Source organism: Lampetra planeri, chromosome 44, assembly GCF_965212315.1.
Source record: "Lampetra planeri chromosome 44, kcLamPlan1.2.h2, whole genome shotgun sequence".
NCBI classification, from domain to species: Eukaryota; Metazoa; Chordata; class Hyperoartia; order Petromyzontiformes; family Petromyzontidae; genus Lampetra; species Lampetra planeri.
Genome location: NC_136150.1, coordinates 8,768,754 through 8,898,600, shown reverse-complemented (window position 1 = coordinate 8,898,600; position 129,847 = coordinate 8,768,754). Strand labels below are relative to the sequence as shown.

Sequence of the window (129,847 nt, the reverse complement as noted above, 5' to 3'; positions counted from 1 at the left end):
CTCCCCTCTACTCACCTCAACCCCCCCCTCACTCCACCTCGCAAAGCTCCCCCTCTCCTCACCTCAACCCCCCTCACTCCACCTCGCAAGGCTCCCCCTCTCCTCACCTCAACCCCCTCACTCCACCTCGCGTGGCTCCCCCTCTACTCACCTCAACCCCCCTCACTGCACTTCGCAAGGCTCCCCCTCTACTCACCTCAACCCCCCTCACTCCACCTCGCAAGGCTCCCCCACTCCTCACCTCAACCCCCCTCACGCCGCCTCGCAAGGCTCCCCCTCCTCTCACATCAACCCCGCTCACTCCACCTCGCATGGCTCCCCCCTCTACTCACCTCAACCCCCCTCACTCCACCTCGCAAGGCTCCCCCTCTCCTCACCTCAACCCCCCTCACTCCGCCTCGCAAGGCTCCCCCTCTACTCACCTCAACCCCCCTCACTCCACCTCGCAAGGCTCCCCCTCTACTCACATCAACCCCCCTCACTCCACCTCGCGTGGCTCCCCCTCTACTCACCTCAACCCCCCTCACTCCACCTCGCATGGCTCCCCCTCTACTCACCTCAACCCCCCTCACTCCACCTCGCAAGGCTCCCCCTCTACTCACCTCAACCCCCCTCACTCCACCTCGCAAGGCTCCCCCTCTCCTCACCTCAACCCCCCTCACTCCGCCTCGCAAGCGTCCCCCTCTACTCACCTCAACCCCCCTCACTCCACCTCGCAAGGCTCCCCCTCTCCTCACCTCAACCCCCCTCACTCCGCCTCGCAAGGCTCCCCCCTCTCCTCACCTCAACCCCCCTCACTCCGCCTCGCATGGCTCCCCCCTCTACTCACCTCAACCCCCCTCACTCCCACCTCGCATGGCTCCCCCTCTACTCACCTCAACCCCCTCACTCCGCCTCGCAAGGCTCCCCCTCTCCTCACCTCAACCCCCCTCACTCCGCCTCGCATGGCTCCCCCTCTCCTCACCTCAACCCCCCTCACTCCACCTCGCAAGGCTCCCCCTCTCCTCACCTCAACCCCCCTCACTCCGCCTCGCATGGCTCCCCCTCTCCTCACCTCAACCCCCCTCACTCCGCCTCGCATGGCTCCCCCCCTCTACTCACCTCAACCCCCCTCACTCCGCCTCGCAAGGCTCCCCCTCTCCTCACCTCAACCCCCGTCACTCCACCTCGCGTGGCTCCCCCTCTACTCACCTCAACCCCCCTCACTCCACCTCGCAAGGCTCCCCCTCTACTCACCTCAACCCCCCTCACTCCACCTCGCAAGGCTCCCCCTCTACTCACCTCAACCCCCCTCACTCCGCCTCGCAAGGCTCCCCCTCTCCTCACCTCAACCCCCCCTCACTCCACCCTCGCAAGGCTCCCCCTCTCCTCACCTCAACCCCCCTCACGCCGCCTCGCAAGGCTCCCCCTCTCCTCACATCAACCCCCTCACTCCACCTCGCATGGCTCCCCCTCTACTCACCTCAACCCCCCTCACTCCACCTCGCAAGGCTCCCCCTCTCCTCACCTCAACCCCCCTCACTCCGCCTCGCAAGGCTCCCCCTCTACTCACCCTCAACCCCCCTCACTCCGCCTCGCAAGGCTCCCCCTCTACTCACCTCAACCCCCCTCACTCCACCTCGCAAGGCTCCCCCCTCTCCTCACATCAACCCCCCTCACTCACCTCGCAAGGCTCCCCCTCTACTCACCTCAACCCCCCCCTCACTCCCACCTCGCAAGGCTCCCCCTCTACTCACCTCAACCCCCCTCACTCCACCTCGCAAGGCTCCTCCTCTACTCACCTCAACCCCCCTCACGCCGCCTCGCAAGGCTCCCCCTCTCCTCACCTCAACCCCCCTCACTCCACCTCGCATGGCTCCCCCTCTCCTCACCTCAACCCCCCTCACTCCACCTCGCAAGGCTCCCCCTCTACTCACCTCAACCCCCCTCACTCCACCTCGCGTGGCTCCCCCTCTACTCACCTCAACCCCCCTCACTCCACCTCGCAAGGCTCCCCCTCTACTCACCTCAACCCCCCCTCACTCCACCTCGCAAGGCTCCCCCTCTCCTCACCTCAACCCCCCTCACTCCACCTCGCAAGGCTCCCCCTCTACTCACCTCAACCCCCCTCACTCCACCTCGCAAGGCTCCCCCTCTCCTCACCTCAACCCCCCTCACTCCACCTCGCAAGGCTCCCCCTCTACTCACCTCAACCCCCCTCACTCCACCTCGCAAGGCTCCCCCTCTACTCACCTCAACCCCCGTCACTCCACCTCGCATGGCTCCCCCTCTACTCACCTCAACCCCCCTCACCCCACCTCGCAAGGCTCCCCCTCTACTCACCTCAACCCCGCTCACTCCACCTCGCATGGCTCCCCCTCTACTCACCTCACCCCCCTCACTCCACCTCGCAAGGCTCCCCCTCTCCTCACCTCAACCCCCCTCACTCCGCCTCGCAAGGCTCCCCCTCTCCTCACCTCAACCCCCGTCACCCCACCTCGCGTGGCTCCCCCTCTACTCACCTCAACCCCCCTCACTCCACCTCGCAAGGCTCCCCCTCTACTCACCTCAACCCCCCTCACTCCACCTCGCATGGCTCCCCTCTACTCACCTCAACCCCCCCTCACTCCGCCTCGCAAGGCTCCCCCTCTCCTCACCTCAACCCCCCTCACTCCGCTCGCAAGGCTCCCCCTCTCCTCACCTCAACCCCCCCTCACTCCACCTCGCGTGGCTCCCCCTCTACTCACCTCAACCCCCCTCACTCCACCTCGCAAGGCTCCCCCTCTACTCACCTCAACCCCCCTCACTCCACCTCGCAAGGCTCCCCCTCTCCTCACCTCAACCCCCGTCACTCCACCTCGCAAGGCTCCCCCTCTACTCACCCTCAACCCCCCTCACTCCACCTCGCAAGGCTCCCCCTCTCCTCACCTCAACCCCCCTCACTCCGCCTCGCAAGGCTCCCCCTCTCCTCACCTCAACCCCCCTCACTCCGCCTCGCATGGCTCCCCCCTCTACTCACCTCAACCCCCCTCACTCCACCTCGCATGGCTCCCCCTCTACTCACCTCAACCCCCTCACTCCGCCTCGCAAGCTCCCCCTCTCCTCACCTCAACCCCCCTCACTCCGCCTCGCATGGCTCCCCCTCTCCTCACCTCAACCCCCCTCACTCCACCTCGCAAGGCTCCCCCTCTCCTCACCTCAACCCCCCTCACTCCGCCTCGCATGGCTCCCCCTCTCCTCACCTCAACCCCCCTCACTCCGCCTCGCATGGCTCCCCCCTCTACTCACCTCAACCCCCCTCACTCCACCTCGCATGGCTCCCCCTCTACTCACCTCAACCCCCTCACTCCGCCTCGCAAGGCTCCCCCTCTCCTCACCTCAACCCCCCTCACTCCACCTCGCATGGCTCCCCTCTACTCACCTCAACCCCCTCACTCCGCCCTCGCAAGGCTCCCCCTCTCCTCACCTCATCCCCCCTCACTCCGCCTCGCAAGGCTCCCCCTCTCTCCTCACCTCAACCCCCCTCACTCCACCTCGCAAGGCTCCCCCCTCTCCTCACATCAACCCCCCCTCACTCCACCTCGCAAGGCTCCCCCTCTACTCACCTCAACCCCCCTCACTCCACCTCGCAAGGCTCCCCCTCTACTCACCTCAACCCCCCTCACTCACCTCGCAAGGCTCCTCCTCTACTCACCTCAACCCCCCTCACGCCGCCTCGCAAGGCTCCCCCTCTCCTCACCTCAACCCCCCTCACTCCACCTCGCATGGCTCCCCCTCTCCTCACCTCAACCCCCCCTCACTCCACCTCGCAAGGCTCCCCCTCTACTCACCTCAACCCCCCTCACTCCACCTCGCGTGGCTCCCCCTCTACTCACCTCAACCCCCCTCACTCCACCTCGCAAGGCTCCCCCCTCTACTCACCTCAACCCCCCTCACTCCACCTCGCAAGGCTCCCCCTCTCCTCACCTCACCCCCCTCACTCCACCTCGCAAGGCTCCCCCTCTACTCACCTCAACCCCCCCTCACTCCACCTCGCAAGGCTCCCCCTCTACTCACCTCAACCCCCGTCACTCCACCTCGCATGGCTCCCCCTCTACTCACCTCAACCCCCCTCACTCCACCTCGCAAGGCTCCCCCTCTACTCACCTCAACCCCGCTCACTCCACCTCGCATGGCTCCCCCCTCTACTCACCTCAACCCCCCTCACTCCACCTCGCAAGGCTCCCCCTCTCCTCACCTCAACCCCCCTCACTCCGCCTCGCAAGGCTCCCCCTCTCCTCACCTCAACCCCCCGTCACTCCACCTCGCGTGGCTCCCCCTCTACTCACCTCAACCCCCCTCACTCCACCTCGCAAGGCTCCCCTCTACTCACCTCAACCCCCCTCACTCCACCTCGCATGGCTCCCCCTCTACTCACCTCAACCCCCCTCACTCCGCCTCGCAAGGCTCCCCCCTCTCCTCACCTCAACCCCCCTCACTCCGCCTCGCAAGGCTCCCCCTCTCCTCACCTCAACCCCCCTCACTCCACACCTCGCGTGGCTCCCCCTCTACTCACCTCAACCCCCCTCACTCCACCTCGCAAGGCTCCCCCTCTACTCACCTCAACCCCCCTCACTCCACCTCGCAAGGCTCCCCCTCTCCTCACCTCAACCCCCGTCACTCCACCTCGCGTGCTCCCCTCTACTCACCTCAACCCCCCTCACTCCACCTCGCAAGGCTCCCCCTCTACTCCACCTCAACCCCCCTCACTCCACCTCGCAAGGCTCCCCCTCTACTCACCTCAACCCCCCTCACTCCGCCTCGCAAGGCTCCCCCTCTCCTCACCTCAACCCCCCTCACTCCGCCTCGCAAGGCTCCCCCTCTCCTCACATCAACCCCCCTCACTCCACCTCGCAAGGCTCCCCCTCTACTCACCTCAACCCCCCTCACTCCACCTCGCAAGGCTCCCCCTCTACTCACCTCAACCCCCCTCACTCCACCTCGCAAGGCTCCTCCTCTACTCACCTCAACCCCCCTCACGCCGCCTCGCAAGGCTCCCCCCTCTCCTCACCTCAACCCCCCTCACTCCACCTCGCATGGCTCCCCCTCTCCTCACCTCAACCCCCCTCACTCCACCTCGCAAGGCTCCCCCTCTACCTCACCTCAACCCCCCTCACTCCACCTCGCGTGGCTCCCCCTCTACTCACCTCAACCCCCCTCACTCCACCTCGCAAGGCTCCCCCTCTACTCACCTCAACCCCCCTCACTCCACCTCGCAAGGCTCCCCTCTCCTCACCTCAACCCCCCTCACTCCACCTCGCAAGGCTCCCCCTCTACTCACCTCAACCCCCCTCACTCCACCTCGCAAGGCTCCCCCTCTACTCACCTCAACCCCCGTCACTCCACCTCGCATGGCTCCCCCTCTACTCACCTCAACCCCCCTCACTCCACCTCGCAAGGCTCCCCCTCTACTCACCTCAACCCCGCTCACTCCACCTCGCATGGCTCCCCCTCTACTCACCTCAACCCCCCTCACTCCACCTCGCAAGGCTCCCCCTCTCCTCACCTCAACCCCCCTCACTCCGCCTCGCAAGGCTCCCCCTCTCCTCACCTCAACCCCCGTCACCCCACCTCGCGTGGCTCCCCCTCTACTCACCTCAACCCCCCTCACTCCACCTCGCAAGGCTCCCCCCTCTACTCACCTTAACCCCCCTCACTCCACCTCGCATGGCTCCCCCTCTACTCACCTCAACCCCCCTCACTCCGCCTCGCAAGGCTCCCCCCTCTCCTCACCTCAACCCCCCTCACTCCGCCTCGCAAGGCTCCCCCTCTCCTCACCTCAACCCCCCTCACTCCACCTCGCGTGGCTCCCCCTCTACTCACCTCAACCCCCCTCACTCCACCTCGCAAGGCTCCCCCTCTACTCACCTCAACCCCCCTCACTCCACCTCGCAAGGCTCCCCCTCTCCTCACCTCAACCCCCGTCACTCCACCTCGCGTGGCTCCCCCTCTACTCACCTCAACCCCCCTCACTCCACCTCGCAAGGCTCCCCCTCTACTCACCTCAACCCCCCTCACTCCACCTCGCAAGGCTCCCCCTCTACTCACCTCAACCCCCCTCACTCCGCCTCGCAAGGCTCCCTCTCTCCTCACCTCAACCCCCCTCACTCCGCCTCGCAAGGCTCCCCCTCTCCTCACCTCAACCCCCTCACTCCACCTCGCAAGGCTCCCCCTCTCCTCACCTCAACCCCCCTCACTCCGCCTCGCAAGGCTCCCCCTCTACTCACCTCAACCCCCCTCACTCCACCTCGCAAGGCTCCCCCTCTCCTCACCTCAACCCCCCTCACTCCGCCTCGCAAGGCTCCCCCTCTCCTCACCTCAACCCCCCTCACTCCGCCTCGCAAGGCTCCCCCTCTACTCACCTCAACCCCCCTCACTCCACCTCGCAAGGCTCCCCCTCTACTTACATCAACCCCCCTCACTCCACCTCGCGTGGCTCCCCCTCTACTCACCTCAACCCCCCTCACTCCACCTCGCATGGCTCCCCCTCTACTCACCTCAACCCCCCTCACTCCACCTCGCAAGGCTCCCCCTCTACTCACCTCAACCCCCCTCACTCCACCTCGCAAAGCTCCCCCTCTCCTCACCTCAACCCCCCTCACTCCACCTCGCAAGGCTCCCCCTCTCCTCACCTCAACCCCCCTCACTCCACCTCGCGTGGCTCCCCCTCTACTCACCTCAACCCCCCTCACTGCACTTCGCAAGGCTCCCCCTCTACTCACCTCAACCCCCCTCACTCCACCTCGCAAGGCTCCCCCTCTCCTCACCTCAACCCCCCTCACGCCGCCTCGCAAGGCTCCCCCTCTCCTCACATCAACCCCGCTCACTCCACCTCGCATGGCTCCCCCTCTACTCACCTCAACCCCCCTCACTCCACCTCGCAAGGCTCCCCCTCTCCTCACCTCAACCCCCCTCACTCCGCCTCGCAAGGCTCCCCCTCTACTCACCTCAACCCCCCTCACTCCACCTCGCAAGGCTCCCCCTCTACTCACATCAACCCCCCTCACTCCACCTCGCGTGGCTCCCCCTCTACTCACCTCAACCCCCCTCACTCCACCTCGCATGGCTCCCCCTCTACTCACCTCAACCCCCCTCACTCCACCTCGCAAGGCTCCCCCTCTACTCACCTCAACCCCCCTCACTCCACCTCGCAAGGCTCCCCCTCTCCTCACCTCAACCCCCCTCACTCCGCCTCGCAAGGCTCCCCCTCTACTCACCTCAACCCCCCTCACTCCACCTCGCAAGGCTCCCCCTCTCCTCACCTCAACCCCCCTCACTCCGCCTCGCAAGGCTCCCCCTCTCCTCACCTCAACCCCCCTCACTCCGCCTCGCATGGCTCCCCCCTCTACTCACCTCAACCCCCCTCACTCCACCTCGCATGGCTCCCCCTCTACTCACCTCAACCCCCTCACTCCGCCTCGCAAGGCTCCCCCTCTCCTCACCTCAACCCCCCTCACTCCGCCTCGCATGGCTCCCCCTCTCCTCACCTCAACCCCCCTCACTCCACCTCGCAAGGCTCCCCCTCTCCTCACCTCAACCCCCCTCACTCCGCCTCGCATGGCTCCCCCTCTCCTCACCTCAACCCCCCTCACTCCGCCTCGCATGGCTCCCCCCTCTACTCACCTCAACCCCCCTCACTCCACCTCGCATGGCTCCCCCTCTACTCACCTCAACCCCCTCACTCCGCCTCGCAAGGCTCCCCCTCTCCTCACCTCAACCCCCCTCACTCCACCTCGCATGGCTCCCCCTCTACTCACCTCAACCCCCTCACTCCGCCTCGCAAGGCTCCCCCTCTCCTCACCTCAACCCCCCTCACTCCACCTCGCATGGCTCCCCCCTCTACTCACCTCAACCCCCCTCACTCTGCCTCGCAAGGCTCCCCCTCTCCTCACCTCAACCCCCCTCACTCCACCTCGCATGGCTCCCCCTCTACTCACCTCAACCCCCTCACTCCGCCTCGCAAGGCTCCCCCTCTCCTCACCTCAACCCCCCTCACTCCACCTCGCATGGCTCCCCCCTCTACTCACCTCAACCCCCTCACTCCGCCTCGCAAGGCTCCCCCTCTCCTCACCTCAACCCCCCTCACTCCGCCTCGCATGGCTCCCCCTCTCCTCACCTCAACCCCCCTCACTCCACCTCGCAAGGCTCCCCCTCTCCTCACCTCAACCCCCCTCACTCCGCCTCGCATGGCTCCCCCTCTCCTCACCTCAACCCCCCTCACTCCGCCTCGCATGGCTCCCCCCTCTACTCACCTCAACCCCCCTCACTCCACCTCGCATGGCTCCCCCTCTACTCACCTCAACCCCCTCACTCCGCCTCACAAGGCTCCCCCTCTCCTCACCTCAACCCCCCTCACTCCACCTCGCATGGCTCCCCCTCTCCTCACCTCAACCCCCTCACTCCGCCTCGCAAGGCTCCCCCTCTCCTCACCTCAACCCCCCTCACGCCGCCTCGCAAGGCTCCCCCTCTCCTCACATCAACCCCGCTCACTCCACCTCGCATGGCTCCCCCTCTACTCACCTCAACCCCCCTCACTCCACCTCGCAAGGCTCCCCCTCTCCTCACCTCAACCCCCCTCACTCCGCCTCGCAAGGCTCCCCCTCTACTCACCTCAACCCCCCTCACTCCACCTCGCAAGGCTCCCCCTCTACTCACATCAACCCCCCTCACTCCACCTCGCGTGGCTCCCCCTCTACTCACCTCAACCCCCCTCACTCCACCTCGCATGGCTCCCCCTCTACTCACCTCAACCCCCCTCACTCCACCTCGCAAGGCTCCCCCTCTACTCACCTCAACCCCCCTCACTCCACCTCGCAAGGCTCCCCCTCTCCTCACCTCAACCCCCCTCACTCCGCCTCGCAAGGCTCCCCCTCTACTCACCTCAACCCCCCTCACTCCACCTCGCAAGGCTCCCCCTCTCCTCACCTCAACCCCCCTCACTCCGCCTCGCAAGGCTCCCCCTCTCCTCACCTCAACCCCCCTCACTCCGCCTCGCATGGCTCCCCCCTCTACTCACCTCAACCCCCCTCACTCCACCTCGCATGGCTCCCCCTCTACTCACCTCAACCCCCTCACTCCGCCTCGCAAGGCTCCCCCTCTCCTCACCTCAACCCCCCTCACTCCGCCTCGCATGGCTCCCCCTCTCCTCACCTCAACCCCCCTCACTCCACCTCGCAAGGCTCCCCCTCTCCTCACCTCAACCCCCCTCACTCCGCCTCGCATGGCTCCCCCTCTCCTCACCTCAACCCCCCTCACTCCGCCTCGCATGGCTCCCCCCTCTACTCACCTCAACCCCCCTCACTCCACCTCGCATGGCTCCCCCTCTACTCACCTCAACCCCCTCACTCCGCCTCGCAAGGCTCCCCCTCTCCTCACCTCAACCCCCCTCACTCCACCTCGCATGGCTCCCCCTCTACTCACCTCAACCCCCTCACTCCGCCTCGCAAGGCTCCCCCTCTCCTCACCTCAACCCCCCTCACTCCACCTCGCATGGCTCCCCCCTCTACTCACCTCAACCCCCCTCACTCTGCCTCGCAAGGCTCCCCCTCTCCTCACCTCAACCCCCCTCACTCCACCTCGCATGGCTCCCCCTCTACTCACCTCAACCCCCTCACTCCGCCTCGCAAGGCTCCCCCTCTCCTCACCTCAACCCCCCTCACTCCACCTCGCATGGCTCCCCCCTCTACTCACCTCAACCCCCTCACTCCGCCTCGCAAGGCTCCCCCTCTCCTCACCTCAACCCCCCTCACTCCGCCTCGCATGGCTCCCCCTCTCCTCACCTCAACCCCCCTCACTCCACCTCGCAAGGCTCCCCCTCTCCTCACCTCAACCCCCCTCACTCCGCCTCGCATGGCTCCCCCTCTACTCACCTCAACCCCCCTCACTCCGCCTCGCATGGCTCCCCCCTCTACTCACCTCAACCCCCCTCACTCCACCTCGCATGGCTCCCCCTCTACTCACCTCAACCCCCTCACTCCGCCTCACAAGGCTCCCCCTCTCCTCACCTCAACCCCCCTCACTCCACCTCGCATGGCTCCCCCTCTCCTCACCTCAACCCCCTCACTCCGCCTCGCAAGGCTCCCCCTCTCCTCACCTCAACCCCCCTCACTCCACCTCGCATGGCTCCCCCCTCTACTCACCTCAACCCCCCTCACTCCGCCTCGCGAGGCTCCCCCTCTCCTCACCTCAACCCCCCTCACTCCGCCCGCGGTAGGGGAGCTGCAGACGGAGCTCTCTCTCTGTACTCGCCCCTACTTACCCCTCCTCTCTCATCACACTCTCTACTCCCCTCCACACACTCCTACCTCTCATCTCACTCTACTCCCCTCCACGCACTCTCCTACCTCTCCCTTCTCATCTCACTCTACTCCTACCTCTCATCTCACTCTACTACCCTCCACGCACTCTCCTGCCTCTTCCCTCTCATCTCACTCTACTCCCCTCCACGCACTCTCCTACTTCTCCCCTCTCATCTCACTCTACTACCCTCCACGCACTCTCCTGCCTCTTCCCTCTCATCTCACTCTACTCCCCTCCACGCACTCTCCTACTTCTCCCCTCTCATCTCACTCTACTACCCTCCACGCACTCTCCTACCTCTCCCCTCTCATCTCACTCTACTACCCTCCACGCACTCTCCTACCTCTCCCCTCTCATCTCACTCTACTCCCCTCCACGCACTCTCCTACCTCTCCCCTCTCATCTCACTCTACTCCCCTCCACGCACTCTCCTACCTCTCCCCTCTCATCCCACTCTACTCCCCTCCACACACTCTCCTACCTCTCCCCTCTCATCTCTCTCTACTCCCCTCCACACACTCTCCTACCTCTCATCTCACTCTACTCCCCTCCACGCACTCTCCTACCTCTCCCTTCTCATCTCACTCTACTCCCCTCTTACCTCTCTCCTCACTCTACTCTCTTGCACGCACACTCAGCTACAGCAATCAATGCCTCCCATCAAAACTCTCAGTCAATCTCCACTCGTTGAGAGGTTGTTAAATCTCCTCTGCCCTCCTTGGGTTTGGCTGGAACTCGCTTACCGCCAGACATTCGTGTTCAAGGCATCTTGCCTATGACCGACTGTCTCTCTCAGTCTCTCTCTGCAATGCAAATACGCCCTCTGTTTCTGTCCGGCATCCTGCGATGTGGCCACATTTAGACACTGCAATCAATCCACGTCGTACTGCAATGCGTTGGTGGCACGAGCGCTCGGCTGAAGCGTGTTTCCTGACTTACCGAGAGCCGCCCCTAAGTCGCACAGGGACGACTTCAACCGATCCACGTTGTCAGTGGAATGAGGAGCACAATGTCGCATGCTGAACTTCTTTTCCACCGTACGTAGCCTACCGCGCTAATCGGAGGTGTGGATTAGTGTCCTAATCTCGTGAATGAGGACTCTCAGACGCTGAACTCTGACGGGCAACGTCTCCTCTGTGCTGCACGGCACGAGACTTAGCGCCACCTCCTCTGTGCTGAGCGATCACGGGGCCTGTGCATTCCTCCAAGTGTTGTACTGTCGAGGACTCACTCACACGACCGGGCGCCATGGCCGTGGTGCTGCTGTGGCCATGCAAACCAAACCGCTGTCCGTACAGTGAAACCACAGTGGCCTGCGCTCCCCCAAGGGAGCAGGGACAGCACTCCTACACCAACTCTCTCCCGAAGCCCTCTCGTGGCGAGCAGACCATTATAAGACTTTCTAACGACGCGCAAGAAATGTGTGAAGAATGTGCGTCTCGTTTGAATTTTGTGCTTTCCAGCTCGCGCTGTTGTTCAGCCATGATGATGTCATTGCCCCATACCTCCGATGAGCGTGGTTGGCTACGTACGGCACGAACAAAGTTCGACATACATGCGTAGGTGATGGGGGTTTCTTGTCGTTTATAGATTTTGTTCCAAAGGTGCATCACGTGCAACGTCACCTACCACGGTGTAGGGTGGGTCCACCTCCTCGTACGCGTCGGGTATTCTCCGGGATCTCTGGTCTCCTCTCGCGAGTCAAGACGGCTGGGTCATGGAATTCGGCCAAACATCCCAATGTAGGACCCCCTCCGGAAATAGAGTCCTTAATGCTCGAGTGAGGCGTTCCTGAATAAATAAAGGGCATGATTAATATTTATTCACGAATAACTTAAGAGGGTAATTACAAGGGTGGTCGAGTGTTTTCAGCTTGCGTTTGTCAACCGCTACCCACCATAGCTGGGCTGGGCTGCGATGTTATTTAAGTGAAGCGACGAATCGCTCGCTTCCCAGTTCCATGACTCGACAAATCGAACAACAGTACAGAATCAACTCACCTCTGCTGCCATGTGTGCCACTGGCCGGGGAGGTGATGGGCGGGGCTTGGTGATGTCATAAGCCGTGTGTCACGCTGGGCGTGGCTTGTGAGGGCGGCGGGGGGGGTTTCCCACCTTCAGGATGGTGGGACAACTGCCGTGTTGAAAGGAGGCCGGGTAATCGATCACTAAAAACACAGTCGATTACGATCCTTTAGTCGATTAATCGATGCCAATGATTAATCATCCCGGCTCAATAACACTGCTGTTAGGAGACTGTCATAGGTGTTTGAGGCAGGGAAATGTCTGTGAGATGTAGTGGTTGTCACCCCGCATTGTGAACCCAGCTGTTGTGGACGTTTAATAACAGATCAGGAACGTAAAGCAGAGAGAGACCAATGCTGCATGATGGCGGCGCGTACACAAGCAGCGGCTCCTCTCTCTCCCATCAGATCGGTGTTTTTATGTTTTTTGTGTTATCCATCTACGTGCATTTGTTCGTCATCATCACGTCGATTAAACGTAAGGCGCACATACTCTCGCGAATTTCTGCTCGCCATCGGCAGAACCACACTCATGGATATAAACCCAGCAGACGCGGAAGAGCTACGCGACTGCGGTCTGCTCCAGAGGCCTGCTCTACCACCGACCCCCACTACTGCAGCCAGCCTACAGTGGAAGCGCCACAGGCGGTGTATGAGGAAGCAGAAGAGGGGAAAGCGCGGAGGTATCGAGGCTAGGCGAGCGGCTAGCCCTCACCGGCCGGCTATCCCTACCATCACACTGGCCAACGTACGCTCGCTGGAAAACAAACTGGACTATATCCGCCTTCTTCGTACAACTTCCAGGACTGTGAGTGAGTGCTGTGTCCTTGTGTTTGTGGAAACATGGCTTAATGATAACGTCCCGGACCATGCCATTCAGCTAGCCGGGCTAACATGTTACCGGGCGGACAGAGCGCTCGTCGAGGGGGGGAAGACTCGCCGCGGGGGACTCTGTGTTTACATCACCGATGCCTGGTGCCGCGACGCTGTTGTGGTCTGCCAACACTGCTCATCATTGGTGGAGTTTATGGTAATTAAATGCCGGCCATTCTACCTGCCGAGGGAATTTAGTGCCATATTGCTGGTGGCACTATACATCCCCCCTGGCTCCGGAAACAACAGGAACGAGGCACTGTATGAACTCCATCAGCACATCGATGACCAGCAGACAGCCCACCCAGATGCCTTCCTCATTCTGGCTGGGGATTTCAACCATGCCAACCCCAAGAGCGTGTTTCCACAACTCCAGGGACACATCAACTTTCCCACACGAGGAAACAATATCCTGGACAATGTCTACACTACACACAAAGGTGCCTACAAAGCCCGTCCCCTCCCCCACCTTGGGGCCTCAGATCACACCACTGTTCTGCTAACGTCAGCATACAGGCCGCTGGTTAAAGTCACCAAACCAGTTATAAAGCGGATCTGCGTGTGGCCTGAGGGGTCTTCAGAGGCACTCCAGGACTGCTTCTCCACCACCGACTGGAACATGTTCAGAAAGGCAGCCACCTACAACAACACCGTAGACCTCCAGGAGTACACGGAGACCGTCACTTCCTACATGAGGAAGTGCATGGAGGATGTCACGGTCACCAGAACCATCTCCATTCGGGCCAACCAAAAGCCATGGCTGACAGGGGAAGTCCATAGGCTCCTGAGGGCTCGGAACGCCGCATTCAAAGCTGGCGAGGAGATGGGCCTGAAGACAGCCAGGGCCAACCTGTCGCGAGGCATCAGATTGGCCAAGAGGCAGTACTCCAGGAGGATCGCCGACCGCTTCAATGACAGCAGAGACACCCGGAACCTGTGGCGAGGGATGCAGACCATCACGGACTATAAACCCTCTCCGCAGACCTGTGACAGCTCCACCTCTCTGCTGAACCAGCTGAAGGATTTCTTCGCTCGCTTTGAGGCAGACAACAGCACCCCAGCACAGAAGACTCCACCACCTCCCGGCGACCAGGTGCTGACGCTATCCCCAGATAGCGTGAGGGGATCCCTCAGAAGGACGAACCCAAGGAAAGCACAGGGCCCTGACAACATTCCGGGTCGTGTCCTGAGAGACTGTGCGGAGGAGCTCACAGATGTCTTCACCGACATCTTTAACACCTCGCTGAGACAGGCTGTTGTACCTACGTGCCTCAAAGCTACCACCATCATCCCGGTCCAGAAGAAGTCATCACCCTCCTGCAACAATGACTACCGCCCGGTCGCACTCACTCCAATCCTTATGAAGTGCTTCGAGCGGCTAGTCCTACAACACATCAAGTCTGTCCTTCCCCCCACCCTGGACCCTTTCCAGTTTGCGTATCGGTCTAACCGCTCGACCGATGACGCCATCTCCGCTACCCTCCACTCAGCTCTCACCCATCTGGAGACTAAAGACTCCTACGTCAGAATGCTGTTCATCGACTTTAGCTCAGCATTCAACACAATCATCCCCCAGCAGCTCATCCACAAACTAGACCACCTGGGGCTCAACACCTCCCTGTGCAACTGGCTGTTGGACTTCCTGACAGGGAGACCACAGGCAGTTCGAGTTGGCAGCAACACCTCCGGCACCATCACACTGAACACAGGGGTCCCCCAAGGATGTGTGCTGAGCCCCCTCCTCTTCACTTTGCTGACCCACGACTGCACACCATCATTCAGCTCCAACCTCTTCATTAAGTTTGCGGATGACACAACTGTGGTGGGTGCCATCAAAAACGGGGATGAGACAAACTACAGGAGTGAGGTGAGCAGGCTGGCCACGTGGTGCAAGGACAACAATCTCCACTTGAATGTTGAGAAGACGAAGGAGATTGTTGTGGACTTCAGGAGAGTGCACACCCAGCATACTCCGCTAACCATCAACGGTGCTGCAGTGGAGAGGGTGAGATGCACCAAGTTCCTGGGTGTGCACATCTCTGAAGACCTGTCGTGGAGTCACAACACTGCATCACTGGCCAAAAAAGCCCAACAGCGCCTGTACTTTTTCCGCAAACTGAGAAGAGCAGGAGCCCCGCCCCCCATCATGCACACCTTCTACAGAGGCACCGTTGAGAGCATCTTGACGAGCTGCATCACCGTGTGGTACGGCACCTGCACCGTGTCCTGCCGCAAGACTCTGCAGCGCATAGTGAGAGCAGCTGAGAGGATCATTGGTGTCTCTCTCCCCCCTCTTCTGGACATTTATAACACCCGCATCACCAGCAAAGCAATCAAGATTGCAGGTGATCCCACCCACCCATCTCACAGCCTCTTCAGCCTGCTGCCGTCAGGGAGGAGATTGCGGAGTCTTCGGGCCAAGACTAGCAGGCTCAAAGACAGTTTCTTTCACCAGGCTGTCAGGAGACTCAACTCCCTCCCTGCTCTACCATCACTCCCCCCCTCTGCCCACCCTCCCCCCTTTGCCCCCTGACCCCAACCCCCACACACACATTCACTCGTACATCCTGATCTCTGGACTGCACATTGCACTACATCGCACTACCACACCGGTTTAAATATCTTATTTCTTTAAATATTTTATTTAAATAATATTTTACAATTTATAATTCTTGACTGTTGTTTATTTTAAGTCTATTACATTTTTGATTATTTATCTTGTGTTGATCGCCGATTGTTTATTATTTATTTATGTCTGTTAATTGTGATTCATTTTTTAATTGCTTGGTTGCACCGTGGGACCAAGAGAGAGGACTGTAATTTCATCTGTGTTGTATGTCATGCATGTAACACACTTGACAATAAAGTGACTTTTAACTTTTGTAAGCGGTGAGTGGTACAAGTGGCTAAGGCCACTGCAAACCCAACCCGGCGGTCCGAGTTCGATCCCCAGCTGCGGCTGTCGCCAGTGGCTGGGTGATAGCTGAACGAATCCCTGGGCCTCCTCTCCACCCCCCACCACCCCCACCATCACCCACTTTCATAAAACCTGCATTGACCGGTGTGGTGAAGTATGGTCAAACATGACTTGCACTGGGTGGGGAGGCGTTAACCCGGCAGGGGATTGACAAAGTGCCAAATATTATTATTGTAATGTTTATGTCACTGTGGTCACGAAGCTTCTGGGTTTTGCGTGCAGGTGCACATGGAGGGATGGTAGGAATTTAATATCGAAATAGAAATTCTCAATAAACCATAGCGGCATTACAACCACTGGTCACTCTTTGCAGGGCATCACAATGTGTGGCTCTGGTGTGGGAGAGGAGGCTATTAAAGTCACTGCAGAAGTACTGTATACTAGTTCTGCAGCATCATCTTCCAGGGCAATTCTTTGACACAGGGTCATGCTCTGCTAGCCACGGCAGAAGTCTGACTGGATCCGATGGGATTATGATGGGAGCACAACTGGAATATGCTTCTAAAATATAATTTAAGTAAAAAACACGTCAGCACATTTTCATTGGAGCGATACCCGCGGCTTAATTTCAGTCGAGTTTGTCTGGGTCAGCAATCAAGGAAATATATCCACACCCCGGCATACCACATCCAATATACTTCATCTCGCTATGGAGCCGGGTGCCAAAAATCAAGTCTCACCAGCGAGCCGGAGAATATTTGGTAATAAACAAAGTCCCGCTGTCGCATCACTGCAGTGGGGCGGTACCCGATACCGGGACAGCGAGCCCACGGTGGAGGGGAGCACGACGATTCTCCCGGCATCGCCGATTCCCTTCATCTCCCGGCGCCGGGCGCCAGTGGCCCAGCGCTCTTGCCGCATCGTGGGCAGCGTTCGGATTCAAAGTGAGCAGAGGGGTGGGGGGGGGGGAGTGACGTTGAGCTGGAATGGCTGGGCAGAAATATAGAACCCTCTGAGGGATTTGAGAATTACAGTAATGCTGAGAGCGAAATCTCCCCGTGCAGCAGCAGCAACAACCAAAAAAAGAGAATTAATAAATGAAAAGGAAAACCGTGTATGGAAATTGGAAAATTGAGGAAGTTTACTGGAAAACCTACGCCTGTGATCTGGGAAATGCATGTTAGTGATTTAATACCCGCTATGTTACTTTCTGCCACATCGCATCAGTCCAGCAGAGAGGCGGCCTGATGAGCCGGGTCGCTTTGCGTTTGGCGCTCGAAGGGGGCGGGGGGGGGAAGGCGGTGGGCGGTTTCGGGCCGGCCGGTCGGCCGGCCTGCATGTCAGGAGGCAATAATCGCGGTAAAAAACGCATCGGAAACATCGCGAGCGCACGGCGTCGCCCGCGGTTACCGTGCGCCAAAACTTTTGCGTAAATTCGAAGTAACTCACACAAGCTGTGCGCGAAAAACCTGACACGAGGCGCCCAAAATCCGCAATCGCGAGCGCCGTGGGGGCTACCGCATTAGCGGCGATATTTGCGCCAAGGATTCGAGCGAAGGGGGGGGGGCAGTTAAGGGAAGAAGAAAAAGGAAAGCAAGAGCGGTGGCGTCACCGAGATCCGTGGGTGCGGAGCTGGGCAGCCACGGTGTGATCAAGCGGAGGTTTTCACGCGAACCGATGATTGGCAGCGGAAAACGGTGACGTCCGGTGAAAATGCGCAATTTCGCTTAAAAACCTGGGGCTCTCTCGGCTCTGACGGTTCCAGAATGCGAGTGCGTTGTGCGCAACGTTGCCCATGTGGTGCGACCCCTTCGCTGACCCGCCGCTGGACCGAGGCCCTTCCCAGCGCTGTTGCAGCCCTTGGCAGGGAGCGGCTGGTGCACCATAGTACAGCACAACGATGGAGTATTTCTGCACCTTCCTAGCGACGTGTCTGGCACTCCCCGTGCTCTCCAACCCATGTAATTCGTTGTTGTGTCTCTCAGTTTCTCTGGCGCCCTCAAACGCTCGTATTACCATCGCACCATGGGGGTTTTGTTTTTGTTGCTGCTATTCGCGTGCGTTTCGTTTACGACCGTCAAAATACCTCGTTTGTTAGTTGTGCAACATTCCTTAACGACTACTCGTTCTCTAAAATATGAATGTGGTTTTTTAATATTTGTTTTGCTGCTGCTGTGCACACACGAATGAACTCAAACGGTGCAATTCCTCTCTCCATGCCAATCTGCAGGACAATTGCAATTTGGTCCTGGCCCTGGCGATTACAAAACTTTAACCCCGATCCTAACTCTCACCCGAACCCGACGAGATAAACTGGTAGATGCAGATCCATCGGCGAGGGTAGGGTAATGACCTCTGTGGTGTAGGGGAAGGAGGGACTGCCTAACACCCCAGAGCTGAAGTCTAAAGTTAAATTCAGAAGGGAGGTGAGGTCACAGATGGATGGGGTTAGTGTCTCTTCTTCGTATATCAGCATAACACAGCCCGAGACCCTGATGGTACATTTTTGTAATTTAAATGATCGTATATCAAATTATCTGGTGATACCGCATTGGCCGTGGTGCACAAGCACAGATAACCAAATAAAAACGCACTTGTTAATAACACCGTGGCCTTAAACGAAAGAAATGTATAATAAGTGATGTTTTGGCCTATGACCCTTCTTCGTGGGACATAAATGATCGTACAAAGCAACCCAGATGACGGTATGGCCGGTCTTGTCAGATCTCGGAAGCTAAGCACGGTTGAGCCTGGACAGTCCTTGGATGGGGTAACCGCCATGAACACAGACAGGTGAAACGTTACGGCACTCGAATTGTAAATGTTGTGGGTTTACTCTCCAACACACAATCGGCGTGCTGTACGAGTAACAAATTGGCACGTTCTGTTTACGTCACAAACCTTACCAATTGGCTGTGTCGGGTGGCGGTGGGCTTAATGACACATTCATATATTTGTGCGATCTAACCCAAAAACCTCGTATGGACACTGACACGTGGTTACAGGCTGCTGCAGGGCTGTATTTGTGGTAATTGGGTAACTTCTAATTTGGATGTTGATTCGTCACCGTCAGCACCTTATCTGGACTAATCGACTTCTAGAGGGCACTATCTCAACTGGGCATGCCACACCGTGTTCCTAATCGTAGCGCAACCAGTCGCTCCTGACACTGCGAGGGCCTTTCTGTAGTCGGTCGACACGCACGCTGTCATGTTTCGTTTTGTTATTAGTGTGACTAAGGCTGCATTGGCTGGGTCATGTGGCCTGCATGCCCAGCCACCGCATGCCCAAGCAGCTTCTGTTTGGCCGGATAGAGGCGGGCTAAACGAACACGACACGGGCTGGAGAAGGGATGGAGCCGATGCGATACGGGAGGATTTGGAGCTGCCGAAGACCGGTACCAGCGGTGTCAAGATCGACCTCTGTGGAGGAGGCTCGTGAAGGACGCAACTAGGTAGTGGCAGGCAGTCACCCTCCAACAACAACAACAACGTTCATGCCAATGAGCAGAGCGCCAGGTAGCTGAAATGCAGCAAGTTGGCACAGTCATCTCAGTCAGTCAACCCATGGCACCTGGGTTTATCTCGATATCTTCCGTCAGCTAGCCTCCAGCACTTCACGTGGCCCCAGAGTGCACCTAGCCTGGCACAAGCACCGTGGTGATGTCACCACCGCTTAGTGACGAATGTTGTTGATGCTGTGTGTGGTTGTTGTTGTTGCTGTGTGTGGTTGTTGTTGCTGTTGTGTGTGGTTGTTGTTGTTGCTGTGTGTGGTTGTTGTTGATGCTGTGTGTGGTTATTGTAGGCTGGTGTGTGTGGTTGTTGTTGTTGCTGTGTTGTTATTGTGTGGTTGTTGTTGCTGTGTGTGTCTGTGCACCCCAGAGGAAGGGTACATAAAATATCAGCCCAAACCTTAGATAGTTATAAACATAACAAGGAAATAAACATAATGTATTGCTCTCATCTCGACCGTACCTCTCTTCTCTACTTTGTCTACATTTATCTTCTCACAGTGTTGGAAATGTAGCAGTATACGGCGGTCTACGCCACACCGGCACTTCTCAGAGCACAGAACACCCCTGTACCACCCGCACTCTGTTCACAATGGCTCCTGTTCCTTTGCTGTGATGTTTCTTCCACAGAGGGCAGCGGGAACTTATACATTAACATTTCAACCACCGCCTAACATCTCTATCTCTTGAACTATAGTGCTGAGAAAAGGTTTGTGAACCCCATATGAAAATTCCATAGTTTTACCATGATAGCCTTAAATTTCGATCTAAAGCTTTCGTGACTGCAGGGATTTATCTTCTTGGTTCTTTCGGTAAAGTCACGTAGAATGGAAATAATGAAGTAATACAAATAAAACATAATAAAATCATTATCACGACGTTTCGGCCACAACGCAAGCAGCCGTCCTCAAGTGAAGAACATTCAGATGCTGTCTCCCCGACAGTCCTGTTCTTCACCTGAGGACAGCTGCTTGCGTTGTGGGCGAAACGTCGTGAGAATTATTTTATTATGTTTTATTTTTATTATTTTATTATTTCCATTCTATGTGACTTTACCTAAAGAACCAAGAACATGATAACCTTCTTGAATCAAAACTGGTATTTTCTTAAATATCCAAAATGGTTTATATTAACCAACTCCATGTATTGTGCAACAAAATGATGTATGGATTAAAACATTGAGTAATTAAGGTTCAGAGTATGTGAAAAAGTAAACCCCTGGTTTAATTTGCTCAATTAAGGGAATAATTCGAATCAGGTGTTTAAATAATTAGGCAGCTCTTCAGGGGTGAGTTTGGGAGGCCCCACCCTATATAAAGATCAGAAACGTTGTGAGTTTGGTCTTCACCATACAGGTGCGTGTGGGAACAAGTCATGCCACGATCAAAATAAATCTCTGAGGATCTCAGCAGGGTTACAAAATCATTTGGGGCTCCACTAATCCACTGTCAGAGAGTCTACAAATGGAGAAAGTTCAAGACCACGGTCACTCTACCCAGGAGCAGACGTCCTACCAAAATCTCTCCAAGAACAAAGCGGAAAATCATCAAGGAAGTCACAAAGAACCCCAGAGAAACATCCAACGATCTGCAGGCCACTCTTGGCTAATGTGAGTGCACATGACTGAACTATCATAAAAACACTGAACAAGAATGGTGTTCATGGAAGGATAGCAAGGAGAAAACCGCTGCTCTCCAAAAATAACATTGCTGCCTGCTTGAAGTTCACAAAAGAGCACATATGTAGTGACATAGAATAGGTCACTACGGCGCGTCGCGCTGGAAACTGGTAGAGAGCGGGATCGTGGGTGTAATAGCCTGGCCTACCAGCAGGGCAGGTGAAGTGTGCCGTGGAGCGCGTAGCGCCGGCAGTGAAGGGCATTTGAGGATACAGCGGCCGGTCTGCCAGTAGGGCACGTGACAGGCACGGATGTAGTGTAAAGGTGACAGAGGGGCCACGTGGGGCAGAGCCCAGAACCTTCTGGTAGGTTCCTGAAGGGGGCGTGGCCGAGGGCGGAGCCAGGCCACGCGAGGAGGATAAAAGGGAGGCCCCGACGCTGGGTCGGGGCTGCTGCGGTTTGGGGATGGAACCCGTCGTCTTCACAAGTCTGCGTCCCCGTCTTCTCCTCCTCATTGGTGTTGGGTCAGGCAGTGTGCCGGCTGTCCTGACCCGTATATAGTTATCCCCTATAGTGTAGAAATTGTAGAATAAACGTGGATGCCTCCTACTATTAGTGTCTCTAAAGTGACTCACTACACATAGTTGATCCACAAGACTTCTAAAACAATGTTCTCTCGACAGACAGTCAAAGGTATAACGTTCTGGCCCCACTGAGAAACGTTATGCTTGGCGAAAACCAAACACTTCTTTCAAACAGAAGAACCTCACCCCAACCGTCAAGCATGGTGGTGGGAATGTGATGGTTTGGGGCTGTTTTGCCGCCTCAGGACGTGGACGGCTCGCCATCATTGACACAACCAAGAATTCTGCATTGTATCAGGAGACTGTAGAGGAGAATGTCGGGCCATCCATCCGTGAGCTGAAGCTGAGCTGAAAGTGGGTCTTGCAGCAAGACAATGATCCTAAACATACAAGCAGATCTACAAGAGAATGGCTGCAGAAGTGGAAATTCCGCATTTGACAATGGCCTAGTCAAAGTATGGACCTAAATTCCATCGAATTGTTGTGGCAGGACCTAAAGCGAGCTGTCCATGCAAGGCAACCCTTAAATGTCACCGAGTTTAAGGAGTCCAATAAAGAGGAAAGGGCCAACATTCCTCAAATCCGATGCGAGAGACTGACCAATGGTTGGTGAGAGGAAACGCTTAGTTGCAGTCATTGCTGCTCAAGGGGGTATCACCAGTTACTGAATCTAAAGGTTTACATATTTTTTTCACGTGGTTATTGAATGTAGAATCATGAGGATGAATAAATGTTGAAAGAGTATCATGTTTTTGTGTAATTTGTTTAATCGGGTTATCTTTATCTATCGCTAGTAATTAGATTAAGATCTAATAACATTTTAGGTTCAAAATATGTAAAATGATAAAATCCTCAGGGGGTTCACCAGGAGTTCAACCCTACACCGCATCCACGGCACAAACCACGGCTACAGTACTCGGTAACACGGGGGGTCGGCAAACCAAAAGGACAAGGAGAGCCATCTCTTATGAATTTGGTAAAAAAAACAACTCAACAATGAAAGGATCCCCATGCCATGTGAACAACGCCTCACGGAGCAATCCTTAAAGAGCCACCACATGCGGCTCCGGAGCCACAGGTTGCCGACAGCTGCTATACATCGACATCGGCCACGTAAACGGTAAAAAGAAGAAGATTGCTATGAGTTTAGAAATGTCATCTTTTTTGGGGGGGATGGGGGGGTAGGCCCAAAGAATAATCTCGACTTCAGGCCCCTCGCTCAGCACGTTTGGCTGCCGCGTTTTCGCAGGGCAGTGGACGACACACCGAGAGTGTGTGTCGTCCACATCGAAAGCTTCAGCCCCTTGCTGAGATAAACGGGTTGGCACACTGCACACATTGGGCCCAATGGGTGGGAAAATATGGTAAGTACATGGCATGAGTATCGTATGTTTGTACTTTAAGGACAATTTCGAAATTGTTTTTGTTCAATTTTCACGTTGTTTAACTTGATGTGCTCATTTAAAATGCCCTCACGCTCACAATAGCGACATCAGCCGATGCGACGCGACCGCGTTTGGTGAGAAGAAGCACTGAAGTGATGTCATTGTTTTTCGGATAAAATCGAAACAATAAAACATTTTTTGACTGTCTGAAATGTTTGTGTCTAGGCGCACGGGTATTTCTTTTATATATTCGCATTATCCAAAATCTTGAACATTGACATTTGTGACCTACTGGGCATCTTTGAAAAAGTGCTTCGTAGCTCATCGGATTCCTCCAGCCTAATAAAGATTCTGATTCGGATATCCCGAGTAGGTACCCACCTTTCATTTTATTTTATACCTACGTGACTTTACAGAAAGAACCAAAGAGTATACTTTTGTTACGGTTGATTATTCAGGATATCTTATGTATTTATTGAGGCAATGTGTGGCCTGATACATCACCTTGTGGCGCACGTACACGCACCGTCACCATAAGCCAAACCGGTTAAGAAAAACAGGGGGATATAGAAAGATGGAGAACCGGCTCGCTGCCCCAAACCATAGTTGGGGTGGGGGGTCCCACAGAAAGGGGAACTCTTTGTTTTTAAAGCGGGAAGCGATGATAAGGGGAGAGGGAGGGATATAACTGAGACACACCTGATACAAAAAAATATATAAACATAAGAGGCGACCTAAACGAGTATTTTTTCTTTCCACCCCTCCGATTCCGGCTCGGTCCCTGTCTCCCGACCCCTACATCCTGATAACTTATTTTAGGTGTTGTATGAGGTGGGGGGGAGGACCATCTGGCCTCGAATTCCCTCTCCTTTCCTTTGAGCTCATGGCTCAGGTGTTCCATTCCATGATGCGTACTCAGGCCCTTTTAAAAATGGTCACTCCCACAACCCCGCCTCACGAAGTCGGGAAACCTCTTACAAGCCACGCCGAGTGTCACGTGGCTGATAACGCCCAAATACGTCATCAAAACTCCTACGGATCGCCTCCCGTACAGTGGCACACGTGAGAACAGAGGTGACACTATTTTGTCAGTCGATTAGCCGAGTAATTGGACCGGTTAAATGGGGAGAGTCATTTATTTACTCACGTAATTTCACAGCCCAGCTGTAGTGGACAGCGGTGTAGAACGCAAGCCGAAGATACTTAGCCAACCTCACAATTGCCCTCGTAAGTACTAAATCATAATAAAGTCGTTTATTTATCAAGGAAAGTCACCCTGGGGTGAAATGAAGACTCTTCATCAAGAGGGTCCTGCATTGGGATGTTTGGCCCAATTCCACGAATGAGCTTTGACTCGTGAGAGGAGACCAGAGAACCCGGAGAATACCCCACGGGTACAGAGGAGGAGAATGCCGCCCCCACGCATGCTTCAGCCAGAAACAGTGTTGACATAAAAATACAATAGACTCTCGATTATCCGCGCTAATGACGGAGAGGACGACCAGGGATAATTAAAAGTCGCGGATAATCCAAACGTATCAATTTTCTGCGAATCTTTGTGACAAAATCACATTAGCCCAAACAGAAGAGTCTGCCCACTAAGCGGAGAGCAGAGCCACGGCAATCAAAATCAAACTCCGCCCACCCTTTTCAAGATATGGCAACTACTGTACTGTAGAGGGCGATCACGTGGATTCTGGGTTAACCGTGTTCCTCTTTCCATCTCTCAATGTCATGCCAAGCATGCATCTCTCTGTGCTATTTTTGTGTGTATCTTTCAGCTTTTTGTTCAATTGCCTTTAATTCATGACAGCGTTTCTGAGCCATGGGTCACAGCAACAACAACAAACATTGACCATGAATTAAATCAACATTTGAAAGTCATACATCAATCTGTCCTCATTTATTTACCATAGCAGCTGTCATTCTGTGCACATCAGCTTTGTAAGTGGATAATAGGTACGAGCCTACAAACAAATATCCCAGAATGCATCCAGATCTCTTTAGATTATTGGAAGTGGGGCGCCTGCCGAACGGCTTCGTGGCGGCGGCATCACATAGCCCCCCGAGGTGCCAGTCCCCGTCCCGGGTTGACTGGAGCACCTTGCTTGGGCCGCGCCCACGAGGAAACGTTGTGGGGTCCGGGGGATCCGTCCGGACCTGGTGGCTGGTCTCGGGGCGGGTGGCTCCGTCCTCTGTAGCTCCTGCGGCGGCCTCCTCCTCCACTCCAGCGGCTCTCCCCGTCCTCCGGCACCTGTGGGCTGGGGCACAAACTCAGCAGCGGAAGGGTTTAGGGGCCGTCGTCCGCGCCGTCTCCGGACTGGATCGGGGCGTCTCGGGGGCTCGGCGGGGCCCATGTAGTGTGCGAGGCCCCCCAACACGAGGGGTGCGGGTACTCCGGGATTTCGGGGCCTTCGGGTGACGGGGTTCTCTCTCGCCGGGGCCGCTTTCCACGGTTTTAAGTGGCGGACGTTGACCACCGTCTCTCGACCCCTCTCCCCGCCATAAATTTGTACCGTCCAGGGGGAGATCTGCCGCACCATGGTCCAGGGTCCCCGCCAGTAGGTCGTCAGTTTCCCCACCTGCCCGGCCCCGACGCGAGGGGTGTGTAGCCACACCTTAGCGCCTGTCAGGAATAAGGGGGGTTCCATGCGGGGTCGGGTGCTCTGTTCCTGCCGCCGATGCGCAGCTTCCCCTTGCGGGTATGCTTGGCCTCGGGCTTCTTGCAGGGTCTCCAACAGGTGTTCCACGGGGCGGCTTCCCTCCTCCAGCTGGGGGGAAGGGACGCCGAATAGCAGATCTGCGGGTAAACGAGACTCACGGCCGAACATCATTAAAAACGGGGTTTGTCCCGTCGACGTGTGTACGGTGGTGGCGTAGGCGAAAAGGGCGTATGGGAGGTGTTCGTCCCAATCCCGTTGATTTGCGGCCGCCATACGTTTGAGTTTCCCCGCTAGGGTCTGATTCATGCGCTCTACCATACCGTTCGCTTGGGGGTGGTACGCTGTGGTTCGGTCCTTCTGGATTCCGAATTCTCGGCACAGTGCCTGGAACAGCTCGACCTCGAACTCGCTACCCTGGTCGGTGAGGACTCGTTCTGGGATCCCGTGCTTGAGTACGTAATGTTCCACGAATGCCCGGGCCACCACCAAGGCCGTTTTATCAGGGATGGCCACTGCCACGGGGTAGCGGGTGAAATACTCTACTGCGACTAGGATATACCGGTTGCCTCGATGGGATCGCGGGAATGGCCCCTGTAGATCGATCCCGACCAGTTGATTCGTGCGGCTGACGCGGAACGGCCTTAGGGGTACCTGGTATCGTGCCGGTTTCGGCCCGCACTGCTGACAGGCGCGGCAGCCCTGTACCCAGGCCGCCACGTCTTGTGCCAATTTGGGCCAGAGATACTGGCGACGCAGGGTCTCTCGAGTGCGTCGTTCCCCATCGTGGCCCCCGAGTGGGTGGTCATGCACCAGCCGTAGCAGCTGAGGTCGCACCTGGGCAGGAACACAGATGCACCCCGGCTGGCCGGCCTCGGTTAACTCCCGTACCACTCCGTTCTGCACACACAACCGGGCATACAAACTGCTCCAGGGTCCTGGTAGGGCGCTCTTTTCCTCCCGCAGTGCCGCCTCCACTGCCGCCAGATCGGGATCTCGCTGCTGGGTCTGTCTCAGCTGCTCGTCGTTCAGGCCCGGGAAGGCGCAGCCGACGTCCTCCTGGATCCGTCCGATCGGGTCCCGAGCCGCGGGTCCCGCGCTTGCCGGGCGGTCGACGGGATCCTCGGTGCCACCTGTGAGGGTCTCTGTGGTGCACACTGCACTCTCTCTCGCTGGGGGGGCGTCAGTGGCCGCGGCCTCTCGGGGGTCCGTTGCCTGCCGGCAGCGTCCCCCCTTGAAACACGGGCAGGCCTCCTCCGCCCTTGTCTCGGCGTACACCGTGGGCCGCCTCGACAAGGCGTCCGCGTTTGCATGCGTCCGGCCAGCCCGATACTCGATTTGCAGGTTGTACTCCTGCAACTGCGCCAACCACCGGGCCATCTGCCCCTGTGGCTCCTTGAATGTAAGAAGGAACTGCAGAGCATAATGGTCAGTGCGTACGCGACATTTCCTGCCGTACAAATACGGCCGGAACTGCTTACATGCGAAAATCACGGCGTACAACTCTTGGCGGGTCACGCAATAGTTCAGCTCGGCCCCACTCAAGGTCCGGCTGGCGTATGCGATGACTCGTTCCGTCCCATCCTGTACCTGTGACAACACCGCGCCCAGCCCGCTGCTGCAGGCGTCGGTGTCCAAAATAAAATCGGTGGTAAAATCGGGGAAAGCGAGGGTGGGGGCGTGGGTGAGGTGGTCTTTGAGAGTGGTGAAGGCCGTCTGGCAGGCCCCCGTCCACTGGTAGGGGTGCTTAGGGGAGGTGAGTTGGGTGAATCCCTTTACAAATCGACGATAATAGGTGGCGAGCCCTAAAAATGATCGGATCTCCGTCAGATTCCTTGGCCGTGGCCACTCCACTACGGCGCGTACCTTCTCCGGATCGGTGTGCACGCCTGCCTCGCTGACGCGGTGCCCGAGGTACCCCACCTCGCGTTGTGCGATGTAACACTTACGTGGCTTGAGCTTGAGATGAGCCGCTCACAGTCGCTGGAATACCTCCCGTAACCTGGACCAATGCTCAGACAAAGATCTACTGAACACTATCACATCGTCCAAGTAAATCAGGCACTGTTCCCATTGCAAGCCCCGCATCACCAACTCCATCAGCCGCTGGAACGTCGCTGGCGCATTGGTGAGTCCGAACGGGAGTACTCGAAACTCGAATAGCCCCATCGGGGTGGTGAATGCGGTTTTCGGCCGATCCTCCTCCGCCATCTCCACCTGCCAGTACCCGGACGCGAGATCGAGGGTGGAAAAATATCGCGCTCCGGCGAGGCTGTCGAAGGTGTCGTCGATGCGGGGTATGGGGAAGGCATCGCCGAGCGTGACTGCATTCAGTTTACGGTAATCGACGCAGAACCGGGTTGACCCATCCTTTTTCGTTACTAGTACCACTGGGGCTGACCAGAGGCTCGCCGAGGGCTGAATTATGTTATCGCGAAGCATGTCCCCAACTGCCTCTTTGATTTGGGCGCGTTCGGGTGCGCCCACTCGGTACGCAGGGAGTTTGATGGGTCGGGCTGCCACAGGTGCAAAGCGGGGGCGCATCGGTTCTCGTCCCAGGAGCGGTATCCGCTCGCCGTTGCTCTCCATGGTGGCGCATCGCTGGCGGGGTTGCACGTTGAGTCCCTGTTCTAAGAGGTCGGTACCTGCGATACACTCGTGACACAACGCACTCGACACGTAGAACTCCTGGGTGCACACCTGGCTGCCTATGCGGACCTCTAGGGTGGCTCTCCCCAGCAGCCCCATTCCGGCTCCGCACGCCGTGTGCAGCGCGCGGTCCGGTGCCTGCAGGTGACGCACGTCGACCCCGATCGCGCTGCAGTGCGCTGCGCTCACGAGCGAGGCCACCGCCCCCGTGTCCAGCAGGATTCGGGTACGCACTCCGTTTACCTCCCCTTCCACCAGCGACGTGGCCCCCGTGATTCCCGCCACCAGCTCCCGCAGCCAGTCGCCAGGAGTCGCCACGTGCCTTGGTGTCGTGGCTGGAATCTGTGTGGAGATCGCTCGCTCGCCATTATCATTACAACTGGTTTGGGTCGGGTCTACGTCGATTTCATCCCCCGGTGGTCCCCTCTCTAGGGGGGCCTTAGTGTTTGACCTATGCATCTGCCTCGCACGGGCGAGCTGAGGGCAGTCCCTCCTGAGATGCCCTCGACGGTCGCACACATAACACGTCCGGGGAGGGGTGGCGGCTCCGTAGTGGGCCCCCTGCCCGCTCCCTCTCCCTGTACGCAGTTGTTCTAACTCGGACTCTAATTGGGATACCTTCCCGGCCAGCCCCCCTACTGTGGAGTGTAGTTCACCCATCTCAGACTGGATGGTCTTCACATTTTTATTCGCTTCCTCGCGTACTTGGGTTACCCTCTCACCTACGTGGGTTACCCTCTCACCTACTTGGGTTACCTTACCGTCCATTCGGTCTACCCGGCCAGCAATATCTCCCATGCCGGTCTGTAACCCGGCTACCCACCCCGGGGTCGTCTCGCGGGGTCTCTGGGGCTCTCTTGCCCGTCTCCTTATGGGGCTGGCGGGCTCCTCCTCATCCTCCTCCTCGTCAGGGATGAGGCTCGCCACGGTGCACTCCTGTCCCGACCCTCGGAGCTGCGCGTGTTCGCTGGAGAGCTCCTCACACTCCAGTGCTTGCTCGACTAGGGTATCGAAGGGGAGGCCTGCGCTACCCCTTTTGGGCTGCCACCATGCGGTGCGAGCTAGGTACCTGAGTAGCTTGTCTGCAGCTAGCGCGTCAATGACCTCCTTCGCGAACTCTGGGCGGGCGATCCGGGTTAGTGATCGCACGTCCTCGGAAGTCCTCGCCAGGTTGGCGTCGGCGCGCCTCTAAGGCCGTCTTTGCCTGTATCGCGTTGCGCGTGCCGAAACGCCGATCTAATCTACGCATTAGTTCCTCTAGTTGGGTTTGCGCGCTTTCGGGTAGTGCCTCTACAAAATCGGCTGCCCGCCCCTCCAGGTTCAACTTAAGATGTCGTAACGCCTGCGCGTCCGACCAGCCATTAAGCTCTTTAGCCCCTATGATATTGCGGGAAAACGCTTTCCATGTAGGGGTCCCCTGGCCGGTGAACACATGCCTTACCTTTGCGTGGAGTAACGCGCTACCTTCCTGTGAAGATGTGAGGGTTCGTACGACTTCTGACACCAAGTTGTTGGGGCCGCTGGTCCCCGAAGTCCCTCCCTGCTCGTGCCTATGGCAGGGGCGCTGCTGTTCGTCGACCCCTCGCTACTCTGCGAGCATCTGCTGCCGTCGCTGGGCTCATCGCCCGACGGCTCCCCTCCCTTGTCCGTCCCTCCGCGAGCTCGTGTGTGAGGCATAGCTCGCCGCACGCTCTCGTTCACCTGCAAACGCTGCGTTTTCTCTCCATGAATCACGCGCTATTAAACGGGGGTCAGGGGTCGGAGGGCGAATGACGCTGCCCTCACACTGCGCGAGTCCCTGTGGCGATAGACAGAGCGGGGACCTGTGGACGCACCGACCCCTTCCCCCACACTACGAGCGCACACACCTGCACACACGCGACACCCACTCGTGCGCCGCTCTACGCAACGCTCCCTCGTGGTGAGCCGCCGTGTACACCGCACCACACGGCACTCGCCTCCACGTCGAATAACCACGTGACCAATGCGCATCCGTATCCGACACGTAGCGAACGTACGCGCACTCACGTACACAGCTCCCCGCGGCACTCACTCACCACTGAGCACTCACGTGGGGATCGCGCACCTGTATCATACACGTAGTGAACACACGCGCACCCACCCGCGCAGCTCCGCGCAGCGCTCACTCACGTGGTGAACCACTGTGTACACACGCGCACCAAAACGTTCACACTGCTCGACAAGATCACGCGAGGCCACGCTTCGCTATTAATGATTTATTATCTGCTACCTGGTAATTAATGTTAAATCAGTGAGTCGACGAGGCTGGCCTATTCCACTAAACCTGTACCTAATCCCTATTTATCGGTTATGACCCTACTTCACCTCCTTACTCACTGTTGGGTGCCCACGGCGGTTTGCGGCTCCCTGTGCTAACAGCGTACCTCGATGCGTCGCACGGACGTCCGGGTCGCTGGCTGGAGCCGCGTCTGGTCCTCTGGTGCTGCAGTAAGAGAGCGATTTCCCCTTTGCGCTCCCTATTTATCCTCCCTACCTCAAAGGGATGCGGCTCTGAACAATAGGCTCGCGACCCTCTGGCACGCGCACGGCGGTTCCGGGCTCTTTTGATATGCTAATTAATGCTCAACCTGCGCGGCGCAAATTCCAATTAATCCCTTTCCCTCCCTAACAATGGTGCTGCGCGCTCAAGCGTAATTATCCCAACCATCCGCGACTATGCGCAAGAGCCCCTGCGGTCCCGCTACTCATGCGCTTCAACCGCGGTGGCCGAATGCCCCCATACCATCTTAAGGCAGGTCGCAGCGCCGCGGTGCAACGTAGCGTCGGGGGAGGCCGTCCAATTCCCGGATCGCCGGAAACCGTGAGAGTTAATCCCGATAAGGGTTTCTCGGATAAAAACCGGTCGATCAGGTGACCTTCCCTTCCAGCTCTATGGGGGGGGGGGGAAAATGCGTGCGGGTGTGTTCATGTGAGGTGAGGTGAGGGGGACGAGGGGTTGGCTCCGTCGCTTGGTGGTGGCGAGGTCGGGGATGGGGCGCCTGCCGAACGGCTTCGCGGCGGCGGCATCACAGAAGCTAAGCAGGTTTAAGTCTGGACTGCGCTTGAATGCGTGAACCACAGTGCACCAAACAAAGCACCTCAACGCATTGGTCAACAACACCGTGGCCTTAAAAATAAAACACATCATAGTAGGTGACGTTTTGGGTAATGGCCCTTCTTCAGAGCACAGACAGAGGCCAGAGAGGTCAAGTAGCGAACACCAAAGCAGGTGTTATAGCACTGTCAGCAGGAGGCCAGTGCAGACACATCCGTTGTTGTGCTGTACTATGATCCAACGTCTACGGTCCCTGCCTTCACCCTGCACCCACCAGAATGGTAAAGTATTGTCAAAGAACTCCCCGGGAAGCCACGGGGACGTCCTCATCCGGCAGAGAATCAACAAAAAGTTGTACACGGACAAATACACAATTTGTATGTGCGTGTGTTGGTATGATTTGTCATAAATATGAATAAGGTGGAGTTTTTTCTCCATGGATTATTTTTTTATACCTTTTACCCAATAATTCCTCTAATCATCACCCATCCTGCTCCTCCACTCTGGCACCGCATGTGTAGTGACATAGAATGGTCACTACTGTGTCGGCCTGTACGAGGCCTGGGGGCCCCAAGGGGGTGCCTGGGGGGTCACGTGCTGGAGGGATCCGGACCTTCCCAGAGGTGGGGGAAGTGAGGCGTGTCCTGGGAAGGGAGGCGTGGCCTGAAGAGAGCCAGCCACGCCGGGGCGGAGCCAGCCACGCCAAACCAGATATAAGCGTGGTGTGAACGCAGAGCGAGGCTGTTGTACTGTACTCCAAAGTGAAGACATCATCGGTCGTCATGTCCCGAGTCGTCGTCCTGGGCCAGGCAGGCCGTTGCCTACCTGGTCCAGTCTGTGTCGTGTTCCAGAGTGTTAGTGAGTTGAGGAAGGTGGTCACCACCTTATGTACAGTGTTATATTACTTACCGTTTAATAAATAGTGTTGCCTCCAAGCCGTGTGTGTGTGCACCTAATTCGGTCTTACTACATTTGGTGTCAGAAGTGGGGTCATCGAACTTTCGCTGATTAATTTGAAGAAGCTGTACCCTTCGCTGCCATGGTGTAAAAGCTGGCAGCGAAGTGCAAGACCCAACCGGAGGTGCGGATGGACGGTGTGGGTTGCACCTGGCCTCTCCCTGCGACGACCCCGGAGTCCGGGGCCCCGGTGGTGTGCCCCGGGGGATGGGCGACTGCAGCCTGCATGGGAGGAGGCTGCGGGCCCGGGCTGGTCGCCATCGACAGCGAGTTGGAGCGACGTCGCTCGTCAACTCGACCAGCTGCTGGTGGCAAGGGAGTGGCCGGGTGTTAGTGAGTGATGGCGAAATTGCAAGATGACGCAGCTGTGGCGTTCGCGCCGTTTCGGCGGTGCCGGCGTTCCTGCCATTTCACTGCGGCGGCGTTCCCGCCAGTTTCACAGCGCCGGCGTTCCCGCCATTTGCACCATGCCGGCGGTTCCCGCCACTTCAACGTGCCGGCGTTCCCAACATTTCAACGTGTTGGCGTTCCCGCACTTCCCACAACCGCGTTCCCGCCATTTTCACCACGGCAGTGGTTTCGCGATGGCGGCGTTCCCGCCTTTTGCGCCTTGTGTGCTGCGCCGGCCTGGCGGCGCGCCGCTGCAGCCCTGTGATTACGGGCCTCCCTCCCCACATTAAAGTAAGAAGAGCGGGGGAGGGCATCGGTGGTGAGAGCGAGAGGGGCCCGTGATTGAAGAGAGGGTTTCGACGTTGGAGACACTGCTGGGAGGGACTTTTTCAGTTTGACTCTCCGGTTTTGTGTTCCTCGCGGACGGTTTTTCCCTCTGTTCTTTTTGCATTTTGGCTTGTGCGAGTGTTATTTGATGTTATATTGTTGTTGTGATGTTGTGGCCAGGAAGAGGTTGGCTTAGGGCTTTTGGTTTGCTATTCATAGGGATGTTAGTTGGGTGCTTGGTGTTGTGGTGTGTTGCTGTGTGGCGTTTTTGATGCTTGGCGTAGGGGTTTAGGATTGGTTTGTTGTTGCGGTTGTCTAGGATTGTTGTTGTTTATATGTGGGGACTGGATGGAGCATTGCGCCAAATGATTGACTGTACGAACTTCGTATACTGCATATACTGTATTAATCAATTCGGCGATTTTTGACGTTTGTGTCTAGTTTTTTTTGCTCTCAAAATTCGAATGCCCTGAGTCCCATGGTTAATGTTGAAGGGGATTTTGAAATGACAGGTTCGGTTTGTTTCAAACTCACTGGTTGGTTCCTGTCCGTTGTTGCACAGATGATGTCTTTTGTGCGGGAATGCTCCTTGTGTTCTACGTGGATCGGGGGTGCGTTTCCGTTAATTGCCGTCAAATTGCGTTGCTCTCTCCACTCGGTTGGTACAGCTGCATGCTGCAATGCGAGTCTCGGAGATGATGTGTACGGATACGGGATGTGAGGTGTATTGTTGTGACCATTGAATATTCGGGATCGTCACAAATTGTGCGTACCTGTTCGGCATTGGATCAGTTCTGTGGGGGATCATAATTCAAATTGTATGTGTTGTGATCGTGTTAAATTGTGATGGTGACATGCTGCCAGGGATTTGGAATTGTGCTGCTGGCTGTCACCTATCTTGGGGCGCAGGTCCTGACCAGGATGGCCCAGTGAGAGTTGCGTGTCTAACATGAACGTTGTGGTCCCGTCATGCTATGGCTGACGGCTTGACCTGACAGCCCGGAGATTGAAACACTCCGTGGTATGTCTAGCCTAGTGGGCTGTGCGCTCACAGGGCTCAGAGAGTGTGGTCCCGTCATGCAATGGCTGACGGCTTGACCTGACAGCCCGGAGATTGAAACACTCCGTGGCATGTCTAGCCTAGTGGGCTGTGCGCTCACATGGCTCGGAGAGTGTGGTCCCGTCATGCAATGGCTGACGGCTTGACCTGACAGCCCGGAGATCGAGACACTCCGTGGCTTGTCTAGCCTAGTGGGCTGTGCGCTCACATGGCTCGGGGAGTGTGGTCCCGTCATGCTGTGTCTGACGGCTTGACCTGACAGCCCGGAGATCGAGACACTCTGTGGCTTGTCTAGCCTTGTGGGCTGTGCGCTCACATGGCTCGGGGAGTGTGGTCCCATCATGCTATGGCTGACAGCTTGACCTGACGGCTCGGAGGTTGAGACCCTCCGAGGCGCGTTGAAACAGTGGGCTGGAGATTCGTAAGGTTCAGGTGGAGTTGTCCTGTTACGTTGAGACTGTATCCCTCAGTTGTTAGGGTGCATGTTGTGCAGTGAGTGAACGATGGGTCGTCTCAGCTTGGTCGGTACAGCTATATGCTGCGATGCGAGTCTTGGAGAGAGACTGGGTCGTCTCAGCTCGGTCGGTACAGCTATATGCTGCGATGCGAGTCTTGGAGAGAGACTGGGTCGTCTCAGCTCGGTCGGTACAGCTATATGCTGCGATGCGAGTCTTGGAGAGAGACTGGGTTAAAATCCCACCGATATGGCCGACGCGTGCTGCTGGTTGTGACGCCGCGTCAGAAAGGCGGTGGGGTGGTAACATGGAAATTCCCCCCCCGATATGGCCGACGTGTGCTACTGGTTGTGACGCCGCGTCGGAAAGGCGGTGGGGTGGTAACATGGAAATTCCCCCCCCGATATGGCCGACGCGTGCTACTGGTTGTGACGCCACGTCGAAAAGGCGGGGGGGTGCTAACGGGTGACTGTCATTGCATGCGTGATTCTAACGGGGGGGGGGGGGGGGGGGCTGTGCTGGAGCGTAAGTGGGTTAGCCAGTTTTCATGTATATTTGTTGTTAATTCCCCGTTTTCTGTGCGGTTCCCTTTTACCCTCGTCGATTCTGTATATATTACGTGATTGTATTTCTTATCGGTCGCCGGTCATTTATTGATGTTGCTGGTTCGGAGGCACACCTTTTCGATTTTTCACAGTTGTGTTACAGCCGGGGACGGCTGTGTGTTTATACAGGGGGGGGGGTGATGTAGTGACATAGAATGGTCACTACTGTGTCGGCCTGTACGAGGGCTGGGGGCCCCAAGGGGGTGCCTGGGGGGTCACGTGCTGGAGGGATCCGGACCTTCCCAGAGGTGGGGGAAGTCAGGCGTGTCCTGGGAAGGGAGGCGTGGCCTGAAGAGAGCCAGCCACGCCGGGGCGGAGCCAGCCACGCCAAACCAGATATAAGCGTGGTGTGAACGCAGAGCGAGGCTGTTGTACTGTACTCCAAAGTGAAGACATCATCGGTCGTCAAGTCCCGAGTCGTCGTCCTGGGCCAGGCAGGCCGTTGCCTGCCTGGTCCAGTCTGTGTCGTGTTCCAGAGTGTTAGTGAGTTGAGGAAGGTGGTCACCACCTTATGTACAGTGTTATAGTACTTACCGTTTAATAAATAGTGTTGCCTCCAAGCCGTGTGTGTGTGCACCTAATTCGGTCTTACTACACATGCAAGCCCCATTTCAACATCATCGTACAACTGTTACTCATTGAAAAAGCTCTAGATTTTCGGCAAAGAATGCCCTCTAAAAAGAATCTAATGGCATTGAACCTCATCGGGTTCATCCCACAAGTTGCGCGTAGACTTTATTGGCAGTCGTAGATTTGACGAAACTTTAGAAATATCAAATTCTAGAATGACAAAAATTGTTTCCTTCCTTCGCAAAAACCCACTCACGCAGCAAGCATATGTGCACTCAAGGGTGACCGCAGACACACATAGAATAACAACTTCCTTGTTTAATTGCTCTAATTAGTGCATGGCCACTATTTTCTTGCCTTTCCTGGGTAAACAAAGATGATTAACATGTAAAAAGTAGAGCGTGAGAAATTGAGGGCGATCCATTTATAGATGCCCTGCTGATTTTTTCAAGTTGACCCCTGGGTAACTTCTAAATAGGTGATCGATTTATGAACGCAACTCTGTTAAAGATTATAATAAGTCGCATCGAGATTGGAGGCAGACGTGTAGAGGCTTTGAATTCAAATATAGTTGTCCTCTGCAAATACTCACTATTTTAGTAAGGTATCTGTACATGGATCAGCCTGAGCCATCTTAGGACATGCGATTGCCCTCCCTGTTGCTAGATTCTCAGTGAAAGTTGTTGCCACCCTCGCCGCTACCGCCTTTGGCGTCGCGGTAGCAGCGTGGCTACCGAGAGTGCAGGTGGTGCAACTGCACCGAGGCCCACGGACCTGAAGGGGCCCCAAGGACCAGGGGCTACGGAGAGGGGAGGAGATCGGACAAGGGGGCCCCCGCTTCATTCCTTGCAGCAGAGCCCATGCCAACCGTGCCAACCGTGCCAACCATGCCAACCATGCCAACCGTGCCAACCGTGCCAACCGTGCCAACCGTGCCAACCGTGCCAACCGTGCCAACCATGGCAACCGTGCCAACCGTGCCAACCGTGCCAACCGTGCCAACCGTGCCAACCATGCCAATCGTGCCAACCGTGCCAACCGTGCCAACCGTGCCAACCGTGCCAATCGTGCCAACCATGCCAACCGCGCTTCTCCACCCAAGTAACGCCCCGCTGAGTTAGGAAGTGAACACGAAACCTCACAGGCTCCCACTGGGGATCCCGGCGTAGCGTAGGGATTGCCACCTCCGAAGTACAAAATAAGCGGCACACGTCGCGGCAAGAAGAGTATCTGACAAAAGCAGAATAGGGGGAGGACTTGCATGTAGTGTAAATGCAACGCTGTGAGCGGTGCATTACTATTTTTATTACGCAACTGACAAAAAACGGGAGTTTTAATGTTCCGGGAAGACTTTCAGATATCCCGGGACAGCAGCTGTCTCAATAACAGGACGATCCTGGAAAACCCAAGAACAGGTGGCAACCCGTATATGGTGTACAGCGTCTAAGCCACGCGCAACTTGCTTCCAAGAATCGCATCTGTTCGGCTCTTGCCTGGAATCATTACTTATTCATGTCGCACGTTCTGACCTTGACACAGCTGTACAATGGTCAGCTCTCTGCACAGCACAATTGCACAATTTTCCAGCCACACCTCCCCACACGTCAACAGCGTACAGAAGAGCTGGCCGGCCGGGTGGCTACTCGGCCAGCCAGCTCTCTCATCTGTTGTTGATGTGTGGGGCAGCATGGCTGGAGAGTGGGATCTGAGCCGCGTGCTGTTTGTTTACAAGAATCCTCTCTGTTCGTATTCGCCTAGGACAGATGACTTATTCATGTTGCGCATTCTGACAATGACCCAATTTCACAATGGCCACCATCATTCTTTGAAAATACAATGGCACAAACTTCTGGCTGGCGAACCGGCTGGCTAACACCAGCTGCCCGCCATCTCGTTGTTTCTCTCCATCCAGCTGTCTCTCTGGCTGGCTGTCCTGATTGTCTCGTCTGGTTGGCTAAATTGGCTGTCCTGCGTTTAGGTTGACTGTCTTTCTGTCAGGTTTGTCTGCCAGGTTTGTCCGTGTGTTTTGCTGGCTGGCTGTCTGGCCGCGTTCGATGCTGTTGTGCCATTTGATGTTGTGCTTGTGGTAAGCGCAGAGCCTAGGGCCAGGATGAGGGATTAAACCAGTGAGGTTTGGGCCGGGCGAGTCACGCCCGACGCCGTCTCTACTCCGGGACGAGCCGCACCTATTGATGTCAGTTTCACCGCGGTGGCGACGATGCCACGCCTGTACCTGCACGCACCGAGCATATTTTGGTATTCGTTGCTCAAATTCGTTCATTCGTTCATTCATTTTCGCGACCTATGAATCATATCGCCTGGAATGTGCCCCATCTCGTCAGGTTTCAGGGGCTCAGCAAGACTCAGCTTGGCCAGTGCTCGGATGGGCGACCGACCGATCACGGACAGCTCCTCCAGCCATCGCTGGACAGCGTGGATGGCAATCCCGGACGTGCTGTCCCCTCGCGTCCCCTCCACCCCTTCTCATCAGAGGCTGCCTTGTCTACTGCGGCAGTGACAGCCAATTGTTGCTCGTGCTGACCATTAACTCCCAGGTAGGAGTCAGCATCCAAAATAACAAGAGCCATTCTTTTCGAATTCACTAAAAAAAATCCTCTATTTCAAGAGCCACAATGCAATGTGAATACGCAATGGTGGTCCTTAATAAATGACGTCACGAAGCAGAAGTCCTTAATGAGCCGCATGCAGCCCCGAAGGCGCAGGTTGCTGGCCCCTGCTCCAAGGCAACAGCACTCCTCCCTGTTGGAGGCGCAATTCGGTCACAGCGCTCGGTCCAGTTTCTGTCTACTGCTGCAGTGACACCTAGTGCCCAAACACCGCCATGGTCCAGACCGACATCGCCGTATGAAAAGCCCCAGACGCAAATGCTCTTGTACATGTATTCTCACGCACGCTATTTTCCTGTGGAGTGGTGGCGCAGTGGTTACAGCACTGCACGGTGAACCGGGCGTCCCGAGTTCGATTCCCGGCCACAACTAACATCAGTGGCGAATGATAACTAATCGATAATTCATCGTGAGAACCTTAAAATCCCTCTTCATCCCGCGAGCGCAAAGTACAGCCAAACAAGCCCCATGACCGACACGGTATGGGGAGGTCTTCATTTATTTATCCAAGCCAAGCGAGAGCCCATTGTGATGATACATCTGTGCTGTAAGTTAGACCTGGGTAATGTTGAAAGGAATATGGACAGACCAATATAGTACTGGGTGTAGTAACGATTCATCATCATGCACTATCTGATTCACCAACGTGCACTGACCAGCATGTGGAGAAGTATGCTCAAACAACCTCGGTTGACCGCTGCAAGGGGATGACTCAAAATCGAGCAGCCATGGTCGATCCACTGCTCGATGAAGGTCTCCCGAATCCATTGCCATCTCTCATGGTCCTGTTATGCAACAATCCAGCTCCCACCTGCCCAAGAGCTTATTTCTTTATTCTCTCTGTCAGCAGAATAAAGTACGTGGTGTTATTCATTTATCCAGAAAAGCCTTACTGAGATCAGCAGTCTTAAGCTAAACCAACGATGGGCATAAGAAATGTCAAACTAATACAATAAAAACGGATGAATTACAAGATGCCTACAACCAAATCGTTACCTTATCAGAAGCTAAGCACGGTTGAGCATGGACAGCGCTTGGATGGGAGACCACCATGCATAACAGATGCTATAGGATGCTGGGCAATGGTTGCTTGACAATGCCACAATATGCATGAAGTGGTGGCAATTGCATTTGGTAGATTACGCGCCAGGTCGATGTGGCTCGACCAGGTCATGGTTCGGCTCTTTAGCCCATGGGCTGGAGCAGATGTTGGTACCACCTAAGGCAGCAACATTGATAGCCATGTCAATTTTTTTTTTTTACATGGCCAATACGAGTGAATTATTGATTATATTCTATGCTATGTTGGCGTATTGCGGCAATGTGTGCCAATGTCGAGGTCTGGTGGCCACGGCGAGGGGGCTTCAGCAGGAAGTTCGTTCGTGTCGTTTTGCTAATTCGCCTCTTTCGTTGAAGGAGCCCAGACTACGGTGGCTTACTGTGTGGTCCAGAGGTTGGGTTGCATGGCGACAATTATTTGAAAATCCCACTCATGTCAAATGGTTATCACGTCATTCACTGTTAATGGCCGCAATGAAGAGATTAGAACCACTAAACCTATGCCACCCTCACGTGGCACTGACAACCGAGATGCATGGCCAGGACTCGTGGACAATTTGCGTTGCACGTTTCACACAGGTGGCATCCAGACAGGCCGGAGTCCATCGGAGGCACGTCTTACCTGCCGGCACACCTGCACGGGAGACCCATCTGGAGCGCAATAGCACGACACGCGCACGACGAGGGGGGCTGTCAGACGGCACAGCCGCGGTGAGGTATTCTCACTGTCAACACTCGAGCCAGGCCGTGTCTGGAAGCTGCCATCAATCCGCACTGCCCCGTCGAGGCAGGTAGAGGCATACACGGTGGGGGCGCAGGGGGCTGGGTCGGCGTGTAAATTTGTAAATTCCGCTCTTCCAGATGGGGCCAATAATGTTAAAGCGGCTCTACAGCTGCATTTGCCCCATCTTAAATTACACGGCTTCTATTGCCTGCACCTGTAGTGGGGAATTTGAAAACCGCCCGCTCGTGAACGAGCCTGTCGCAGCACCACACGGGCCTGCGATAATGCAGCTGAGGAATTGCAGATCATTTATCCGAGGTGAGTTTGTTTGGGGAGGAGCCCTGGCGCTTTGGACTACAAACCCCGTGCACCCTATTTGATTCCGAGCCACGGCTAGAGCCAGAGGTGATCGATACCTGAACCTTAACTTTTTATTTTACCAGGTAAGGTCCACTGAGCTATGTAGCTCTTTTTCAGAAGCGACCTCGCCACAAATGATAGCTCAACGAAGTGGCTTATCACGTGGAAATTTACAACAGCCAAATATTCTAAACGCACGTTGATTCTAAATGTGGGGATGGATCAGCGGAGGACCCGGAGAAAAATCAACACGACCACGGGGAGAGAGAATATACAAACTCCAAATATACAGCAGCAGGCGCAGGGTCGGGATCGAACCCACGCCCTCCTGTATACCAGGCGAGGTAGTTAACACCTTGCCGTGGTGCCCAGTCTTAGGCCTCCCCGCTTCATCAACCCGCGCTGACCAGTGTAGTGAGGTATGGCCAATCAACCCCCATTACCGCTCCATCCCCAAATATACAAGTACATACGGGGTATATTGCGCCTTTTGTTAAGTATACCTATTTGCATATTTATCCTTCATAAATATATCATCACCGCAGTGAATTCACCTCAACAAGTTTCACGTTAATTTTGTTGAACCAAGATGAGTGTCTCAGAATGATCTGAGGCAATAGTCTGCCAGTAGGGGGGCGATGATTGCCGTGTATAATCCCGGGTGAATAATTTGCAGTGTGATGTTTGAATTTGTATGTTGAACCGTGCGTAGCCAACCGTGCTCCTCTTGCGAATGATGTCAGGGGATGTTGAGCGTCCGCCGTGAGTGAAGCAGACGGCGCGTAGTGTGATTATGGTTACCGCACACCACGGTGTTGACCAGGGCAGCCGCTAGACTCGAACCGCGAACCTCTGCAACAAGCGGCAGGTCACATAACGGCCGATTATAGACATCAACACGCGTGGGTGGCCATGCATAAAGACACAGCTATACATAAACACTTTCCGACATAACATGCTTTTACACTGTAAACAAAATGCACTCGTACACACGTACTGTACATTAAAATTGTTAATCGTCTCCCAGCACATGCACGAACCCACATTCTGCATTACATACACCAATGCATACGGACATAATTACAGTGCATATAAATAATACACAATTTAAAACGTTGGCTCGTAAAATAGGGATCCACAGCAAATTTGTACTTTCGCTGCGACATTTAAAACCATTTAATTCCCAAAGCAGCCGACATTAACTCATCACAGTATGCATGAGCATAGCTCGGGTCACGGGGTCAATAATTTTAAACGCGGGAAGAAATAAAACCAGATGTGCAGAAGTGCCTCTCTCGACGAAACCAAACTACTGAACCGTGCAATAATGTATCATTATTCCTTCTACGACAACACTTTGCTTGTTTGGCCACGAAAGCCGTACCGAGTCTCGCGACTTGTGGTCCGGGAGGGTTCCTCGGCAAGTTCGCACGGTGGGTGATGGAGGGGATGGGTGGTGATGGTCGCTGTGTAGGGTAGATTACAAGCGAGTCATTCGCAGTGGCTTTCAAATGGACCAAGTTTCACAAATTGGTCAAAGGTTGTCTGTCACGTACCCTGCAAAAGCTGGCACACACACACGCTGGCCTCCTCTTGCGAACGAATGCCAGGGGATAGAGTCCACCGCGAAGCCGATGGCGCGTAGTACGATTGTTTTTATCCACTATAAATAAAAAAAAATTAAAGTAACATGTAGCTTTAATCACGAGACCGGCCAACTGCGCTTGAACCGCGAACCTCTGGAACAAAATCGCGAAGGCGCGCAACCGCAGGGGCCATGTCGCTGCCTATGTCTCGTAAATGTTACAAGTCTGGCAACAACAAAAAAAACTTGTGGATATTTTCATTGAACAAGACTAAATAAGTGTTCGGCTGCTTAAGCATGTGATTGCTCGTAATGATAATGCGATTTATAACGTGCACGATAATTCACAGACCTAGGGGTACTTGTACGAACGACTGTTGAGGCGCGGAGCCAATGTCAGTGTCTCTCTAAAGAGGTTGCGACACGACAGCTTCTTGTCTTTCCTCTTCACTTTATTTCGCGTATTTCGATCAACACTCCTCCATCCAACATCGCTCAACGTTCCTCCCGCTAACACCGATCCAATGTTCTCCTCCGCGCTCTCCGCTCGCTCGCCGCGTTCCGCCGGCCTCGCTCGCTCCCCATCACTCCTCCGTCGACTCTCCTCTCCACTCTCTCCGCCACAGTTCGACTGCTCTTTATCAGCTCCGCCGTCCCACTCCGTCGTAGCTACATCAGCTTCTCTTCCCACACTCCAGCCGCTTCCTACTCTTCGTCGTCTCACTGTTACTCTACACTTCTCCACTGCTACCCTACGCTTCTCCACTGCTACCCTACGCTTCTCCACTGCTACCCTATACTGTTATTAGCTCTGCTGTTTCGACTCTACCATCCTCTGTCTCCTCCCAGGCACGAACTCCCGTCTCCTCCAAAAAACCCTGTCTTTATCACCGAGCCAATTAATCCCCAATTAATCAGGGGCATCCCCCGCTACGCCACTCGCCCCCACCCCCGTATGTTTTTCCAGACAATGCGGCACCACTCCGCGACAACAACACCCTCTCGGCAAATCAGCCACCTCCTACCATCTTCAGACAGCGCGGCCCCACATCCCGACAACAACAACGACCAGCCAATCAGCGCCCCGTGTCCTTATTTGCTCCCACTGTACGCCGCATGCGCGCACACCGACCTCCGCGCGTGAAGCGTACTTTCAGGCACTATACATGTGTAGTAGCTACATGTGTAGTAGTTTCATATTCTACGGGCCCCGCACTTTCAAGGGCCCCGCGCTAAATGCTTTCAATCTATCAACTCCGGTTCAGTGATTCTGCACTTGCTCTATTACTATAGTACTATACCGCCTTCAACTTTTACAGACTGGGTGTTTAAGGTTAGCGATTTGTCGTATTATCTGGCTGTATAGCAAATTTAAATAAATACAATTACTTTACTGTGCAAGTTACAAATTTACGTGTTTTAATATTTGTGTTTTTTTTTATTTAGGGCCGCTTTATTACATACGCTACAGGCTCCGCACTCACTTAATCCGGCACTGGGGGGAGGAGGCCCGAACTCAAGTGCCTCTGAGAAGTCGGTGCAGATCGAACGCTGCTGCTGTTGTGAATGTGCAGGAGCAGCAGCAGGGATTGATGATGGTGGTGGTGATGGCCGCGTTCCACACGGCTGAGGCTGCCACGCAGACGCGAGCCCCTGGCAGGGACAGCCATGCCCCGTGGGGTAGAGAGCAGCAGCAGCAGCAGGAGGCGGCTGTGAGTCGCACTGCTGCTGCTGCCACTGCTGCCGGGAGTTCCACAGTGAGTCGTGGTGCAGCAGGGAGACAGGAGGAGAGCCGAGAGAGACGCGGCTGGGGTTGCCATGCCCCGTGGTGTAGAGAGCAGCAGTCGCACTGCTGCTACTGCTGTGAATGTGCAGCAGCAGCAAGAACAGGGATGATGGTGATGGCCGCGTTCCACACGGCAGGGGGCTGCCACGGAGACGCGAGGCCTCGGCAGTGACGGCCATGCCCCGTGGGGTAGAGCAGCGGCCCCCAACCCGTCGCTGCTCTAGAGCAAGGGGTCCCCAACCCCAGGGCCGCTACCGGCACGTGGCCTGTTAGGAACCGGGCTGCACAGCAGCACGAGGTGAGAGCGGTGAGTCCGCGCGTGGAACCCGCCCCCATTGTTGTATTATTCACCACTTCCGTCCGCGCCTCTCTCCCGCACTGCGCACTTGTCTCAGTCACGGTGTTGGTGAGCCCACAAGCTCTAACCCCTAGTAGCCACAATGAGTAAAAAAACAAACGTCGCTGGAGAGCTTCTTTGAAAAGGGGGAAAGACCCAATGATGAACACCCCCCCCCCCCCGGTCCGGTCCGTGAAAACAAATTGTCTTCCACGAAACCGGTCCCTGGTGCCAACAAGGTTGGGGACCGCTGCTGCTGCTGTAGAGGCTGCGAGTCGCACTGCTGCTGCTGCTGTAGAGAGCAGCAGCAGCAGGAGGCTGTGAGTCGTGAGTCGCACTGCTGCTGGTGCTGGTGTAGAGTTCCACCGTGGGCTGCGGTGCAGCAGTCAGGCAGGAGTGCAGAGGGGACACGGTGGACGAGTGAATGTAACAAAAACTCGGTGGCTAAATGCACCGGCAGGTGATTGCCAGTGAAATCGTATGTACCATCGATCATCGATTAATTATCCGGCTATTGCTTCCGAAGATACTCGGCGGTCCCGAACTGATCCGGCGAAACCGCTCCCGAGGGCTGCGTGGCCAGTCCGGCGATCGTGGGCCACGATACAGAGCGTTGGCTCTGCTAGATTTCAGTGTCAAATGTTACAGGCGGTACATGACACCTCGTACCGCCTGGACAGTGTCAATACTGCATGCGGATACATCGCCCCTTCACGCAGCGTCTTCGAGCATGGAGTGCGAAGTACGGTTCAGCAGATGCGTACACTTTTAAAGGAGCTTTTTTTTGTCTATTTCTATATGTTTATGCGAATTTCATGCAGTGAACTAATTTAAACCACTTAAAAAACATGTAGCAACACATACAAACATAATGGCATAAAAGGAATGTGCAAAAAATAAGCAGTTTTAAATGATAACAATGTCCTGATTGTCCGGCGCTCCCCCCCCCCCCACCGAAGCCGCCGGATAATCGATTATCTACTGTATGTAGATCATCGAGTATCTACTGTCTATTGATAATCGATGGCCGAATATATGTCGATAACCGATTATCGACTGCATGTGGTTAATCGATTATCTGTGTGTCGATAATCGATTATCTCCTGTGTGTTGATAATCGATGATCCCCTGCGTATAGAAACATCTTTCGCACCGTCCGTAGCCAACCGCGCTAATCGGAGGTGCGACCGCGCAGCTTGAGGGAGGTTTTAGCCGAGGCTCGGCGGTGGCGGTGGTGGCGGTGGTCGTGGTGGTGGTGGCGGATGGTGGCGGCGGCGACGGCGGTGGTGGTCGTGGTGGTGGTCGTGGTGGCGGTGGTGGCGGCGGTGGCGGCGGCGGATGGTGGCGGTGGTGGTGGCGGCGGTGGCGGCGGCGGTGGCGGCGGCGGCGGCGGTGGTGGTGGTGGCGGCGGCGGCGTTGGTGGTGGCGGTGGTGGTGGCGGTGTTAGCGGTAGTGGTGGTCGCGGTGGTGGTGGTGGCGGTGGTGGTGGTTATTGAGGGCCGCTCCCCTGGCTCCGTCTGTGAGCGACAGTGCCCCCCTGCACGCACACTCGGGTGGGGGGGGGCCGACCGCTAGGGGTTGTGCTGCATCGTCCCAACGATGACCTTCTGCTCCTCATTTACCAAACTTAATCCCCCAACACCGCAATAGAAGTGTACGTGCGTGTTCAATGCAAAACATTTAAACAAGAGTGTTTTAGTTTTACAGTTGTTTAAAAAGGAACATTTGACACTTAATTTGGAAAACGCTGCTGCTGTTAAATCATTTATTGACTTAAAGCTTTCGTTACTGCAGGAATTCAAATTCTTTGGGTCTTTCGGTAAAGCCATGTAGATAGAAAAATAATAACACTATCACGACGTTTCGATCGCAACACAAGCAATCGTCATCAAGTGAAAACAATTTCGCGGGAGAGCCGCTGAAGCAGGATGTTCTAACATGTTAGTGGCTTTACCGAAAGACCCAAAGAATATGTTAAATCATTTGTTTAGTTTTTTTCCTCGACCATGGGATTTATAAACAAAAATACTTTAATTGAACACGTCTTTTTCTTATTGTCACCCAAGAGAAACTTATATTTTAACATCCTAACGGGGTGAACATTTAATTTCTGAAAAGTATATGAACTGCAGTGAATCTCAATCATTGGTGGGTTAGTGAGCAGGCAGGCAGGCGGGCGGGTGGTATTATTAGTTAAGTAGTAGATAGGTCAATAGGCAGGTAGGAGGTAAGTATGTTAACCTGCATGTAGCTCTGCAAGCAAATACTAGGTAGGACGGCAGATAGGTAGGTACACAGGCCACTGATGTAGGAAGATAGACCGGTACACTAGGCGGAAGGCAGGTAAGCAGGCAGGCTTACAGGTCGGCACGTGTGTCGGCAGGAAGGTGGGTAGGAACACAGACCGGTGGATAAGTAGGCAGAACGGTAGGTTGACAGGGAGGAGGCGGGAGCCCACTGAGGTATCGATGCCTGCGTGGCTTCTGCGTGATCCCACCACCACCACCACCACCACGCGGGGTGACCATCCCTTAACTGACTTATCCCATTGCTCCTTCGTCCCAGGAGGATTGCCACCTTTGGCCAAACGAATAGTTCACAATATCGAAAGAGGGGATAACTACAAGTCAATGCATTGTCTCGAGCGGTACATCTTCATTGTGATTGTTCGTACACAACCGACAAAAATTAATGTCCCGGGAAGATTTACGGATTTCCCAGGACAGCCGCCTCGAAAATTCAGACTTCCAGGGAAAACCAGGGCAGGTGGCAACCCCCTCGTGTGCCCCGAGGCACTGTGGCGCTAAGGGGCCCTCCCTAAGCAGATGCATCCCCGGGGCAGAACCGGCTGATTAATCGCGAGCGGAACCTCCCCCTTCCACCACCGCCGCCGCCGCTGCGAACTCGCCGTACAGAATTACCAGCAACCGCCCCGAGACAGCCGACTGAGCCCAAGCCTCCCCGAGCGGCGCGCGCGTGTGTGTGCGTGCCGCAGGCTACCATGTGGTTCCCATTACCCTACAGCCCCACGGCAAATGAATATAGGAGGAGACCCCTGTGGGGTTTTGCGGGCCAGGGGGGTGAGGGCGAAGCGAGCGTGGGGACGGCGTGCGGAAGAGGCGCGGTGGCTACACTGGTCGTTATCGTTGTACATCTCTTCCACGTTTGGTCTCGGTCGTGCTGTGGGCGTCGTGATCTGCTCAGGAGGTGGTGTGCTCAGGAGGCCCATCAATGTTCACGACACTGTGCGCACTTTTGAACTAACTCTGTTTTGCATGACTTGGTGGAACTCCGTCACCATGACGGTGTCTTCCCAAGCCCCCTGTACCCGGGAATCAATGTCAACCTCCCCCCCCCCTAGAATATATATACGGGCCACTTACAGTAAAATTCTATACAGGGTTCCCTCGCTTTATGCGGGTTCGAATTGCGTGATTTCCACGTATGTATGTTGCATTTATGTCGTACCATACACAGCCAACCTTGCTAATCGGAGGTGCTGGGGAAGGACAACAAACGAAGCACAAAGTAGTTGTAAAGAAATGAGTTTTCGATCTAGATTTAAAAGCGCATAGCCCCAGTGGCGTCTCTGATATCGGAAGAAAGAGCATTCCAGACGGCCGCAAAAGCGGATATACGGCTAACGTAATTCTACCAAAAATTCACTCCTACTATGCGGTTTGAATTCACTCGTATACGGCGAAGCTGTCGGACTTGGAACAATATTGTGTGTGTACTCTGTGTACTGTGTGTACTGTGTGTGTACTCTGTGTATTGTGTGTACTCTGTGTATTGTGTGTACTCTGTGTACTGTGTGTACTGTGTGTGTACTTGTGTACTCTGTGTGTACTGTGTGTACTCTGTGTACTGTGTGCGCTGTGTGTACTGTGTGTGTACTGTGTGTACTGTGTGTGTACTCTATGTACTGTGTGTACTGTGTGTACTGTGTGTGTACTGTGTGTACTGTGTGTACTCTGTGTACTCTGTGTACTGTGTGCGCTGCTCGGCAGGCAGCTGTCTCCTCGTGCGTACTCCCACCTCTTCCAAGATCGTCTGGCCAGCGTGGAAGAGTAGGCCAAATACCCTCTACAGAGCATCTCTAGAGCTGCCTCGAATAGAAGTCCCTTCTGCCAGCAGTGGTATGAGGAAGCAATTGCAGGGCTGCATCTTTGCCTTCACCTTCAATAAACTCCAAATGTGTCCCTCCAGCAACGATTTGCTTTTATTCAGTGAACCTGTTGAACATTACTTTTATTTTTTGCTCATACCTTACAGACTTTTTTTTATTAAGTTATTCAATCTTTTCCTGTAATCCATTACCATTAACAGGTTCGAATCCCTTGGGATCCTAAATGATGAAATGGATGTCACCACTTGAAATAATGGAATAACTACCATCGTAATTGACAGTTCACTGAAGGTTGGGGAGGGGGGGTAATAAATAAAATGGAACGACCACGAAAAGTATGAAAATGCCAAGCAAAACATAGGATACACCCAACTCTGTAAAACCATTTGGAAAAGGATGAGGGGGGGGAAAATGAGAGAATTCAACAATGCACAATAATTTAATATATCACAACATGCAAGGAGAGCATGAAAGCCGTGAAAATGAAGGTGATGAATGGTAATTCACAAATAGTTGCCCTTAGGGAGCAAGATGGAACCACGGTGCACGACTAAAGCAGCGGAGGAAGTCTAAGCAGATCTTTGAAGTAGAATATTTCTATATATATCTGTATGGCATAAGCAATGTATGTATCCTCGGAAAATTATTATTTGAAGGTGAGAAAGAACATGGGGCGATGACATGGCTTAGCGGTCGTGCGTTCGCCGTCCGTTGTAGAGGTTCGTGGTTTGGATACAGCGGCCTCCCTGGTTAATACTGCGGGTGAATTAACCGTGTAAAAAAGTACTACGTGCCGTCACAGTGGACGTTAAAGGTCCCCTGAAGTAATTCGCAAGAGCAGTCCATCGTACGCCGGCACCTTTGAAAATGTGAAAAATTACAGCGATGGCCGCCCTCCTGTGAAAACTTGGCAGGACCCTCCTGGAAAAAAGAGCCATGAGACTCATTGACTCTTTCCTGGATAAATAAGGGTAAGCTTCCAAGAACACAGGATGAGATGTTACTATCCTTTGTGCACCCGAAGAAGTTAGCACTGCCTTTCGCAGTGCAGGATTCAAGAAGGGAAATCTTCGAGACCAGATGGAACAGCTCCCACGGGAAGCGCTGACTTTGTGGCGCTGCCCTCCACTGACAACGTGCCCACCTCCCCCCCCCAACAACAGCTAAGAGCCTATAGCAACTGCTTTTGTGCACGGTTATGATCGCCCGTCTGAGTACTTGCCAGGCTCAACATTACCTGCTTGGCTTCCGAGATCCGATGAGATCAGATTGGGGCACATTCCAGGTGATTTGATGACGGGCGAAAAAGAAAACAGCGTCGTGCAGCAGAAACAATACAAACCCGCATGAGCTCCGTGGGCCTGAGAATCAAGTGGCTGTTTTTTTTCTCTCTCTCTCTCAACCCTCCGCCAGCACACAGACATTTAATTTGTGTTGCCGAGCCCTGGGGCCCTATTTCTGCAGCCATTTCCCAAGACGCTGCTGCGGTGACAGATGAAGCCTGCTCGAGTCCCAGGCGCTTTGTGCCAAATCCGCAAAGCAGTTTTACGTGGTTCTGCCGGTGGTGGTTTAGGTTGGAGTTGGAGTGGTGATGTTGGTTGGGTCTAATGAGAGAGGTGGGGGGCGGGGGGGGGGTGCCCCATAGCATTGTGGGGGGTGGTTGGAGGGGGCTATGCCCCCCCCCACCCTCCCTGCTGGAGGCTCAAACCCCCCTGCTAAGATCTTACATTCAAGTCAAAAAATCTTGATACAAGATGATGGTGGTCCTGCTATAGTAATGATTGTGACGATTCTGCTGATGATGTTGATCATCGTAAATGCTAAGAGCTGCCAGGACAAAATCCAGCCGTGTGCAGCCCATATGTGTTCATAGCCCGAGGGCCAGGAATCCTGATGTCAGCCGCTATTACAGGATGGAGAGAGCAGAAGAAACGCTCCAACTCGGGTTCCGTTCCCCGACAACTATTTTGGCACAGGAACTGTGGCCGCGTCGACAATTAATGCGCTATGTGCTGCGATGGCTGCTTGTGATGGCTGGCGGTGGATTTAGTCCGGCGTAGCTCTCTGATGTGTGTTTGGCTCGTGCCGCGTTGTTGTTCGGCACGATTGTCCGACGTTTCTCTGCACGCGCTCCACAAATTCCCGAGCGCGTTGAGCGGAAGCGTGCCGGACGGCACGTGTTGCACAGCTATTCGGCGCGACTGCGAAAACCCACGCAGTGTTTTTAATACAGCGTCTTGCAGATCGGGTTGCTCGGTCCGTGAACTACTTGCCGTACTGTCTCATTCATCCGGCACCGTGTTGCCTTTCCAGTGGACGTCTCACACATTGCGCGATGGCTTCGTCTCGACGCGATTCACCAACCGGACAGCCGTGCGCCGCTAAACACAAGACTTCATACAATGTGCGCAATTATAGATGGGACATCCGAATTGCCCACTGGCACTAAAAGTATATATATATAAAACCCCCTCTTGGATGATTTGAGTCAGGTCTCTTTTTATGCCTTGCATACAATTACTTTTGCCTGAAAATAAATCATCACCATGCAGGAACTTCCTGCCTTCAAAATGGGAAAAAAGAGAATCGACTTGATATGCGTGCACAGTCTCGTCCAATGAATAGAATTCAGCCCTCACACACAGGCAGTCTATTATGCGCGGTTGTACGGCTCCCCATCACGCTTACATGATTGGGAGCTTCCGAAGGAACAGGGACTTTTGTCCAATCGTATCATCCCGGCTCATCGCATTCCCGTCGCGAGAGTTGCTTTCATCGCCCGCGTCAAATTTCCCTCTCCGCGGCCCTTCTGCTCATCCGTGTGAACCCGAGATGAAGGTGACAGGACATCTTGGGCCTTTCCCTTCATCATCATCATAGTCGTCGTCGTTATCATCAGCCGTGGTTAATCTACCGCTGGATGAAAGCGACCTCGCGTCGCTGCCATCTCTCGCGATTCTGCGATGTACCTGCCGCTCCAGCTGATTCCCATCGCTCCATCTCCCTGGTTGGTGCCATCTAGGCTGCGTTAAAAATAACATCCCTGGCTGCCACTCCCGTCATTATACTTTGACCATCGTCCGTCATCCCTTGTAGCGATATTCTGCCCAATCCCACTTCTTACCCTTCTCGAGTGCACGTGCTCCACCTTTCTGTCTCTCAATTTAATTTAAAGCAAGAATCAATTGTGCATCTTTAACGATTTTTTTTAGAAATCCTGCGAGAAATCCTGTGTGTTGTGGGGTTGGGGGGGGTGTCCTATTTCATGTGGTTAGTTGCACCAGGGCATATGCCACACCACGCTGCGCCAGTGGTGTGCACAGACACGTACGTGATTGATAACTGCCATGCTGGCTTTTCAATGACAGCTAAGCGTGAAGGCCAAGCCAGAGTCTGAAGAAGCCCCCAGCGCAGATAGCGAAACGTCGGACATCATGCCGAGCAACACGCGGTACTCGCTCGACAACGCATCAGAGAGTTACACGGCACAACCGCGACAACAAACCCACACGGTACGGAGGCTTTAGATGGATAGAAAATTATGAGATACTGTGCACGGAACTCTATTTGTGAAGCGAGATAACGTTTGCAGGAGACGGCTGCTACCCGTGGCCCTTCTGTGACCTCCCTCTCTCTGTTGAATCTCGGGGTCATTACTCAATTGAATGGCCTCAACCGTGTTCATTGCGATCCCTCCCACACAGGTCTCGTGTTTGGTTTCCAGGTGTGATATTTGTCTGTGGAAGGTGTGGCCGTGCTTATTTGTGGTAAATCACGGGCAAGATAAACGCAAAGCAAACCCCGCAGTGTGCTGTAGAGCATGCTGCCGGCAATTAAGGCCCTCTGACAACTTGGATTACATTCTGACAAATAATTTGGACTAAATTCTGGGGAAAAAAGACAGAACCACAGTATTACGGTAATTACTTTCACACAAATTACTATAAAGTTAATGTTCATAGGCCAAATGTTGTCGAACGGTTATGAGCATTGTGTGAATAAATTGTCGAAAACGTTAATCATACAGCATTTATCCATTTACGATATCCTCATTTTACAAAGCCTTACATTAAGCCATATGTCATCATACTGTGCTCATATATTAATCATACAGCATGTGTACAATCACATGTAACAAAATAATGTTTTTTTTGTTGTCAGGAAAGCTTTGTGGAGTCTCAATACTCTTTCAGCAGAGGTTTGAAATTTGGATGATTTAGCTAATTCCGTGAATGAGTGCGGCATGCGGGAAAGAAAGCAGAGTACTCGTAAAAAACACGTGCACACAAGGGGATAACCTTACAGTTAGATTCCATAATCCACTGCTCTCGTGCCCTCTCTGGATCACCTTGCTACCTCTGCATACAACACCTGATATTTCCAGATGGTCTCCCATTCCAAATGCTAACCAGCTCAACTCGGCTTAACTTTTGAGATCCGATGCTAAGCAGGCTTTTTGGGCCTGGTTTGTGCTTGGATGAGCGACCACCATGCATAAAGCAGGCGCTGCTGCGGAACTCCGTTGTCAGTAGAGGGCACTGCAGCAACATCAAGTGTTGTACTGTGCTCCCTGACATCAACCCGCACTGACCGGCGTGGTGAAGTTATGGTCACGTAATCCCATATGACCCTCAAGAGGCGTGGGGAGGCCCTCATCCAGCAGTGGATTAACGAAAGTGCCGTGCATGTACGGTGCATATTATCACGGACAAATGAAGAGTAGGCTGTAGATTTTAGGACATGCCATTTATCACAGCAGGAAGCAGGGAGGGTGATTGCCTGAAACGTTAGCCCGCTGTATATGTGCCCGCTATAAGGCAGTGGTAGTGATGGCTCACCATTGCCAAGACAGTGCCATAGTTGAAGAAATAAATTTGCGCCAAAGATAATAAATGCACCAGTCTGTTATCTGATCTTGATTGGGCTGAAAAAAACTCAACACGTTCGTCCATAACACTGGGATTAAAAGCTAAGATATATGATAGGTGACGTTTCAGGCGATGGCCAATCTTCATAGCACGTAAATAAGATAGACTGGAGAAATCGAGTGAATAATACGAGTTGGAGACTGCAAATATATCTTTGTTTCCTTTTAAGGCCGCAGTCTTGTTATTTACAAATGTGTTATTAACGTTTTTTTCTCATTGTGCTTGTGCACCACTGACAACGCAGCAGCGGCATCAGGCTCACCAAATAACGCGTCTCGCTCTGTGTATTTAGTGCGCCATCTAACGGTTAAAGTAAATATAAGCAACGTCCAAAACGCCAGTCCTCGCGACCCACAAGTCCGTCTTTACGCGCGTTCCAACTTACCGCCCATTCAAATACAAATTAACGCGTTCCACGCTGCACGCGCCTGATGATTGTTAAGCACCTCCCACGGGACGCGCTCAGCAATGAACGCTGTCTGCGTTAATAAAGCCGACGACTCAAATCAAGATTGAGATGTGGGTGTGCGTGCACACGTGTCGGTGCACGCGGTGCACGCGTTCATCTCTATCACGTGACACGGGCGGCGTTGATTGGTTAGCGCGTCACGTGGGACGTGTTTAACAATGATTGGGCGCGTGCAGCGTGAAGAGCGTTCATTTGAATCTGAATGGGCGGTAAGTCGGTAAGTGGTGGGTAACGAGGACTGGAGATTGGCACGATGTCCGACGTTTCAGTGGTAAATCTACAGAAGCATTTAGACTTTGTTGGCTGTACTGTGCAGTCATACGGTGATATCCCGTTTTACGTCGGGGGTGTGATTCACGACGTAACTCAAAGCAATTTACGGGGTAGGTGGAGGCGACGGCTGAGGCGACGGATACGAGAAATGACGGATGATGCAGTCAGCGACGTAAGTGTGGGGTTGAGGCGACGCAAATCAAGGTCGTGGTAGTGATAAAATGTCGACGTATTTGCGAAACGACGTAAAAGGGGGGGGGGGATACGTTAAACGGTGAATTATTATACTATACTTAATTCTCAATTCAAAAACACACCAAAGTTCGTGCAAAGTTACAATCACGCTTGTGACACCTCCTGTAAGTGGGCATATCTCTAAGGCAGGACATTTCCACTCGGTTGACCTGCCTTATTTTTTGTACCTATCCAAATGGGCGAGGGAAACACATTCACCACAAAAAAAAGTTGGGCTCAAGATAAATGCGAACATAACAAAAGTCACGTATGAAAAGTTCACTGAACAAATGCGTACTGTATATGATTAGGATATTGGATTCTCATATTAATTTAAATCTCTTGGCGAATGTGCTTGCCAGTAATTGTTCATTTCCTTTCCTGCAAAAGCCCAATTCATTTTAAAATCATTATTGGTTATTTTTTTTACATTGCAGCCGGTATACAGGTGTGGTCTGCGTCTCAAGCCCCAATTCTTATTTCAGACCTTTATAATTTGATAGATTTCTATAGTTATTTCCATATACTGCCTACATTTTTCATATTTGTGCAGTTTTCCACATGTTTAAATTATAATATTAAATAAACAAACAATTATGTGTCCAGGAAATCCTGTGAGTCTCATAAATTTCAAGGAAGGATTTGTTTTTGGGAGAAAACTGGACTCCAGTCATTATCCTCATCAGCTGCCATCTATGCACTGCTCGATTAAGGCCTCCCCAACCTGTTAATAATACTTTACATTTGTAAGGTGCATTTCATCAGTCGATCCCATTGCGCGTGTACGGAAAGCAGGAAAAAAACAGATCCAGGGTAAATGTGTGTATGTTGAACTTTTTGTGTTTAGTGTGTTGCCCTTCCCAATTAGCACGGGTGGCTATGTATGGTACGAAAAGTTCAGCCTACATGAAGGCAAATTTAAAGAGGCGAGTTTTCAAGACAGACTTAAATAGCTCTAACGCCTCTGATTGTCTTATTACGGAAGGCACAGTATTCCATAGTCTGGGAGCTGCACAGTCCTGACCTCGGAGTTCTTCGAAGAAGGTGATCCAAAGACCTCAAAGACATCATTAAAGAATAAAATTGGATCAGTTCCTGCAAATATCGTGGGGCTAACCCATTCAGAGACTCGTAGGTGAGCAGCAGAATCTTATAATCCACTCGATACTTGACAAGAGAGGGCAAGCTGCACGGTAGACGCCCTTTCGGGTGCGTTTGTCGCCTTGGGCTGCCACTCCGTAGTTAGTCTCGACCACTGGCCATCGTCCCTTCTAGCCGTGACGCGTCCTGGCCATGCCCACTGACCTTTCTTCACAGTCAGAGTGAGTCCCGCACTTGGAGAAACCCACACAGACAAGGCTTTGACATCCAAAGCGCCGCACAGATGGTTTCACAAACCCACTCCATGTACTGGCACCTCCAGGCCATTTCATGGCCCAGTGGATTTTGAAATCTAACAAATTTGTGTGAATCACTAACCCTGACATCCAAAGTGCTGCGGTACAGGGGTTGAGTCACTAAATGATGTTTCCTTGTTGTTAGTAGTGTTTATATCCCTAAATTTATGGGCGCAAGTTTGTGAAATTGGCTTTATTGATAAAATGCGTGTCACATTTTGGGTTTCATCGTGAGGTGGCCAGGAGGTTCAGGCTTCTAATACCGTGTCAGAGACACTCATCTGGTGTCGCTGAGATCCTGGGTTTGAATAGAGCTTGCAGCCACTTGTGATTAAACTAGATCTTTCAAGGTTGGCTAGTTAATGGTTTCAGCCAGCCCACCGATCTGGTGTGGGTAATTATCACCAAATCCTAGTTATTGGGATGTTGCCGCGGTGTAATCGTTATCACACTGGACTTGCAAGTAAGAGGTCGCCGGGTTCGACCTCCCGGAGCGGCAGTTGAGACCGTGAGCAAGTGGTTGGCACCACGGTACACACAGTATCCTCACCAAAGCGCACGATGCCTGCCCACACACTCACCTGTGGTCCGGCACACTCACGTTTTAATGCTTACGCAAGGATTTTCAGTTCCCAATACATTGCGGTTGTGAATGTTGACCCGCCCACTAACATGAAATATCTCTTGTTCTGTGGAGATTACGTAATCACTTCAGATAAACATCTTTTTTTGTTACATTCCGCAATTCTGATCTTATTGGGACGTATGTACCCACTTCTCGAAGTGCCTGTACCCATGATGAGCGATAAGGGTATATTTAGAGACACTTCCTGGGGTTGCTGCGATAGAATTTTCGCAATATGATTCTAGCCAGTCGCGGCATTAGGCATAAGGACATGAAGCAAAAGCGTAGAACCCCAATAAGCTCAAAGGGGTCTCAGGTTGAAGAGAGAATTTAGAGTGGAACCAAAAATGAGTGCAAATTCAGAGCAAAGTGAACATATAAAGCTAATAATTTAAATAACACCGTTGCACATTATTTAATCGCATTAATTAGGTCATACACGCATGCGGCATAATTCAGTGATGTAGCTTGTCCAGTAGTCACGTGGGCTTCAACAATTCGACCCCACAGTTCAAATTGCTGTCTAAATATAATCCTTTAATGGTGGATTATACCTTTATAGACACCCTGTACAGTACGGTACAGTGTTGTCACATTGGTCACGAAGATTTCCGAATCTACTTGTTCTCATCATCATCCGTGACCAATCCACTGCTGGATAAAGGCCTCAGCAAGCCCACCCACAATGACACCTCGAGTACAATGTTGTGTAACGTTGAAAAAAAAGTGACTTTGGCAACCCCTGCCTCTCTACCCGCCGGCTATGCAAATATTGTTTGAACGCTATGCAAATTAGTGGAAAAGGAAACAGAATTGCAGTTGCACTTCATGGCGGCCAGGTAGAGTGTTGGGTTTTCCAGATTTGAATAATGATATTTTACATATCTTCATCAATACACTGCTGCATGAAGGCCTCTCACCGGTCCTGTTTGTTTTGTTTGATCATTTTTTGCCACGCTAGTCATTGCGGGTTGCTAAAGTGGGTGCCAAGGCCCTGTTCACATATCACCCACCACATGTTAGCCTGGTCAGGTCACGGGGTTCATAGTGCATTGCACTCATGCTCCATCACCACCACACCTCCCCATCTGTTATTACCATCAGCCATTGTCTATCCACTGCTGTGTGAAGACCTCCCTCACTGTCCAATGCTGCTATATCGATCAGTCTCACTCCTGCACATTAACTGATCTCATCACTCCATCTCATGCGGTGGTTGCCCTCTTTGACATGTTTCCTCCTTTGTCTGGCATTCCTTTGCAAGTCTCCTGATTTGGTCTCCTGCCCAAAGCACCATTTTCTACAGCCAAGTAAAAGGTTTGCCATTAATTTATCCAAGAGAATATACACGTTGCAGTAGCTATGACCAAATCACTCGCAATGCGCCCCCTTTCGCCAGATCTCAGAAGCTAGGCTGCTTTATGAGGTTTTATTTTAGGATTATTTTGGCACAGGTAAAATCAATTGGGCAATACATATGTTATTTTTCGATGCGGAATTGGATACACAATATACACCTGGCCACTGCCACGACTTTCACAATGCACGAACAATCCAAAAACAGCTGCACTGCACATGGTCAACTTGTGAATGGCAAGGTGGTGCATCAACATCATGGTATTATAGACATGGCTTTCCATGTATATAATACCACGATGTTGATTGTACGGTATGGTGAACTTCTTTTGCACATACGTAGCCAACCGCACTAAACGGAGATAACCGTGCTAAACGGAGGTTCCCGTGGAATGCAAGGCTGGGTGGGTGATCACCACGGCTGGGTGATCTAACCCAACAAAACCTCTACTATGGACAGCGCATATTGTCAGTCCACTGCTGGATGGTGTAAGTTGGGGGTACAGCCGTGCAGAACACCATCAATGGATTGTGCTGCATTGCTCTCTGCTGTCCACAGCGATCATCCGGCCTGGGTAATCACCCAGCCTGATCACCGAGACCGGGTGATCACCCATATGCAACACAGAGGTAGCCGCTGTGGGCAGTAGAGAGCAATGATGGTGTTCTGCACGGCTGAACCCCCAACTTACACCATCCAGAAGTGGACTGACAATATGTGCTGTCCATAGTAGAGGCTTTTTTAGGGTTAAATCGCATACATATAAATGTGTCGTTAAACCCGCCACAGCCAATTAGTAAGATTTGTCACATAAAGAAAACATGGCAATTTGTTACGAGTTCAGCACATGGGTGTGTTGGAGAGTAAACCCACATTTCTAATCTGAGTACTGTAGGACGTTTCTCTAGTAATTACAACAAACAGAATCATCAGGCGACAGTTCCTCCTTCTGTTTCGGTCTTAAATAGACGGGGGATAAATGTGATGTCGTCACTTGTGAGCCAATCAGGTGGGAAGACCAGAGGGGGGCAGCGGAGGGGGGTTCATATAAATTACCATGCGAACGATAACGGATTACAGGACAAACCCGGACAGGTGGCATATACTGTCAGAGCATGTTTTTTGTTTGTATTTACCCACCACAAGTATCTGTGGTTAATGCAGACATAATTCCTTGCAAAACGTTTCAGTTTGGTGTTTTAACATCTTAACACCTGTTTTGTTGCCAAAAAACGGGAAAACCTATTCTTATATTGTGTCTTTTCGTTCACATAAAGTCAGAAAATAAAAACATTGATCAAAATTTACATGTATTTATACTAAGGTAATACAAAGATTTAGAAGTGAGTAGTTTTTCTAGATTTATGATTATACTGTAAATCACTTTCACGAATCAGCCCCCAAATGTAGTCACCCATCCTTTTCTCGTTATACTGTCCTTCGTAGCGCCGTTCAAAGTCCAGTATATCCTGGTGGAAGCGCTTGCTTTGCTCCTCCGAGTACACTCCCATGTTCTTCCAGAATTGATCAAGATGAGCATCAAGGATATGGACTTTGAGGGACAACCTACAGCCCATTGTGCCATAGGTCTTCACCAGAGTCTCAACCAGCTCCACATAGTTTTCGACCTTGTGATTGCCCAGGAAGCCACGAACCACTGCGACAAAGCTGCGTCACTGCGGCCTGACAAAATGCACACGAATTGATGCAATGAATATCATGTCGCGGTCTGCTTTTCGCTTGCAAATTTCAGATTTACTGAAACCGTCCTTGGACGGGCAAAAGGCTAGTTGTTTCATAAAGCCCAATTTGATGTGCAGTGGTGGCATCAGCACCTTCCGGGGGTCCACCAGTAGCTCCCACTTGACGTTCCTCCTCCCCACAGAGAATTTGGTCTGCTGTGGCCAGTCCCGCCTGTGATAGTGCGCCTTGGTGTCCCTGCTGTCCCAAAGGCAAAGATAGCAGGGAAACTTGGTAAAACCGCCTTGGAGACCCATCAGGAATGCCACGATTTTGAAGTCTCTGATGACCTTCCAGCCGTACTCAGCATACTTTAAGGCATCCAGCAAGGCCTTGATGCTGTTGTAATCCTCTTTGAGGTGCACCGAGTGAGCCAGGGCAAGAGACGGGTACTTGTTACCATTATGGAGAAGCACGGCTTTGAGGCTCCTGGATGAACTGTCAATGAAGAGGCGCCACTCATTCTGGTTACAGGCGATTCTGATTGCCTCGAACAGACTGGTCACATTATGGCAGAAGCAGAGCCCATCTTGACGGGTGAAGAAGCTGCAAAAAGGTTTGTGATGCTTCCTCTGATCTGCGACTTGCACACTTTCATCCAACAAGTTCCACTGCTTGAGCCTAGACGTGAAAAGCTTGGCATTGGACTTGGTGAGACCAAGATGTCTGATCAAGTCGTTGAGGTCTTTTTGGTTGGGGTAGTATGGGTTTCTCTCCTCAGCTCCACCTCAGAAATTGTCATCTGGGTCTACAACGTCTTCCTCGCTCTCTGACTTGCTGCTCTCTTCTAAAGACGGGTGCTCTCTCTCCGTAGGAGTGGGTACGGGGAGCTCATGGCAGTGTGGCACCGGGGCCAGAGGCGTAGCTAGGGGGGGGCAGGGGGGTACATATGTCCCCGGGCGCCAAGGTAAAGGGGCGCCAAAATGAGGCTTACAACGTTACATTATAACTTATTGCGGCGGGCACGGCAGCCTGAAACTACTGCACAAATCTACACCTCAACCTAAAAGTTTATATATCCCACCACACACAGCCTACATGTCATGTAATTACATTTTGGTACGCGCGCCTATTAAGAACTTACATGGAAGAACGTCCCAAACAACAGACAGGCGCAGTCTTTCAGCCTTAGTCACTGGCCTGTTTTTTGGTGGCGGAAACTACGACGGCCTATTTTGAGTTCTTATTAGTGACACCACGCTCCAGGCGGCTGCAGCAGCCGGAGCAGCCCACGCACGTCAAAATAGTGTGGCCTTCATTTAGCAGCATTTACTACAAGGCTCACTTATACGTGTACGTCGCTCGTATCTTATATTTGAATACTCACCTGTATTAAGTTTCTGGTTTCACAAAATTTGGCACTACGTGGCCATGAGGAAAATTTGAATGCGGATGAGGATAAAAATGTTGGAAACTTTCTCGCGCTGATCAAACTCGTTGCTCAGTATGACCCATTGTTAGCAAAACATATATAGCACGCAGGAGAAAATCCGGGATCAGTTTCTTATTTGTCACCGGAAATCCAGAATGAATTTATCCACATACTTGCGTCGACTGTAAAGAACCAATTGTTGAGTGATATCAGGAAAAACAAGTACTACGGTATCTTACTTGACTCAACTCCTGATCTAGGACATCGGGAACAGCTTTCTCAGGTCATAAGATTTGTGGATGTGGATTTTCAAACTAAAAAAGTAACTATCAAAGAATCATGTTTAGGTTATATCGAGATACATGCAAAAGATGCAGCAAGCCTAGAAAGAGTCATCGTCGAGAGACTGAAATCTGACAACATACTTCTAGCCGACTGTCGGGCACAATGCTATGACAATGCTGCTGTGATGACTGGGCATATATCCGGCCTTCAACAACGAATATGTGACAACAATCACAGAGCATTGTTTGTCAACTATGACAACCACAGCTTAAACTTAGCAGGAGTACACTCAGCTAAACAGGATCCACTTATCGTCACATTTTTTGGAACAGTTGAAAGTATATGTTTTTCTCTCGTTCAACAATTCTTTGGGAAGTGTTAAAAAAAGCTGTGCCCATCACAGTAAAGCAGGAGTCTGAAACACGCTGGAGTATCACGATCAGAAGCTGTTGAAGCTATCTATGAAGGACTGGATGAACTAGTAGGGCTGCTAGACAAATTATCGGAGGACGTAACTATGACGCCTGAAACCAGAAGTGATGCAGAACAGTTACAGGCATGCGTATTAAATTTTAACTTCATAGTTTTATTACATTTCTGGAATGTCATTCTTGGAAAAAATTATTGTGTTCAGAAGCGCTTACAGGATCCTACTATGAATTTCAAGGAAGCAGCAACTGATCTTGAATCTTTGGAGCATGAATTTGTCAAGCTTCGTGATGATTTGAGCCAAGTTGCTGTAGAAAACGCCAAAACAAGATGCACAGCCTGGGGGATCGATGTGGACAGAAGAATTAGGCGACGTCGGAAGATGCCAGGAGAACTGGCAAGAGATGCAGGACTTTCAGCAGAAGAAGAAATTGTGCGCGTTATGAAGAGCGTATTTGATCGACTTCAACAGGAGATGTCAACACGGTTTTTACGACTAAAAGACCTGAACACAAATTTTGGATTTCTGCTGGAAATTGCACAGATTTTGGAAATTTCTATGACACCGACATCAATGGCCACGAACTTTTCACAGAAATTGGAGATTGCAAAATGCTGCTCAGTAACCGGAATGAAGTTCTACCAGAAACTCCTTTGGATCTTCTTGGCTTTATTGTGTTTTATGGAGACGACATATTTCCGAATTTGCGAAATTCACTGCAAATTTTATTAACAATAGCAGTTTCAATTGCAAGCTGTGAGCGGTCGTTCAGCAAATTGAAACTTATTTTGTCGTATTTGCGTGCTTCAAAGGGACAAGATCGTCTCAGCGATCTTGCTCTTTTTAGCGTTGGAAGAGAAACATTGGAAAAAACAGATTTTGATTACGTGATTGACCAGTTTGCGACAGTGAAATCAAGAAAAAATAATTTTTTGTAGACTATGTCAACCAGTCTACGACAGTGACTGAGTGAGCCATGTAATATAATTTCTATAAATTTGCTTCTTTAAATACAATGTTTCATTAAAATTTAAAATGTTATTCCTTATTCGATGTAATAGGAAAATGTGATTAAACGGGGGGGGGGGGGGGGCGCCAATTTTATAGTTCGTCCCCGGGCGCAAAATATCCTAGCTACGCCTCTGACCGGGGCGATGGATGAAGGAAGGTCCAGATACGTGATAGCAGCTGCATTCTTGCCAGTCCGACGTTTGGAAGGGTCCACCATGCAGAAGTACCAGTTGCTTGAGTGGTCAGTGGGTTCCCGCCAAATTCTTGGGATAGCAAAATTCATGGCTCTCTTTTCCCCTCTTTACCATCCTACAAAAATCAATTTATTTCACCCATGACTAATATGTAAGAGATTCCCGCAACATTTTTCATATATATGTTTTCAATAACATTGAAAATTGTAAAACATTTTAAAATTATATATTTTTTTACGATTTTAAAAAATTCACAAAGTTAATAACGTAAAATTCCAAGCAAAAATTGTCCATCTTACCTTCCAGAGTTTTTTTTGCATTGCTCACAGGTGAAATTAGTTGCCCAGTTTTTGTCTTGATCCCCGACAGGCATGCCGAAATATGCCTTGTAGGCCTCACACATCTTAGCAGATGCTTCCACAGAGTACTTTTTCACATTTGTCTTGATAAATTGACTGCAGACATAGCAAAATGCGTCTGCCGGATGCTTGCAGCCTCTTGATGCCATCTCAGAAAAATGTAGATATGTATCCACTTTGGCAGCTGGAACTAAACTGAGCTGGTGGGCTTAAGGCCCCTGTATTTATACTCCCATTTATATTACTGGAAAGTTCTAGAATGTTCTAGAAGTTACTCAAGTTTACTCAGCACTGAATCTATCTGGAATGTTCTGGAAAAAAGGTAAATAAAAAAATATCACTGTCCTGGTTACAAAAGCAAAGTTTGTGGGGAATAATAGCCATTGTTTGTACTTTTGAGGCATAAGAAATTAGAAAATAACACTTATTACCCAGTAACAAAAAATTATTGTCACAGTAATTTATGGCATTGTCTTCGAAACTGATTGGTCTCACCATTGTCAGACCAGAGAATGCCCAAAGGTGACCAGTAACAAAGACAATGCACTATCATGGCATTTGTAGCTCGGGAGTGAGCAGCTACATGGGACCTGGTGTTTTAACATCTTAACACCTAGATCTGCAGTTTTCGTGACTGCAGGGATCCATACTCTTTGGTTCTTTCGGTAAAGTCACGTAGGTAGAAAATAAAATAAATAAAATAACGACGTTTCGGGCGCAACACAAGCGTCCGTCATCAGGTGGGACAACCACAGCAAGAAAAAATTGCAATTGCAGCAATTTTTTTCTTGCTGTGGCTGTCCCACCTCGTGTTGCGCCCGAAATGTCGTGATTTAATTTATGTTATACCTACGTGACTTTACCGAAAGAACCAAAGAGTATCTTAACACCTGTTTCATTGCCAGAAAGGGTAAAACATATTCTCAGATGTTTTTTATAACAAGCATGCGTTCACATTAAACAACAACCACAACAACAATTCCGCGAAAAATTCTGCATTCTTGAGGGTTCTTCCAGAAGAGGTGGATTATTCCGGAAGATCCCGTGGCATTTCAGATCGCCACGAGCCAAAGCGGTCGCGAGCGAAAGAAGCCCAAAAAAACGCGGAGGCTCTTCCTGCGCGCGGTGCTTTGCCCGCCTCCCTCTACACAAGGGCCGGGGGGGGGAGGGCTGCGCTAGAGACCCAAAAAATCGCGGAGGCTCTTCCTGGGCGCGGTGCTTTGCCCGCCTCCCCTTTATAAAAGGGCCGGGGGGGGGGGCACGTTGAGGCTGCAGCAGCAAAGCAATCGAGGCAATGGCGGCACAACGACTCCCGAGCGGCGAGAAGCTGCAGGCGCTGAGGGACACCGCCAATCGCCTGCGAATCCACTCCATCCGAGCGACCTGCGCCTCCAACTCGGGGTCGGTGGCATCGCGAGACTGTGGCGAGCGCGCCGCGGTCGATATCGCGCGGTGAAAGCGTCGTCGCCGTCCGTGGCTGATACAAAAAAAAGAGTCGAGGGTTTTTAAGTGAAATGAGGGCTGGCCGCGTGAAATGCCTTAAATTCCCAGCAGTGGCCCAGACGGTGATGATGGAGGCCAAACATCCTAAGCCTCGCTCGCTGTGTGCACCTGCCGTCTGTATGTCGCTCGTGGGCAATTGAATTAGCGCCAGTGGGCTTAGTGTAAGAATTTGGGTTATGTGGCTTTTAAAAATGTCGTAGTTAAACGCCTGCGCCCGCCGATTTTTGAACACGAGTGGCTGCAATCGCCGTGCTGTACAGTAATGCGACGTTAGAGTCGTGTTCGTGTAAACTGCGTTTGTGTGAAAATAATGCAACTTCTCGTTTCCTGGCAAGCCTGTTAAGGCAATTGTCCAGATTATAGTACCGTGGTTACACTTTTTTGTGTAATAGTTGACCCTTTGCTGACTTTTTAATTGATATCGGCCACGTGCCGTAGCTAATAAGCACTGTTACGCGAATGTGCATTTTTTTATTGCTAATTATCACCAATGTCACGGTCTCAATTTTGTTTTACGAATGATTGTAATTGCATTTTGGAGACGGAGGGGAAACGCAATGGATTTCAGAAAGCACGCGGGTTTGCTTCCATCGTGACACAAGAATTACTGTAGCTGGGGCAGAGATGTTCAAAGAAGAGGCGACGGTAAAGATTCGTGTCGGGTGGAGCTCGTCCTAGGACCCTCCACCAGGAGATGGAGCGATGTGAAAGCGATTAAATCGGCCTGCGCCCATGCATTTGCTTGGATGGTTGGCATCTGCAGGATCGTGAGATGGCTCAGGTGGGAGGCCCATCGTCCAGCAGTGGATTAGAGCATGGCTTGTGGCTTCTAGATTGTACCTTCGTGCGAATTCGCATCTCGATTTCGCGTCTGTGTGGAGTGACGAGTCATTTTGGGTTTCCTTGTGGAAGTTGGGGATGTAGTAGCACAGGGGTTTTGTAAGGTTAACGCAAACATAATTTGAGTACATCTGACTTTTAACCCGTTCTGTCGAAATATTTGGTGGGCTTGTCTGAGCATGATAACATTTCAACGTACAGTTTTGATGAACCAGCTTTAAAGTACAGTATATAAACACGTCCGGCATGATCCGGCAATGAGTTTACAGAGGGCGGTGCGCGTGCAAAGGTCTTGTTTTTACCGTATTAAAGCGTTTGTAAAGCGGGTTTTTTCCCTCCGCCTATATCCCTTCCGAACCAGTGTTTTTGCAGTAGTTTTCGCCTAACCAGCCCAAATTCTTGGCTGCTTTAAATGTTCTTATATCGTCAAAAGAACGTTGCGAGTTGAACTAAAGCTGCCGCATTGCTTTACCGCAGCCAGGAAGGAGCCTTCCGCTAACACTGGGCCCGTTCAATGCAGTACAGAACCATTAAAGTTTAATTCGTATCATACTCTTGAGTCTTTCGGTAAAGTCATGTAGATTGAAAAATAATAAAAAAAAAATCACGACGTTTTGATCGCAACAAAAGCAATCGTCTTTAGGTGAAAAAATACAGCAGGCGGGACTGCTGAGGCAGGAAGAAATGTCAAGATTTAATTTGTATAATTTTAAAGAAATCCTCATCTAAAATCCCTATCACAGTTGTTGCTATCATTGACATGAGTATCCATTTGGTTCCCTCGTTGCATTACATAATATACGAGAGGTAATGTTTGTTGCATGACCGTTAAAGCATGTTTTTAATTCCCAGTGCTGGAAATGCAACCTTTTTGAGAACCCGGTTTCATGGCAGGCGACTGCCTTGATTTGAACCCCCAGGAATTTCGGCAGTGCCAGCTTGGGTGCTCTTGACCCCTCTCCTGAGCTGCCCTGGCCATCCATCTCCTGCACACTGCCTGCAACCCCCTTGTTGACCGATGTTGAAAACTCATTTCAGTCTTGCTTGTGTTTTGTTGTTGTTGCCCTGTTCCTGTTCTGCACAGCCACCCAACATCATGCTGCAGTGCTGCAGAGATAATGTCCACGCTCTTCTTCTACGGCATGAAGTATAAGGCGGATGACCCCGGCAATGTCAATAACGACCGCTTTGTGCTATCCAAGGTGCTGTCACGAACAGGCGTTTTTGCTTCGAAGTATTGGTGTCACGGTGTAAATGCTGTTTGATAGTTTGCTTTAAAGGCAGTGTGTGAAATATTACAATGCAATTGGTTCTCTTATGTTGCATGTAAATACGACTCGAGATACATGCAAAGTTTGCATTTTGGCTAATTTGGCAGACAAAGCACATAAACTTTATAAACCAGATGGTTAAAATGGGACAAAGAATCAATTCTTATATCGTTACCCAATTATTAAATCGCCAGCGGTGTAAAGTGACGCATGCCAAAAATACAAACTTAATTTGTTCAAAATACTTTGTGGTGCAGTTGTCGTGTTTTACTCGCTCTGAATCCTGGAGTGCAAATCTCCCTGGGAGTCAACTTCCTACCATATTTAACACGTAGGCTTCCGTGACCAATGTCATCCATACTAGAGGTTTTTTGGGTTGGATCGCGTAAATATATGAATGTGTCATTAAAACCTGCCACCACCTGACATAGCCAACTAGTAAGGCTTGGCTCTCCAACACACTGGTGTGCAGTACTAGTGGCGAATTGGCCACGTTCTGTTTATGTGACAACCCTTGCTAGTTGGCCGTGTCGGGTGGTGGCGGGTTTTAACGACACGTGTTCCTACCATATCTCACCAAGGTTGCTAAAATAGTACCACTCTTATGCAGACTAGGGCTTGTCATGGGAATTGATTTTCCACCACTGGTTCAAAAACAGTAAGTGCCTCTCAAAAATGCTCGTTTGCACTGATATATTTTAGATACGAGCACTTAAAGATCATTGGAATATATGTTTGCATGGAATAAGAACGTATGTAGTGTTATATATTTGTTTTAGTTATGGGAGCTGATGGTTTGTCATTGTACTATTATGCAATGCACAATGACTTGCTGGTTTCGGGCACTTATTGGCTTGTTAAATGACTTGGCAAACCGTGCTCAGGGTGTGGCAGCCAAGTGAACTGCATAGGTATGTCGTGCTGTTTGGACACTCCTCCAGACCCACAGTTTTTCATCATTAGGCTTTAAAATAGACCATAGCCGTTTATTCATCAATTTGTAGACGGAGCTAAACAATACTGGGAAGAATATAAATTTAAATCTATTTTAAAATTTCAAATGAGCCTTTAAACATTGCCATTCCGCTGCAGCACAAAGAATATTTATGGAAAAGTAATGGACATGCATCTATTTGCTCCCTGGCGATTCAACAACTTGTCAAGATTCGAGTGTGCGATGGATTTTCTCAATTTTTACACATTTATATTCTGTCTCGCTCAATTTCACTCCCATTTGCCTGCATATAACCTAAGCATGTCATTATCAATTTTAAACGATTATTGCATGTGGTATATGTATATTGAACGTCTTTCACACAGTAATGTAGCCAACTGCGCTAATCGTAGTGTTGTGGTGATGATAATTATTTGAATCTTATTAAAGATCACATTTCCTGGCAAGGTGTTGAGATTTGGATTTGGCATTAGAAAATGTGGAACCCTGGAATGCCTGCTCTTCTCGTTGATGCTGAAAATGTGCACTTTGAACCTTCATTGCAACACTGGAGGGGCTTGACCCATTACCACGGCAGTTTTTGAAAGGTTACAGTTTTCAAATTTAGGATGGATTAATGCCACGATCCTCTCGATGTTTACAGTGGAACTACTGTTGCTTTAATAAAAACTGCCGGCCACAATTCTAATTGAGATGTATTTCCCCCCATTTAAAAAAAAAATCGGCGTTGCACCACCACTTATGAAACCTCATGGATAAAAAGAGCTTGTGTTGCAATGTATTGTATGAGCTGTTGAGGCCTGAATGTTTACTGATCGAAAGATGATCTCGATGTGCCAACCGAGTTATAGAGTACAATTATTTGTATCCATTTATCGAATGGTATGTTTTTGGCATGTTGCTTTGGTTTATCATGAGGGAAATAATGTAACTATTAAAAACAACAGTCTAGGCTATAGAAAGTTACATTTTAATAGAATGTCCTAGTGTTTTGTTCCCACAGAACAACATTGTATTTTTCTTGTTGCCATGTACTTATTGAATCTGAATGGCAGTGATTTTGTCTATCTTGACACTTCCAATAAGCAATGCGATTAAATTAACCCCTTGGGTACTGTTAATTCGGATGTATGTATAATATTTCATTCATAGGTAGAAAATTAAAATAAGTTTGAGTTCATACAGTATTTGCACTTCCCCATTGTGAGACTTCAGTTTGGACTTTATAGATTGTACTGTTATATTGTGCAACACAATTAACCGGAAGCTCTGGTGATATTTGCTTAAACATTTTTTATTAACTACCTTAAAATCAGTGTTTGGAGACTTTCTGTGATTGTCACCAGACATGGTTGAGTTATGCGTGCATTATCAAGGTGGTGGATTATGTACTGTCAATTGGTTTTCCTCTGTCGATTGCAACTCCCCTATGAGTTGTGTACGTTGATTCTTTTTGTGCAGTAAAGCAATGAGAACCTTGATTGGTGGCCGTTTATGTCCTGAGTTTTAGAGGTCATTAACCTGCAGTTAACTTTAGGCTTTGCTCCTGAAGCTGTTTACCAGCTTGCCAACCTCTGAACATAGAAACATTTAAACACTCCCGGCCCATACGAACGAAGTGTCCCATAAATGGTTGTGCCATGCAAAACGAGTTGTCTAGTAGTGTACACGCTTGCCTTTGTAAAGTATTGGGATAAAATAAGTTTTGCCCCACCCTAGGCATGTAACTGAAGATTTAAAAAAATGTATATATTTATAATCTCGTTTCATTTTTTCTGTGAATTGTAGGGTGGTTATTTGCTTTAATGTTATGCCATGTTGCGATTGCTTAAATTAATCCTATATAATTGGCCACTGCATCTGTTGCCACCTGCAAGACAGCTGCCGTAGGGTTTCATTGGGGGTAAAAAAATCTGGTGACAGCAATGCATGACCCTGCATATATGACATCCTTGAGCTTATCACCAGATCCACCTGTTCCCCGAGACCAGACCCATGGGAATTAATGTTGATCCTGCTCCCTGTAGCTTTTTCTTTCAACACGCAAAGTTTTGCCGCAAGACACTTGGCACAGCTGCTGTTTTTTTATTTAAATTGAATTGTCAGCTGAGAAAAGAATGTCACCCGCTTGTTCAGAATTGTTGTAAATTGTTTAACGATTTGTGACTTGCAAGGGAATGATACCAGTGGTTTTTTCGTAGTTTACTTTAAGTATGAAGTGTTAACATTGCTGAAAGCTTAGAGTCTTGGGTTTTCTAACAAATTGAAGTGACAACATTGCAGGAGCCTGGCAAGATGACCAGTGTAGTGATTCTTATCATTTGCTTTACGTTTGTGCTGATTTTTTTTGTAGGGACATGCTGCGCCCGTGCTGTATGCCGCCTGGGCTGAGGCTGGATATATCGCAGAGTCTGACCTCTTGAATCTTCGCAAGATTGATTCTGATCTGGAGGGACATCCTACACCTGTAAGTTCCTTGACACCTCCCCCTGGGAGGGACTGTCTATACTGACGTTTTCACACAGAATGGCCTAAAACACATCTGACATTCATTGCATGTCTGGAGTTCGTGTTGAAATTTGGGACTTAATTTTACTTGTGTAAGCATTAATCTGCTGATATAGCCATACCACCCCATTTGAAAGTTAATTTTGGTGCAGAAAAATTGCAACTGGGCACCTTGCCCCATTCAATCAATCACAGATGCTGATCACCAGTTCTTCTGGGAACAGTTGGGATGGTTTGGCAACACATGATATGGCGTGGCTGGTGTTGCATTTCACAAAGTTCATGTTTCGGTTTAGACCTTGGGGTGTCTGGTCAACGGGTGTGCAGTGGTTCATGTGTAGTGAGTTCAACTGAGTCGCAGATGCACTTCTTGGAGACAACTTGTATTATTAATACAACACACGGGGTAACTGCCCCTTAAGATAACAACCTGTGGTGGTGACCACCAGGCTAACTGCACTAATTACACTAACTAGCTACAATGGACCGGACCACAGCTTGGGTCCAGGTCCACGTGTTGGAGACTCTGTAGGATGTAGAACGTAGATTCTTCAGGATAAACAACAGCAGCCGGTCCCTCTCGGGGAACCCGGCTTGTATCCTCTGTGGCGTGGCTGGGTCCGCCCTTAGCCACGACCACCTTCGAGAATCCTCGAGCAGGATCTCGACCCTGACACATGACCACCCCTAGCCCCTACTTGGGGGCCCTGTGTCGACTTAACCGGTCACGTGTCCTCTGGGGTCAAGCAAGTGCCACGGCCTATAGTAACCCCATTCACGTGGCCGGCACTCTCACCCTATCCTGTAGGGGCTGGCACTGCCCGCAGAGCGTGGTGCCATCCAGCGCTGTCAGTCAGCGCTCACCGAGCCCCTCTAGGGCTGGTACTGAACTCGCATATAAGTGGTGTCCGCGATGTCTATACATCGCACTCTGTGCCTCTAGGGCCGGCATTACACGGTGACATCCGCGATATCACTACACATGCACTGCTGTAATCTTGATGACCTGTTTGATTCCCAGCCTGAACCAACACCTCCCGGCAAGTGCTAACTGGACTTGTCCTAAGGGCTGCCTCCCAGATCAGCTCTGATTTTTTTATTATTAAATAAACAAAAAAAAAATAACTTTTTGTGAGCATCTTATTTTTTGTCAATAAATGTAGCTGAGCATGGAACCGCTCTTATGTGCTGTGCTAACCTTGATGGGTCACTTGCTAACAGAATGTGCCAAAACAGTTTTTAACAACTGAATTATTTGTGCCATGCCATCTTGTACTGCTAGAAACTTTCGTTCGTGGATGTGGCGACGGGCTCCCTGGGTCAAGGGCTTGGCGCTGCCTGTGGGATGGCTTACACTGGGAAGAACTTCGACAAAGCAAGGTCTGCTAATGTCCTGGCATCCTTGAACCTCTGGCAGTGTCAATTTTAAATTATAAGCAGTTTTACACTCAAGGTTGAATGTGTAGCCAGGCTTGAGGATCCATTGCGTTTGGGTCTTTTATAATGCAGCAAAGTAAACCAATTTGCTTCAAGCATTCTCAATTAAAATATGCAAGCATGCTTTAATTTTGTTTACTGCCTCCGTGTTTCTAATTTTAGTGAGCTTTGTCATGTCTGTCGCTGCAAGGGTCCTCTCTTGCAGTGACCTGTGATCTGTGTTGTGCCCACCCTCCCCAAGGGTAAATTGAAACTCCTCGTCTCTTGATGAAGAAAATGTTCCCCATTTGACGTGTAGCACCTTGGCCCTTCTGTCTTGTCATTCCGCCCACAGCTACCGCGTCTACTGCCTCCTTGGCGATGGGGAATCGTCGGAGGGCTCCGTGTGGGAGGCCATGGCCTTTGGTTCCCACTACAACCTGGATAACCTGGTGGCCATCTTCGACGTGAACCGCCTGGGACAGAGCGAGGCTGCCCCCCTGCAGCACAACTTTGACGTCTACAAAAGCCGCTGCGAGGGTTTCGGGTTAGTACTCGGATGTTTGCGTGAAATCTCGCGTGGCATGTTGTTTAAAGGAAGATGTCAACTAAATTTGTCTTTTTTAAACCATTAACTTGGGCTTTATTTTTTTTATTTCTACAGCCAATTGGCATGTAGTCTGCTTTTCTGCCTTTGTGTAGTTTGCTCAAATGAGCTCCTTTAATATTGTGACTATTTAGAGCTCTGACATAAATTTATTAAGTTAATTATCAAGAGGATTAAAAATATTACCCGTTGACTTAATCCGATTAATCGTTATATTTTCTAAACTCCCCGTGTCACCTATTTTGGTTTTATACGTTGCTCAAAATGGTAAGTTATTTTACGATGCCTAAATATAGCTCTTTAAGACTAATTTTGCCCGTTTTGTTTAAATGCCGCCTCGATGGTGGATGCAGATGGAATACGCTGGTGGTGGATGGCCACAGTGTGGAGGAACTCTGCCAGGCCCTGCTGACTGCCAGCCAGACCAAGGGGAAGCCCACGGCCATCATTGCAAAGACCTTCAAAGGAAAGGGCATTCCTGGTGAGTGGTGGGAGCAGTGCAATGTGTTGTTTAAAAAAAAATATGGAAATGAAATGAAAAATGTAAAAGATGTAATTTTATGAGATTATGCACTTTTATGAATTATGCAAATGTAGTTATGCTAATTGGGAACATTTATAAAATAAATGTGTGTTTTTCATGTTAATTGGGTGTAAATATAATATGATCAATCGTAGGTGTGATTAAATGTGTATAAATATTACGTGGAAATGTATGTATATGATCTATGTGCATGTGTGTAGGAGTTTTTGATGCGTGTTAGCTTGTATTATGATCAATAGGTGTGTGTGTAGTTACTTGTATTATTATTATTATTGGCTCGGCTTCATTGTCTAGGGGTGTATTACCAATTGTGATAATACAATGATTCTCGCTTTGACTTTTACTGATTATGTTTTAGTGTAATTATGTCTGGTCTTCGGGTTCAGATCTCGCCGCAGCATACAGTTCTTATAATTAAGATTATTATGCATGAACTTCGGAAGGAACCACTCGCTCTTCTGTGTTAAGCAACTTTAATATCTAAAAACAGTTTAAGATGTCGACTTTTGCTAACCAATATCCAAAATAGTTTTTTTTGGGTTACATCGGAATTGCCACCATAGTACTCCTGTAGATGTCCTACTCATCGGTCCGTACAATTAACCCTCAATGGTTGCGTTGTTAAACTGAGCCATATAACAATAGATGAACTCCTCATAGTAGTGCGACGATAGGAAATTCCTTAAAAAAATAACAATATTCATACGGAACCACGCTAAAGAAACATGTGCCTAATGGCAAAAGTGGACATCAATGAATTCTCGGGCAAGATTCTGTGATTAAAAGAAATATCTGAAAACAATAGTATTCATGTGAATGTGTAGATCTGTAACATAGGTGCTTATACATGTTTAGTGTGTCCATCAATGAGTTCATTGGTTAGATTATGCAATTAATGAAATGTCCCTAACAATAGTGTACGTGCGAGTGTGTAGGTTTGGCTACACGCTTATCAACTGGCTAATGGGACCTCATTGAATTCACGGGCAATATTGTGATTAAATGTAATATCTCACAACAATAGTATCCATGCGAGTGTGTAGACTCGTAACATAAATGCTTATAAATGTTTAGTGTGTCATCAATGAGTTCACTGGTAATATTACGATTTAAACCGGGTTCTCATGTGATGGTTTCAGCTCGTTTGCGTAACGGCTGCTCAAATCATAGTTAAATTTACTTTCACACTTAGTTCAGTGTATTCTAGCTCTTTAGGACTTACATATTCTATTTGGTTTCATTGCAACTAATACCTCCTATACTCAGGCAAGTGGGGGTCCAGAATGCCTAAATTGAGCAAGGATAACTGAAGTTATCTACGAAGTAGTCCTGTAATACCATCTTCCGCCACCCGTTGTCAAACATGGGGCGATGCACTGCTCTGCAATAATTCCAAATATAATTGTTTATAGCTCGTGGGTTAGTAGACAACCCTTCTGTCAATGTTGTTGTTGGTTGAGGGCCTTCTCCATCACTATGCTGATCAGTACCTGGAGTGGAGGTGGGCAGTGTAGATATCGGATCATAGAAATACATTTGCAACAATAGGTTTTGCTTTTTTGACCTTTGCATATCTCGTAGCCCCACAGACGGCACACATGGACTGTAATTGTTAACAAATCCAATTGTTTGTTTAAAATGTGACAGGTGTTGAGGATCAGGACAACTGGCATGGCAAACCCATTCCCAAGGACAAGGTGGAGGAGGTTGTGCAGGTCATTCAGAAGAAGATTTCCAACGCAACGAAGCTGTGTCCAGAACTTCCCACCGAAGATGCACCTGTGGTGGACGTGAGCAACGTCAAACTGTCTTCACCTCCTTCCTACAAACTGGGAGATAAGGCGAGTAGTTGGAGGGGTTTTGCTTGCTGTTAAAAGACTTATTTTTTTGTAAAAAAACATCACCTAAGTATTGGATTTTAGTGACATTTTGCAGGTGCAATTTTATATTCCTACGTGACATTGCTGAACGGGTAGTAGATATTTTCGGCTTGTTCCAGAGGTTTACACAATTAGTCCAGCAGCTGCCCTGGTTAATACTTTGGGTCTATAAACCATGCATTATTTGCTTCAGTGGAAATTAATTATCCCCTGTTAATCAAAAAGAGCAGGTCGAATCTGAAAGTATGTGTAAACTACTTTGTTTGGTAAAACAACATAGCAATATCACCTAATTTAGCAAACTATTGCTGTCTGTGAAATGATATATTTGCGACAGCATTGCGCTCTACGAATGACGCGAATACCCAACGTACTCTCGTAAAATTAACACGAACGAATTTGTCTTTTGCGCACTGCAGATCTCAACGCGCAAGGCGTATGGGGTGGCCCTCAACAAACTTGGCCACGGGAACAGCCACGTCATTGCCCTCGATGGAGACACCAAGAACTCCACCTTCTCCGACATGTTTCGCAAGGACTTCCCTGATCGCTTTATCGAGTGCTTCATTGCCGAGCAGAACATGGTAAAACACGAGGGCTGACATTACATGGGCAGACACTGTGTTTGAAGAGTTTAAAAGTAAAGTCCGTTTTATATTTTTTGATTAACTTGTGGTGCTTTTCTGGCACATCTGCCACAAAAAGGTGTCATTACATCTTTAAACGTGAAAATAAACAGTTCTGTGCAGTTTTTAAAAGAAGCACGTAGTGTCTGTGCGAAGGGTGTTGGGCACCGATATTTCCCTTCCCACATTACTACTTTCTGCATCGTGAAACTAATGTATTTGGATTCATCACAGCCTCTTCGTATTAGACAATGGCCCACAGAAGTGGCTTTTGCATAGCTACTGCTAATGAGCTCCTTTTAAGTGACCTGTGGTCCACAGAAGGGTGAATGGTGCTGTTTTTATCACTGCAGCGTTCTGTTTTGTTTTCTGGATTTAACATCGATTAGTTTAATTAGACGAATTACTGTGTATTTAACTTTGAAACGAAGTGAGCAAACAAAGATAATATTGATCGTGAGTTTAATTCCCCTGCATTACATTTTTTTGTATTTTGAGTGATTTTAATTGAAGATGGCGATGGCCCCAACAGAAGCAGACATTCTCTGACATGAAAGGTTGCCTTGCTGAGATCTGAATAGATGCTTGCTGAGATCTAAACAGATACTTCCATCTCATGAGACGGTGTTGGTTGAGTTGGGATAACAAGATAGAATAAACCTTAGAGCTTACTCAACCTTGTGCCTTTCCAAATTATCCTCTCGGTCAAGAGAAATGATCATTGTCTCCTGATTCCCGTGTGTTTAGGTGAGCGTGGCTATTGGCTGCGCGGCACGTGGTCGCACTGTGCCCTTTGCCAGCACGTTCGCCGCCTTCCTGTCCCGCGCGTACGACCAGATCCGCATGGGTGCAATTTCCCAGACCAACGTCAACTTCTGTGGCTCTCACTGCGGAGTCTCCATCGGTGAGCTGTACTCCCCGTCCCCACCAGTTGCTGTGACATACACTGGTGTCTTCATTCTCACAAAAATAGTGGCCTCAACACTAAACTGTTGTCTGGGCACATAGATGTTCACACCCTCCTTTGTCATAGCAAGGTTAGGCTATGTGGAGAGTTTATATCTCTTAAGCTTGTGCCACAATACTGCAGGTATCGGTATCAAAGTTGAATTTCATATGGTCCTACATACTCATGGTTTCATATCTGAAAGTATTGAGTTTGCCATCTGATCAGGAAAGTGCTAAGTAATTGGATTTTTAACATGTCTACATTTTTCGGGTGCTGTTTTTTTTACTTTCATTGCATTCTAGTGTGTGAACAATTCATAATATTTGTGGGTAGTGGTTAGGGCGGCTATGTTTGATATCAGTAATTTTAATGTATCACCATCTAAAATAGGTCTTTTGTCTTGTTATTTATGCAGTTGGCGTTAGTTTGTTTGTGGAAGTGGTAGTGTAACGGCGCACTGCGCTATGAGCCCAGCAACCCAAGTTTGATTCCAGCTCACCGCCATCACCAGTGACGATTATTTGAACCAGTGCGGGGGTCTCCCTTGGGTCGACACGGCCTCAAATGAGTAACTGCTGCGGTGTGTAAACATCGGCAATTGGGAAACAATGGCGGCCGAGCGTGGTGCTGGCCACCCACCCCCTCGTGCGCCGTGTCGGCCTTCATAGGTGCTCACTAGCAGCACTTTCTGCTACAGTCTAAGGCTATACGAGGGATCTTTGTGTGTGCATACAGGTGAGGATGGGCCCTCTCAGATGGCTTTGGAGGACCTGGCCATGTTCCGCGCCATCCCCACCGCTACCGTGTTCTACCCCTCGGATGGCGTTTCGACCGAACGTGCTGTCGAGCTTTCTGCCAACACCAAGGTTACCCCCCCTCCCCTGCAACTGCAGCCTAGAGCCTGAAGATTAGGGTTAATACCGTAAGAAACAGCATCCCACAATCCCATTGGGGAAGCATACTTAACTGTCTTGGTATTAATTGTAAGAGTTTGCTTTTCGAGCAAGCTGTTACCTGAAATTAATTAGAAGTTTTATTTAATATTATGTTCAACCCAGAATTTTAAAACTAGACTTGAAATGTAAGATTAGGAGAACCAAATTGGTTTCCTTTTTTCATGCCTTTATACGTCACCACGCTGGTAACAGTTTTGATTAAAGGGTGGAACATGACTAGTTCACTTTTCACTTGCCCGGAATGGAACTCTGGTGGCCGAGTTCGTAGTGTAGTGCATTCATAGCTCTACCACTGCTGCACCCAACAATTCGTTACAGCCGACTATTTTGTTATTGTTAATGAGTATTCTTTATAAGGTTTTTGTACACAGCCATTTGGTTGCATAATGTCCACGTATGATCTATCTGGAAAGATAAAAGGAAAAAAATCGAATCTGCCTCCAAGTCCATTTCCATAAGCCTGGCTCTACTCCACAAGTCGTGCGCCACTAACTTGTGTTCCACACCACCGTGCCTCTCGCATGCCAGGGCATCTGCTTCATCCGTAGCAGCCGCCCCGACACGGACATCCTCTACGCCAACGATGAGAAGTTTGAGATCGGCAAGGCCAAGGTGAGAACGGTGCCCGGGAGATTAAAACGTCTCGTTATTGGATGTTGAATGTGAATGAAGTAAATGTTTCCTGTCGTAGAGTGGCCTGGAATTCTCAAGTCACTCCAGTAGGCCTCTATAGTCTCACTAGGGGGGAGGGGGTGGGGGCATCGTTTTTATATTATCTGCAGGGTGTTCACTGCATGTTCAAACTGAAATATAAAAATCGAACTGGAATAAGATGCATTAATGGCCAAAGATACTTTTATGAATGGTTTGTGCTGTCAATGATGTCCTGGCTGAATCCCTGAAATTCTTCTGCTTGCAAACCCAGTTTTATTATGGGCTGCCAAAATCCAATTTTCTATCCTATGGTCACAGCAATGCCAATCCGGAGCCACCCAGCTGCCTTAATTAAGTTGTGATTGTTTAAAAGTTTTCAGATTGCTTTGTCATCTTCCCAAGACACTATAGTGTCTTTGTACTTGCTGAAGTGTGGTCCCGTTGATAACCTGTTTTGTGTTGTCTGGCAGGTGGTGCTGAAGAGTGACAGTGACAAGGTGACGGTTATCGGGGCGGGAGTGACGCTGCACGAGGCTTTGGCGGCCGCTAAGACGCTCGCATCCGAGGGTGAGGCTGTCTAATCTCCTTGCCCATCAACACCAAAATGAATCTATCTTCTTGCTATAATCGGATACAAATGCAGTGCTTTTTAAATGTAATATGTATATCAAATGTACGCATTTAATTAGACTTGCTGCTTTTATGGTGGCTTTATATTCCTTATACATCAATTGGATGTCTTTTTTTATTGGACTACACAAACTAGTCGCTGTGTGCAGTGTGTGCTGTTCACCTTGCTGCTCCGTTCACCCTGTCTGTCCCTCCCCCCGCCGCCCCCCCTAGGTCTGAACGTGCGCGTGATCGACCCGTTCACGATCAAGCCCCTAGACAAGAAGACGATTGTCGAGAACGTAAAGGCCACTGGAGGCCGCGTGGTGGTGGTTGAGGACCACTACCCCGAGGGTGAGCCGTCGCCGCCACTGCAGTGCAGCGGCCTCCCGTGTGTCCACTTGCGCCGGGTCGCTCGCCTCGAGTTTCTGTTGAAACCGTTTCCATGATAACTGCTTTCGTGTTTACACAATTTGTATAAAGGCTGATGCTTTTGTTTTTAAAAGGCCCGTGACAAAATCAACCATAATGCACATATAGGGTTGTTAAGCCAGGAGGTGACCACCATTCATGACAGGTTGTAGTCTATTGGGATATATTTGGACTTTGTAGCAATATGCATTGTACATTATTCACCCAAGCCGTTTACATAACTAACACCCAAGTGGTATACTTGTTTAATTTCATAAACTGTTTCCAAACCTTGCCCTGCTTCAAACTCGTTATTTTAATTGTATATCCCTGCTACTCTCCTGCCACCATTCTTTAAATATGAATTTGTAGCCACAATCGCATTTTTCTCTGACCTATAAATATGGATGAGTAATCCACATGCCTCCCGCAGAGATGAATGTTACTGATGTACCAACTAGTGATGTAATTTACCACGCTGAAGTCTCAAGTCTCATTTGGGATTTTCCCCTGGTATTGTCTGATTTGTACAATAAAATACTCTCAATTGACCAATCTGATCCAAATAAAAAAAATTCCAATGGTGGATTGTTGCTAGCCTTGTATCTTGGATGTGTTCTAAGCAAAGCGCATTGAAAAAGTCAAAAGAGGAAGCGGAGAGAAGGGCGGTAATGGTGAGATGGTGCACCCAAGTCACCAAAACAGGCTTCTTGGGTAGAAAAAAACCCACCCCTATGACATCGAACGATTTAAAAAATGCAGTCTTTATAACAGATCAGATTATTTTAAACGGTGGCAACAACCTGTGCTAGGAACTGAGCCCAATGTCTGCCGCTAACACCGCGTTGTGTGTGACCCCTTTTGCGTGTTTGTGCTGTCAGGGGGCCTGGGCGAGGCGGTGTGCGCTGCCGTGAGCTCCCAGCCCGGCATTGTGGTGCGCCACCTGGCCGTGCCACGCGTGCCCCAGAGCGGGAAACCCACAGAGCTGCTCGAACTCTTTGGCATCAGCGCCTCGCACATCGTCGCCACCGTCAAGGCCTTCGTCTTGGGAAACTGAAGTAGCGGCGGGCGCTGGTCATCGCGCTGCCCACCCCACACCCTGGCTTTGACACAATTCCATTTTTTTTTGTCACAAGATGAGCCACTCTTTGTAATACAAAGAGGTTGAATGTACGCAGACCATAGCGCTTCTAGTAAACTAAGTTGTCCACATTCCTTGTGCGTTCAGTTTCTACAATCAGGCGAGTCTTGGCGAAATGCAGCTGTTGGTCATTTACCAGTTGGTCTTAATTTGTGTTACGTTTGTGTAGTTGTGCGAGCGCTTGATACTTTTTCAGAAAATGTTTGACCCAAAGGGTGAAATTCCGATACGTTTTTCTGAACTAGACAGATTTGCATCGGACTTGAAATGACCAAGTAGTAAGATTCCACCATTAAACTGTTGTGCCCTGTTAGTCTTCTAGCCCTGCTTGGGGGTGTTTGTGCACTTGCTGTTATTTGGCCTTCAAATGAATAATTTTTGCCCACTGATCAGTGACCAATAAAGTGATTAAGTAATTTTGTTTGTACGTTTTGTGACATTACCTCATGCTTGCAGTCTTACACATTTAAGAGGGGGGGGGGGCTGCATAGGATGCACAGCTTGTTCTATCAATGCTTGTTTGACTTGTGGGAGGAAACTGGAGGTGGTCTGTACACAACTTTGTCCAGTCTGTACGTTGATCTCTTCAGCAGCCTGCAAGCCCCTCTGCGGGGTTGCAAGTTTCACAAATCTGCACGATTCCTCAACCCCTTGACCTCCAGCGCCAGTTTCCTGTGCCCTTGTGCGCCTGGTTTGTGTGGTGCATGTTGATGTGCGAGGTTGCGAGTCCATTTACCTTTCTCAAAAAAAATTCTGTATTGCATTATAGATTTGCGTTTGTAAATCTAGTTTGAGAATAAAATAGTTCAAGAATTGTAGGTCGGTAATCTAATACACCAATTAAATCTCTGAGCAACTTACCAAAGTTGTGTCACAATTGATTAACACCTAATCTTTCTAATAACCTTTCGGTTGGCTAATTTGCTAGCATATTTCCAGTGCACCCAAGTGTTTTACATCTTAACGAAGCCCTATATGCGGCAGGGAAAGGGAAGCCCATCATCCCAGAAGTGGATTGACAAGTCCTTGTGAAGATTGCTATAATTGACCACGATCTCTATCCACTGCTGTATGAATGTCTCCCACATAGCCATCTATTCCAGCCCTAACTAAACGGCACTCATTGCTCTTCCGCATGAGCTGGTCGTCTTCCATCCATTGGCGTGTTCCATCCATTGGTTTCCAAGCCACCCGTTTTGTCCATCGACAGTCAGTGGCACCTGATTGGCTTCTCCTGCCCAAACTCAAACTTCTCAAGTCCCATGTTTGTTATGTGCTGCCAAGTATTTGCCTCGGCGGTGTAATTCTCAGCATTCATTTGGGTCGATTTACTCAAAGAAAACTATTATCAAAGGGGGCAAAAGCTGAAATGTATAAATGCAGACCCGTCCCACAGCATGTACAGGTAAATGTTTTGCAGGCCATTGGGACTGGCGTAATCTAAAATGTAGGGGCCGATCACCCACATGAGTCGAGTAGGTTGAAAGGCTTTCTCTTGCAGCAACCACCCATTTTGGAAAATACAGGAATATCAAGTACTGGGTTAGGTTAAGAGATTGACGAGACCTTTTAAATTGTCGGGTTTTATTCTCAACAAAACTTGCAGCAACAATTTATTCACTAAAATACAACCTCTGACTTTGACCCAAGTTATCTTAAGTCTGTTTATACACAATAAATACTCTAATTCATTACCCAAAATACGTAAGGGAACTGGCCATTGTCAAACATCGCATTTCCGTCTACGAGCAGCCAGCCCTTTGTCAATCCACTGCTGGATGAGGGATTCCCAGCACTGCAAATTCTCAGTACAAGTGAAAATGACATTCTTCTGGAGGGAAATACGACGCGGCTGAAATATCCATAATGAAAAGTATCACATGCGTGGCAAGAGGCCGGGTTTGCTAATTTGACGTCAAATAATTGCCAACCATTTAAGCCCGTTTTTGTAAATAATCATTACACTATCACTGTTTGTAAATGGTTCTCAGTCGCCCTGCTGTAGAGATATCGCGTGTCCTCAGAATAAAGCAAGAAGCCAAATTTGACCAGATGGCGCTTTTGTGTGCAGTCATTGGTGAAGGACCAACTCGCTACACTTGAGAAAACCGGTTTAATCATGGACGTCTGAAACACTCAAATCCAGGATCCCTGTGGTCAATTCAATGGGATCAAAATCTTTGACCGTGGAGCCACCTGGGCACCTCTTGATGGGCCATACTTTCTACACCTGGTTTGGAGAATATCGCTGGCGAGCTCGCCACCCGCTTGCCGATGGGCGAGGCCGCTCCGTCTCACCACTGCCGCCATGCGTCGTAGTCCCCACACCCCAGTGCCGGATTATCCCAGGAGCAAAAGTAGCTACATATGTAGTAGCTACTATGTACACATGTAGTAGCTACTACGGGTCCATATGAAGTAGCTACGGGCCCTGCACTTTTAAGGGCCCTGCGCTAAATGCTTTCAAGCTATCAATTCCGATTCAGTGATTCTGCACTTTCTTTATTACTAAAGTACTATACCGCCTTCAACGTTTATGAACGACTGGGTGTTTAATGTTAACGCTTTGTCTTATTATCTGGCTGTATAGAAAATGAAAAAATACAATTCCTTTACTGTGCAATTTAAACATTTGTTTGAAAATTTGTGGGTTGTTAATTCCGGGCCCCTTTATAACATATGCTACAGGCCCGCGCTCGCTTCATCCGGCCCCGTCCGACTGCGTGGAGTTGTGGCGTCACGGTGGGTCGACTGCTCGTCGTGGTGCGGCGTGTCTCGCGGGGCTGACGTGGGGTGGCGATGCCTGCTCCGAGCAGCCCCTCAGTTCAGCAATCTGTACAGCAGCAAGGGGTGGCGGGGGCGAGATATGCACGGGAAGGGGAGCGAAGAGGGTTTTGTAATTGAAGGATAACTTGCAAATCTTTTTTAACGAATCACTTAAATACGGGTACAGTATTTCATTAGTAGCAAATAAAATGTGTAGTAGTGGCAATACACGTACAACAATGTTTACATTGAGACTATTGTATGTTCATGATTTATGCATCAGAATTATAGATGTAATTTTCCACTGAATTGCTGCAAACAAGTACGGTATTTACACTATTCTTAAACGGTACTAATACTGCACATACTCTACTGCATTGCGACCAAACAACACAAACTAATGAAATTACTTCATTCGAGACTTTCGGAAATGACGGTACTTTAATGGTGATGGCATTGACAGTGCTCGAGTCTTGGATTTGACAGAATGTTGCCGAGGTTCTAATCATCCACCATCGAGATTCGGGCATGCCCTGTGTGCTGCCGCATGCTCACTGGGCACTGCTGACACTTTTACATCTCCGTCACAGCACAACAGAGAACCTGCACAGTGCATGAAACTCCGGTAACTTAACACAATGCCCACCCATTAACTCTTACATGAGCTGTGTATGAAATTCTCCGGTGCTGGTTACTGTATAGGCTTAGTAAATCAATACATAAACGTGCAGTATGTTACCCTTGTGAACATGAAATGTACACACCGCATGTGCGTGCATATCCAACATGAGTGTGACGATAACAAAGATGAATATGGACTCATCAGGGTCACGGGACATGCATGGAATCACACGCGCAAGATTCGAGGTTATTCAGTATCGTGGAATTGAGCAGGAAACTTTGCGGGAAGTGATGATGGCCGGTGGTCGAGACCAAGGGTGGAGTGGCAGCCAAATGAGGGAATGCGCCCGAGAGGACGTCCGCCGTAGAGATGGAGCGATGGGAAGCAGCTCGTGTGCAGCTGCTGTAGGTGTATCGCAGGACTTGCGCGAGATGGCAACAGCTTTGAGAGGCCCTTTATCCAGCGGTGGGTTGAGCACGGCTGATTGTTGCGTATAAAACGGATTCGCGTGACTGATGCAGCCACGAGGTGGACGCGACTTTCACCGCAGTGTTAAAAAGGAAATCGATTCTTGAATCAAATCGTGACCCTGATTTGAGATATTTCATCAAATCACCGAGGGGGTGAATTGTTACACCACAATACGATACGAAGGCGAACCATTTATAGATACCCCACTGACCCTCTGACTTAGATGTCAATGATCTCAGCTTACACATCACCGAATGTTGCAAACAATTCACACTGGCTATATTGAACGTAGTGGGGTGACTATAAATGGATCACCATGTGTAATATGAACCATATTTGAACATGCAGTACAGGATCATTTATATTGAAGGATTCCACAGTCTTGGTTAAAATTCATTTTTAAACTTTAGGGGGTACGACCCGCGTGCGTGACCTCATCATCAGTAGTTGATTTAAGACGCCGCTCTGCCATTTGTGGTCAGCAGAGTCTGCGTTGGGAAGGAGGAGGAGGATTTTAAAACAACTGCTGATGAAATCGTACGAGCAGAGCGTCGTGCACAAACTTTAAAGGAACAGTTTTTTTGTTTTACCGCGCACTCGTAGTTTCAAAAGAAGACTCGTCGAGTCGGAGTAACATTGCGGTTGGCGTTGACACAGTGCAGTGGTTGCATATGCGCAGGGGTCACACGTGGTTTAAGATTTACAGAAACGTGCTCACGTGCCAACAGAAAGCAACCATTTGCCAAGCCTCTGAGAAATTCACCAAAATACTTATTCCATATGGGTACGCTTGTTTTTAATTGCTCAATAAATGCTAAATGAAAAGTAATACAGCCGTATATTTTCAAGTTAAGATATCACAAGCAAATTCATAACTTACAACCCTCTGCCTGTCCAAAAACGTGTTGAAGGCCTCCCCATGCCGTGTTCAGGCATCGTGGTGGTTTTACCATACTTCACCACGCTGGTCAGTGCGGGTTGGTGACGGAGGGGGCACTCCGGATTGGCTCACACATCACTCGCCACTGATGTCAGCCATGGCTAGAAAGTTAACTCGGGTCAACTGGGTTAATAGCACAATGCGCTAACCGCTGCACCACCGCTCCTTCCAATAAAACGTCAATTGTTAACGATTGTAAATATGCATATTTAACTTTATATATTTGTTTACAATGATTAAACTGTGATATGTGTATCTCATTGAAACATCCAGTGTATTGAGTAGCTCAGAATTATCAAAGAAAACAAAACCAATCTGCACAGATTACCAATACATTTCCAATATTTTACGTGTAAAATTAAAGTCATGTAACAAACATGGAATAAGCATTTTCAATTTCTTACTTTAATACCCACATCCGCATTAAAAAGCAGTGCTTTTCACACGGTCAGCCTTTAAAAGTCCGGGCTTAATAGCAATCGCACCGTCTTAAGTCACATCTCAAAGCATGAGCATTGCCTGCGTGAATACACAATTGGACACGCAGATAAGTGCTGCGATTGTGTACTCCAGGCAATAACTCTTCCATGCTAGCGACATATATTGGAACAGGTGGGAGTATCCACACTTTACCCCACCACACGTGACTTCACTGTGGTGAGCCCAATTACACTGCTGCGTGGACACAGGCACGAGGGAGGGGGCCATGCGGGGGGGTGAGTTTAGAAATCTTGATCATTGTTTCAACTGCTGGCGACCTCTGTGCGTGTGCGCGCAAATATATAGAATTAATTTGGTAACATTTACATGCGGTCCTTTATATGGCATTCTTTCTGTTTTCTGCAACCACAGACCTTTTTTAATAAGTCAGGGTGACAAAAAACTTAGTTTGCCGAGATAGACAAAGGATTCGTCTGAGTTTCGATAAACCAACTTTGGGGTCATCCTGTACGTTTAATAAAATACTACTTAAAACAAATTATCCTTGCGAGGGGCAACGCTCTAATCCCATACAGAGGGGACAGATGATATTAGTCCGCACTTTGCTGTACCACATTGTCCTGGCAAGCCAAGGTACGGCCCACGGCAATGGAGTTTGGCAACATTAGCGTGATCCACCAACCCTCGCTGCCTCCACAGCGCTGCTTTACAGGCCACGTGTGGAGCCACCATCGCCCAGCTATGTTCTCTTGGGGAGGTTCCTTCCGAAACTATTAGTCAAATTCCTCATTGTCAGCGCGGAACAACACATCTTTTGCACGTGGGAGGAAACCAGAGCACCCGAAGAAAATCCACACCCACAAGAATTAAACAGGCGAACATCTACCCAGATAGGTCGACAACCTACTTTCTGTACTGGTATCCACCAGCTCTCGCGCAGCCCAGGTTAAGTGCAAGCCAGCCAACCAATCTTGGCACCTCTTTATTTTGCAAGCCGAAGCAGGCAGGGGGGTCTAGCCCGACGGGCACACAGGCGGTCGAGCGAGGGGGGCTGGCGAGCGGGCGGGCATGCAGGCGGCGGGCTAGTCGCACTCCCGGAGACCCGTTACCTGCCTTAACTCATACTGGCACGGCGGCGCCCCGCCCGGGTTACGCCTGTAGGCCTGGCAGTACGGGCACGAAGACGGGACGTGGTGTCCCCCGTACAGCGGGTAGTGGGGCAGGCGGCGCGGCATGAACCCGCCGTGGGGGGGCAGCCGGTGCGGGCAGCCGGCGCCGGCCGAGGCGCAGACGGCGCACGCCGTGGGTGGCGCGCAGCCTCGCCCGCAGCAGCACGGCCACGCCGCGGGCGGCCCCGCGTGCGTGGGGCCCTCCTCGTCGGCGTCGGTGGCGTCGGCCGGGACCGCCGCCAGGACCTTGCGGCCGGAGAGGCCGCCGGCCGGCGCGGGACACGCGGAGCCGTCGGCCGCCCCCGTACCTTGGTGGACGAGGACCGTGCCCGCCGGCTTGGCGCCCGCGTCCTCCCCGGAGCAGCTGACGGGCGGGCAGCGCATCGCCATGGGCTGCTCGCGCACGCGATGGGACCGGGTCACGGCGCTGGCTGCTGCTGGGGTCAGCGCCGGGGCGGGGCGTGGTGGGGGCCGTGGGGGGCCCGCTGCGATGAAATTTACCCACGAGCCCTGAATGGGCTTCCTACAAGCGCTGTACGCAAACCCGTTACGCGTTGTTGTGGAAATGTATTTAACGTTTTGAACAAATGCCGCTGGATAATATTGGTCTGAAAAGCGGAGAGGCCGATAGACTCATCTTTTAAAAATTGTATTTGCAGAGATATGGATGGAGGTCCGTTTAATACAGTTTCACGGGTTTGTAGTGAACAGTGGCGGAGCTATCGAGTGTGTAGGCGGTGCCATTGCACGGGGGTCTACGTGGCCATAGGAGGACCCAAGTGCCGGGCTGCGAGAGAGATTGGACCCGGGTTCATTCCTGTACCAGGGCCCTTGGATGCTGTGAGGTCAATGAGTTGGAATCAGCATGAACTCGATTTCTCGAAGTAGACAAAAATGACACACGGGTGTATTGTTTACAATGATCTGAGTGGCTGGAATTGTCTTGAAGGTAGTTTCAGTAGGAGGGCGAGTCGCTGATTGGGTGGGTGGGTGGGTAGGCTTTATGTAGATAGGTAAGCAGGTCGTAAATGGAAGGCTGAGTGAGGGTCGGCAGGCAGGATAGTGGGTGTGTGGGTGCGTCTTTGGTAGGTTTGTAGGTAGTTTGGTGCTAATGCAGATTTGTAGCTGGGCTTGAAAGCAAATACACCAAATTATATTACATTAGACCAAATAATGTCGACTTTAATAACAACTCTGCAGAATATTAACGATTATAACGAATATAATAATTAACTGCTGAATTATTAGATTTTGTAGTTCAACCAGTTATCGAGTCATAAAATAAACCAATATTACAATATTTCCTGTGGTTTCTTCCAATTATATATGTTTTAAACATCTTAATTGCCCATACCCCCCACGATGAGAATGGTACCGACCTGCTGTTCCTCTCCGCCATCCTTGTTGTATGGGCGGACTGTACCAAGTGAGCACTCCTCCACGTGAATGGCCTTCTGGCAAACCGACTGATGCTTCTTCTTCTTCTTGCACTTGCAGATGAGCAGGGCCGCCACCAGCGCTGGAGGGATACACGGCCAACACTCATTGGTCAGCGCCGGCCACAGTCCAGCCCCGCGACTGGTCAGTCGGATTGGGTCCATCATTCATCTCCAAGCACACGGGTGTGTCGGAGAGTGGTCGCACATTTACTCGAGTTGTAAATGTTGTGGGTTTACTCTCCAACACGCCGGCGTGCTGAACTAGTAGCGAATTGTCACGTTTTGTTGACGTGACAAACATTACTAATTGGTGGTGGCGGGTTTAACGGCACATTTGTATTGACGCGATCTAACCCAAAAAAATCCCTCTTATGGATAATTGCAGCAGCCTGTTCATTTTTTTTGAAACTCCATCCGAAAAGCAGATGGAGAGGAAGAATGATCGCCAATCTCACGGTCCGTTCCACCAGGGGTGGCCTCACCGAGCGGCACGAGCAGCAGCGAGCAAATGATGGCAGCGAGAGCGCCGGCGCTGAGTCCGTACTCCGTGTACGGGTGGCACATGCGCTCGCTGCCACAGTCGCACACGGTCACGTGCAGGTGGTGCGTCTCGCCCAGGCCCTTGTGGTCCGACACGTGCACCGACACCTTGTACACGTCCGTGGGCGCGTGGCCGTGCAGCAGCGTCAGCGCCGCCGTGTGGTCTAGCGGACGGGTGGCAGGAGAGCGCGCGAGGAGGAGATGTGAGCGGCGGAGAGTCGGGAGGGGGGGGGTATAGAGGGGAGGATGAGGGGAGACGGGGGGGGAGATGGAGGGAGACATGTAGAGATGGGGAGAGAAGGGGGAGACGGGAGATGGTGGAGTAGCTGCACATGTGGAACTGGCCACAGCACCGGTGGAACACGAGGAAGCACGGGGAGCGAAGAGCAATGCGGAGCATGGTGGGAGACGGAAGAGATGGAGAGAGGCGGGAGAGATGGGGCAGATGGTGAGGCTCGTGGAGGGAGCACACACAGTTCAAGAGTGAGAGCAGGAAGCATGGGGAGCGATGGTGTTTACTTATATTCCAGCATCGACTAATTAGCCTACATTTCCATGTATGTTGCATAAATTGCAAATAATCGATTATTACACCCCATGCACGTATTGTGAGCATAGGAATCAATTGAAACACACAAGGGGGTGACGTAGTGAAGGGCAACAGTCGCTGGCAATCGCCCACAGTCGTTGCAACACCATTTCCTCCTGTAAAAGAAGAAGTCGTTTCCCCGAACGTAGACAAATGCCGATAAACTTGCTCCCTTAGTGGACAAAGCAGAGGTTGCCAACTTCCAATCCCCACATCTACGGCGTGGCCCCCGCCAGTGCCGGATTATCCTCGTAGCAAAAGTAGCTACATATGTAGTAGCTACTATAAGTGTAGCTACGAGATATGTAGTAGCTACTACATGTGTAGCTACTAGATATGTAGTAGCTACGTATGTAGTAGCTACGGGACCCGCACTTTCAAGGGCCCCGCGCTAAATGCTTTCAAGCTATCAATTCTGGTTCAGCGATTCTGCACTTGCTCTATGACTATAGTACTATACTGCCTTAAACATTTATGAACGACTGGGTATTTAAGGTTAGCGATTTGTCGTATTATCTGGCTGTATAGCAAATGAAAAAATATAATTACTTTACTATACAAGTAAACAATTATTGTTTTAATATTTAATTGTTTTTTATTTTATTTAGGGCCCCTTTATAACATCTGCAACAGGCCTCGCACTAGCTCCATCCAGCAATGGCCCCCGCGTCCACCGCACGCTCGCGTTGGGCCACTCATCGCACCGTCCTTCTGCTTGAGCTGCCACATGGCGTGGGCGTCGCCGTGGGCGCCGGCGTGCGGCAGCAGCTTGAAGGTGAAGGGCCCGGCGTGCGGGTCCAGGTCGGCGTCGTGGGCCTTCACGAGCACCGAGTTCCACGCCGACTTCTTGCACACGACGTCGTCGAGCTGGCGCAGCGTGGGCGCGTTGTCGTTCACGTCGGCCACGTGCAGCAGCACCGTCGCCGTGGCCGTGCACGGGTGGGCGGCTGAGGGGGACAGGGGGGAGGCGGCGGAAACAACGACGAGGGGACGGTCGCACCGTCGTCGTTACAAGAACGCGTCGACGATGGAGGCCCCGGAGAGCCGACCGGCACGTCCACGCTTCACCGCGTCTCGAAAGGCCTCCTGCGAGGCTAGGCCGGCGTCAGGGCGGATGTGACGGCCACAATGTTCGTTAGTTTGTGTTTGTCTGTATGTATGTTCACCCGACTTTGTCCCGATTGTGCAAGCGGCGTCGCAACGGTTCGTGCTGGGTAATGGACCGTGGAACTGGATGCTGGAGAGCTACCTCTGAGTGACCTCTGGGTCAACTTTCATGTTGAGAATTGTTTCATGAGACGTGTATGTGTGTGTGTTTGGTTTTCTTCAATGATTGGTAAATTCTAAATTTTATTTGCAAAAAAACTGTGAAAGCGAGTTGGCAGTGGTGCACAAGCACAATCAATAAAATAAAATCTAACAGTCGTCAATACCATTTACCTGAAGTGGAAAAAAATAAACAGTAGACAATGTTTCTATCAATATCGCTCTTCTACTTATTCAATATATTTTATTATCTTTCTCTGCAATAACAAAGGGCCATTACCTGAGATGTCCCCTCTTTCTATTGAGCTTTGGATTAACCCCACCACCCTCCCCCCCCCCCATAATAATAATGTTAAAGATAATACCAGGTTCATAGCGCAGCCCAATAACCAACCAAAGTGCAACCATCACTACCGTCATCGCTACCATCGTTGCCACCGTCGCTTCTGTCATTACCGTCATCAATGGCGAGGAAGATGGCCGTGTAGACGTCGTTCTTGATGTAGGGCGACTCGCGGTCGAGCTCACGCAGGAGGGTGATGTCGCCCGTGGCGTCAATCGTCAGCAGTTTCGCCGGGTCGTACATCTTCTCGTGCCTGCGGAGGAGTCGGTCGATGGACAATTAATTCAGTTGCACACGGATCTCAGTGGTAACTCTGTGATATCACCTTCTGTGATGGATTAGTCGTCACGTGACACTGACAGCAAGTGAACAGACAAGGCGACAATTATAATGACGTCACACGGTGCCTGGCTTGTGATGTCATCGTGTTGGCCAAACTAGCTTTTCTATTCGGCCACATTGATTGAATGACCTGTTTTGGGGAAAATGATGTAATCAGTTTGGCCAGTTTTCAGCAGGGTTAGTTCCTAATAGCAAAACAAATTTATATTAAAATGGACCGTCTACATCATGGGACCTCCTTTGCCAGTACCAAAATATAAGAATAGGTGTTCCCCTTTTTTTCTGGCAACAAAACAGTTGTGTTAAGTTGTTAAAACACCGAGCTGAAACCTTTTACAAGGAATCATGTCTGCATTAAGCACAATACTTGTGGTCAGAATGCAAAAAAATACATACTCTGATAATATATGCATTGTCCTTGAAACTGATTGGTCCACACCAGAGACAGCCTAGTCTCAAACGGTGTTAGTCTAATAGTCTAACACCGTTTGAGACTAGGCTGGATAGAAAGCCGTCAATTGTTGCAAAGCGCCTTTGGGACGAGTCACCGGCTGTATACATCTGTACGAGATTAGGAGAGGGTCGCAGGACGAGCGCCCCCCCTGCCCCCCACTCCACACCCCCACACCCCCCCCCCCCCACGGAGGTCGCGGCTCACTTGACCACGTGATGGCCGCACAGGTGCTTGGGCTGGAAGGAGGCGATGAGGCTGCCCGCCTTGAGCCCCTCGGCCTTGTAGACCACCAGCTTGGCGTCGGCCGCCTTGGAGTCTCGGTACAGCGGGATGGCGATGGTGTTGGACACCACGGCGACGCCGTACGCCGCCAGCCCCCCGCCGTCACCGTGGGCGACGTGCCCCCCCGGGTACGCGTGGAGGGCCCCGCCGAGAGGAGAGCCGTGCAGACCCGTCGTGACGACGCCGCGCGACGGCGGCGAGCGGTGGTCGTGGTGGTCGTGGTGGAGGTGGTGGAGGTGGTGACAGCCGTCGTGCGAGGAGGAGCACGGGGCGAGGTGGCCGCCGTGCTGCTGATGCAGCTGGTGGTGGGCGAAGCTCGTCCCGTCGCGGACCGCGACGAGAGCGTCGTCTTTAGGCAGGTGCGCGGCCGCCAGGTGTCCGAGCGCGGAGCGGTGCTGGTGGTGGTGCAGGTACGGGTGCTGCTGCTGGTGCTGGTCGTGCAGGCGGTGGTACGGGTAGAACGAGCCGCCGTCGAGGTGCCCGCCGTCGTGCAGGGGGTAGAAGACGACGAGCGGAGCGATGTTCTTCACCGCGAGCTTCAGCGCCGCCACCTTCTTCACGTCGTGCTCGATCGGCTGCGCTCGGTTTCGAAGGGGGCGAACGTTTCAGGTGGGCACACAAAAACAATGAGAATTGAGATTTTTTTTGTTTCACCGCACGCCAAATTTCGTTTTGTGGCAGACAAAGTGAATGTTACGGGCGAAATAGCAGCGGCCATACGGAGACGCCACGGGCGCAGGGCGGGAGGAGGAGAGGGGCGGCCATGGGTGAGGATACGGTGGAGCGAGATTCGAGGAGGAGAGGGGATGCAAGAAGAGGTGCAGAAGAGAAGCTCATGGAGAAGGATGACCCGAGCAGCCGGCCCCGCGCAATCATCGGGGGTGGCCGGGGGGCATAGAAGTGCAGTGCAACGGCGAGTTTTGTTTCCCCTGCACTGCCTCCCGCTGCCCAACCCTACGGCAATGCAGTTTGCGCGCACGGTGGTCGCACGGCGACTCACCTTGCGCAGGTAAATGTGGGCCTTGTTGGTCTTGGGGTCGGTGAGGACCCTGAAGTGGCCGTCCTCGTTGCCGCTCACGAGCGAGCACTTGACCCTCCAGTTGTCGGAGAACTGCTCGTCCGCGTCCTCGATGGCGACGATGGCCACCGTCTCGTTCTCCTTGTTCTCCCTGATGGGGCCCAGCACCTTCGCGGGAGAATGGGGACGAGAGAAAGGTGATGATGATGATGTTGATCGGGGTGATGATGATGTGGGAACGAGTCACGGGTAAGAGTGGGAATGAGTAAAGGGAAGAGAGACGGAGAGAGACGGAGGTGCATGCGTTGTTACGTATGTCACGCCGCGTCGTCATGTCGTCTCGTGTCGTCTTGTGTCATCTTGCGTCGTCGTTACATGTGCTGTGCCACATCGTCCTCTCGTTGTGTCATCTCGTCTCATCTCGTGTCGGTGCGCTGCACGCTGCGAGCGGTACCTGGAATCCGGTGATGACGGGCGGGTGGTCGTTGATGTCGGCGACGGTGATGACGACGGTGGCCAGGCTGTAGAGCGCACACGGCAGCCCGTCGCTGTCCAGCGCCTTCACCACCAGCCGGTACTTGTCTACCGCCTGAGGACGACACAGAGACCAGACGACTTTGAGACCACAGCAAGTAGCAGCGGCAGTGATTGTGGTGGCAGTCTTGGTGATGGTTATAACGGTGACAATATATATGTGTTTCTTTATAGATGCAAGAAATGCAAGCGGGATTCGCCAAACGTCCCAATGCTGAAACTTTTATCCACAAATAACTCAACTGGGATCACACAGCCACAGTAACGTCGCCCCATGCTATGGCAAAAAACTTAGCAGGACCCTCCTAAAAAAGAGTTTAGATTCAGTGAGGTTTTTCCTGTGTAAATTAGCATAATCACATATTATTATAACATACACGCTTGTGAATAAGTCGCCCTGAATGCACCAATCTTATCGGCCTTTCCAAGCCAAACAGGACAGAGCCTGGGACGCACTTGGGGTGGGAGATGTGCTGGGAATACCAGGTGTTATAGGCTCGGCTGCGAAGGGGCTGCATGGCAGGAGGATTCTTGAACCTGACTCCGGGCATCTGAGCGTTATCCCTCGTGGGCGTGGGTGTTCTTCCGCTACTAACGGTCACTTCCACAGCTCACTTCAAGTCTTGAGACTCAGTCAGGATTTTACTGGGTAAATACATGGCGTCGTTATTTGTATTTAGGATTTCGCGGCATAACAATAGCACGAGAGTGATGGCATTGTATGGGTCTAAATGAGTACAATCCAGAAGAGTAAACGCATGTTGACCCGGTTACTTTTTGAGAGACGAAAGCTCAATGAATGAAGTTTGGGGAAAGGCCAAGAGGCAGAAAGAGAGGTAATGTTACATATCATATAACTGATGTCAAACTAGGACCCATATCTTAACGAGAGGGTCCTTGCCTGCAACATCTTGAAGATCACCAGAATTGGTTCAAGTGGACCTGATGAGACGCTGTTGAAACCGGTCCAGAATTTTACTGAATGAATGCTGCTGAAATGATGCACTCCCAGAAGGCCGTGGGGCGTTTGTTGGGTTGTGTAAACATGTATCTACCTATTTATTTCCACTTGCAGAGACAGATCTATGAAGGAGGAATTTGTCTGCTCGGAAAAATAAAGATGCTGCTTTGGAAAAGAAAGGAAGAGGGAGTGAAATCCACCGCCATTGTGATGGGGGACTGAAGTAGTCAGGATGCACGTTCTATCCGGCCACTGACAAGGGTCACACGTTGAAGACGTTGGTTTTTGTTCGCAAAAGACGACGGTGCCGGGGACTCGCCTCGCGGTCCAGCCGCTCGCTCGCGACGCTCACGACCCCCGTGTGCTCGTGCACGGAGAACGCCGGCGCCGGCGACTTGGGCTCCTGCTCCACGATGCGGTAGGTGACGCGGCCGTTGAGGGTGCGCCAGTCGTCCTTGTCGGAGGCCGACAGCTTGAGCACGAAGGTGCCTGCGGACGCAAGCGGAGGGGTTCGAGGCCGCGCGGCGTCTCCCGGTGGCCGACGGGGGAGCGGGACTCGAGCCCCTTGCCAGGCCGGTCCGGTGACGTCCCGGCAAGGGGCTCGTACCGTGTGCCGACGCTTTAAGAGCCGCGCGGCATCGTGGGGTCGGGCCTTCTGCTCGGCGCCCTCCCCTGCTCCCGGCTCGTTCCCCCTTCCCCCTGGAGCCGGGAGGGAAGCAATCGTCGCCGCTTGTGCGCGTGTAATGTTTCACGAACCACTCCGGGGTAGGTTACGCTTTCCCAAAAGGAAAATCGACTTTGTAACTTTTCCGCCGCTTTGTTTTGTAAAACCGTGGCCCTGAAGTCGGGCATGGGACGCCGGTGAGATGCTTCCCTGCATCACAACGTGACGCAGGGATGCTCACGCTGCTGCCTGCGCGGATTGCAACCGGAAGGTTGAGAGTTCAAATCTTGGTTGGCGATGCTCAGTCTTATAACTGGAGGTTGACTCGGCCCATAATAAGTACCAATTCTGCAAGGAAGTCAACGGTGGTTGTCCTTTGCATAGTCTCGCTTCTGACATAGGAATGTGGAATTTCCATAACTGCTTCAGGGCTGTAAATAGGCGATGAGCACAGCCTCAATGGTCGGTTGAGCCGGAGGTCACTTTGGCTTTTGACCTTCTGGGCCAAAGCAGGTGCTGGTGGTATCACTGGCGGCGCTACTGAGGCGGCTGCTGACGACGTTTCCCCCAACTCGAGCTCGAGGACGATGGGGCTGATGTCACAGCTCCCCCGATTAGCACGGCTCGCTACGTACGGTTCAACATACGCAGATACAGCTGTTCACCGCGAATTAGGATCTCCGCTTTTTCCACTCTAGACCAAACCCAGACCTATTTCTCAGTCATCCCAGGTTTATTCTCGAACCTGTACAGTTTACCGTGATGAAGTTCAACACAATATAGGTGCGAATCAATTCCCCTCCGCCACGCGAACACAGACACCAAAGCCCAGAGCGCCCGGGTTAAACCAGGGGCAGATGGCAACTTTGCCGGGAGTCGGTCTCCCGCCCGCGCCCGTACCTGGCTTGCTCTCCTCCAGCACGGAGCCGTGGAACTCCTTCTCGGCGAAGACGGGCGGCTCCTCGTTCAGGTCGACGACCAGGACCGTGATGGTGGCTGCCACCTCAAGCTCGTGGTCGTGCGCGTCGGTCAAGCGCAGCTTCAGCTGTCGACAACGACAACAAAAACACATCCCGTCGGTCGTGGTCAACGGGCGTGCGCAGTCCACGGCTGTTGACCACGAGGCCGTTTCATCGCTGTGTCTCCGCGGCGGTCTGTGCGTGTGCCTCTGCCACCGCCATTGGTTGCCACTCCGTCGTGAGGGCCCCGACCGCAGGCCATCATCCCCGCGGGAGCTGTGGACGTGTCCCTGTGCGAGCCCCGTTAAGCTCACGGGCAGTCTAAGTAACGTCATTTACCTGCGTATGATTAAAGACCTGGAACAGGAAGACTTCTTCACAATTCTGGCAAATCGCCTGATGAAGCGAAACGTCGTTCTCAAATTGGAAATGTTGCTCTCCAACACACCAGTTTGCTGAAGTAGTAACGAATTGGCACGTTTTGTTTACGTGACAAACCTCACTAGTCGGCTGTGTTGGGTGGTGGCGGGTTAGCGACACATTTATATTTACGCGATGTAACTTCCCATGAAAAAACCGTCATGGATTACCTGCGTATGTTCTCCAATCGTCATTGTTAATTTAGTCATAATTAATTCTTAATTATGATCGTAGCTTTTGCCTCGTCAAGTACATGTGTGGGATATTCATTTTGTCGCGGCACAGTCGATGGCACACTCTGGGGTTCGACCGTAAGGGGCCGTCCATAAATGACGTCACGCGATTTTGGACGATTTTTAACCCCCCCCCCGCCTCGTCACACGGCGTCACAAAGTCATGCTTCAAATCGCTTTAAACTATTGTCATTGTAGTGCGTATTTAAGGTGGCGCTGCACTGTGATGTTGTAGGAGTGTTGATATAACAATTAGTGTTGTTATAACAATTCTATATTTATTTAAAGTTGCGCATTTTGATGTGACGTCACATTTCTCAACCCCCCCCCCTCGTCACACATCTTCACAAATGTCTGACCCTCCCCCCCCTAGGTGCGTGACGTCATTTATGGACGGCCCCTAGGCGGTCGTCACGCCTGATGATGTTGGTCCACCCCAGGCCCCTCGTCGGCGGACAGAGCAACAAACACGATCATTTCCGTCACGAATTACGTTCACCGCATGAAACGACATTCACGTCACCGGTGTTGGCCTAACGTCACAATGCTGATGGCGAATTACCTGCAAATGAATCAATCGGGATTATTGTACACAGAAGCAGCAGCATCAACATCACCCCTTGACTGCGAAAACTTAGCAGGAAGCTCCATCACAAAAATTCGTGAGACTGTCCTGGATAAACAAGCCTTAGAACAACAACAACAATAATAATCACGCCCATGCCCCCCCTCCCCCTCACTGGGGGCCCATGCCCAGCCACGAGACGCCCCCCCCCCCACCTTCCCACCTTGTAGACGGCGCGGAGCTCGTGGTCGAGGGGTTTGTTGACGCTGATGACGCCCGTGGCGCCCTCCACGCTGAAGAGGCCGGCGGGGTGCTGGTCTGCACCGGCGCCCGTGAGGCTGTAGTGCAGCTTGTGCTCCCCTCCGTGCTTGTCTGACTTCACCTGCACGAGGTGCACAGGGAGGAGGAGGAGGGGAGATGGAAGCATGAGCAGCCTGACATTGAACGAGGTCGGGCTGCAGTGAGCCACCCGTCCCCTACTTCACCCCCTGGGCGGCCCAGAGAAGCCATGCGTGGTGTTCACCTCTATCGGTTCTCCTGAGCCAGTGGTGGGAATACCTCACCTCTCTACGGCGTGAATACGTCTCTGTTTGATAATCCCCGTACAATAAGATCATAGCTGACCCAGATTTACCAAAACACCAGGACACAGGGCTGCCAAAAGGGAATACTTGCTCGGGCGTCAGGCAAAAGAGGGCCCCGCAATGCACGCAGTCTATTTTTCTGCCACTCGTAAGGGAGACCACCCACGTGGGGTGCAGACCCAGGCCTCTATCCCCGAGTCTCCAGGCACCTCTGGGTGGCCCTGCCAGGACATCAAATTACCAACCGCCAGTGCCAGAAGAAGCTAGTGCGGGGCCTGTAGCATATGTTATAAAGGGGCCCTATATAATATAAAAAAACACATAAATATAAAAAAAACTATTTTTACTTGCACAGTAAAGTAATTATTTTTTTCATTTGCTATTCAGCCAGATAATACGACAAATTGTTAACCTTAAACACCCAGTCGTTCGTAAAAGTTGAAGGAGGTATAGTACTATAGTAATAGAGCAAGTGCAGAATCACTGAACCAGAATTTATATCTTGAAAGCATTTAGCGCGGGGCCCTTGAAAGTGCAGGGACCGTAGCATTTGCAGCAGCTACTTTTGCTCCTGGGAAAATCCGCCACTGCCCACCGCGGGAAACCCAACTTCTGGTTTCCCACTCCTTGAGGACGCGCAACGCTCCGTGCACACGCGGCGATGACTCACGATGAGGATGGGCCTGGGGAAGGGCCCCTTCTCGTGCTCGGGGATGATGACGATGCCCGCGGGCCACTTGAACGCGTCCAGCTTGCCCGGCCACTTGGCCGTGAGGTCTGGCCAGTGGCACGTGACCGCAGGCTCAAGGTCACCCACCGGGCTCCAATCCACCTTGTGGTGCCACTGTTGCGTGCGCAATGCGGTGCAGAGACAAATATTTTCCCCGGGTAGCCTTAGCAGACTGGCTGGGGGCGCGCCCACCCCGTGGAATTCTGCAACGCGTTCGAAACGTGCGTTCTGTCTTCGGAAGTGGTTTTATTCGAGATGTGGAAGCAAAGGGAGGGGGGGCAGCTGTCGGGCAACACGTGCTTGCTGTGTTTGCAGACACGTGTTGGACGTTTTTGCTCTGTATCTCAAAGTTTGCGGCAAGCCTATGATATACAGGGTACAAGTGCCTCACAATATAAAAACTGTATAGATTCGTTTCACCCTGTTTTAGGCTTTCCCAGCTGTCCGCATACCACTATAACTAATTCACAACTTTATACCAGAGATGTATTGATATTGGGTTGACAAAGGGTTTCCGAATGATTACTTAGCAGTAGTCGTAGTTTTATAATTGCGTTGTTAGATTCCTAGATTTGTTTTCTCCCAGTGACCCACGAAGTATGCAATGCTGCTCCGACATGATCACAATCGTGCCGAGAGGCGCATCATAAGCAGAGCTACTTGTACACAGACACATCAGCGGGTACACAGCAGATGACAACAACACACATTGTGACTTAGACAAAATAGGCGAGAGAACAAACTGCGTCTATATAGTTTTAATCGCCCCCCCCCCCTCTAGTTATTATCTAACAATACAGTTTGACTGTTGGACATTACAATGCCACTATCAAGATATGGTATAGTGTGACCCCCATTCCCTGTAATATTAATCTAATTTCTTGACGTTAAATTACGTTTCAGATGAAAGTTTTTTAAACCGCTGCCCACAGCGGGGGGGGGGGGGGGCAGCCAAAGAGCCGCAAGAAGAGAGCCAAAGAGGAGCCACCGCATGCTGCTTTGGAGCCGAAGGTTGCCCAGCCCTTGCTCTAACCCAACATCCCACACACACACACACACCCACACACACACACACCCACACACATACACACACACCCACACACACACACACACCCACACACACACACACACCACACACACACACACCACACACACACACACACCACACACACACACACCCACACACACACCCACACACACACATCCACACACACACCCACACACACACACACACACCCACACACACACACCCACACACACACCCACACACACACACACCACACACACACATCCACACACACACCCACACACACACACCCACACACACACACCCACACACACACCTGCTCGTGCTCGAGGTGATGACGATGGTTCTGCTGCTGCTGGTGGCCTCCGTGGAGCGGCGCGGCCACGCGACGCACCGTGGGCTTGGCCACGAAGAGGGACACGAAGACGACCCACTGCTGGTGCGAGTGGCGGTGGCGCGCCGCCACGGCCAGCGGCACGGTGCGCTTTGCGAGGCGCAGGGGCGAGGCGGCGTGCAGGGAGCCGTCGGGACGCGCCGTGAAGCGCGCGTCGCTGGTCGAGAACTCGAACTCGTCGTGCCCCTTGCCGCAGCGCTCAAAGAGAACTGCGGGGGGCACGGAGAATGAGGGGGGGGGGGGTGCCGCAGGGCGTGACTCGCGCGTCGATGGGCCTCCGTTTTTTGCTGGGTTTGTTCTCGTCCTTAATAAATGTACGCGGTTAAAAAAACTAAATATGACGATTCGAAATTGTCAATTTATTTTTTAAACAACAAAAACTGTCCGGAAAGAATTTTTTAAGTGTAATTGTCATCAAGGCTTCGTGGTCTAATGTGCAGTCTTCCGAGCACAATAACTAAATAAATAAACACTGAACACATTTGTGAATAGCAACACTGAGGTCTCAAAATAAAGATATATATAAACGGTGCAGTCTCCAACTCTCATCGTCTTCTCGATCTCTTTGGCCTCTCTATGTACGAGCTGGGGAGCAGAGCCATTGTCTGAAACGTCACCTGCTATATAACGTAATTTTGTTTCCATTCGAAGGCCATGTAGTGTTATTGCGTAATTTCACGAGACGGATTGAAATGGTGTTTCAATTTTCAAACCCGTGACCAGGCGCGGATTAACGCAAGAAGGGGGACTTTAGGAGCTGCAACCGACGGACTCGGATGTTGAGGGAGTCCCAAAAGAGACAAAGGCGACAAGAGCCTAACGGTCTGTGTGGGCGGTGTGTGTGCAGGCTACGCGGGTGATCGTCGTCTCTGTGTGCATGGCGGCGCGGTGTGGACGAGCAGCGCACCGTTGAGCAGGAAGGCTCCCTTTGGCAACTCGGGAGGCACAGCCACGCTGTAGAACTCGCTCTCGAAGCGGTGTTTGCAATCCTTGAACGGGTGCTTGCCCTGCGTTGGAAAACAAACAAACAACAACAACACGCAGTCCCAGTTTGAGACGAGCAGTGTGGGAGGGGGCGGTATCGGTGGCACGTGCAGTGGCGGAGCCTGGCTCGCAGCAGCAAGGGCCCTGGTGCGACGGGTTTAAATGCCACCGTTCCTCCTCCCACCTGTCCCCTTCGTAGCCAGGCACCTGGGACCCTTTCCGGCCCGTGGGCCCCGGTGCAGTTGCACCGCCTATACACTCAGCAGCCACGCCGCTCCGCGCGGTGCACCAACCACCGATTAATTATTCGATCATTAAACGCGCGCAGCAGAGGCACACGGTACCACGTGTCGATATGGCTGCGTTGGCAGTGGGCGCACGAGCGCACATAACGAGCGGAGGTGGGTGGTGGTGGTGGTGGTGGTGGAGATGAGGACCACACACACTTACGTGCGTGTCCTCGTCGTGCGTGCGCACGGCGAGCGTGATGAGCGTCTGCCACTCGCGGTGGGCCAGGTGGCTGACGGCCTTCACCACGAAGGAGTAGTGAAGGCCGTCGAGGAGCAGCGGCCGCGCGCAGCGAACGGAGCCGTCGGCGCCCACGGCGAAGTGCGGATCGCCGCTGCTCAGCACCACCTCCTTGTGCTGGAGGCAGCGCTCGAACTTCACTGTGGCACGCCGCGTGGTGGTGGTGGTGGTGGTCACAACAACACGCCTCGATTATCATCATTGTCATCATCGTCATCAGACAGATGGGGTCACAATATGCCTGGATTATCATCATCATCGTCATCATCATAAATCAGACAGATGGGGTCACAACATGCCTGGATTATTATCATCATCATCAGCATCATCATAAATCAGACAGATGGGGTCACAACATGCCTGGATTATCATCATCATCGTCATCATCATAAATCAGACAGATGGGGTCACAATATGCCTGGATTATCATCATCATCATCATCATAAATCAGACAGATGGGGGTCACAACATGCCTGGATTATCATCATCATAAATCAGACAGATGGGGGTCACAACATGCCTGGATTATCATCATCATCATCATCATCATAAATCAGACAGATGGGGGTCACAATATGCCTAGATTATCATCGTCGTCACGATTATTATCATCAAAAATGATCTATCCGCTGCTGATGATGCCATTGATAGTGATGGATTATTACCATGTGATTGTTCTTATGCATAGACATGTGTATATGTGCCTTGCGTTTTGTCGATAAACTGCAGAGAGGAGCACTCCCTCGTGCTTGTCGGAGCAGTGGGACACTTTTCTTTATTTTGTGTTCTTTAATGTCACGCCAATTGAGCTGTGAGTGTCCTCTACAGAGCGACAATCCCCGATTGTGCTTTGCTGGTCTTCATAGGGTGCAGGAGCTCGCTAACGGCACTTGTCCCACCAGCCTGTTACGGCCATACGGGGAAATCTTTGTCTTTGATGCAGCATCATTGAACCGAGTAGGACATGCCAGCCACTCACCGTGAGTGATTAAGTCCCCCACTTTGATTTCCTTGTGCACAGGAACAGTGTACTCGTGCTGGTGGAACCTCATCATGCAATCCTCCTTCTGTGAGCGAAAACAAATAGGCATACAGTACATGTCGAGACAATACCCACCATCACAGTCACTTGGCAGTTTAACGCATCGGCTTTCGCGACCAATATTAGTCATAGTAAAGGTTTTTGGGTAATATCGCGTAAGTATAAATGTGTCGTAACCCTTCACCACCCTACACAGCCAGCAAGGTTTGTCACGTAAGCGATTGCCACGTCTTGTTTAGGCAGCAAACCTGACTGGCTGTGTCATTATGAACAGTTACATTTGTCACTGCAAGAGCGGACCTCGCAAAAGAAGAGACTAACATTATATCTATTGTTTTAATAAACCGTTTTGCCAGGTAGAAAATAGTCCCTTCTAGTAGCCGATTAGTGAGGCTCGAACTCTTGAGTTTATGGATACATCTCAATCGATGGTTGTTTGGAGGTACAGGGACACAACTTGTTGTACTTACGAATGAGGTATGTTCCAGAAGTCTGTTCGTAAGTCGATTTGTTCGTAAGTCCAACTTTACTACTGTCGATTCCAAACGTGTTGTGCGGCATGTACGCTAAACACGGGGAATGTCTTTACAAGTTTTATAATAATCTCCTATAGATGTAGATGCCACTGATTATTCACGTTCTGCAGATGTAGATGTCACTGGTTCTTCAAGTTCTGCAGATATAGATGCCAATGGTTCTTCACGTTCTGCAGATGTAGATGCCAATGGTTCTTCATGTTCTGCAGATGTAGATGCCACTGATTCTTCACGTTCTGCAGATGTAGATGCCACTGGTTCTTCACGTTCTGCAGATGTAGATGCCACTAGTTCTTCATGTTCTGCAGATGCCACTGGTTCTCCATGTTCTGCAGATGCAGATGCCACTAGTTCTTCACGTTCTGCAGATGTAGATGCCACTTATTCTTCACGTTCTGCAGATGTAGATGCCATTGGTTCTTCACGTTCTGCAGATGTAGATGCCACTGGTTCTTGATGTTCTGCAGATGTAGATGCCACTGATTCTTCACGTTCTGCAGATGTAGATGCCACTGATTCTTATTGTTCTGCAGATGGAGATGCCACTGGTTCTTCATGTTCTGCAGATGTAGATGCCACTGATTATTGACGTTATGCAGATGTAGATACCACTGATTATTGACGTTCTGCAGATGTAGATGCCACTGGTTCTTCATGTTCTGCAGATGTAGATGCCACTGATTCTTCACGTTCTGCAGATGTAGATGCCAATGGTTTTTCACGTTCTGCAGATGTAGATGCCACTGGTTCTTCACGTTCTGCAGATGTAGATGCCACTGGTTCTTTGTTCTGTAGATGTAGATGCCACTGGTTCTTCACGTTCTGCAGATGTAGATTCCACTGGTTCTTTGTTCTGTAGATGTAGATGCCACTGGTTCTTCACGTTCTGCAGATGTAGATGCCACTGATTCTTCACGTTCTGCAGATGTAGATGCCACCACCGCCATATTTTGCGTGGCAGTTGAACTTACGACTCTCGGTCCGAACAGGCAACTGGACATATGGACAGGTTTGCTCGTATCTCTGAAAGTTCGTAAGTAGAGGAGTCCCTGTAGTTCGTTGGCAGTGTTAACACAAATAACTCAACGCATTCGTAAATAAGTGGCTTTAAAAATAAAAAATATATATAATATAATACGCGACGTTTCGGGAAATTGCCCTTCTTCAGAGCATATAATGACATGTTATCTCCATCGCAGTGTAAATGAAGATCGTTTATATATACAGCCCGTGAATTATATATAGAATGACGATACCTATATAGTTATAATGTATAAGTAATAATAATATTACATGTAATTCACGGACCGATTGTAGAATAAGAATTCATCATCTTTATTTATCCTGGAGAAATCCGATGATCTATGAAGCTCAAGACTTGACCTTGACTTCTGCAGAGTGCAGAGCGACACTCACAGCTATACGCCCCGCCCACTCACCCTCCCACTCACCCACCCGCTCACCCCCCCCACTCACCCGCCCGCTCACCCCCCCCCTCACCTGCGGGTGAGCGTGCTCGTGCTTGGACACGTGCAGCTCCACCACGGCCTTCCACTCGTCGCCCGTGGCGTGGTGCTTGGCCCTGAGCGCGAGTTGGTGGCGGTGTTTGTGCAGCGTGAAGCTCTTCGCCACGCGCACCGAGCCGTCCTCCAGCACCTTGAAGTGGGGGTCGCTGCTCAGCAGCTGCACGTTGCTGCGCTGGCAGCTCTCAAAGGGCACTGCGGGTGGCCGGGTACACGGACAAAGACAAAGCTGCAGCCCCTTGCCTCCACCGCCGTCGCCCCGGTGTGGCCTTCTGAACGGACTGCTTGCTGGGGCGAGGGCTGTCGCCTAGCGAGCCCCTCGCGTCCCCGCTGTTGATGTTGACACAGCGCACCGGGTACTCAGTCTATCATTCCTGCGCGGTCAATCAAATAAGTAGCGCCTGTTGGGGAGAAGAAATCTAATCGGCAGTGGTTTTCCCTCTAAAGAGCATTGTCCTGCCATAAAAATTAGGAATTTCTGCCAATAGAGACGAGTGCATATCCCATCACTCATTTGGCAAATAAGAAGACGTTATAATTCTGTAAATAATAACAACATTACTATTTGTTTAACCGGGAAGGCTTTGATTAGCATTAAACAATTGGACAAGGAAAGTCCTGGATTAGGATACGGGTTTAGATCGACTGAGGATGTTTGGCGAATTCCTCACGGAGTGTTTTGACCTCATGTGGAAAGAAAGGGGAGCACCTGAAAGTAAAAACAGAAATCCACAAAAAACTCCACGCAGACGAAGCTTTTCAAAAACCTACTTGCCGTACTGCCCCATTATCGTCGCCACCATATATCATCACGCTGTAGGTGCGTGTCTCACACAGACAGTGCCTCCCCTATCTATGGACGATCCACCATCCCTGCCGCTAATTTGCTACATTAGTCCCATCGCCGCCACACCGCGCCCTGCGCTGCCCACACTCAACGGCGCCGACGTTCGCTATGAGGCTGAGTTGGTCGCGACGGCGGTTTGGGTCCAATGACTTCGGTCTTTCTCGGCCGGTGCCGGCTCGCAGAGAGCACAGCGGCGAGGTTGTCCCTACCTTTCACGATGAACTGCCCTTCGTGAAGGTCCATGGGCACCTTCACGATGTAGTGGTCTTGCGAAAAGGATGCTTTGCAAGCTCGCCCCGGTCTCCATATCGCCTAGAGGCCACCAAATGAGACCAGAGAAACAGCGCGTTCATAGGCGTTCACAGATTCGTGCGTTTTATATAAATACACACAGGGCGCTTCAAAATAAATGTTAACACCTCTGAGAATTTGCAACAATACCACGGGAAATGTGCCTCCGGATTCTGGAGAACACCTGGAGAAGATTACAGGTACGTGTTGACAATGATGGCGAACAAGCAGAGACTTTTTGAAGCTATTAACATTACATTTGTTACCATGTTACAGTGTATTGTAAATGTTAACATTTTTTTTAAGCATCCTCCAAAATGTGATCCCAACGGTGCTATCGACAGCATGTCACGAGACGAAGAATCCATTCCGTCCTGCTAGAGAACGTCCCACGGAAGCGAACACCAACAGAGTTACTGTAACAACAACAAACAACCCCGCAATTGACCTCTGGACTACACACGGTTGGGGGACAGAATTGTGGCCACCGGATTTGCCCAACGAGAATAATGTTTCTTCGCCGCATGACAATCAAACGGCTACTTAGGTGTCAGCGCTGAAACGCAGTCAAACGAAGTGTGGTTACCATGTTGAACGTGATGATTGGTTTTGTGCAATCATTGGAGGCTGGCCTGGCATCATCAACTCACTGCACTGTAGGGCCCTGTTTGATGACCGGCGGGTGAAACCTGCGGTCGAACCTAGGTTCTAAGTAGTACCCGCTCAACGCACTGATCAATGAGCGACTTGACTGTCAATTAATTTTATTAGGGTTGGAGACGTCAACCGTTAAATCTTTCTCAAATTATGTTTCATCCGATGTATTTACCACGTTGTTTATTTCCTCAAGACAATTATCTGCATTATCAGCAGGTGGATGAATAAACATGGAATTTATTGGTAATTTTTCGTTAATAAATTACCCATAAATGTTGATTATAGTGCTGATAGAAAATGGTGTTGGGGGAACATCTGAATAAATTTGTATTTTAATTTTAGACCCTGTTCACTCATGTAAAATTGTCCCATATATACTGTTCAATAAAATACGTGAAAAAAAGTCATGGACTTTTTTATGCATGTGTCACTTAATGAAAATAATTTAATAAAAAACAATGAGAGTTTAATGTCACCTTCATTAATGTGATATTTTTTTAAATTCGCATTTTATCCCGTCTGTTAACATTTCATTCACTATTTCAGTCTAACAGTTTTTGTACTTTATATATGTTTTACTATAAAGCACCTTGGGACAACTTGTTGCGAAAAGCCCAATTCGAAATGCATGATTAAAGCACATGCTGGCAGAAAAGGGCCCAGCATCTCTTACCAACAGCAGCACCAGGGTGGTGCTCAATGTGCAGGGCATCATCGCTGGGACGACCGCCGAGCAGTTGCCCTCTCTCCCCTCCCACGCACGGCAGAAGGCAGTGCCACGAAGCCTCGCGTTATATACGGGGACCCCCAACAGTAATTATTGCCGGGGGCCGTGACACGTTCGAGTGAGTGAGAGTGAGCGGCTCCCTCAAAGGCCAGTTTGTTTGGGGTGTGGTCGCAGTAGCCAAGCTTATGTAATTTGTGTTCAATAATCCTGGGTGGGTGCTCCCACAAGGCATGCTGTTCAGTACTAAATGCTCGGTGAGTGCCCGCTTGCTCATTCGGGTGGACGCTCAGCGTAATTGTGGCTCGGCGTGGCGGTGTTTATTTGTGCGTCTCCTTTGTGAACTGAAGTTCTGCGATTGCACAGGCGGTGTGGTGGACGTTAAGTGCTTGTTGAATAATTCACCACGGCCAACATTAACTACAAACCCTCGACCACCGGCTCCCAGCCTGCTGGTCTGCAAGGCTGCGCGACGTGGTCGCCACAACAGCTGTTGTTTTTTTAATTAAGAGAACTTCCATTGTTTTACTGCACGGTGGTCCGCAAAAATGTGAAGGTTGGGAACCAGTGCGCTCAACAAGCACAATTAAGATGTATACATCTTCACCTGCAGCTGCCTGCCACCCCTGGAGCCACTAGAGGCCGCTATAATCACCACATTGTGAACATTTTGAATCAAACCATAACAATGAATCCATAAAATCAGTAATATTGCCACTGACGGAGTTTTGCAGTACTAGACTGCCTTGCTGAACTCTATGTGCACAAATGCATTTCTCAGCGTTTCCGGGGCAGCCGTTGCTAATGCAATGATATTGTGAAAGGCTGGTAGATGGTTGAAAAAGATGAGGATGAAATGTATGCTTGATGGCACACTTTTTTTTTATTAAAGAAAGATAAATGCGTGCTACTGTTTGTTACACAAATTATTTGGCAATACTGTTGCGTTGGCAGTGATGCTCAAGAACCAACAACATCAACAACACCACTCAACGCGTCCGTCAATATCACTGTGGCATTGACATGAAATAAAAGTACGCTATGAGGAAGGGCGATTGCCCGAAACGTCGCCTCTTATCATTTTTTTTATTTTAAGGCCACACGGACGTAGAGTGTATCCACACATGTGCTGAGCTGTCGTGTTCGTCGCTTCGCCGTTGTACGAGGGTACAACACAGCACGCAAAGGCCTCAGTGAAATCACACGACCCCCCGTGCGAGCATGGCCATTTGTGTCCGTTCCCTAACAGCTTAAGGATAGTTAAACTAACCGTGCGCGCCCACAGCAACAACAACACAAATGCTCTAATTTAAAAATAATAATCATGATGATGATGATGAGGGTGCTCGCTCTGTTTACTAAATCGCAGCGGAGCATTAAACGGCCGCGTGTACGTGCCGCGTTCGTGACCATTATGGACCAGCCCTGGGTGTGTGCGCGTGTGTGCGTGTGTGCGCGTGTGCGCGTGTGTGCGTGTGCGTGTGTGCGTGTGTGCGCGTGTGCGTGGGTGCGTGTGCGTGTGTGCGTGTGTGCGCGTGTGCGTGTGTGCGTGTGGGGCCACTTTAAGTTGGCGCCGGTGGCTGACAAAGCAGCGTGCTCGTTTTTAGAGCCCAGCCGTACTGCAAATGAACATCATCGTCACATTCAGCCATGGCCAATCCACTGCTTGATCAAGGCTTGGTAGCTCAGTGCTGGCTCTGTGTTATCCCATTCCGCGGGCCGTTGCCTCCAGTGTCAGGTTGCGTTGCTCTGCGAGAGATCTGAAAGGTGATCGCATCTCACGACAAGATTGTGATCGTGGAATTGAGATCAAATTGGGAGAAATTTAAAACAAAGAAAATATGTAATTTGACTCAAGTTGACCCACATAATCATTTATCGTCCGGATGACCGCTGAAAAGTATGATCTTGAGTTTTGATTATAGTGTGCTGATCTTTAAAGGTGTATTGAAATGTTTTGATACTGCTACTGATACTCCTGCTGTTATGGAGTGGCTCATGCAGCCAGCTATGCCTGCAAAGTTTGGTCGTACATGTTATGTATATCGTTTATTGTTAAATTTGAATCACAGTTCCTATGATCACTGTTACATTATTTTTATAGCTTTATTTTGGTGATGTTGAAAAGTTTTGGTTTAGCCATGTTTGTTTGTTGTAGTACATAGTTAGCCTGATAACTTAAATCTAAATTGTCTTATGGTTGTTATTGTTTGACTTGCATCTAACTTGGATATTTGCACACAGCGTTGAAATACGGTGTTATTTTTCTGGAAGACTTTTGCTGTTTTTTCCTGGATTTTTCTGTTACGTGAAGTCACTTTAAGATGTTTCTTGTCCATGTTTTTGTTTGTTGCGGTTGCACCCGAGTCAAGAGCCGCATGGCTCACAGGGCTATACCTAACGAATGAAACTGACATTTTTTGAAACAAAAATAAATATGCCGACCGTATCGCCTTCACGTATCCGTCTCGTCACGTAAAAGTATTGTATTTATATTCTCCACAACGACGCTCATTCCGCTGTTTCCATTGGCATGCGATTAGCACGGTTCGCAAAGCACCCATAGATATTAATTTCGCATTATTCATAATAATTACAATTATCCTTCATTATTATTGTATTGTCATAGTTATCACAGTCGACTTGGATTCAAGAGGTCGCCGGTTCGATTCGATCTCCCGGAGCGGCAGTTGAAACAACGGTGCAAAGTTTAGTTCCTTAACTCCCCTCCACCTCTGTCCACCACGGTCATTCTGCAGGTCCCTTGCGGTGGGGTCACGTGTGGGTGCTCCCCACGTCTGTCCAATACGTCTGACCAGCGTGGAATAGTCGGCCAGATACCCACGAGAGGGGCTCTCTGTAGCTCCCTCGAGCTCGAAATAAGTTCAACATACGGTACATACAAGCGATTGCAGGCTTGCACCTTTGCCACATTGTGGTGTAGCCACACAGGCCCTTCGGATACATTGATGAGTCCTCATGTGATGTCCTCTGCCAGAGAACGATGCATTGTTTCATATCATGGCACAACCAAATAATTGTAAATAGCTTACAAATTAAGTGTTTATAAAAAAATAAATAAAAGCAATCTTTATTTTCCTAGCCAGGGCCACACCAATAAACCTTGGTAACTGCGTCTGGCCTGTGACTCTCCGAGGTTGACCCAGTCTCAAATTAGAGACATGAAAGGCGGGCAAACCCCAAGGTAATTCTACAGGAGACCCTTGAATATTCCATGAACGTACCCCCCCCCCGCGCGATATTCAAGGGTCTCCTCTATATTGGTAGTGACGTCAAATGGATCACGACGGCGCGTAGCGCCAAGTGCCGTTGAAACAGGCGCAGAGGCGCACGCCACGGAGCAGTGCCACTCAGTGGGCCACTATGGGCATGGTACTGGGTGCTAGCAGGAGGAGGTCTGATGAGTCCTACCGACAGAGTAGGGGGTTGCAGCCTCCACCAGCGCCACAGGGAATCACCACAGAGCGGGACGCTGGGAGAGTGGCGGCTGGTGGTAGGGGTCATGTGAGGACGAATCACGTGATGGGCGGGGTGAGTAATGTGGGCCAAAGGTGAACGAGGGGGCACGGGAGAGTAGCTGAGAACGTCTGGAGAGTTCCCGAAGGGGGCGTGGTTAAGGGCGGAGCCAGAGAGGGAACAGGTGCAGTGTAGCCTGGAACTGTCGGGAATATTCTGGACGAAGGGGGCGGCCGAGGGTGGAGCCAGGCCGCGCCAAGAGAGATAAAAGGGAGCCCCGATCACAGATCCGGGCTGTCTGCAGGTGAAGTGGAACCCAAGTGCAATGTCTACGTCTCCGACATCGTGGGTCAGGCAGCTGCTCTGACCCGATTATAGTTATCCCGTATGCAAGAGAAATAGGTGTATTGTGGTTCCATGCGTAACAAGAGTGAGAATATGTGTATTTAGCCCCGTGTGTAAACAGTGTTGCGTAAAGTGTAGAATAAACGTTGTTGCCTCCTAAATAGTGTCTCTAAATGACTCCCTACATATTTATAGAGCGCTGGTCGTAGCTTACAACGCCACAGCGGAATGGGGCGGTTTAGTTGCCAGGTGCGTGCTACGAGGATTGAGGAACGAGTGACAGCGATAGAGGGCAACTTTTGGTCCACGAAAAAGGTTGGGGAGGGACGTGAAGGAGTGGAGGGGCGATGATTGGCATCATCAGAAGCAATGCAGGAAAAATGCAGCCCAACCGGATCGTTGACGCGCCTCGCTGGTGTCTCGGCGTGAGAGCGATTATCTCGCAAGTAGAACGCTGGCGATTAAAGTCCTGGCTCCGTGGTTGACTCAGCCCGCATCCCCCCTCCCCTACCCCCCTTCAACAAGGTCACGCTGCCAGGTTGCTGTTTTACGTGAGTTGATGTATGTTTAGTGCATAACACATCCCAGTGTACTGTACAGTTTATATATTGTTATTGACAGGGCCGTCCACAGGGGGGGAGGGGGGTGCCGGGACACGGGGCAAACCCACACCGTGTGGGCCCCCCAACTCCTCCAAACTAAACCCGGAGCATTGCATCTGATACCGTGACGTCAACGCGCGGTGCCCCCCCCCCCCCCCCAAAGCGTGGGGCCCGGGGCTGTCGCCCCATTCATCGTGTAGCCCTAGGGACGACTCTGGTCAATGGGTTGTCTTGGGGAACTTGTGGTGGTTCTTAGCTGACGTGCTGATGATGCTGCTGCTGATGATGATGTTGCTGCTGCTGATGATGCTGCTGCTGCTGCTGCTGATGATGATGATGATGCTGCTGCTGCTGATGATGATGATGCTGCTGCTGATGCTGCTGCTGCTGCTGATGATGATGATGATGCTGCTGCTGCTGATGATGATGATGATGATGCTGCTGCTGATGCTGCTGCTGCTGCTGATGATGCTGCTGCTGCTGATGATGATGCTGCTGCTGCTGATGATGATGATGATGCTGCTGCTGATGATGATGCTGCTGCTGCTGATGATGATGATGATGATGCTGCTGCTGCTGCTGATGATGATGATGATGATGCTGCTGCTGATGATGATGCTGCTGCTGATGATGATGCTGCTGCTGCTGATGATGATGATGATGCTGCTGCTGCTGATGATGATGATGATGATGCTGCTGCTGATGCTGATGATGATGCTGCTGCTGCTGATGATGCTGCTGCTGCTGATGATGATGATGATGCTGCTGCTGCTGATGATGATGATGATGCTGCTGCTGCTGATGATGATGATGATGCTGCTGCTGCTGATGATGCTGCTGCTGCTGCTGATGATGATGCTGCTGCTGCTGATGATGATGATGATGCTGCTGCTGCTGATGATGATGATGATGCTGCTGCTGATGCTGCTGCTGCTGATGATGCTGCTGCTGCTGATGATTGTTTGCGGTGCTCTGATTCATTGCGCTTAATCCTCGTTCCGATCGCCCTTTGGGACTTCTATTACACTCGCCCGGGGCGTTGGATCAAGCGCTACACGATGATAGTTGCATTCAATGCTCATGTGCCGGTCGCTTGCGCTGAATTTGCTTTATATTTTAGTTTTGCGGTTGCGCTGTACAGCTCTCTGATGTGCTTTCGGAGTCTACCGCCGTAATTTCAGCATAATGTCCGACGTTTCGCTCCATGTGCTGGGAGCTTCTTCAGGAAGTGAGGCAGCTCTCTGAACAACACGTGGGGGTGGGGGCGACATCGCCGAGCGGTCGCCCCCTTGTTGAAGAGGTTCGAACCCGGCAGGCCGACCTGGTTAATACTGCGGCTGTATTTAACCATAACACATACCCTGTGCCGTCTGCTTCACAGTGGACGTTACCGATGCCCGTGACGGTCATTCGCGGTAGTAGGACATCGCGTACCGCCGTAGCGGTCGGCCAAATATTTGACAAATTCGAAACATTACAATCGAAAATTACCTAATTGGGATTACGCATCGCAATTCTCTCTCCCCCCCCCTGCCGGCAGACGATCGCCCTCTTGCAGGCCGGTACCAAGTCACCTTGCATCGCAGAGGGACAGCTGCCACCGGGGGGGGGGGGAGGTGCCCTTTGGAATGTGTGAGGCGAAGGGTGATGCAAGGTGCTCTTGAGGTGCTCAGACTTTTACGCAAGCACCATGTCAATGCGAAACATCGCCGTCGTTATAAGGGGCCGTCCATAAATGACGTCACGCACCTGGGGGGGGTGGGGGTCAGACATTTGTGACGATGTGTGACGAGGGGGAGGGGGTGAGAAATGTGACGTCACATCAAAATGCGAAACTTGAAATAAATATAGGCAACACGTTCTACTTAATTAAATAGACTTTTTAATAAATGTTTTCTCCTACAACATAAGAGTGCAGCGCCACATTAAATACGCACTACAATGACAATAGTTTAAAGCGATGTTTACATACCGCACCAGGTACTCATTTGAGGCTGAGTCGACCTAGGCGAGGCCCAGGACGGGTTCAGGATAATCGTCACCGGTGTTGGCCGTGAGAGGATATCGAACCAAGGTCGCCACACGCACACACACAAATGTAGAGTCACAAATCGTATCTAAGGCGACCGGTGGTGCCATTGTATGCGTCCAGGGGGTGTCGCATTGACCAACACAGCCAGGCCCCGCCTCAACTCCTCCATCCACCACGACAAGACGGCGCGCATGAGTACCCACGACATTGTAAAGTGATCATAATAACAACAACTACTCCAAACCACCTTTGAGCTGGTGGTAGTGTGGACGAGGCTGAGAGGGCTTCTCTCGAGCAGCGTGACTGCGCGTCGTGAAACCTCGGTCGCGTCTTTGCAGCAAGTCCAGCCGTGCACCGTTTTTGTATTTGGTGGCCACGGTGTGTGCGTTTTCGTTTTGTTGTAAATTGATTCCGCGATGCAAACGAACGAGAGCGCCTGTCATGCTGGTGTACACACGCGCATGCTCGCATTACCTCGCATTGGGTCCGTGAGATTGTGTAAATACGGTCTTTGTGTGCAGGAGCACGCGTTTGAGCGAGGCTTGGAAACTGTCTTGTTGTTGTTGTTAGCGCACTATCTTGTGAACGCCAACATCGGGAATTATTCTTTTGCGCCGACTAAAATTGTACCGGACAGACCTCGTTGGCGGTCCACGGCTCAGTGAGCGACACTCGCGCGGGGGGGCAGGGGGGGTGTTTGACCATACTTCACCTCGATGGTCGGAGTGGGTTTGTGAAGCGGCCCCCTGGAACAGCGCAGGCGTCAATCTCCGCGGGTGTTCTCTCTAATTAGCGGTGCAGTGCGCTAACCAATGCGCCACTACTCCACTATATATAAGATTAGTTACTGTAAATGTAATGGATACAAGTGGGCGAGACTTTATTGACGTAAAGTACTTCAACAACGCAGACCAAAGATTATATCCCAGGCAACAACAACAACAACAACAAAAAGAGATACGTGCCTCAAATGCTAAAATACAACTTCTCGATTTATTGAGGCATCTCGTGACACGTGGCACGTACAGGGGAAACGTGGCTGCCCAACACGTTCTTGTTATTATTTCATCAGCGTGGGCGACGATGGGTGTAACCCAACAGGATACAGAGAGGACCCTATCGTCTTGCACATCCATTATCATATTAGACAGGGCAGTTCATTGAGACAAGGAGCGATATTTCAATATTGACTTGAAACGTCTTGGTCTTGTGACATGACGTCAATCGATAAACCCCAATTGTACAATAAGTTAGTTACCTGTGAGCAACCTCAATGGCCCTTATTCAGAGTTGCCGAGCGAGGGCAGAGACACTGGCTGACTTACAGTGTGAAATGTACACTTCACACTGAAGTGAGGAGTAAAAGTCTGCACACTTCACACTGCGGTGCCTTAAACTCGTTGAATAAACTTGACACGGCAAACACTTTGGAATTGACGTCATCGTTTTTGTTCTACCATTAAGAGACGTTGAGCAGAAAACATTAGAATTGGTAAAGAAGTCACGCGCACACTTTACGTGTATATAGACAAAGTATTTAATTGACTTTTGCAGCAATTTAACCATTTTGGATTTGGACCGTAAAAGGAGCACCCAAACTGGCCCACTCTGGCACCTGATGTCACAGGGGCATTTAAGCCTCATTAAAATAAACAAAAACGGTTATACAAATTGTCCCATCGTTGAGGTGTGACGGTCCCCTGCGACAACAACAACACAAAATCGGTGGCTCCAGGAACCCAAACACTGTCATTTCAACAGCGGAATGCCAACAACGCCATCTCGCTCCCGTGGACGTCCACGGGAGCGCGTGGTGGTCGCTCACCCTGACAGAGGTCGTGACCCCATCGAGTCGCACTGCCCGCCACGAGCGCATCCTTCTCCCTCACTCCCGTAGCTGCAGCTGCTGCTGCTGCCCCGACCGTCTGGGTGCAGCTGCGCGTGGCCGCCTGTAATGCAGAGCTGTGTGGAGGCAGCAGCGAGGGATGGAGGATCACCGCACCAATGTCGTGAAACTCCCTTCGCGTAGGCGACGCGGAGGTGCTCTACCCTGGCTTGCCGCGAGAAGGCAGTGCAGCAAATGTCGACTCCATCTGTTCCATCTGTACGGGATTTAGTGTTGCACCCTCGCGTGCGTGGGTTTCCCCTGGCTGATCCGACTTCCTCCCATACGTGTAACTCATTGCTTGGCTTAAAACATCTTATTATAAAGAGGACCGCAGAGCTTGGCGTCGGCTCAACGCGTAGTTGCTGCCTTCCTGCTTGTCTGTGAGCCCTCGCACCTCTGATTCATTCTCTCTCTTCAGGAGGCAAATTGAGGTTCATACTAGCAACTGTTGTTCCACTCAGTTCTGTCTCCCGTCCCTTTCCTGCATTGTTCGCGTCCAGATGAGCGTGGTGTCTAACCGACTTGGTCTAACGCAACCCTGCGGTGTGACCGTGTTTCAAATGGTTGAGGGGAGGGAGGAAGGGGGAGGGGGAACCACAAACCCAGTGGAGAGCAATGCCACCGTCAATGGAAACAAACTTTAAGCTCGCGTTAAATGTTTAACAGAACGCGTAACGGGAACGATCTGCCTTGTCCGCCATGGAACTCTGTTCCAGCTCCCACCCCAAGTATATATATTCCACTTTTATTTTAGCGACGGTAAGAATTTAAACTAAACTATTGTTGTTGTTTTACCACCATGTAAGGCCCACTGAGCTATCCATGTACCGCAGCTCTTTTTACGAAGCGACCTGGCCACCAATGATAGCTCAGCGAGGTGGCTGATCACGTGGACATTTATAGCAGCCAAATACTCTAAACGCGTGATGTTGATTCTAAATGTGGAGGGAAAAACTGGAGGACCCGGAGAAAAAAATCCACGCGACCACGAGGAGAGAGAGACCCACGCGTCGTTGACAAGCAACTGCGACTTTTAGTCCTTTCCCATTCCGATGACGTGCGTGTACGTCCCTAGACGTACGTCATCGGAACGGGAAAGGGTTAATATTGAATGTCCCGGGAAGACTTCTGGCGAAGGAGACAAAACCCGGACAGGATTTCACCCCTAATCATATGAGGCAAGACGGGGTATCGCGCTCCCGTTTTTTGTGAGCTCCGTCCGCTACCCTGACTGTGGTTAAGGGGATGAGAAGCAACTCCGGCAGCCGCGCTGGCTAATCCTTGCGTCTGTGTTACGTGTAAAACACACGCAGCCCTCTGCAGCTTTCAAGTGGATGCAAAGTTTGCGTGACCTCACTGGACAAAGAGTAGGACCACTGAGTGCCAGCGTCATGGTCCACATTTACCAAATTGCTCGCAAAATTGCTTAATTGTGAGAAACGCGTTGCAATCATCGCCCCCCGTACTGCGACAAAAATGTGAGCAGGACCCAGCGGTTAAAATTGACTTGGGATTCAGTGAGGCTTTACCTGGATAACCGCGGACAATGCAAACGCTTGTCAAGGTTCTAATGATGCTCAATCGCGATAGCAGACTGCACATGGCGGTAGAGGAGCTGCTGCCCTTCGGGATGCTCCCGGCTCTCCGCTGCACCTTTGACCGTTTCTTTTATTTCCATCGCGGAGCAACGTCGCGAGCCTCTCCTCAACCACTCGGACACAGCGAACGCGTCCACGCGTTTATTGTTGTTATAAATACAGTCCTCCGATTTAGCACGGTTGGCTGCGAAAGAAGTTCAACATACATACACACACACGTAGAAAGGGAGTCGTCCCATGCCCGGCAGGTGGCTGATTTCCAACACTTCACTTGCCGCGATCATGCAATGTTTGTCACTGTACTTGCAAACCAGAGGTTCGCTGGTTCGATTCCATCTCCTGGCACGGCCGTTGAAATCCTCCCCTGCTGCCTCTGTCGACCCAGCCGCTGTGAATGGGGACATGGTCGATGGGCAGGCCGCGTGTGGTGGGATAACCACGTGTGGTGAGTCCGGCCAGTGTGGAAGAGTAGGCCAAAATGAGCCTTTTGATGGGGCTCGTTGTTGTTGGCATGAACAAGTCGTTTGCAGGGCTGCACCTTTATCTTATGTTTTTTTTTACTTTGCATTTGGAGGCCGTGACACCGAAAGTCACACGTGGTGGGCGATGGAGACATTTGGAGGCACGCGACGGGGAAGTTCCTCATCTCCCGTCAGGGTCGGAACTGGGGAACGCAGCCAGCGACCTCCGCCCTGGCCGGCCAGCCGGCGTACACGTTGCTTCTCTTGTTGTTTTCGACGAGCTGCGAAGCGGGACGCAGGCCACAGAGACAATTTGGCAGACGGCAGATAATTTTACGGCAGGACGATTATGGGCTCAAAGGTTCAAATAAGAGGCGTGCAATTGCCGCCCGAGCGGCGATAATCGCACGAAGGTTGTTGCCACGCCTACGTTCATAAAATAAAAACTGGTGGAGGGGGCCGGGCTGCGGGGGGGGGGCGCTCTATCCAACGAATTATTGTCTGTTACTTAGACGCACATTATGAGTCAAGTCTCTAATAATGGTAGGCACCTCTTCATAGCGTACATCACGTGGGGTGTGAACGTACACATACAGTAAAGGCAATAAGGAAGGGCCATTTGTCTGTCAATGTTGCTTCCTACATGATTTGCTTTGTTGTATATTTCTTGAGTCCTTCAGCCGAATGGCTTTCGAGAGGGACAATATCCAGCTGTATTTAAACAAACACGTCTCCACAACAGTTGCGCAAAGTGCTCCGATGCAGTGTTGACATTTGGCATTGAACAGGGACACATCTTGGAGACACGATCAAGCTGCCGGGTACCTAATATCGCCTGGCATCCACGGCCGCACTTTTGCTCAGCAAGTCCGACTGTGCGGATGAGACCCAGGAATGGGGAAAGCCAATGTAATGTAACAACAAATTCAAATACATTTGTAGAGATTAATGGATATTCATATAGAGTGAATCATCGATCATCCGGCGGCTTCGAGGGAGAGAGGGTGATGGATTTTCAAAAACACCGGATAATTACTAATCATTATTTAATGTAGCTTATTTTTTGCAAATTCTTGTATGGAATGTTTTTAGGTGTTTTCATGTGTTGTTTAGTGTTTTATTATTATGTTAATAAATATTAAATTGGCATAAATACTTGAAAAAGTGCTTGTATTTACTGCACCGTACTTACCACTCCAATCTGGACGACTCGGCATGTGGTTATGTATATACGTGCAGTAGTTTCATCGTTTGAGTTGCATGCAGTGTATCGTGTGCTGCGTGTAACATTCGACACTGAAATCAAGCGTAGCCACTTTGTTTCGTCACGCGACGCGGTGCCCATCGCCGGACTGGTCACAGCCTTTGGAGCGGTGTTGCAATCAGCAGCCCGATAATGATTATCGATGACCACCTGTATTCACCGAATGACTCACAATGCTCCGCGCCAATGGACAACGAGAGTCTTGTTTTTTGTTGTGCAGCGTGCACCGTGTGTGTGCGTGCGTGTGTCGAGTCTATATTATTTATTGATGCACGACCTCCGCGTGGGTGCTGCAGGGCACCTGTTCAAAGGGACTTTGTCCGTTCACGCCCTTGGCTCCGAGGAAGACCCAGCTGTCTCGGAACTTGAGCGACTTGGACTGCGTGCTTCCCAGCTCCGAGAGGATGTCTCTGATCTCGCCGTCCATGCTGCAGCGGGGCGGACACAACGAGAGGGTCGATATCGCGGCAATGGTCGCGGGAGAGGGAACACGATTTTACGCCAAAGCATCGACGGTGAAGTGGGGAATGCGTGAATAATTGGTGCTTTCGGACGTGCGTTTGTATGCAGAAGTATTTGATTGGCTGAACGGGAGCAGACGACGGGGAGGTGTTGGGTAACCCTTTCGTTTTGATTGACAAAAGGGTTATAAATTATTATTGTTCTGAGAAAGATATTCTAAGACAGTATTTTCCTCAATGAGCTATGCAGCACGTGGTGACTGAACGTGACCTGGCCATGGATAACATCAGTGGCGAAGTATGGTCAAGTAAACGATACTACGAATAATGATAATACGATATTCTTTGGGTCTTTCGGTAAAGTCACGTAGATAGGTTCAAATAAAATAACAAAAAACTACGTCGTTTCAATCGCAACACATCACTTTACCAAAAGACCCAAAGAATATGAATTCCTGCAGTCACGAAAGCTTTAAGTCAAGATTTTATAATACGAATAATGATAATACAAATAATAACTATAATACAAATAATGATAATACGATAAATGAAGATACAAATAATGATAACACAACTAATGATAATACAAATAATGATGACACAAATAATAACGCTTTCAGAATGTAAAGCGCTGCCCCGGATCTGCTCCTCACTCTGGAAGCGAGAGAACGACTTTGAGGCACGAGGGGGAACCACAGACAAGTGGGGAGGTAAACCGGCGCCGACAATTGCCCGAGCTCTGCACTCCTTTCTATATGAAGATATTTTCAGCCGATCAACGAGCGGTGTTTACATGTGGGAGGAAAGCAGATTGCCCACAAAGAACCCATACGAGCTGGGGGGGGGGGGGGCAACTCTCTGTCCCGTGCAGATGGAACGAATGGAGTCCACACTTTCTGGACCGCCTTCTCCTGGCGAGCGAGGGCACGGCACCTCGATGCCCACGAGAAGGGAGTTTCACAACGTTTGTGCAGTGACCCACCAACCCTCGCTGCCTTCGCAGTGCTGGGTTACAGGCCACGTGAATGGCCACCACCGTCCAGCTGCAATGTCGTAGACCACCACGTTTGCGACAATGAGGAGGCCGAACCCCGCAGGCGTTACGTGGCGCGCTGACCTTGAAGGACGTTCTCGTCATCCTTGTTCGCATCAAGAGCGCGGCGAGCACACGCAGTGCGACAGAACTCGTGAAATGTAACAAAGTCGGAGTGAGTTCGGGAAGCTGACTTCGCGATCATCAGCATATCGCAACGTCGACGACATCGAGTCGGAGGGTGAGCGACGACATTCGCGGAGTCTCTGGTAGCGACGGAGCTGTAGCGCCCGCCCGCTCCTCCCGCTCCGCCCGCTCACCGGGTCGCGACGTCGTCGAACGAGGCCACCACCACGATGGTCTTCTCCTCTATCGCCCTCAGCAGCTGCAGGCACTCCTCGGGGTCTGCAGCAGTCATTGTTATTGCCGTTGTTATGATAATAGGTAATATTATCATTCACGTTGCGTGCTCAAATTGACAAAGAGGAACGAGCGCCCCCGGGTAGAGCCCGACACCTGGCCACACAAAACTTGAGCCTCCAACGTTCTGACTGATGGCCTCGACTCTGCAGTCGCAGAGGCCTCGAGTCGCAGAAGTCCAAATACTCCTCTGAGAAAGAGGATAGGCTTTTACCCTTTCCCGGCAAAGAATGCACGGAAGCGTTAAGATGTTCAAACACCAAATCCCGGGAGGGATCACGTCTGCATTCACCACACGTGCTTGGTGCAAACCGTGCCAACAAACATGCTTTAGACAATGTACGCATCGTCCTTGAAACTGATTGGCCTCCACCAGAGGCAGCCTCCTCTGTTGCTAGCCGCACCAGTGCTAGACCGAAGAACAATGGCAAAGGTGGACAGCACAAAGACGATGCAGATATGAAAGCATTCATAGCTAGGGTTGAGCAGTTGTGTCTACACTTCGGGCAGTGCCGTGCTTTTGTGCGTTGAAGGGATCAGGAGCACCCAGAGAAAATTCTCACATTGCAGAATATCACACCTAAAACAATCCGTATAGCGAGGTCGGCGACCTACTTGCTATGCTGTGTTTTGTACCCGCCTACCTACAAATTACCCCAATTGAATTGCGAATTTGCACACTTGACGTCATGCCATGAGATGGAGAATCGTTCTTTCGTAACTATCATCCCAGCACTGCATTACCCGCGTGCTCGTGAATGGCCCGAGCAAAGAAGGAGGTATCCCAGAACTACTTCTGAGATCTCGTCAAATGTACTTCTTTACAACCACCAAGGGGCACACTCTTGCGAACCCCGACCAAGGAGAAGTGTTCATTGCTTGGCAGTTAACCGATGTTAATTTTGGCGAGTTGAGTGAGCGAACTAAAATGAATGATGGGAGTTTTGTTTGTGCTGTTATCAGTTACCGGACATTAATTTGATCCACTGCAGAACCCGATTTAACCACAGGCTTTTGACGCTCCTGTTAGAAGCCAGGATCTCAGCAGTGCTGGCTCAGTTTCTTTGAGCCCTGACACACCCAGCATACTTGCCTAGGCTTCTGTTGATACTTAAGCATAAATGTGAGTCACCACAAGTGATATGCGAGTCGAGTCACCCACCTCCCGAGTATAAATTAAATATCCTCCTGTCCATGATTGCACCATTCATTCCTGAAAGCAATAATACAACAACAACATTGGTAATTCACGTACAAATAAAATGTACATTAAGCTTCTTGTCAGGTAATAAACTAATAATAATAACAATGTAAGCCATGTCGGTCACGGGCTAATTTGATTAACACATTCCTGTGGAGGGAGCTGGTAGGAACGTTGGGTTGCTCGGCCAATGGCCAGGGTCAACGGCGGCGTGGTGTATTCCGCAAATATGCCCGACTGTGAGGGCGGGCACAAGCCGGCGTGAGTAGGTTAAACGTTGAGTTTTATAAGGGCACCACGGGGTGACCAGCCCCTCCCCACCCAGCCCCACCCCTCCCACCCCACACCCAGCCCCACCCAGCCCCTCCCCACCCTCCCCACCCAGCCCCTCCCCACCCTCCCCACCCCGCCCCTCCCCGCCCCTCCCCACCCTCCCCTCCCCACCCAGCCCCTCCCTCCCCACCCAGCCCCTCCCTGCACGACGGACGGACACAATAATCCCCCGTGGGCTGATGTAACCAGGAGATTCCTACCAGTATTACTTCACCAGACTGGCAAGTGCAGAATGGCAGAAGGGGGCACAGGATTTAGTTTGGATATCACTCACCACTGATGTTGATTTTTAGGCAGTAATTAAACTCAGGTTATCAGGTACATGGCAAGCATCAGGTAATGCCGATTACATTCTGCGCATTCTTTTTTCGTTCTTTTTGGTAATTTCCCCCCAATTTTATCCTGACTGCGCGCTATTGATATCATGTAATAAGACTCATTAACTGCCTCAAAACATTGTAACATATATAGAGGACAGCAGAGCTTGGGGAATTGTTGGCACCGGCTCCCCGCCTGGCTTCCTACCAGCTCGTCTCAGGCTCCTCAAAACGTATGAATTCCAATTTGCAAGAATGAGGCTATATACAACTTAAACATGATATTATTATTGTTGTTGTCATCAGACAAAGTATTCAGTCAGATCTCTCGCAGCGGAGTCCATTCCTCTGTGCTAGGGAATGGCCCACAGAATTAAATATCACAAAGCTACCTCTGATATCCCTTCAGGTAACGTCTGATCAACACGACATGGAGCAGTACTTTTGCACTGCCTCTGCCATTGTGAGAGTAGCATTCATCGCAGGACAGTTTAACATATACATCCCCATATGTTTAAATACTCGCAGTGGGAATTGGCCTATATGAAATTAGCAGAACCAAATGTAATACGGTAGCTTCTTGTGACGTTGTTGGTGGCTGGGCAGAGACCATCGACAGATTCATTCCAGGCAGGTTCCTGGACATGAACCCATGGGCCAGCAGTCCCAGACCAGTGCTCTAAGCCACCAGGCCACCCCTCGACACTGAAGATGAGTGCTTACCATTGATGAGCACCACACTGAGACCTCCCGGCATCTCGCTCAGAGCTGGCATCGTGACGCTGGGGCACACGGACCGGGAGAGAAGGAACGGCGCTCAGTGCAATGGCCACGCACGAGCGCTTCAGGCCACATGAACCACCGCCGGCCAATACGTCCCACGAATGTGTGAAACGTTCCCTGCGAATTACTCCACGGGGGATCACACGCAGCAGCAGCAGCATCGTCCAGCTGCTGCGAGCACTTGGCAGGACCCTCCCCGAGAAAGAGTCTTGAGACTCGGAGAGCCAGCGCAGTAACAATAATAATGATGATGACACCGCCACCATCCAAAGTGTGCCCGTTCCTGAAGCCACGGCTCGACATTGTGGTGTCAATCCGAGTCTCATTTTATGGCGCTGCTGAGTCTCTTCGTTTTCACCGATTTGGTTGCCCATTCGGGCGGCGTTCCCCTCGCCGCTAGAGGTTGCCCCCCACGGTCGCACCCACTCGGCCCACTCGCCCCCACCCTTGCCCCGGCACTTGCTGTGCCCCCTACCCCCTGAGGTTCCGAGCGCATGCGTTGGTTCAACGCTGAAGCACTCACATCGCGTCCTCCCAGCAGATCTTGCTTGCGAGGACGTTCGCCGCTCCGCTCACGACCTTGAAGGAGAAGTGGCCGGGCGGGCACGGGGACGTCAGCCCGCATTTGAAGAGCACCTGCTCATCTGCACGGCGCGCACGCACAGATGCACGCGCACAGCACGCGTCGCACGCGTCACACACACCACACGCGTCACACGCCGATGACCCCTGCATCGCGAAGTCAGCAGGGTGCGCTGACCGTCACACCACGGCAAGCGGCGTCACCCCTCCTCCCTCCCGGACAAAGCGAGGGCGTTCACCGTGTTGCAACAAAAACTGCGCTCGTCCCCAATCGGGCCAAGGCCAGGGCGACTACGCACGCGTCACGGCGGGGGAAGCCGTCCAGTCGACCACTCTCTCCGCGGCGCTGACGAGGAGCGCGCTGCGCTCGCTGTATCCTCTGATCAGCAGCCAGGTGAAGGCGATGCTCCCCGCTGCAGCGAGGACGCAGTAGATTCCTGCCGGAGACGACGGGAGAGGACGCGTGAGCCAACGGAGGGATCGGTCGTTGAGTCTCGCCGGGAGAGTCGCGCGCGCGCGAGCGCCGATGTGGATTTGGTCCCACTTGTCCACCGACGCATCCGGGTCGAGCCCAGCACGGGACTCTCACGGTACGGGGTGGGTTTTTTTTGTTTGTTTCCCACTGGCTATTTTCTGCGCCGAGCCAGAACCAAGGCGCGATACACTGGGCCTCGCAATACGTTTGAGTCCGGCTGGGAGCCACACAGGGCCATCCATCGCGTGTGACGTTGGTTAGTAACGCTGCGAGGTGACACTCGTTCGTCGCGTCAGCGGCACGGCTCGGCTTCTGCAATGGAAAAAAAAAACAATCGGCTGCTCCCTGAGCTGCGCCGAACTGACTGTAGGTGCAGTTCGATTTGTGCGATGGCAAATGATGTTGGAGTACCAGGAAACATGGTGGCTACATATTTGAATCCAGGAGCCTGTTTCCCAAATGCCCCTTGCTGATTCTCTAGAATACAAACCAAATTCCATATCTTATAATAATTTTAATAACGGTCATTTATCCAGGGAAGTCTGACTGAGTCTCAGGACTGTGTTTTTCTTTTCTTCTGGAGGGTCCTGCATTTGTATGTTTGACCAGTTCCATTTCAAAGAGAGAAAACCAGACCCATGGTAAATGATTGTTATCAGTCCCAGATCGGCTCAAGAACCCACTGACTGGACTACCTTATCTTGGCCACTTCGCAGGCCAGCGAATGTAAGCGTTTCACAAGTCTCCACGATCCTCCAGCCCTTGCCGCCAAATCTATCGATGACAGCCACGCTCACCCACGTCCGATGTTTTTTTGGAATCCTGACTTTATTTGAAGCCAATTTAGCAGCCACGTGCTTACCCAGTAAACATCCCAACGTTGAATCAACGTTGGCCCGACGTTCTATGATTGGAGTGTTCATGTGTATAAAACCTTGAATGCAGGTAGCCGTCTGTGATGGAACTGAGTTTTCAGGTATGGTGAGTTGATGTTAGCAGCACGGTCACCATTGACTGAACATACAAACCATCAGATTAATTTTGCTACACTTCCAGCTCTGAGAAATGTAAATATCAGTTTGACTGCCGTGCAATGAACATGTGACAGGGACATGTGGGAAAGTGCTGCCTGCTTCGTGTGTGCGGAACAGAGGCCACTTGAATGTATCTCAGAGGTAGCTCTATGATATCAACTTCTCTAAGCCGAATTCGTGTCACGACACGAACGCCGTTGAGCAAACTCGGGATTGAAATCGCAGGAAATGTTTCCCCCAAAAATATCTGAGAACATTTCTACAACAGTTTTTTTTCTTTTTTTCAGTTTTGGTCCAGTAGCCTCCTGTGTGCTGCCGAGGCTGTGGGCTGGTGTCTGACGTCAGGCCCAGTGCTGCCACGTGCTCCTGACCTCGCAGATTTTATGTCTCCGTCTGCAAGAGGAGGAAACACGTTTCCAAACACAAATGATGCGACGTGTGTCTCCTGATGTTCTAATGCCTCCCAAGATCATTTACCACCACACCTAAAGTGGGCAAACTGAGAACGGTCCCTGGCTACTTTAGATAACGTGGCACTTAACGTAATTTACTGCATGTGTCAATGTACACGTTAGGTGCTCGCTAACAGCACTTGCCCCTACAGTCTGTTAAGGCTATACGGGGGATCTTTTTATATTTGTGCTTCAGTAGGGATGCAACACATCTGCCAGTGTACGTTGTGTAGCTAAGCCACATGTGGTGCTTTCACACGACTGTATATTTACTGCACAGGTGATATCCATGGTGATCCATGCCCCACTGATTTTCAATGACCCTCATTTTACTCTCTTCTCACTCGCGACAGCGATGGCTCTGCATCTTACACAAGATCTTCTCCCCGTGTAGCCTGAACAGACTGTTGGGTCCAGTGCCGCTAGCGAGTAGCACCTATGAAGGGTGTCACGGCACACGAAGAGGTGGGTGGCCAGCATCACGCCCGGCCGCATTTGTCTCCCCAGTCCTGATCTTTACCGCAACAGGTATTCGCTTAAAGGCTGAGTCAACCTAAGCGAGGCCCAGGACCGGTTCAGATGTTCTTCGCCGATGTTGACCATGAGCGGGAATCGAACTCAGGTTGCCTGGTTTGCAGTGCCGTGGGCTAATTGCTACATCACCGCGATGTATGCCAGTGGTGAGTGATAAACGATTGAATACGGGACAGGTATGAAGATTGCTGGGAGACTTGGTTAGGTGTTTGAAAATAAAACGTTAATCTCTCTAGTATTTATATTCTTTTAGTGGGGTACCTACAACTAGATAAGCCGCTGTAATAAACACTTGACTATAGCCGTCACGTGTTATTTAAAAAGTATCAAAATAACAGAAGGATACATTGCGTAATCACAATTTACACTTCACGTGCAGAAATGTATCGGTTAGAAATACGGTGCGGCGATGTTTACATGTCGTACACTTTATACACAACCAAATTTGACATTATAAGCGTCGGATGACAGCGAAATTACAGCGTGTGTACAGAGGCGTGCACTCATAATTCGTAAACAAATATAATTGTACAGCGCTTCACACTGCGTGGTTGAATGATGTGATTAGGTGAAAAGAGATGTTTTCCAATACCGATAAGTTCAAGTCATCTTCAACGGCTCATTACTCGGGACGAGAACATCCCAAAAGACTGCCGGCGGTGTCGGTATTACCAGGACATTGCAAGTGGTCAGTGCCGGATTAAGACAATGCAGGGCCTGGAGCATATGTTACAAAGGGGCCCTAAATAAAATAAAATAAAACACGTAAATATTAAAACACTATATTTTTTCTTGCACGGTAATGTAATGATATTTTTTCATTTGATAAACAGCCAGATAATGCGACAAATCGCTAACCTTAAACACCCAATCGTTCATAAAAGTTGAAGGCAGTATAGTACTATAGTAATAGAGCAAGTGCAAAATCACTGAACCGGAATTGATAGCTTGAAAGCATTTAGCGCGGGGACCTTGAAAGTGCGGGGCCAGTGGCATATGTAGCTACTTTTGCTCCTGGGATAATCCGGCACTGCAAGTGGTGGGAATGTGCAAACTAAAACATTGGAAGCGATCTCAGCGGAGAGGCTGGCACCACCTGGAACGCTCCAATCTAGATGTTACGGAGAGTGCAGCACGTGGAGGTGTACAGTCGGTGGTGAAGCCCATGGGATAACATCTTCACGGTCATCAGCGAGCGTGCGTGTGGAGTTGTATTGACCAAGGTTTCAACTGGTGTCTCATTATACACGTCGTTAATAATGGATGATGCTGTTATGGATTCCCGATGCGATCAACTCCCAGTTATCGGAAGTAACAGGGGCAGAAGTGTGATCCAGATAAAAGTAAAAACACGAACAATTCCAAATGCATTACAAACTATGACATTCAAGGCATATCCATTGCAGAAGTCGATGTTTTGGCCGTACGTTTTTTTAGAGCACAGAACATTCTAACCAGTTTGCTTGTTGACTTAGAAAAAAAAACAAGCCATGGGTCACTGCCCTCCGACGAGTGAGGAACGGCTACCAATATTATCCATAGAGGTTTTTGGGTTAGATCGCGTAAATGTAAATGCGTCTTCTTGGTTCTTTCGGTAAAGTCACTTAGAAGGGAAATAATAATACAAATTCTCACGACGTCTCGATTGCAACACAAGCAATCATCATCAGGTGTGAAAACCACACCTTATAATGATTGCTTGTGTTGCGATCGAAACGTCGTGAGAATTTTATTGTTTTATTTTTATTATTTTATTATTTCCCTTCTACGTGACTTTACCGAAAGAACCAAGAATATGAATCCTTGCAGTCACGAAAGCTTTAAATCGAAATATAAATGCGTCGTTAAATCCGCCACCACCCGACAGAGGCAATTAGTAAGGGTTGTCACGCTAACAAAACGTGGCAATTCGTTACTAGCTCAGCACGAACCGGTTGTTTGCTGGAGAGTGAAACCCAAAACATTTACGATTCGAGCACTGTGACGTTTCTCCAGTAATTACAACAACCACCACCAGCATCATCATCAGACGGGACAGCCGGAGACCAACTCGGATACCAACAGCACGGGCTCAGCCGTAACTCGGATAGCAATACATAGAGTTGTGCAGATTAAGCGAGAATTGTTCAGCAGCAAAAAAACAGATGCCAATTTATTTGATTGGGGTAGTTGTCCCAACTTTACCAACTCCAGTGCTCGCGACACCGCCATGGTGCAGATTTTGTTTTCTCACCCCCGTGATTAACAACTATCAGACGCGTGTGCGTGTGTGTCCCGTCAGTGGCGAAACGGGGTGACCGTGGTGGTAGAGAGGGAGGGGTGGGAGGGGGGTGTCACGAATATTGGAGTCGATAATCATTACACCCCTCCCGCGCCATGAACATCGTGCACGGGCTCTCTGCTGGGAGTTGGCGACCAAAGTGGCATCGAGCCTGGGGAGTGCTGTACCGCTCGCTGTCCTCCAATCCCTCTCGGGAGATGTCGCCTCGGAATGCTGCTGTGGTGTTCTGCTGCTTCAGGTCACTCGGAGCTTTTCGGTTTTTGTTTTTGGTTGTTGTTGTTGTTCGGCAGAACCACCTTTTCATTTCACCCAATCCCCAAATTTCAACCACGCAGCTGAAACCGCTAAGTTACACTTGTTCACATGAACGTGACCGCCGTTATTGGACAGCCTTCAATCTAGCTATCGTACGACAAGTCACAATGTCAACCCTTGGTAACGTCTCAACGACCTTACACGACATGCAATGAACTTCGGGAGTGAGCCTCGACTCGGGACTCTTTACGTCCAATGTGCAAGAACCAGGGACAGGAAGCAGCCTTCGCTCGCCCGCCGCGCCAGGGAGAGATCGCCGGACGGAGGCACGCACCGGATGAAGCCTCTCTGCTGCCCAGGTGCACGCGAGCCAGGCTTACCTGGGGACTTCATGGCTCACAGCGAAGGCGGTGGAGACTGCTGCTGCTGCAGCTGCTGCGACTTTTATCCGGACGTCAAGTCAAACCGGCTCACTCAGCCAAAACCTCATCTTCATCGTCGTCGTCGCAAGCAGTAGCTGACAAGTATAAAATAAAAACCCACCTAAATGTATAATCAAATAGCACGCGGCAGGAGCAGGAGGCAACCAGAATTGCTCGCCGTACACGTTCAACGACGCGGCGTCTATGAATAATGTGTCTCGAGCCGCATCGACGGCGGATTGCGACAGCGTGACTCGTGCCTCGCGTGCGACAGACGGGGGGGGGGGGGGTTAAAGAGCAAGGCCCACGACTCGGTGGCTTTGTTGGGTCCACACTCAGAATGAAGCTGCAGGTGAAGGGCGTGGCCTGGCTGGTTGCAGGGGGCACGCACGGTGACGCCCCCCCCCACTCTCTGCATTGCGACACGCGTGGTGCGTTCAACGGCGTGTCGTGTGTGTCGTGTGTGTGTGTCGTGTGTGTGTGTCGTGTGTGTGTGTCGTGTGTGTGTGTGTGTGGGGTGAATGGCGTGACGCGGGGAGCGGTGGCGCAGTGGTGAGCGCGCCGCGTTACGAAAGTCGGCCAA

At 51.0% G+C, this 129,847-nt stretch overlaps 2 protein-coding genes across 2 annotated transcripts; one reads left to right on the top strand and one right to left on the bottom strand.

Annotated features, from left to right (window-relative positions):
* Positions 1 to 64,500: 64,500 nt before the first annotated feature.
* On the top strand, positions 64,501 to 80,545 carry LOC144732912 (transketolase-like). The gene is made up of 14 exons (XM_078614577.1): positions 64,501 to 64,659; positions 66,686 to 66,803; positions 70,181 to 70,294; positions 71,618 to 71,715; positions 72,107 to 72,298; positions 72,712 to 72,839; positions 74,550 to 74,743; positions 75,202 to 75,366; positions 76,156 to 76,312; positions 77,093 to 77,223; positions 77,842 to 77,925; positions 78,438 to 78,534; positions 78,811 to 78,930; positions 79,869 to 80,545. The coding sequence occupies exons 1-14, from the start codon at positions 64,553 to 64,555 to the stop codon at positions 80,042 to 80,044; spliced, it is 1,881 nt and encodes a 626-aa protein (XP_078470703.1). The 5' UTR covers positions 64,501 to 64,552; the 3' UTR covers positions 80,045 to 80,545.
* A 36,537-nt stretch (positions 80,546 to 117,082) lies between these two features.
* Positions 117,083 to 129,618, bottom strand: LOC144732911 (protein FAM3A-like). The gene is made up of 8 exons (XM_078614575.1): positions 129,223 to 129,618; positions 124,111 to 124,248; positions 123,753 to 123,873; positions 123,170 to 123,228; positions 121,758 to 121,808; positions 120,496 to 120,580; positions 118,983 to 119,109; positions 117,083 to 117,698 (listed from the first exon to the last, which is right to left on the bottom strand). The coding sequence occupies exons 1-8, from the start codon at positions 129,233 to 129,235 to the stop codon at positions 117,609 to 117,611; spliced, it is 684 nt and encodes a 227-aa protein (XP_078470701.1). The 5' UTR covers positions 129,236 to 129,618; the 3' UTR covers positions 117,083 to 117,608.
* Positions 129,619 to 129,847: the final 229 nt, after the last annotated feature.

Bases quoted from the DNA above. Each gene is read 5' to 3' on its own strand.
- LOC144732912 (XM_078614577.1), top strand. From the start codon at position 64,553: ATGGCGGCACAACGACTCCCGAGCGGCGAGAAGCTGCAGGCGCTGAGG. The intron at 64,660-66,685 runs GTCGGTGGCATC...TGTTCTGCACAG, and splicing joins ACCTGCGCCTCCAACTCGGG to CCACCCAACATCATGCTGCA. The intron at 76,313-77,092 runs GTGAGCTGTACT...GTGTGCATACAG, and splicing joins TCACTGCGGAGTCTCCATCG to GTGAGGATGGGCCCTCTCAG.
- LOC144732911 (XM_078614575.1), bottom strand. The intron at 123,874-124,110 runs GTGCGTAGTCGC...CGCGCCGTGCAG, and splicing joins GGCTTCCCCCGCCGTGACGC to ATGAGCAGGTGCTCTTCAAA. The intron at 123,229-123,752 runs GTGAGTGCTTCA...CGTGTGCCCCAG, and splicing joins ATCTGCTGGGAGGACGCGAT to CGTCACGATGCCAGCTCTGA.